Below are 143,202 nucleotides of genomic sequence, written 5' to 3' on the forward strand. Positions count from 1 at the left end.
ATTTAGGGCATTTTCTGTGATACCAACGCCGGCGCCATCAACATAAACAAACCCTCAGCCCGGTACATCTTTCCCCTGCTGGTAGTGTCGTGCAGGGGTGCCCAGTAAAGCTCAGCAAAGAGTAAAAGAACCCAGGCAGGATGGACACATTTACAGGGAAGTAACTAAGAGGGATAGGCCACAACTGCAATGAAATTCGGTACAGTACACAAGGAGAATGTGCTAATCGCTAATCCTCTCCATTATGGTTAAGCAGGAAATGATCTGAGTGGCCAGTCATCAAAATAAACTGCACCATACCAATACGTGTATGACGCGTGTATGCGGTAATATTTTGAAGTTCCTCCATAGTCAATCTTTACATTTTTTTTCATTGATATTTTTTTTTGGCTGACTTTCATACTAACAGTTTCCGCTAACAAACAGCCACTCAGATTGTAACTCGTTTCTATGTAGAGGAGTGTCTATACAAACAAAACACAGTTTAACAAATCTTCTCATCTGAGATGTTCCTACCGGGACACCAAAATTCAATCTGTATTACAGTAATTACATAGCAATTACATTTTCCTGATGATTTCCTGCGACAACACAAACAGCGTTCTCGAGTCTTACGAAAAGGAGGCCCGTGATCACGCCTGCCGTCTGGCCACTTAAATGTAAACTGGCGCAATAATCCAGACGGCGTCCCGCGGAGCCCGGTGTCAACTCGTCTGAGCGCCGGAACACGACCGAGCTAATCCTCCTATCAGTCTCGCAGCACGACGGCAATGGCAAGGTACTTTGAAGCAATTACCCAACTTAAATGGGTAAAGTTGAGACGCCCTGATAAAAGACTGCAGCTAGCGCTGGGACAAATGTCTCCGCGGGGAAGGGCTGGTGAGGGTAACCGATGCGAAATGACATCGACGCCTTTGCGTTTGAGCGCCTCGATTGTTTGGAGACGGCCTTCCGTCAAAGCATGACTAATTTGAAGAACAGAGGCGCGGGAAAGGCTTCCGATGAGCCAAAAAACGTGATGCATCTGGCCCCGCCGGCTCGGATGATATCATGCGAGAACGGTGCCAGTCTCTCGCGCCAGCTCGTGTTCTGCTGCTCAGAAAGCGGATGAGAGCTCTCGTGGTCCTCCTTTCACATTGTACAAACGGCTAATGGAGGGTTTGTTTGGCTAATTCAATTAAAAGAGACTGCGTGGCTGTGAAAAAAACTAATTACGCAGCCCCCATTTGTCGACGCAGTAACAGCATCTCGGCCCGCTTTCACATTAGCGCCATTTAGTCCCTTTTAATTGAACTCCTGCTCCTTTTCACCCTTCGATTGGTCAAGTCTGAGCACGGTTGTCGAAATTGGATGTGGGCAAAATGTGAACGTGTGGGGGAAAAAAAGTTAAATGCCTGGAGGGAACCCAAGCGGGCTCGGGGAGAAAATGCAAACTCAGACGGGAAGGCCGGAGCGAGGTGGATTTTGAACTCAGGTCCCTGAAATGTGAGGCGGATGTGCTAACCACTGCTCCATCGAGCTGCTGTTAAATCGCAGAAAGGGGCAAATATTTAGCCTCGTTAGCCTAGCTGGCTAAGCTTGCTAGAGCCATGGGTTGGAACCAGGCCAAAGTTGGTAGAGCTTCCATCCATCCACCCATTTTCTTTAGCCGCTTATCCTCACAGAGGTCGCGCTTGCTGGCGCCTATTTCAGCGGGCTTCGGGCAGTAGGCGGGGGACACCCTAAACTGGTTGCCAGCCAAACGCAGGGCACACAAAGACAAACGACTAATCACGCGCCCAATCACACCTAATTTAGAATGTCCTATTCACCTGCCATGCATGTTTTTGGGGAGTGGGAGCAAGCCGGAGTGCCCGGATAGAACCGACGCGGGCTCGGGGAGAGCATGCAAACCGCACAGGAAGGCCGAGGCCAGGTGGATTTGAACCGGGACCTTTGAACTGTGACGCGGACGTGCTATCCACTGCGCCACAGAGCCGCCGTTGGTAGAGGTTTTTATCCAAAATTTATTCCAAAATTGTTTTTAACTTCCATATTCAGAAGTAACAAATCTGTAAAAATGCTACAAAGAGCAAATAGTTAGCCTCGTTAGCCTAGCTGGCTAAGCTTGCCACCGCCATGGGTCTTAACCACTGACCAGGCCCCAAGTTGGTAGAGCTTTTTCTACAGTATCTTATTCAAAGTCTCATCTGAATCATTTTCAAGAAGCAGCCGACCTGTAAAACCGAAAGAGGGCGCAAATAATGAGCTTTTTTTTTTAATTGCCTACTTTATTATTGTGTGGAATGTAAGCCTGCTCGAGGAATTGAACTGAATAAGAATTTCATTGTGTAGTGTTACTATGCATTTGACAGTAAACCTCTTGAATCTAAGCTTGCCAGCGCCATGCGTTGTAACCAGGCCACAAATTAGAAGAGCTTTTTCAACAAAATCCTGCTAAAGTCTCATCCAAATCACTTTTTTTCACCTCATCATTCAGAAGCAACTGGCAGGTAAAAACGCAGAAAGGAGCAAACAGTTAGCCTTGTTAGCCCAACTGGCTAAGCTGGCCAAGACCTCCTATTGTCCATTGATTTTTGGAATGTGTGCAAATAATAGGTACGGTGATTATTTACCCATCAATGTCTTCCCAGAGATATTTAGGTTGTTTTGAATAAATGTGATTAACCATAAAAGAGTTTGGCCACTCATGCACAAAATTTGTCTGTTCATCTTAACACCCGCAGATTGATTTGAAAGCTTAAAGTTAAAAGTCAATCCACGGACAGCGCGTTATTATTGCCCCTGTCAGTTAAAGTCCGATTGGCTTTGAAAGATTCATGAGTAAAGTTTGCATGATTAATAATTCAGAGCTGAACCTTTGAGAAAGCTGCACCTCGGGCTTAGTGCACTCACAAAATACTGCTTTTCTTGCTTGCATTTTAGATATACTTATATAATAATAACACAACGCAGGTGTTTTTACGTAGCGTTTTGGCCTTTGGCGCATAAGCGAACTCTAATGGGAATTTCATTATTCTCTTACTTATGTCAGCTTTATTCATTATTTTATTCATAGCATTGATTCGCCCTTTGTTATATTTTATAAGTAATAGAGTACACTTTGTTCACTATTTAAAAAAAAATAAAAAAATACACTATGGAAACCATCAACGCTCCCCCTCTAGAAACTGGGATGGGCCGAGTGATGGCAATCGTCTGGCGGATTGCAGCGGTGCAAATGTCAGAGGTCGTCGCGGTGCGGCGCAGAACATTTGGGAGCTTCTGGAGCGAAAATGGAAAACCGAGTATGTCTAGGCAGCCGTCCAAGGGCCTCCGCGGACCCCGGGGCGAAGGCAACGGATTGCTCCAATTACAGCCAGCCTCACGCACCGCAGTCCCCCAACTGACACATGCAACGCTCCATTGGAGAGGACTTGGTGTCGCGGCGTGTTACTTCGGAGGGCCGAGGGCTGCGGATTGGGAGGGGGGCCGGTGGGCGTTCCTTTTAAACCGACAGGCTTCCTTTCTGGCGGAATAAATTCAGAACGGGTGTTCCCAAGTGCCACAGCGAAGGTGACAGGCACCTGAATTGACCTAAGGAACGCCTGAAATGCAGGGTTTTCAAGGGAAATGTTTTTTCTAGTTCAGTTGACAAAACCTGAAATGAACCCAAAACCACGGGATTAGCTATGATGCTGACTGGCTACGATCCCAGTTGAGCTGAAGGGGATTGCTACAATGTAGGACAGGTCAGTGTCCCATTAGGTTAGCATATCTGCCTCGAGCTTCTAAGGTTCAAGGTTTGACTCTCATTTTCAGTGTGGAGTTTTTATGTTATCTCTGTGCTTGATGGGTTTTGTCCAAGCCTTCCTTCTCTAACCCAAAATCAGATGTGATAGGCTTCAGTTCACACCATCAAAAATGGAAGGATGGAAGTACTTAAGGTACAAGCCAAAATGGCTGCTTCAAAGTAAAATGACGGATTTCCTGTCCAATTTACAACACGGGTCCTAGAGACTTTCTTGTGTTCATTTGTTTTTTTTCTTATTCAGTTTACAAAACGCAAAATCTCTTGTTAAAGGTATATGGTTGTCCACATAGTCACAGATGCTAACTAGCTACCGTCCAAAATAAGATAAAGGGGCTCGCAAGCCAGAAACCTCCAGCTGAATGACTTGCCTATTTTATGTCCAATTTTCAGTATGAGTCCTTGAGACTTTTTCGAGTGTCCAGTCATGATAGGCGCAATCACCCGTTTCCGTGTTGCTGTGATACCTATTTCTGACTGGAACTCATTTGTGGTGATTCCAAAGTAGAAGTACAAGGAATTCACCAGGAATTCGGCCAACGTTCTGTTCATCTCCAAGCTTGGGTCTTGGGACATACAGATAGAAGGTGAAAAACCTTCCACCTAAAAGAGCTCTAAATCGAGAGCCGGTCATCTTTTTAATCGGGTTCTCCTCCGTCTCCGGCATGAGGAAACGCGCTTGCTTTAGCTTGTCCGGCAATAGTCTCTTGATTTTGGACATTTCTCCAAAACCTGGATGATATTTCTCCAGCGGGAGAAGCCGGTGATCGACTCGTCTTGATGGACAGAGTGACACTAACTAAAGGGGCTCAGGAGAAGGTCATCTGCAAACAAAATCAATCTCAACCAATTGCTTCTAACCCTCTGTTTTCAGCGATTGCCGGTGAATCTCCAGGCAGCCGAGAGCTATGCTTGGACCGGGGCCTAAATTGGCAGAGACAAGTACGGCGTACCGAGTCAGGAGCGCCGGGAATCACCTTGTTAATTGAGAGGCGCACTTGAGAGATTGACTAATTGATCAAGGCTTTAGCCGAGGTGGATTATTCATGGCTACAACATCGCGGCGGGTGGAGTCTTGTCAGCGATGATTCATGTGTCTCCTCAAGAGTTGGTCTCTGCGGTGTCTTTTGTTCAAAGGTGGGGAGGTTGCGTATCATCAGCGCCCCCCTTCGCTTTTCCCTCTGAATCGGAATTTAAAAAAAGGTGAGGGCGCTGTTGATAGCTTGCCACAAATGATGCAGTGTCGGGTGCGAGCGGCCGCCCGGGTCCTCGTCATCAACGGGGCCCGGGTGCCGACGAGATCTATGGCGGTGCCGTAATGGAGGCGGGCGGGGACCCTGAGTCGGAGCGGGAAATGTCTCCATCACACAGATCACGCCCCAGTGTGTCATCGTCTGGGAGGGATGAAATGTGTCGGTGTTGCGCTGAGGATTATAAATGACGGGGAGGGCTGAAATACGTCCGACAGGGAGTCAGGATGACGCGTCTGGGATGACTGAAGCGCCGGGTACAGATTGGGGGAGATGATGGAGGAGCGGAAAGTAGTTAGCAAACTAGCTGAGGCGGAATCAATCGCGCCGAGTAGTCATGCTTATCCTTAATTTAGGAGAAGGCGTTTTTATGATGCTAGCAAGGTGGACAATTGATTACAGGTCATTTAAGCTTAAGCCTCACAGTCTAGGACACGGGTGTCAAACTCAAGGCCCGGGGGCCAGATCCGGCCTTCCGCATCATTTTATGTGGCCCGCGAAATGCTGATTTGACTTCAAGTTTTTGGCTGAAATAGCAAATTTGCAAAGTTGTCTTCAACTTTTAAAAATCTGGGGAAAAAATACAAGCATTTTTTTAATTCACAATCAGTTTTTGCTGGCCTCAGATTTCAAAACTTGGTGCGTGTTTTACAAAAGCATTTAAGATTTGACTTCACAGTCATACCGGCCCTCTGACAGAAACTAGAACTAAAATGAGGCCCACAATAAAAATGAGTTTGACACCCCTGGCAATGTCTGCTAAATTTTAGAGACCTACTCCATATATTTTGCACCATCATCAAATGTATGGCATGTTTTTTTCATAAAAATTACTCATTTCAAAGTAGTACAGAAGTACAGGGATACTTCTACTTACGAAATTATTTCGTCCCAGAAGTAATTTTGTAACGGGAATCTTTCATGAGTAGAGCCGTGTTTTACATATAAGTAGATTAATCCATTCCAAGCCCTATACCCTTTAAATAAATATTATGAAATTATAAATCTGCATAAAGAATGGTAACAATTCCATGTTAGAATTACATTAGTGCATAATAATCCAAATGTATCATGTAAAGAATGAAAAAAAAGCGCTCCTAACCCTAAAGTAATCATATTAATTGTAGCTGTTGACAATTATGAATGCAATTTATTTGTTTGCCTTGAGATGGTGCTAGTGTGTTGGTGATGAGAGCAGAGACACCTTTTCAGGACGTTTGATTTGTATGTTTTTATTTTACATTTCCAGTGATCCAGGAATCATTTATAAAAGCATTTTGCAATAATATTTATTTTGGGGATTATTTTGAGCACATAAATTTAGTTAAGTTTAGTTTGGAATCGTGCGAAGTGCTTCCTGTGTGATTTCATTGCTAAAGTGCTAATGACGTTCTAATAATGCTAACATCTGACACGACAGTCCAAGGTGGTATGTTACACGTGTTTTTATTTGAATATGTACAATGTTAGCCGTAGCTAATGTCGGTGTTAGTTGTGATAATGTATTACATTTCAGTCATGTGCTTGTGTCTCGCGTCTCATATGCCCACGATGTCTCCTTTTGTATCTTGAATTTTCGCACGTTACTAGAGATGATATTTTTCGCCGAGGCGTTTCATAAGCTGAATTTTTTGTAACACGAGGCGTTTGTAAGTAGAGGTACCGCTGTACTGTATTTTCAGCGAAATGCCAACTTTCTTCACTAACTCCACATGGGTTAACCCTTACATTACTTTGACCAATTTCCAGTAATTTTCTTCCACATAATTCTCTCAGTATTTTAGCCAAGGGATGGCACACACCTGGAAGGGTGATAACTAAGTGGTTTGTGTCATGTCACCATTATGGTAAAATTTCGGCTCCCTTGTGTCTTCTTTCAATGCTTTTCCTTTGATGTGAAAAGCCTTTGCTGTATATATATCAGAGGATAGGACAAAATTAATCAAGTGTTAACAGTTAAGCAAAAGGTTTGTGTAAAATCCCTCTAAATTATTGTAAGAGCCCTTTTCGCATCTTGGCTTCAATACTAACAAGTTCAAAAAGGTTCTTCAAAGCCAAAATTAAACGCATAATGCATTAAATTAGTAGAAACAAGATTGCAGTTTCCAAGGTTACCATGGCATGGATGTTTTTTTTTTCTTTTTTATGATTAAAATAATCAATCTTAGAAAGATGTGAATTACAGTCCATTACTGACTCAGTTCTGTGAAATCCTAAGAATGTTTCATGGGAATTAGATGAACACATTTCCCTCTCATCTTTATTCGGAGCCTAGCTGGTTCAAAATTCTTCAAAACAACATGATAGTAGACACACACACATACACACACAACTTGGATGATACGCCCTTTTTTGCAAGCAAAAAAAAAACCAAAAATTGCTGTTTCTTTGGAAAAAAAAAATGCTGCTACATCATAAGAATGCCAAGCCACTCGGCAGCAGTAGTTTCACCAAATTCTGTCCAATCAGAGAGAATATCTGTTTCTAACCAGCATTGATGTCGGCGCCTTTGCCGGGAAATCGAAGAGAGTGAAGGACATAATTCTCCAGTTTAAGACTGCTACACGCAAACGCCGATCCGGAGAATTTGGTAAATCTTCACTTTGGTCAGAGACCTTCGGTTTCAATGAAAAAAAAGGGTATGTATGATGAATATCGAGAAAACATGGGCTTTAATTGAAAATTAAAAACTGAAAATTGAATGAATAAAATACACCGTTTTATTGTGAATGGTTGTTTTTTGAAGCACAGGCAATTACGCTATCCTTAAATGGAGGACTGCACAATTAATCGAGTTTTAATCACGATCAGGATATTGGCTGCCACGATTAATTAAGCTGATCATTGACACTTAATAGTGAATGGGGGCAATGTTTCCCACATGTTTGCATGACAAAAGCTTGTTATTTTCTCACTTTATTATATTATTTACCAGAGTAAAATGGCATTGAGTTTCTCACAGGTGAGGCCCATTTAGAAAAATCCAATTTGCAAAAAAAATTGATGACTTTGTTTTGAAATGACCGAAAATGAAAATGTGACTGCTAATTGATTAAAACTTGCTTAAAAGAAAATAATGTGCTTGGTTGTAAATAGGCGTCATTTTTTTCATTAGTTTGCACTCAGTAAGTATGATGCAGTGTTGCCCTGTGTGCCAAGTTTTTGCCATGTTAAATGAATTTGTTTCAATTATCATTTACTTTATTTATTTTAGTTTAATATTATTTGTAAGGATCAAGCCTCGACGCCTTGGTTGTATACTGCTTGTTTAGAAGAAGGGCAATAAATAGACATGTTTGCCCAAACACAAAGAATAATAGTGATTTCAATATTGACCATAATTATCGTGATTATTATTTTGGACATAATCGTGCAGCCCTACTTCAAGGTATTAACATTATCACTCTACTCCTGACTGATTATTTCTTCAAGTTGGGCAAGATGGATTACAAAGCTTAATGGGCCACATATGGTACGTTTGCCATTCATTGTGTGGACTATGCCTAAAAGATAAATGTGCCAAAACTCCTAAAAATTCAAGATTTCAACTTTTGGCAACATTCAACTGGCTATAGTGTCAGTTATTGCACTAACTCCAATTATGATACTGTATATCAATTTAAAGGGAAATAAATAGAATTAGAATATGTAAGCCTTAGCCATAAGCCTGATTTTGTGAAAATGCAATACATTCCATGTATGCAAACAGCAGAAAATCTTACTAAGACAAAATATTACTAAATCCTCATCAGAAAGCAATAAATCATCTTAAAATTACGATACTACTGCGCATTTTCAAGCAAGTCAGTAGTTTCCAAGGATACCTTGTTTCGAGCTTTGTTTTGTTTTCTGTAGTGCTAGCAAAGCAGAAGATTAAAAGTGTCGCTCGTGAGTGGGGGCAAACAAAGAAATGTCTTTGTAAAGTCCGCACCTTCCTATCCTGATTGGGGATGCGTTAAAGACTTAATTCCGGGTGACTAAGCACGTGTGTTGCTCGAGCTTTGAAGAATGATGGCGTACGCTGACGGAAATGACAGAGACTTTCTCCTGTGCGGAGCATCAATGTGACATGTGCAGGATGGAGTGAGGGAGCCAATGAGAAGGCAACTCATTACTGCACGTCGGCCGGGAAGGCGACATCATCAATCAGCTCCTCAGCTTTCCAGATCGATACCACGTCATTACCTGTTGGCGCGCCTCTGCATGGGGCTCTCTCTCTCTCTCTCTCTCTCTCTCTCTCTCTCTCTCCCTATTTACGGAGCCATTTGTTTGTGTCGGGTCACAGGTGCTGCCAAAATGAAGCGCCTTCCAACCTCAATCGAGTGTGCACGGCGCGTCCCGAAGGACGCATTTGACCCCCAAAAGCGAGCGTTTGGAATTCAAAGGAAGCCAACGCCGACCCGCTTTGAAGTGGGGGCCGTGTGCCAAGGTCAGACTCGCAAACTCAACTGCAGCGTTCTTGGCGCAGTCACTTAGCAACTTCTTCTTGGCCAGTTTACAGATAAACATTACTTAGCAACACAATGAGAGACTACAAAGCATTTATCTTTTTGAAATATGATTGGTAGTTATCTTTCAGTTGGGTTTGGTTAGGGATTAGTGAAATTAGCAAAGTGGTTATATGTTGGGTTTGGTTATGTTAGTTATGTTTGGTTAGTATGAGGGGGTGGATCTAAGGGAAGGAGCATCATTATTGATTAGGGGCTGTTGCTAGGATTTATTATAATTTTTTGGTCTTGTGATGTGTTTTTTAAGGGCCTTGGGTTAGGTTTCAGATTTGACAGTTTAGTAGTAGTAGATAGTGGCTCATAAAATTTCTAGCTACATCCCTGCATGTTTATTTTCAAGTTAAGAGCAAATTAATCGGCACATAAAGCAATTTATTAAATAGTGTTGTAGTGACTGTTTCACAAAACATTGCTAACCTTTTTTTTTTTCCACGTTTTGGATGGATGCTCATTGTGAAGCAATTTTACAGCGAATGAGCCAGAAATAAAGCAGATGGAGTTGCTGATGAAAATACACCTTGAGAAACCGCTACAAATGTAGTTCCAAAGTTGAATAAATCAGACACGGATGGCACAGCACTCAATTTTAAGTACCGTACTTCCCCAAATATCAGAAGCACTTCTTTCCCAAAAACGAAGGTCAAAAGTATGGGTGCATCCTATAAATGGTCATTTAAAAATTCTATGATTTTTTTTACACCATTCAAGGAAGTGTAATCTACATAAGCCGAGTTTTGACGCCTAGATGCGCATTTTTCTATCGGCGGTATTCTTACTTACAATTACTATCGCAACAGGACAAGTTAGAGAGAGGATGTCAGGTGGCCATTAGCAAATTGCCTGTTGCAGCTAAACAGCAGCTTGTGTTAGCTGAGGTTGTTATGGCATTATTTTCAATAAAAGAAGCGAGCAGTCTCACCCAACGTCCGAGTCCATCCTTATTCACACACAGGAATATTACTAAAATGGAGAGGTTACAATGTCTCATTCAATTAAGTGCACCAGATTGAGAACATGGAAAGATATTCCCTTTGACTTGTTTATTAATTGCGGTCTTTTGGCATATGCAATCATAAACTTTGTGAAACTGCACATCTTTGGGTATTTGTGGGAAAATGAACATGAGCTGCACGCAAGGAAAAGAAAAACAACTGCTTTGAGCGTGTTCACCGTGGCATTGGCGCTGCGTTCACTGTCCACTCACAATATGCGAAAGACGCTTAACTTAACGCACAACAAATGTATAATTCTTGAACATGAACACAAGAAAATATGAAGAGTTTACAAAAGATGAGATTAATTTAGTTTTGCAATTGTTTGTTGGCAAAGTGCTGGTGCGTCTTACACACGGTATACAAATTATGGGTGCCTCTTATATTTGGGGATTTACTTTTTTTTTCTTAAAGCTTCATCCTGATTTGAGCTGGTTATGGGTACTTGGCTGAAAAAAAAAATCACGAAAGCTGAGAAACACTGCTGTGGAAAGCTGCACCCTCTCCAATAAACATCTTCCTCCCATAGCCCCCCCACATACCTCACTACATATATTTGTATGTACATGTCAACAACAAGCACCATAATAAATATATTGCGGATTTGATAGCTCCCTGACAGTGTCAATCAAGCCTGTGTAGAGGCTGATTGTTTGATACAGCTCCTGTATTGGATCTCATTAGCCTGACAGGCTATCTAGTCTACCATAGAGGAGCCCTTGGCTGCCACAACACTGCACTCTGCTGGTAAACAAACTTTTCCTCTATGCACACACATTCACACACTGACCTGGCATCATTGTGAAGCCAAGTGACTCCGCTGTAGAATATTAAACATTTGCGTAAGGATCAGAAGTGTCCATCATCTCCGTTCCTGTGTGTACCTTCGGAGGAAGTGAAAAGAAGGGATAAGAATTAGAAAAATGTTCGCGACGTGAAACCCGCGCATAATCCTCCAGTTTTGTGCATTGACAAAGCAAAGATAGCTTGGATAGATTCTTTTGCAGACTATCGTGCTTTTGGAAGATATTCTCTCGAGATTTGCAGAAAAGGGATTTACTTCAAAGCTAAAGGACTCATACTGCATTTGACTTCGGAATTAGTATAGATTTTCATGTGAATAACTATGCTACTTAACTTGAAATAAATGATGGAGATTTTTTGCAAATCCTACTAAATTTTCATCAGAATTGCATGGATGTGATTCTTGGAGTAAAAGGAAATCATAATGCATTTAAATTGAGACTACTCATTAGATGTGTTGCTTTCATATTTACAAACTATTAGAGCAGGGGTCACCAACTCCGGTCCTCGAGGGCACCTATCCAGCATTTTTTCAGTGTAACCCTCCTCCACTGCACCTGATGCAAATTATCATGATCATTTTGGTGCTCCTGCAGAGCTTCTTGATGAGCACATCCTATGAATCAGGTGCAGTGGAGGAGGGTTACACTGAAAAAATGCTGGATAGGTGCCCTCGAGGACCGGAGTTGGTGACCCCTGTATTAGAGGTTGGCAGTTTATGAATTTTTCTGATGTTATTTATCAAGTGGTCATAGTCATCGTCAGTCTGCCATTTTTTTTCTTCTTCAAGCTGAACCAAACTGTAAATACAAATTGGATTCACTTAAAAGCAAAATGACCTCATAACGCAATTAAATTGAGATGGTGAAATTACCTTTGATTGGCTATAGGACAGGTAACATGTTTTGCAAACCTAAATGCTAGTAAAAAAAAAACTGTGCCAAATTGCCATGATGATTAAAGCTAACTTATCTCAAAATGCATTTCACATAAGTACAGTGAAAAGTAGGACCCGACCATTATGGATTGTTGTAGGCTGACTATTTTTTGGCAGGGAAAATTATCGATTTCTAATTTGTCGGCTAATTAATTGAAAGGATATAATAAATATTATTTCTTTCTTCCCAAAGCAAAGTGACAATAATATGCAAATTTCAAAATCCATGCGCACAACTTCATTACATTAGTCACATAATTATTGCTTGTATGAATTAAGACTTGATTGATTTGAATGTCAAGTACGAAGAATGACCTCATCAACAAATTTTAGAATACGTATATACATCATTAAGGCATGCAGTAGAGGTGAGAATCTTTGACTGTCTCACAATTCGACTACATTCTGATTTTTGATTCAAAATGATTCGATTTCATTCAAATAATGATTTCTGCTTCAAACCATAGATGTGAATTGTAAGCGATGTGCCTTTTTCACAAAAACAACATGGCCTACAACTGCTATTATTTGGAGCTAGCAATACATTTCTTAGTATAAACGAAACAATATATTTTTTAAACTAATATTGATTTTTGGGACATTTTAAACCTATTGTTACTCGTGGTAAATGAGAATCCCGATTATCTCATGTGAATCGATTTTTTTATGTGTGTTTATGTGTGATAAATAATGACTGATGTTTAAGCAGATCAAGTAAAAACAATCTGAAAATAGTCTGAAAATTGGCCGTCTTTTGGCCCATGTTTGAAGGGCCATAATCTGCCAATGTATTCAATCGGTCAGGCCTGAGTGAAAACATCTTTTATGGACTATTAGACAAAAAGTATACAGGACATCAATAATCCACTTAACTTGCTTTATCTACAAACAACAAATCAACATGACATAAAGTGTCACCACTATAGCACATTAAATTTTATTTGCAAGCAGATCAAGCAAGCTTTTCCTTTAGATGTGAAGAGCGTGGGGGTAAGATTTAAAAAAAAATGTCGCGTCTCGTCCCGGAAGCCAGTTCACAGCATGAAACTTCCATCCTCCACCTTTTGGCAGTCATGACTCACCGCGTTTGAGGAGTTAGCGAACCAATGAGCTTTTACCTCTTTAGGGAACAAAGTTTCCCTGTGGAGCTGCTTAAGATATACCCCAAATAGTGTTTTGAGATGGGTATACACTTGATTTTTTTTTTTCCCCCCAGGATCAAAGTTATCCTCAGTTTTCCGGCTCGCACGTTATATACCATAATTCCCGAAGTATAAGATATACTTTTTCCCCAAAAATGAAAGCTAAAGGTATAAATGCATCCTATAAATGGTAACTTAAAGATGAGATGTTTTGATTCGACACCATCTGAGAAAGATGGATCACTCAGCCACATAAGCCGAGTTTTGACGAACAGATTCTTTATATCGGTTGTATTCTTGCCAACAATAATTACCGGAATGAGACGAGCAAGAGGGCGGACATCAGTGGGCTGTGAGCAGTGAGTGCCCGTTGTAGCTAACAGCACCTCGTGTTAGCTCAGGCTGTTATGGCATTATTTTCCAAAAAAGAACCAAGCAGACTGAACAAACGTCCGAGTCCATCCTTGTTCACACACAGGAATATTACTAAAAGTGGGGTACGCAGACCTCCGGGGATCTGTGGCCTGACTGCAGGGGTTCGTGAAATAATTTAATTTCATTTTATATTGTGAAATAATTTGTGAAATAATATCGGTTAATTTTATATACATATACTTTTATTCAGTCACTAAATATTTGGCAGCAACCTGTTTGGTGGAAATTGACCCGGTTTGTTTATGTGGAGGCGTGCCATTGACAATTTTAATTTGGTAAACTTAAGTAAGGTTGAAAAGTAACAAATACACTTGTTGTCAAATTGAATCTGTTGGTGAATAAAAAGGGCACTTGCCTGGGTTAAAACATTTGAGAACCTGATGTAAAGGTTTTGATGTCTCCAGCTTTTCAATTAAAAGAGAAAAAGTAGCAGCCGAGTGCTCCGGTTAGAGAACACAAATTGTATTCCGTTTGACTTTTTATTAATTGCGGTCTTTTGGCACATGAACACAATGATAAACTTGGTGTAATACGGATGCTCCGTTATTTTTGGTAAATTCAACTTGAGCTGCGTCGCAAGGAAAGGGAAAATCAAATGCTTTGAGCGCATTCAACTTTACGCTGGTGCTGTGTTCAGTGACCGCTCACAATGTGGGAAATCTCAAACACACTCAAAACGGAATTAATATAAAACTTACAGATATGAAGACAAGAAAATATAAAGAATTTATGAGGGTGAGATTCATTCTGTTTTGCTATAGCTTTAACATTGTCGGTATTTTTCTCTTCACCTTTTCTCGCTTCACATCGTTTGGCTTGGTGCCTCTTTTTGCAGATGGGAAGTCAAAATGGTGGCGGACCTTGCGGGGGTCCGGTTACTCGCCAATATTTTTTTCAAGCTGGCCAAATATTGATGCATCTATTACCGCCAAGTCCTGCACCCCTAATCAAATGTGACTGGTATCAAGCAAAAAGCGAGGCTCGCCGACTCGCCGGCGCGGCCTCCTGGTGAAACAGCTGTTTGAGCTCCAATTAAAGAGGAAGTAGCAGGTGTCGCTTCGGCTCACTCCGTGGGGGGCGCACCTGCTTGCGTTCATTTGATCCAAAGTGCTTTGGACGGATTACCGCCACGGAGGTGAGCCAAGCTGGTGAGCGGAGGGGAGGGAGGGGCACCCAGGGGGCGCCATCACCGCCGCCATCTCGACCACTGACTTAGGGAAACGTCTGTAAGTGAGTGGACATATAGTCCCTCACAAAGTGTGTGTCCGTGAGCGTGTATGCGTTCCGGGAAGATAATTGTCTGCGGAGAAAGCTCCCGAGGCCGTAAAGGCAGCTTGTTTCGAGATGGGATGATTTCACAGGACGTTTAACTTTACACCTCTCATTTGTTACCTCTTGGAGGTATTACCGGAATGTCCATTAAGGGGGATTCCGAGGAAATGTGGCAACCCCGTCACCTCGGTTGAGCTTTTATGGGCATGTCGATTGGCCCCGGGGTGCAAATGGCGAGCGGCTTGTAAGGGCGGGGGGTATTAGCGTGGACATTCCACGGTGCTGGTGAACTTGCGAGTTGTTCTGATGGAAAAACAATTTTCTCCATTGGAGCTAATGGAACGTGAATTCATCCGTTCCAGGTGCAAACTGTCGGCATCGTCGGACCTTGAAAGGGGACGTTTGCAATTTTCTAGGAAGCGCTTATTGCCGTTTTTGTTAAAAGGGAAGTCAACCCAAAAGTTTCCTCTTCAACAATATGTTCTATGAGCCTCCACGAGTCTGGTCCTTCTCAAATCGTGGCCGACCCCGGGCAAGAGGCTTTGCTTTTACCGTGCGAAGTGAAATGTAATTGCACATCCACAGCATCAGGTGGTGCCGTGGCGCTCTAACTCTGACTCTCCATGGTATAAGAAAGAATGAGGCGCGTCAAATCAAATTGACATAATGCATTTCCTAACCATTTCTTAACCATTACAACCGATTGCTTAACACTCACCCTTAACTAACCCCCCTCGGGGGGCGCGAGGCGCTGCCAGGTGGGGGTGTATTTGCAATAAAATAAGAATTATCGTCTTTTTTAGGGTATTTTTAGCTTCAGGCACTTTGATGCACTTGTTTATTTTTCAGTTTTGGACTAAGCTGTAACCCGTATAAACTCTGTAAAAGATCATTAACAGTTGTCGAAAGCTGTTTTTCTTTTGTTAATGTGAAAAAGGAAACAGGTTTATGCAATCTTAATACATAATAATCCTATTTATAGCCAGCACGTCGCGTGGGGGAGTGCGAAAGGTTTTCACTTTCTTGGGGGGGGCTGGCAAAAAAAAAAAAAAAAAAAGTTGAGAAGCACTGTCCTAACTTCAACATTTAATTCAATTCCAATTAAAAAAAAAAAACAGTCTAAACTTGTGGGGTCCACCAAAATGGTCCCCACATGTCCAAGAGGTTCCCACAAAGACAGTGAAACCCGGGATATGATCCCCAACCAAAACCAAGGGCACGTGTACACACAGACATACACACACATCTGTAAACTAAAAACAATATAAAATAATCCAATTATGAGTCAGTAAGGGATAGACCCAATATTTGAGTCAATTAGAGTCAACCCCAAAATTGAAAATACTGTATGTACTGTATTTCTCCGCTAGCTTAAACAGAGCATTCTGATTAATATTATGTTTGTTGAAATTGAAATGAATTGTGGCCATTTTGCCACTTTCTGTCAACTGAAAATAACATCAGTTACTCAGAGCTCAGGTAACGGTTCACCTGTATTGATTCGTCATGTGACATTTGCAAGCTGAGCCATGATTGGCTGTTACCTGAGCCCCGGGAAACTGTGATGTCATCTTCAGGGGACAGAAAGTGCCAAAATGGCCGGCCCCCCAAGATGCCTAAAAATTAGTTTATTTTGCTGCCTGATACATCTTCATCATGATGTGACAGCAGTAATGTATTATTATTTTATTTTTATTTATGTAATTTATTGGGAAAAAAAAAACGCTGGGGCACATTTATTGGTGCAACCCCAAACCCAACAAGTTCATGTCAATTCAATTCAGGTCAGCCTATTGGTGCCTATTGTTTACCAACATATAGAGAAGGTCACAACAAACATTAAAATATATATGTTCTTCATAATAAATCCCGGAAGCGCATTAAAAGATAAAAACGATTTTCACATTGTGGCCCAAATCCCGCAGCTGCACCCCCCGTTGTAACGTTTGCTTTGTGTGGCGACAATGCATTAATTTCATGAGTCAACAGGCAAAAGGGCTGGCAGTTTGCACCGAGCTAAACAGTGTTTAATTGGATTCTAATCCATAGCAACACCGCCGCAGGCTTGTTTCCATCTTTTATTTCAGCAGCACCTGGAGCGTAATGGTGCTGATTACATCCCACCCATGGTGTGGGCCCCAGTGTCCCCCCCGCCCCCCCAAATGGGAGCTGCACTGTCACGGTCCACGCTGCCCCGAGAGACTTTTTCTTTTCTTTTTTTTTTTTCCAATGACGGGTCAAAGAGAAATATGTTCATCTAAACTTAATTAATTGTTTACCGCACAAGCAGTCCAAACAGGCTCCAGGAAAGATTCTCATTCGTGGAGGCATAACATTAACGATTCAAAGCAAATTAAAACGGGTAAGAAGAAAAAAAAGCAAGGATGAACTTTGCCGAAAGGAAGTAAAAACCATGGCAGTTCATTTAAGATAATTTGATTATTTGTTTTTTTGGGGAGGGGATGCTGGGGCTCTTTGGCTACTATTTGTGAGGTCATTGCGTTTTTGTAACTAACAAGCAATAAATAAAAACTTTAAATAAATTATTATTAATGACAACAACATGAGTTAGCGGAACGATTTTTCTGGAGGTTCGGTATCCTTTTTTTTTCCCCCATATCGATACTCGTACAAGTGCTTGTCTTAAAGGAGCACTGTATAAAATTTAGATGAGTAAATGAATAAATTAAATGATTAGAAATATCAAAAACTTATCAAAAAAATGTGTTCTTAACAACCAACAGTACGTTTTAAATATAACAGTAGGTCTAGTTATCATTAAACGATATTACGCGGGGGGTGGCACTTCTCCGGAGGATGCCATGTTTGTTATAGCTCAGGTCAATGGGAAATGCAGCACCTTCTGCTGTCCGGAATGAAAAACTGTCTAAATCTTACCCTTTGAGTAGTCACTTATACAGATACCAAGTACCGATACAACTGGATTACCTGATGCATTGGTGATTGTTGCAACTTCCTTGGCATGGCACTAAGAATCAAATAGCCATAAATATATGAATATATAATCAAATAAAATCCTTTGCTGTGTTTTCTCGGACCTGCATTCCTCAAAGGTTCCTTTTATCCCTAAACATACAGTGTACGTGCAGTTTACATGACCTAAGTGGTTTACTTTCCTCTTCTGCTTGACATGAATCAATTCATTACTGGTGCTTATTTAAAAGACGTGGGGATAAGAGCTTTATACAATTCTGATTAAATCTTAATATGTGAAGCAAAAGCAACTAGATTGCTTTTAATCTTCCAGCCTTCTTAATTTTATTTTATTTTTTTTAAGTATGCAGTTCATATTTTGTCCCTTTAAGGTAGATATTAAAGTTAAAGAAAACGCCAAAGTGTTGCCATTTGACGGGGACATCTTGAAGCGAGCCTCGGGAGAGCGCGGGCCTCCTCCCGTGTAAACATTGCCAAAAGGTCGTGGACAAACAGCGGCGGCCCTCCGACCCTCACGGCGTCTTACAAGTGTGAACAGAACCTCCCCGAGCCCCCCCCACCCCCGCCCGCGCATCCCCCGCCAGCACACACACGAGCGGGGCTACACAAACACAGCATCCGCCTGGCTTCGAGTCAGGTTTATTTTCCCAGCATCACGTCGAGAAACAAATGGAGCGCGTTGGAGCAGCTGAGACCTCGCTCGCTGCAGTCTTATCGCCAAACACTGACTTTGCTTATCAAGTGGTTGCAAGTTGTTGGGAGGACCTGAGCTGCTCTTTTGATTTTTATTCTTATGACAAATTCAAATTTGGGGCTCTCAGCATGCATAAAAAAACTATACATTTTGCAAGGGTGCGTAAGCTGGTGAAAATGTTTAGCGATGGATGCCTTGACTTACAATTTTTTTTTGATTATATTTTTGCTTTGTGTTGCGAGTAAAGTGTTGAGGTTCACAGTTACTGCACGATGAATTATTTTTTCTGATTTGAGGATGTAGTATGTCAAATTTCAAAACCACAAAATAAAATTCAGGGTAACTATTTTTTTTTGCACCTTACAAACCCTGCACAGTGCAGGAAAGCTGTGAAATATGTAATATTTATCTTCCTCACATCTATATGGTTTCTTCTCATATCTATTTGATTTACTCCGTAATATTCTCAGAATGTAAGTCTATTAATTTATTAGCAATTCATTATTACTTCCCTTATTGCCCTATTACTGTTTTTGGTTGTTGTTTTATTGCCTACCTTATTATTTGCTCGATTATGGAATGTAATCTTAAAAGTACTTTTGTGTTAGTCAAGAAATAGCTTTTTTTAACACTTCGAGCACTGTTGAAATGAAAAGAACCTTGCCGAGGAGCCCCATTGATGTCATTTGACGTCAACATCCATTTTCTATAGCCGCTTATCCCCACAGGGGTCGCAGGCTTGCTGGCGCCTATCTCAGCTGGCTTCGGGCAGTAGGCGGAGGACACTCTGAACTGGTTGCCAAGTCGCAGGACACACATAGACAAACAACCATTCACGCGCCCAATCACACCTAAGGACAATTTAGTATGTCCAATTCACTCGCCATGCATGTTTTAGGGGTGTGAGAGGAAGCCGGAGTGCCCGGAGAGAAGCCACGCGGGCTCGGGGAGAACATACAAACTCCACACAGTTAGGCCGGAGCCAGGTGGATTTGAACCGGGACCTTTGAGCTGTGAGGCGGGCGCGCTATTCACTGGCAAATTGGCTGGCAGGGTTTTTTTTTTTTTTTCAATTTAATGGCTGGCATTAAAAGAGTTAAAAAGGAAGTCAACTCAAAACTGTTCTTTACTTTAACATGTTCAATGCACCCCCGCTAATCTAAACACAGCATTCTAATCGGTATTGTTTTGTGGATTATTAACTAAGCAGCAAAAGCTACCTGTTTTTAGCCATATCAGCTCACGTTTTCTGAGTTTGGTCATGTGATATTGACAAACTGATTCATGATGTGAGTGGTCGTTACTAAGCCAAGAGCTACTGTGATGTCCTTTTCAGTGCAAAGCAAGGGGCAAAATGCCTGCAAAATGACAATGAAGGAATTTTCCCATGAAATCAATATTATTCCGAGTGATGTGTTAAATACACAGAACATATTATCGTGAAGATAACATTTTTTTTTTTAAAGACAGGGTTTTTTTGTTGTTTTTTTGGGGGGAGGGGGAGCTAAGACTGTGCCCAGTGATGCACTTGTGAATCTGGCATCAGTGCCCCTACAGTGGATAGGAAATAGGCCGTCAAGAGAAAATAATGATTAAACAGTATAACTGACGTTTATTATAATTCTAATTCTTTTGTTTTCAACTCCCCAAAAAATTGAAGATCCTTGTTATATTTGTAAGCCACAGTGTATCCCACTTTTTGCCCAAAGTCAGCTCGGATAGTTTCCAAAATACCCACAAAAGTGAGGAAGATAAGAGCTGTAGAAAATAGACAACTGGAGGGTTTTATTCATTTGTTCTAAAAAAAATAAATAAATGAATAAAATAAAAAATCTAGTCGCTGAAAGGATTTGTGCAGAAAGATGAAGGTTTTTGGTGGATATGTGTGTATGGTTTCAGAATCCTGTGTGAATCTGGGAAGCCCTCCACGCGTCGTGCAGGGAGGAATACTCCGCAGCCGGAATATTTGAATTTCATTGCGTTTGACATTTGATAATGGCGTCGTGCGGCTTTCGATTCCGAAGGGTCCCTATCATGTTTGCTCAGACTTTTCACACTGCTGGAAAATACAAAAAAAAAATCAATGGAATACCAAAAAAAAAGAAAAGAGCTCAACTATCACAGCAGTATCGCAAAGACAAATCCAATTATTGTTTTAGCTTTGCATGAGGAGACACTATACATATCAATCCGTCCTCTGGGAATAACTGCTATTTACATAAAAGCTTGTGCCAACACAAGGAAAGAAGAAAAACTAAATGTCGGTGGAACAACCTTGAGTCTATTTATTACATATTTGAGTGCATGAAGAAACGGCGCGATAAAAGGAATGTCTTTTCCCCTTTCTTTCCTTCCTTTTTATTTTTTTTTAACATGTGATCCATTAGACTTTGCAGGCTTAGAAATTAAGAGGACTATAAATGAAGATGTACCTTATTATTGGCTATGTTTATAATTTTACTATTATTAGAAACGTGTCAGTGTGGCTAATTATTTAAATAAAAGTGACATTTATTTATCTTTAACTAAATTGTTGTAACATTGCACACACAAAATAATTCTCAAATGTATTTCATTTAATTATTTATTTTAATTTAAGTAGTGAATGTTTTAATTTCATTCAAATAAACTACTATGTCTGATTGCTAAACTTCTTTTACTGTATATGACATAATACAATTAAAAACCACCACCTGGCCAATTCTTTTAAGAAAACTGAATGCATCTATTTGAAACCAGCATGAAGTGTAACATTAAATATGTAATTAACCAAAATATTCATCTTTGAATTTGAATATTTTAAAATATTTTTACAGAACTTACCTTGTAATTAAATTATTTGGTGAATACTTTTAATTTAGTTGAAAAATATATCAGTAAAAAAAAACACACCTACTTAATTTCATGAGGTTTTGCATTGTATTATTTGTTAAGCTTTTCTAAAATTATTTATATTATTGTATTTATGCACTTAATAACGTTGTATCGCCCTAGCGGAACAAATGTTGTCCCGTTTCCTCGTTTCCTTCCAGTCAGTTTAAATCGACGCACCCACGTCATCCTAGGCTGAACACTGAAGCTCCGTATGTGTTTTTCATTTTCTAAAAAGTTATTTTTCTACCGTCATCACACGAATAATTGTAAATAATTACAATGCGAATAATTGTCACTTGCGTATTTTTTTCTTTTCATGCATAATTTTGGAACTTGCAGACTTGAGCGGACGTCATCGTGGAGCTTTTTAAAAGGTAAACATACATTTATTTTTACAAGAGAGAAGAGCGAGCGAACATTATTTGTAAAACTGGACATGATCCCCGTGAGGTTTAAGGGCGATATGACGGCTCGGCCGGAAGTTATGGGTAAAACAAATGTTCAATGATGTGTTGGCACTAACATTCAGTTTCATGTCATTTCTGGCTTGCATTATACTGTATACCAAATTCATGTTTGTACTCTTACCATCTGTGGTAACATTTTTAAATGCGGTACATTTATTTTAATATAGTGGGGGATAGATTATTAAAATGTATTGAAATGTCCTTTACCTGTTGTCAGCAACTCCAAAAAACAAAACAAAACACGTTTTAAGGTGGAATTAATCTCCTGTATGTTGGAACAAGTCGAAAACTACTGTTTGTCCCATTCAATAAAAAGCCACTTCAATTTGACATACACGCATACGCAAACACACACACACACACAAAAAGCCTAGCTTCATGAGTGAACGTGTGGGCATTCTTTGAATGTTACTTTTGCTTACCTTGCCATTCTGCTCCCCAGACCTCCCTTTCAATGACGTCATTGCTATGGCCCAAGATCTCTGCTGTTCTTCCAGCAGACGAGGCCCACTTCCCTCTGCACTTCAGTGACAAAGTGGAGGCCAGCGTGGTGGAAATGCTGAGAAGATCCAGAGGGCAACTATACAGTGGCGCACCCGCCGCCGGGCGCCTGCTCGCCGCTCAGATCGTCCTGGACTTGTCGTGGGAGAAGCTCAACACGGGAACGTGGCGTCACGTGGACAAGGAGTGGCGGCGCGTCTACTCGTACGGCTGCCTCTTCAAGGTGTGCGCCCTGTGCGGGAAGGAACCTTCGAAGGACGAGCTCCTGCAGGCCGTGCGAACGTGCGACATGGGCTTGCTGATGGGCGCCGCCATCATGGACGATCGACTGCAAGTTCTGGTCCGTCTTCTGCAGAAAGAAATCAGGAAAGATGCGAGGGATGACGACGAGGTTGAGCATACGGAGGCCAAGGTCACTTTGCTGTTGATAAATATGAAATGAAAATACAGGGTGGTGGTGTGAACAAGTGTCTGTGATGTAATTTCAACAGAAGCTGAAATACATGCCAGATGTTCCTCTGATCAGAGAAGATCAGACTATTGCCCGAGTCAAATGCCCGTCCCTGGAGAACTTCAAGAAGAACTACCTGATCCCTACTAAAGCGGTTATCTTGGAGGGGACCATTGACCACTGGCCCGCCCTCAACCAGCACCCCTGGAGGTTTGAATGCACATTTATACTCATTTTTAGACAGTATGCTACTCGCTTACACCAACAATCTGAATCAAATCCAGATTCAAACTAGTTTGACATTACAGATTCTGACATTATATTTATGCATACATGTAACTTTTGTTATATCAAAGCAATGTGTTGTTTGTCACAAATTCATGATCGGTCATTTTGGACATGAAAAAATATAAAAACGTCATTATAAAAACCATTGCTGTTTTAATATTAAGACTTATTTTGCTAAGACCTTTTTACAATTTATTGTTTTGTAATACAGTATGTCTTATACGTTTTTTCTAATTGTGATTTAATTAAAACAATATGTTGATTTTAAAATTTTACTCACGCCATTATATAATTTGGTGGTTATATATTGCACCCCTTTATTATTTACTTTGCATCCTAATGATGATATTGTTTTTATTATTTTATTGTTTTTTCCATTTTCTGTATTTACTGTGTAATTTTTTTAAATTAAATTTTAATTTCTTTTAATCGTCTACTTTTAGAGTCGTATATAAAAAACTGTGCATTTTTACTAGTTACTTTCACATTTTTAAAACTTTGTGGGAGGGGGTGTCATATGATCAAGAACTACAAATTAGAATTTAAAAGAATCTCAAATTGGCATGAATTCATTGCTGTGTTAATGAAAATGGATATATTCAGAGTTATAGGTCTGTCCAAAATTATTTAGTTTTTGTTCTGTTTTGTTTCCATCCTTGGAATATTTCATTGTGTAAGATTGTGACCGTTTTTCATTAAAAATGAATAAATTAAATGATTATAAATTTCAAAAACGTTCAAATAAATGTGTTCTTAACGACCAACAGTATGTTTTAAATATAACGGTTATCATTGAATGAAAGTTATCATTGAATTATATTACTTTGGGAGGTAGCACTCCCCTGGAGGCTGCCATGTCTGTCATAGCTACGGACAGTGGTAAATGCAGCACCTCCTACTGTCCGTAATGAAAAACGGTCTCATTCTTACACATTGTCCCTTTAAGTACTAGTGGTATCAGCATTTGGTAATAGTATCCGCGACTACTCAAGAATTGAGTACTTGTACAACCTAGAAAAAAACAAGCAGTATCCAACATCTTTTACTTTTATTTTAAAAAGCAATTTTACTGTCATTTATTTTTTATTTTGTTTCTGTTTTATGGCTTTAGCCCCTTTTTTTTAGTTTTTGCTAAAGATTGTCTTTTTTTTATGTGCGTTTCAATCTTATTATACTGTAGTTCTACGCTTTACCTCCAAATCCAATGTGCTTAAAGCTTGACATAAACGTAACATCAACCTAAAAAAAAAAAGAGTTAACATAAATCTAAAAAAAATAAAATAAAAAAATGACCCCAAAGATAAAAAAGGACTCTCCTTGTTTGAAGTAACATCATCAAGAGTAGCAGTGTGCCTCCGTGTGGAACAGATATGAGTCCTCCAGAGCAGTTAAACAGTGGTGCAATCAGACTGATTTGCACTTGTCAGCTAGCTAAGTGCACTTCTCCCAGTGACTGGAGAGCAAAGCTGCAGGAGTTCGGATGAGAAGGACGTCTAACGGACAATTTACATCCCGAGACAGTTTTCCTTTTCGCTGCACTCAACTATAAATTGATCTGAACCACTGGAGAAATTTAATCCCCCCTTTCCCTCCCATCCCGAAGCTTAGACTACTTAAGGTCGGTGGCGGGGTGCCGCACCGTCCCTGTGGAGTTGGGCTCAAGGTACACAGACGAGGCGTGGTCCCAGACGCTGATGACGCTCGATGAATTCATCGACCGCTATATTCTAAAACGAGTGAGTGGTTAGCACAAACTTTCTCACGCATGGGAATTGCAAATATTTTTTTTCTCTTTCTTTGATAGAGTGATGCCAGGCTGGATGGGGGCACGTCTGTTTGTGGCTATCTGGCTCAGCATCAGCTCTTCGATCAGGTAGAGCGGAAAAATTATATATATATACATACATACATAAACACACAGACATATATATATATATATATATATATATATATATATATATATATATATATATATATATATATATATTTATATATAATCACAATTATTCATGATGTTTATTGCCATTTTTTTTAAAAAGCAGTATATAAACAAGGCTTCAAATCTTGATACTCACAAATAATAAACTAAAATAAAGTCAATAATAACTAAGATAAATTCACTCAGGACATGGCAAAAACTTGGCACACAGGGCAACACAGCAAACTTACTTGAGTGCGAACCAATGAAAAGTATGAAGCCTACTTAGAACTAAGCACATTATTTACTTTTAAGCAAATTTTAATCAATTATCAGTCAAAATGTCATTTTCGGTCATTTCAAACTGAATGTATTCACATTTTGGGTCTCAATTGTATCTTTTAGAAATCAGGTGAGAAACTCAACGCCATTTCTCACTGGTAATTGTATATATATATATATATATATATATATATATGAACTTTCAGTCAATTATTCCTCCCATTTCCCCACCACGCTGAATGACTGATTTTATTTTAGCTTTAGTCAGATGCGGAATAATTAATTTGTTGCCATAGATACCGGAGTTGAAGGATGACATCCGCCTGCCTGATTACTGCTGCCTGGGTGAATGCGACGAGGAAGACGTGACGGTCAATGCGTGGTTTGGTCCCGCCGGCACTGTCTCGCCCCTCCACCAGGACCCCCAGCACAACTTCCTGGCTCAGGTAACCATGGTGATGACGCTTTAAATCGGCGTAACATATTTATAATGTGGGTCCTTCACCCACTCCCAAAATTGGTAACCCTGACGTAATCCACTTTATTATATTACACATTATTTTATTTGACCCTTTCAGGTGGTGGGAAGCAAATACATCCGCTTGTACTCACCCGAAGAGTCTGATAAGCTCTACCCGCACCCGTCTCAGCTCCTACACAATACCAGCCAGGTTCAATTGACATCACGCAACAAAGATGTGAATCTGTAGTAATACAGAAAAAGAAAAAAAGTGCTTTGAGCAATTGACTACATAAAGTACATCTCCGACTTAGGTGGAAGTGGAGAACCCCGACACGGAGCGCTTCCCGGAGTTCTCCAAAGCTCCCTACCGGGAGTGTGTGCTGCGACCCGGAGACGTGCTCTTCATCCCGGTGCAACACTGGCACTACGTGCGCTCCCTGGAGCAAAGCTTCTCCGTCAGCTTCTGGTGGTCTTGATTTGGGAGAAATCATGTGAATAGAAATCATCTCAGGTGATTGTTATGTAATAGCTACGACTGATTTCATCCATTTTAGACAGGATCGTCTCATTTAATTGCGCTTTCAACCTTTTAATCCGACAAATATCCTCAGGTGTTTGCATTTGCATAATGCACGCAAATGAGGGAACGGCAGCTAAACATTCTGACGGTTAAAGCGGGTCACATCTGAGGATGAATAAATGAAGCCCCCCCTCCCGCCTACGTTACTTCTTTTGCTATTAGCAAACCTGATTATACCAACTATTAGCGTGTTGGCATTTGATCAGTGTGCATTAGAAATAGCAACCCGGCTTCTGTACTCCATTACTATTGTGGCATACAATGTGTTATACCAACTGTTAGCATGTTAGCACTCGCTCAGTTCTCAGACTAAATGTTTACCTTACCTGACAAAGATATAAAACACTTATTTGCCATGTTATCATCTCACTATTCAGGTTTGTATGATGATAAAATGGCTTGTACTAAAGTACTAGTCATAAATTACTTAAATACTTGAGTAATACATTACTTTATACGTTCATCAATTACTTTAGGTACATCAGTATAAGCAATAAAATACTTTATATACTAAGAGTACAAAAGTAAATGTATGTACTAAAGGACTTAAGTAATCAATTACTTATTCAGCACTAAAGTAATCAATTGTTTTGGGTTCTGAAATACAAAACTAATTCATTATTTTCAGTACTAAAGTAACTGGTACTGAATGTAGTAGGTCAAAGGTGGCACTAATAGTGGGGAAAAATTCTTGACACTGACAAAAATAAGTGACACTAAGTATCGATTTGTGCGATATGCAGCCGATATGAGTATCAGACACTCTCTTGTAGCAACTTTACAATTAAGAATTGCAATTATTTACATGAAATTTGAAAGAAAGTGTCGCTGTTTTTTGGTAAAGGTATTAGTGGCATAAGTGTGTCTTGTCGTTTTGAAAAGAAATGTATCGATCGTCCCTAAGTCATAAAAAAACAGTGAGGTCTCAAATCGTTTGTGCTCTCGACTGACCTGAATACATGGCAAAATGTAAAATCGCTCTTCGTGAGTATAGCTCCTTTGCTATCAATTCCCACTTAAAATAGTACCCGACTACAGGCCAAGATAAATAAAGCCCAGTTATCAGTCGACCTTTGAAACTTGAGTGGAGAAAGTGCTCTCTTATTTGTCCTTCAGTTTGCATTTGATTTTTTTTTTAATTAGCTTGAAGCCCCATGTCATTATCTCTATGTGTTCATAACGTAAGCTGTAAATTAATTAGACTTAACAATCCCTGAAGCAAACCGAAAGCTGATTCTTTCTTCCTATTGCTTTATCTATTAAACATTGCATCCAATTTTGACTCAACTGTCAAAATAAAGCAACCAGGATATTTACAATACATATAAAACATTATCAGGACAGTGAGTACTTATCAATGTGTTTTCATCTATTGCCATAAAGATACTGTGCGGTCTTTTTTTTTTTTTTTCTCTCCATGCAGTAGTTATCCTGGCTGTTTTATTTCGAAGGATGACTTTTAAACACTGCAAACTGGACCGCTTTGTCGTCGCACAGCGAAGTGGCAAAATTGACTTCGGATCCCGCAAATCTGCTTACTCTCATTATGAAGTGATCAATACTCAATTACCAGTGGGGTAATGTAAGCCCCCACCCCACAGTCTTTCCTCCATTCTGCGCCTATTTCTTGTCCACCCTTTTTTGATTAATGGCCTACACGCTTTTGGGCCACTCACGGCCAAATCCATTAGATTTCTCCTGTTTGGTGATAATTGAGTATTTCTTAATGACGAATAAAGTTAACAACATTCAAACGGCAGTGATTGAAAAGCAGCAGCAACTCACCTTTTAAAAGACTCCCTGCGGTCATTTTTATCAGGTTACATCCGCAAAGTGTAATGAGATTTGTTTTTACAAAGATAAAAATAAAAACAAAGAACATAAGAAAATGCGAGTTTTATTTGTCTCAAATGAACGTACAGTAAGAAACAGCTTTAATTTCAAATGCCGGCTTGTTAGCGTGCTCGCTTTAAAGTTATGGCTCTGCGGCGTTAGAAATTAATTGCAACCACAGAAAAGAAATCCTAAAAGTCACGTTAAAAAAAAAAAGGGGGGGGGGGGGGCGACCAGAAAAGCCATAAAGTGGCAGTTTTCCAAAACGTCTTCCACCTGAGCTGGAGGCCATGCAGCACACAAAAGTTATTGCGCCTGTTAAAGAGCGTCGTACGAGTATTAATGAACGTTGATCATGGCGGTGCGGTGTCAGGCCATTAGCGCAATATGCAAATGAGCCTGCGGGCTCCTGTTTCGACGATGACGATAATGATGATAGAAAGTATCATTTAAAAACCAATAGAACCTTGAGTGCCTTATAGCTCTCAGCAGTATCGTTTTTCTCTCTCTCGCTCTCTCTTTCTCTCTCTAGTTATTCCAACGCCTCTGTGGAGACGGCGTCCACGTCTTGCGTGCGCTCGGCCACGAAGAAGCAGAGCGTGCCACTGAAGCCCAGCACCACCATGAGGAGGAGCTGCCACGTTAGCAGCGTGTCCCCGCAGTAGAAGAACGCCACGGCTGCGAAAACCGACTGAACACAGGAGCCAAGACAAACAGTTGGGAAAAGGAAATAAATCAGAATGAATAAATAAATACAAAATCATAAAATAAAAAGGTGAAAATTAAACTTTGTCCATTTTGATTAATGGGATTCAATTTATCGTCCGGGTGTGCCCAACATGGCCACTAGTGGGCAGTGTAATGAAGTGATAAAAATGCAAATGAGGAGGAATATTATTTTCACTATTCTAATTCTTTGTAGAGGATAAAGGATATATACCACCAAGTGTTAAATTTGTTGACATATCGCTCCGCTTTTTGTTTAAATACAGTATTTGATAGTCCATTTATCTAGCCATAGTTAATTTTTCATGTTAAACTATTATTTAAAAAACACATTTTGACACCGGCTGTTGACTGAATATGACTTCACATGTGCTTAGGGATAACATAAAGACCAATCACAGCTTAGATTGTGAATGTTGCAACCAACAGATGAGTCATGATTGGTTGTTACCAAAACTTTGAGTACTGGTAATGTCAATTTCACTAAACAGCAAGTGGAAATCTTTTTTTTTTTTTTTTTTAACCCTTGTGCACGCACCTTGAAAACTATACATATTCCTTTTTTTACCCCCCTCCCCCAATTTTGTAAATGCTTTTAAAGGCGTAATAAGTTATTTGTTTTTTTTTCCTTCAGCTTCTCAAATTGTTCAGTGGCATCAGTTCTATCCATACATATGTAGTTTAAATGTATTAATACCCCCCAAAATTGAAAAATGGTATGGTTGGTATTTGTAGTCTGTGACTACTGCCATTATCTGGTCTCTACCGCCCCCTACTGTCTTGAGGTGAAACAAAGTCAACAAAAAATTTTCTGTTTGCTGTTACAGTTTGACCGCCACGCCACAGAATGTTGCAAAAAATTGCAGGAAAATCTATGTAATAAATCCTTCTAAAATCCATCTAAAACTTGTAATTATCATGATTTTAGGTGGTCCAAAATTTGGACAATAATAATTGTACGCGAAAATCATTTAGTTACTACTTTAAAAACTAAATATGAACTTTTTACAGTTGAAAATGGCTAAATAAGTGGACCATCACTTTATTATAATTCACATTTGTTTTTTTATTGTATTGTAAAAAAAAAAATCCAAACATTTCTTAGTTTATCATTTAATTCATTTTAAAATATCTCTGGTTACTTTTCACTTTAAGTAGTTTTGCAATTAGTTCTAATGAATCCTCGTAGATTTATTTATTTTTCCCAATTAATTTGATCGTCGTCAAATTTATTTTTATAACCCTTAATCTGAACCTGAACTTAAAACAGTCAACATAAACTAGACAAAAATATTAATTTATTCAAAATATCTTGCTAAATACTGAATTACACAAAATTATAACTTTTTACTGCTGAAAATGGCTAAATAAATGAACTGTCCTTTTAAAGGGCTCTAAAACTGTGAGCATTGAAGCTAGCGGTTAGCATGTCAAATGTATTTTCCATTTTTAACATAAAGCTAGTGCGCCATCAACATTGTTTTAAACCAGGAATCACCAGCCTTTTTGAAACTGAGAGCTATTACTTTGGTACTGATTAATAGCAGTTCATGTGAAGACGCTGATCATGTTAATAATTTCTCACATTAATTCAAGAACATCTGCAGTAAATATGTAAATCAAGTGTAATATGCAAAAACCACAATAGATATTTGCAGAACAGGCGTGCAGGCTATTCATGTGATCCTTAAGGGCTACCTGCCAGCGGGCACCACATTAGGTGACCCGTCTTAAAACACGGCATACAAGATCATTCTTTTTATTTCAGTAGTTTGGCAGTAAGGTTCACTTGTGGCGTTAAACAGCTCAAACTCTGTTCTATATTAAGATTCAGATCATTTGATTGCTTTTGTCTAGAAAAAGCTTCAAGCATTTCTCAGTCTGTAAATAAAATGCTGGATTTCAAATGAAGGAATAAAAACACAGACGTGAAGCAGGTCTCCCAATCTGGATGTTTATAAAAAAAAAGTGTATAGTGTGATTTTATGAACACAAAATCCTCACATATTTTTCGGGTAATGCAGTAAAAGGTTTTGAGTTTGACCGGTTCGAAAAATAAATAAGCAACACAGATGTGACAGAGTTTTCCCTTTAGTCATTCACAGCAAAAAATGTTCCCCATTAGTCTTTGAAGCAGTCGAACGAGCACGCTTCTTGTTGCTTTTAAAAATCACTTGCATGTGGTGTGTACTTAGTCACCTGTATGAATTTGAAGATGGCAAAAGCGGGCGTGCTTTGTTCAGCGAAGATGCAGCCCAGGATGCTGTAGAGCTGCGTGTTGAAGCAGCTGTCTCCCAGGCCTAGCAGGAAGCTGCACAGCAGGGCGATGGCCATGCTGCAAGGGTCACGCTATTAGCAGGACTCGCAGAGTACAAGTCAAGTTTTTGTTCCCCCATTCTCAACCCCCATATTGGGGGGGGGGGGAGGGGGGGGGGGGGGGGGGATTTATAACCGCATAAGTCAAAAAAGAGAAATGTTTTCCACAGATAGAGATGATGACTTATCAGGCTTTCTGACAAATTCATATTCAGCTGTTTCAAAAACTACGCGCACATTGCCTCGCACTTGTCTTGTTTCTGCCCCCCCCCCCCCAACTGCAACACTGTTATTTGTAATACGATAAAGAAATGCATCTAAAAGTACATTGAGAAAGATGTGCTTCATTTGATTTGCAATTGACATAACTCTAATGCAGTATTTTGACCATTTTGGGTCATTTTCTTCCACATCATTTTTGCTGTGTTTTAGCCAAAAGATGGCACACGCCTGGTCGTACGTTAACGGAGTGGTTGTGCCATTTTGATTCTTTGACATGTTGTCACCCTCCAGGAGAAATTTCAGCTCCGTGGTGGCTTCTTACAATGCTTTTCCTTTAATGTGAAAAGTTTTTGATGCAAAGATCAAGAGATTGGACAAAACATTGCACAAGGGTTAAATTGAGCATTTCAGACATGTTTATGCACTTAGATAAACTTTCTAGGCAAGAGGATTTTTTTTTTTTTTGCTTAAAACAAGAACATTTGCCTATGTTTTTTATTTATTTAGTTCTTGTTTTCAGTCAGGCACTTTTTGCAATGTCAGTGCATTTTTGTGAGTTAGTTTAGTGGTATTTAACTTAGAAATTGGTTTATCATGCATGTGTCTTGTGAGCAATTCATAATCGAGATACCTTGGAGTGAGAAAGGGGCTCTTGGTGGTTGCTGTGCTGAAGACAACGGGGGCGTCGTCAGGGATGTTGAGGAAAATGAGATAGAAGGCCACAAAGTGCACCACCATTCCCAGGAAGACCACCGAGGTGCGCCGGAAGCGATTGTTCTTGCACACCAAACCAAACAAGCCGCCTCCTGGCAAGCGCCAAGAAAAATGCATAAGTGACAATAAAGAAAAACAGGAAGGCGGCTGACCTAACCCACCGATGATTTCACCCACGCCCAGTACCATCCCCGAAATGCCGATGAGGCCTTTTGCCGCCTGGCCAAACTGCGCCGTGGCCCCCAGGCACGTCCCGTAGATGCCGCTGTAGAAAGACAGCTCCAGGCCTACCGGGAAACCAAAGATCAGGAAGACCCTTGAAGGAGAGGCGGCTTTGCACACTGATGGGATCACTCACCGCTGTAGGCCATGGAGGGACTGAGAAGGAGCATGCTTCTGGTCTTCAAAAGCTGCAGCATGATCTCTATGGAGGAACACAATACTCACTTTTGATCGACAGCACATTTATATTTTCATATGTGCAGGGTTTTTTTTTCTCTCATATTTCCAAAACATGTCGAGGTCATGAAAGAGTCTAATTAGTAAGTGTAAATGAAACGGTTGTTGGCTGGAAACCAATCCAGGGTGTAGGGACCGATCGATTAATTGGTAGATATGCCAAACATTGGCCTAAATTGCCCAAATGGCTGAAATTTACCAGTTATTATTTTAAGTTTTTACCTTGATATACTTAAACAATTTCCATCAGATGTATACAAGTAAGAACCTTGCATTCTGAAATACATGTCATGAAATGTATTGATAAAATCATTTTGCAGACCTGTCATTCAACAAAGCAAATTTAATTTTTACCAACAATAATTAGATGAGGGATGCAAAGAATTGACCTGGATGTCACTTGTTAACACGCAACCTTAAGTCAGAGATGGCTTAGAAAAAAAAAATAATAAAAACATAAAATATTGCCATTAATTTCATGAAATTGAAATACTGTACTTCAAAGTTATCTAATGTTTTTTTTTTTTTGGGGGGGGGGGGGTGTTATCAAAAGTACTAGTGGTGTTTGTGTCATCATTACTTAAAAGTTGAGGAATGCACTGTGATCAATCTGGAAAAAAGTGGTATTGAACATCTCTATGTGTTACCCTGAAAATGATGTAAGCCATAAAGTAAAGAAAGTATTTTTCAAACGATGTAGTCAGTAACATAATTCGTTACTTTTAAAGGCTAATTGTGGCAATACAAGATGAGACTTACTTAAGTCGGCCTTCACCTCCTGCAGGCCTGTGCTTGCTCTTTCCTTGTACCTAAAAACAACACAATGATGCATTTATATTTTATATAACAACATCATCTTTGTTACAAATTTTCAAAAATGAAAAACAGCACTACATTTTACATCATTAATATATGGCAGTTCATTGGGGAGTTTAGTCAGAAAGGGCTTTTGATATAAAAACCTGAGTTTACCTTGAGGCGGAAATCACAATACTAATCATGCATTTAAAAAACAACATTAAAAATGACGATGTAAAATAATCAACTAGTCCTGCATATGCGGATGTGATTTTTTTTTTGTTAGAGTGTTCTCAATGCTTCCTGCCAATGCAAACAACTTGAAGTGCATTGCTGACCGTCACACTATTTTTAAGAACATTTTCTATTACTTTACTGAAGCAACATTTTATTTGCGGGTCACTCATAATACCAAGTTTGGCTTGAGTTTGAATTGTTTGGGAATTTTACATTATAGTTATATATCTATTATATATCTATTTCCATTTGACTTTTTAATTTCAGTTGCTTTTAATCAGTATTCAGAGCAAGTTTGTCAGTTTTATTGTTTCAAAAATGCTTCAAGTATTAGCTTTATCTTTTTTTAAAGACAAAAGGCATTGAGTGCAATAATCTAAAATCCTCAAAGAACTGTTTGACCTACAGTGACCCCAAAATACTTTTAAAATGGAGCGCAACAAAGAACACCTTCTCTCGAACTATAGTTTTACGAAGGTAAGATGTAGCTTACGTTCATCTTTCAAGCATGTTTTGTTTTTATTTTATTTCACTAGTAATGTTATTTCACTTTTAGTTTTAATACTTTGTTATTTCTAATACCCTTGCTTGCAACTGAAAAAAGAAGGTCAACTTACACGAGGCGTGGCGACAGCAACGATTGCCCTTCATCCTCGGAGAGCATCTCCTCCTCGTACGAGGGAGTCCTCCTCAGCACCAGGAAACACAGCGTCCCCACAATGGAGGCCACCAGCAGCGAGAGGAAGATGTTCTTCCTGCTGCTGTCTGACCACATCAAAGAGCAAGGCCAGAGACACTTCGCAATCAGTCTTCATTCGCACGCGTCTGTATTACAAGAATTACGGTACTACCTGGGATTTCTGATCTTCCATTCCAGTCCAGATAAATGTACAGATTGCCGAACAACATGCTGCAAATAAAGAGGAAAATGCCCATATCCTATTTGGCCTATGAATGGCTGACAATGCTAAACTCTCAGATTCAAACTCAATTTTCCAGACAATGAGGCAGATGTTTCAACCACTGCTTCAACCGGAAAATTTAAAAAAACATAAAAGATGCCAGAAACTTATTATCATTCAGGAAAAATACAAATACATATTTTGTGACAAAAAAATATAAAACATTTATTTAAGCTGTGACATATATTTTCTAATTGTAAGATATGGTCAAAGTCAAATACTGGGAAACACCCCTCTAATAAAGTGTTTTGTTTTTTTCAACAGTGTCCTGAATTGTAGATTCATTTTTCCACCTTAGTGGATTTTTACTTTTTTTTTCTCTCCAGAAACAGGCATGGATTTAAAAAAAAAAACCTCGATAGTGACAGCCCTATTTTGGACACATATCATTTATTTAAGACTTGTATGACTTTTTTTGTCGATGCTAAAGTGCGACTTACCTCACTCCCTGCCAGACACCTATAAATGTCAAAGATCCATTTTTTTCTGGGCTGCCAGTTAAAAGCTATTTTTAATGCACTTTAACACCATACTATATTCATGAGCTTCTCTTATGATTATGATTACATGTGCCGCTCTGCCGATACCTGCACTGCAGCAGAGCCCAGAACATGCCCGTGTTCCTGTTGATGGTGGAAGCCTCCGAGTTCTCCACCAGGAACTGGCTTTGAGCTGTCCAGAGCACTGCAACATGAGGGGGGAAAAAAAAAAAAAGAATAAATAACGACTGTGTGTGTGTGGGTCATGTGAGTAGAGAAATGGCGGGGGGTGGGGGTAGCAGTTAATTGGCTGCATCAAGTGCGACATTATTTTTTATGTCCTGTTAAGTAACACATGTAATCCCAGCATATAGCCGGAAGGGATCATCATGACCCACTAAACCCTTTTTTCCTCTCCAAAGATTCTTATCTGTTGTGGGTTTGTTGCTCCGCAACCGTTTTGCTGTCTATTTTTATAATTGGACACGTTTTAATCCTTCTGCTTCAAATTCTGACAGGTGCAGAGGAGGTCTCTAATAAATCCGCAGCTTCCCACGCAACTGTAATCTATGACTGGCGATGTCAAAACTTGGAATATCACCTTATATTTCTCTTTGGGGGTTTTTTAAACCTCATACCTTTTTTTTCCTGGTGTTTATACGCAACCCTCTAGTTACCAGATTTGATGCACTGAACCAGATTTTTTTTTTTTTTTAAATAGACAAAGTAAATAAATAAAGTGACACAGATCTCAAATTATTTCCCAATTGGGGTGCGCCATGGCATATATGGAAAATACATTTTGACATTGTGCGCAATGATCTTCAAAAAAAAAAAAAAGCAACAAAGATGTATTTTGTTACAAGTATGAAAAAAATCCTAATTTGTCTTGATGTAGCAGTTTTTTAGCATTATTAAGACAACATGGAGTAGCTTGATTTTTTTTTTTTTTTTTACAAGATTTAATCATTTAAAGTAGAAATAAATAAAGTGGCCTTCACATCTTTTTATTTTTCTGTATGGCCAGGGGAAAAACACCCCGATTTACAAACAAAAGATAACATTTAATCATGAGGTCACCCGTATACAGCATATAGAAGTAAATTATACATAAAAAAGTAGATGAATATATTGTCCTAGATTTTTATTCAACAAAATAACTGTGAAAAAGGATAAACTCACCAGGATTTATGAAAGTAAATGCCAAAAGTATTTAATGAGAAAAAAACAGACCTGATATTTTAAATTAATTCGTTTATGAAATAATATGTTAGATGTATGGATATTTTTACAATGCGATAAAATCACTTGTTGACTTATTATTATGATTATTATTATTACCAGTATATTCTAAACTAAATTAAAAAAATAGTATATAAATAGACAGGATGTTTAATACAAAAAAAATGAAAGCAATTTAGACGTGATCAATACTGTACTGCAAATAACGAAATACACAATGTTTGTATATTAAAATGAAAAAACAAACTCACAATTTACCCCCGAAAATATATCACAAAATATATATAACTGTTAGATATAGACATTTTTAAATTTGGTCTGTAGTATGAAATGAAAACACTGAAAAACTAATAACAATGACACACTTTTTAAATCACAATCATTGATCATGAGAATGAGGTGGCCAGAACTTACTGGCAGCACCGACGCCGATCAGGATGGACGTCAAGTAGAAGGACCACGTGGCCGGCTCGATGAAGACGGCGACGTAGCCACTGGACGTGCAGGACAACAATGATCGGTGACAGATTAATCGGGTCTCTCACCGCGTGACTTTCCACCGGCGTGAGGTGTTACCTGTAAAGCAGCCCGCTCACAAACATGGTCATCTTGGGTCCCAGCACAGACACCACGGCGGGCGCCACCAAATTGGACAACGAGAAGACTCCATAGATGATTCCCAGACTGGAAAAAGTTGTCTGGGCTGTGATTAATGCGGAAACTTCTGATGCGAAACATGCGTTTTAATATTTTTGCCACCTGTGGTATCCACTTCCTGCGAAGGTGTCATTCTGTAGACTTTTCACCACCGTTTGCTAAAATGAAGGAGATGGAAGGGTCTTCATTTTATTACGTTGTGAAATTCTTCATGGCAGAGCAGAACTCACTTGACTTGTGAGCTAAATTGGAAACACGAGCTGCACATGACACTGATTGCTGGCTTTGCTTTCTGCTTGATGACATTATTTCTGCATTCATACGTTTTGGAACTAGTCACCAAAAATGGTTTGGTTTTAAAAGTGTTTAGAAACAAAAATAATGTCATACATTGAGCGGGATAAAATTCATTATATACTAATAGAGTGGATCTTAAATGGGGCACAGGTTTTCTGCCGGTATTGGCAAAGCTAATGTAATGCTTTTGAAGAGTGGCAGCAACAGTATTTTTATTTTCAAATTAAGAGCAAATTAATTGGAATATGAAGCAGCCATGTGCTAAGTTGTGTTAGTTACCTCTTTGCAAAATGTTGCATGCCTTTTTGTTTAAGTTTTATACGTATAAGCACTGATTTGTGATGCAATTTTCAAAGTTTTTAGCTACTGTATAACTTTTTTCTGTTGGTTATTGAAACTTTGTTTTTGAATTATGTGGTGTTTAGGTTTTTTTTGTCGTTGCAAGTGAAATTACCCTCATTAACTCCATATTTTTAATTTCATTCTTTACATGTTTGAAATAAGAAACTCTTAAAAAAAGGAAACATGGATATTATTATTAACAACAACATTAATAATACACTAAACTAAAAGTAAATTATATTTTCATGGAAAATAGCAATCAGATTTCAATTTGACACACAATAATAATGCCGTGGCGATTCCCTAAATAGAATAAGGACAAATGAATAATTAAAATCCACAAAAAAGGAAGTTTAAAAACAACATTGTGTTGATGGAGAACATCAAAGCACTAAAGTACAATACGGCAAAATTCATATTCAGAGTGAATTCTCAAACTAACTCAAAAACATGTCATTCCATTCTTTGTGTTTTTTATGTTATTTATTGTCCAGTAATTTAAGGAATTAGAAGGGCACTGTTGTTATTGTGTAACTAACACATAAAACATCATTTATTTATCTTTTTTATGGGGGAATAAAAGTGCAATGCCATCCATGTAAGATTTATTAAACTTAACATCATTTTTAGGGCAGGGCAATTGAATCACTAGTGACAGTTCACATGAAACTTAAAGTCAATGCATTCGGTGTTTTAAATAGTAACCTCTACTAAATGACGATTTAGCAAAATGTATTTCATGTTCCAATTAATTTGCTCTTAGTTTGAAAAGAAACCGTATTGTTCCTGTCACGGTAATAAAACGCATTTCCTTAGTTTTGCAAATAACTGCAGAAGTCTAAGTTTTTGAGTTGGAAAATTCCCTCCTAAATACAATTTTTAAACGACGTCGTGAGGTGGTCGAAAAAGACAACTAAATTAAAAAAAAAAAAAAAAGCACCGTGGAAAACTTACTTCTACGTTGCCACAGGTGGTAAAGGCGGTGAAGATGAACAAGAACCCCACGCCCAAAACCACCACATTAAAAGTCCTCCAGTCTGCCATGGTGCTTGTTTCTCCTCCTCGTCGTCCTCGCTGCTACATTTCATGAACTTCGCCTCTCCAAATTCCACGCGACAAACTTTGGAAAAGCGCCCGAATGTCAGGTAGAGTTAATAAAAAGCGAATGAAGTAGGCGGTGATAGCGGCGCCATTGTGAGCTTCTCGTCAGTCTGTCACACAACGAGTGCATGACAACTTGTGACTTCAATTACGGAAGTTTTTTTTTCAGCTTCTCTTTACTTTTGGATGACTTTTCCCTCGGCGGCTGCACTTCTTCTTTTCCCTTTACTTCTGGAAAAGTAGAATAATCTATGCGTGGCCACTGTGGCACTGCCATCTGGCGGCGAGAAAAAACATTTTACAAAACCGATTTTAAAAAATCCTGACTGGCCCCAGGTTTTGGACCAACAAGTTGCTATTTTGGGAGGATACCAAAAAACTAAACAAAACAAAAAAAAACTGAGGTGAATTGTTGTCGACGCCAGCATGTTTTAAAATGCACACGAAGAAGAAAGATCGAACCAATAGCAATCCAGGAATGTGCCACCTCCTGGAGTTTGGCTTCCTCGCCACAACAACCAAGAAGCTCTATAAAGCGAGAGAGTTCCCCATCATTTTTTTTTCGTCTTGACGACATTCGCGGAAGGTAAATTCCGAGCGTTTGTTTACATTCCGAAAAAAACCCATTTGCATTTACAAACTAATAACGTTTCATTGATACATCGACCTAAAACAACTTCGTGGTAAGCATTTTCCGTGTACCCATGCAAATAAAATGTCTACATTTACACTGAAAACTTAGCAAGCAAACGCCGAACACCCAGGCCAGTGTAGTAACCTAATAAAAAATATTTATTACTTACATCGGAATCTTAATAAAATTAGCTATTACGTAAATGTCGTCCACGTTGGCCTTCTAAGTTAGGGAACGCTCTTGCTCTCGATACACTCTTGGACTCCGTGAACGTTTCCACTGATTGTACACAATCATCATGGCGACCCAGGATGGTGGGTATTGAGCAGAATATAGCAACATTTACTTCGTAACGCTGCACTCATTTTCGTGGCGGGTGATGAATTAGAGCATGCCGCTAATAGACTCGCTAAGGCCGGGCGCTGTTATGGTTATGTCTTGCACTATTCGCGTCTCCTCGTTCGGGTTTATCTTGACATGTTTCACCTGGTTAGTAGCTAGCTAACGTCAATGACTGCTAACCAGTGCAAAAGCAGACGTACACGCTGTAGTTTCACTTCTGATAGCAAAGGGCCCAACAACATTGGACTCAAATGACAATCTCCTCGTGGTAATAATCAATAAGTTTTTCGCGTGATAAAGAAAAAGCCTCATGGAAAAAGATAGATGCTGTGTCATTAGCGCCTTGACTCCAAAAGCGTGTTTTTGGTTTTTAGCTGCTCGTAAAAATCAAAAGATTAACGACCATTAAAAATACACATATATCCATAAGCATTTTTTTCTTAAAGTTGTATTATGGATATTTTGTTTTTGTTTAAGTTATGTACTGTCTAAAGAAGCCAAACCTTTAGCGTCATTGATTTGGACCAAGTTCTGAAACTCAAGTGCTGGTAAACTGCAAAAATTTTGAACTGTTACTAAAAATATCCTCCTGAAACACAGCCTATTCATTTGTGTCAATTTTGTCGAAAAGACACAGCAAAGTTGGTTTGCTCCAGCGAGTCAAAGGACAGAGACTGAAACCAAATGTCCACTACAGCGGACACAAATGAATAGGATGGCTCTCGGGAGGAGCTTCAGAAGATGGATTAACAAAGTCAGCTCATCAGAGATGATCCTTCAGATCAAAGAATAAAATACCAATATCAAAATGACTTTTTCTTCACAAACGGCAGGAAGTTTAGTTACAATGCAAACGGACGTAAAGCCAAAGGAACAAGAGGAAGACACAACTCTGCAGGAAACTACAGAGAAGGGCGACTCGGAATCAGCGTCCGACGCGGGAATCGCTGCTACTCAGGACTCTTCGGGCATCAGCAACGGGGATGACAACGGCAAGGAAGAGGGCGAGACGGTGGACTTGAAAATCATCTGGAATAAGATCAAATACGACTTGAGGATCCCTCTTGATAGTACCGGCACTACGCTAAAAGAGAAGATACATTCGCTCACTGGTGAGAGCTGTACTTTTTTTTTTTTTTTTTTTTAATCGGGGGAGAAAAATAGCATAACCCAACAAGTGGAGGAGGACTAACTGTCCTTTTTTTCTATGTCTTTAGTATCAGTGGTTGATAGACATGTTTGATACGTATCGATTGCTTATAAAGTCTGTATCAGACCGATATTGATTCCTGGTTTCGGTACTCACGAACTCAACTTGTTTGTCGAGTACTTCTGGATTTTACAGTAGAGATAGAACTATGTTTTGTTTTTTTAAGGCTAATACTGATTATTAATCAAGGAGTCCAATAACTAACATTTAGAGATAAGAAATTGGCATCCAAACAAAGAAAACTAATATAGTTCAACTGTTGAGTGTCTTTAAACAAGTTTATTTTACATATTTTATTTTTCCATAATGTTTAATATTTAATGACGTTCTTAAAATAAATTTCTAACAACTTACATCTTTGTAATAAAATTCTGACAAAAAGTATAGCTAGGGCATCAGTATGTTTTAAAGGTTAAATGTAAACAAACAAATAGCTCGCTATCGTTTTCTACAGTTAAACATGTTCTCAGCTCAAGATGTTTTAATTTCAAAACGAAAACAAAATATGAAAAGTGTTCCAAGGGTCAGCAGAATCAATTAGTTTTTTTTTGTTTGTTTTTTTTGTTTTTTTTTTATTTTAAGGACCTTCTATACCAATTTTTTCAGGCCGATACCAGCATGAGTACTCAACTATTGAGCACTCACCGATACCAAGTACCAATACCACGGGTACTTTTGATACACCAAATGTCACATTAAAAAAAATGAGTTTTGAAGACATATTTTGTAAATTAGATTTTTTTCTAAAAAATTCACAAATGTATTCTCAAGTATTGTCCTAGTTTGTCATTTCTAATTTTTGATCGTAAAACAGCTCAAAGAGAGTGGCCGATATTAGTATCAGTTGCCGTGGCAAACAGATACCTTGAAGTAAGGCCATTTAAGCGTATTTTATTAACATAGTATGTCAAATTTTAGTAGCCCCAGTAGTTGTTAAGACCATATTATAGAAATGGAGCTCGGGGGCAATTGTGGAAAACTAGAGAATCACATGTAAAGCCCAATCTCTCGATGCATCAGGTCTTCCGCCGGCCATGCAGAAGGTGATGTACAAAGGCCTGGTGCCGGAGGACAAGACGCTACGGGAGATGAAGGTGACGAGCGGCGCCAAGATCATGGTGGTGGGCTCCACCATAAACGACGTGCTGGCCGTCAGCACGCCCAAAGAGGTCATGCAGCAGGAGGTCAAAGCCGAGGAGAACAAGAAGGAGCCGCTATGCAGACAAAAGGTCCCACACAGCAATCTTAACCTTAACTCATGGCTCATTTCACTTTTTACTTCACTGCCACTCATGTGTAAAATCTTCCTGGAACTTTTAGTTCTTGGTACTTGCGAGTGTGTAGTCTTATTTGCACCTGAAGCTCAGTCAGGTGACCATGAATTTGTAAGAGTAATCGAGGTGTCTAATTGCAATTCCACCTTGAGTTCTGAAAACTTTGGGAATTTGGTCCTTATTGTCCTGGAACTATGCACCAAAAATACTCATTTTGTCATTTTCCCCAAACTTTTAGTTTGTAATACTTAAAGTTCTCAAGACTAAAAGATAATACTTCAAGGTCTAGAAACTAAAAGATGTAAGTGTCTGCAACAGAAGTTCTACCTGAAGTGTCAGGAATTTATTGGTCCCAGGTGAACATATTGTGTCTTTCACCGGATTACTCCTGGTTCCCCAAACTAATACCTGTTGCATTTTCACCTCAAAGGTCTGGGGAATTTTTTAATTGCAATGCGTGGCAAGTATTTTTTTTTAAAAGCCTCTCAGAAAAAATAGAATGACTAATAATAAGATTATCTATAAAAATAATGTTGAAATTGATCTGCAACACTAACAGAGGAGCAGCAATATCTTAAACATTTTAACCTGAAGAAAAGGGTAGAAAATATTATGCTGATTGTTTTTCAAACCACAATTATTCTTTGTGATTTAGAAAAAGAAAAAAAACAACTGTTGACAGCAATTGCAAAAGTTTTAACTCCGCTGCATCACCTAGTGTCACGGATGTGCAATTACACTTTACACTGCAAAATCAAACCCTGTCCCTAGCCTCTATTGGAGGAGGACTGCAATGTTGGTACTTTTTCTGAACTTTAAAAAATACTAGGAAAGTACACATTCGGTAATTACTTTCAAGACACAAACCTAGCTGGGTTGAAATTTATGTTAAAAAAGTTGTATTTACATGAATATATGCTCTTATTTCAGCAACACAGGAAAGTCCTGGACAAAGGTAAACCCGAGGATGTAATGCCGGCTATCAAAGGAACAAAAGTAAGTGTGAAAGTTGTAGTTGGTGTTCATGGTGCCGTTTTTGAAAATCTCCACATTTCCCTTCGCCAGGAGCGACTACCAACTGTGCCTTTATCCGGAATGTACAACAAGTCCGGAGGAAAAGTAAGACTCACGTTCAAACTGGAGCAGGATCAGCTCTGGATCGGGACAAAAGGTAAAGCGCAAAGGCACAAACTGCCATTGCCTTTTATTTGTTTATTTAAATTGGTCTTTGTTTGATAGAGAGGACGGAGAAAGTCCCGATGGGCTCCATCAAAAATGTTGTGTCTGAGCCCATTGAAGAGCACGAGGACTATCACATGATGGTAAGTGCTGTTTCATATTTAGCTTTTTACGAGCTGCAGATGAGACGTATTTAAAGTGGATGAATGGAGGGGAGGTTCACTCAGCCGCTCATATGATGCGGACTAATGCAAGCGCCTTTGGTCTCTGGTACTTCAACTACATGTTAAAAACGTACACGAAAGCCAGGTTGAGGTGTGTGTGTGTGTGTATATATTTATATATATATATATATATATATATATATATATATATATATATATATATATATATATATATATATATGGAAGCGGTGAAGTCGCTCATATCCTTCATGTGTGTGCAGGCATTCCAGCTGGGTCCGACAGAAGCGTCTCAGTATTGGGTCTACTGGGTGCCCACGCAGTTTGTGGATGCAATTAAAGACACAGTCCTGGGAAAATGGCAGTATTTCTAATGTGCCTCTTTATCAGTTTTGGTTACGACAACTATGAACTGCGACAGAAGAAGAGGATGATTTGAGCGAAGAAGTGGGAGGCTTGAGGAAACATGACGGCATCTTATCTGAAGGAACTTGACTGATGCCTGCGGACTAAAATCGTCGTTTTTAGTTGAAACGTGCGCTACGACTGGCGGCGTTAACATTTCTCAGCTCTCCTCCTTTGTTGATCATGATGGGCCTCAACAAATCCAAGGGAAAAAAAAAACCGATGAAACAATTGTACAGAAATTGCTAACACTTTTCTTCTGTTATTCTTAAAGAAATAAAAGTTATTTAATGAAATGAAACTGCAGTGGTTTGATCTCTTTTCTTTAGCGAAGTGTTTCTCTACTTTTTTTATTTCATTTTTTTCAGTTATGTACCACCTATGATTTTTTTTTCCAAGTACTCTAATGTTCACACCATTATTACAGTTGGTAATAAGCTTCATGTTAATAAATTGACCTTTATATGAAAAACAAATATACTGTTCCTGTCACAACATGAAAACGAATTTAAATATGCTGACGCCTGCGGAAATCATGTTCAAATCACATATCACTTCAGAAGAACTTGTGCTCCTATTTGAGAATCACTGCATTAGCAGGCTGTTATTTGTTTTTTTAAACCCAAAAGTAATTAAAATGTTAGTCTGACATTAATTTTGAACGGAACACATTTTGTACATCTTAATTTCACGAGACAAGGTTGCCACCATACTTTCAAAATACTTGGATTTAGCGTAAGTATGTGCGTTGGCGTAGGTTACCAGTTGTATGTATTTTGATGCCTTTTTGTGACTAAAGGTCACAAAAAAAGCCTCGGCTGACGATAAAAAAATGGCCACACGTCACTTCCTGTACCGGCTACGTTTACTTTTTCACATTAAAATATTACATATTTTAAAAAAAAAGTTTTTCTTCCCACATTAACTTTTTGCATTACGACTTTTTTTCAAAAAGCCAATTTGTACCAACTTAAAGCCCCGAAGGAAGACAAACCACTTCCGGTTCTATTTGAGACGCTTGATGAGCTTTTGTTTTGAATTACATCCTTAGGTAATGACGTACTCAAATACGGAAAGCGATCCCCCACGCGGGAACTGAAAACCTTCGATTCTTGTTTACAAACGTCAGGAACATGTAATACGCCCCAATGGACAAACCAGTCAATGCAGCAGGTGAGAAGAAGCGCGCTCCTCCAGTGAAAGTCCTTTCCGGACAGCTGAGAACTGCGACGGAGGTGAGGGGAAGCTCCGGCGAGCCAGGGGCCGGCTGGGTCGTCAGGCTGGACAGGGAGCGCTCCCTGCAGGTCTCGCTGGTGTGGATGCAGGGCACCGTGCTGGAAGTGCAGTTAGCTCTGGATAGCGTGCTGCTCATGGACGAGTCGGGCACGTTCGCCGTCCGGGGCGTCAGCTGCATCCCCAAAGGGAAACCGTGTTTGTCTTCGGGTAATCAAGGCAGACCTTTTTTAACGTGATTCATTGGGAATGAAAGAACAACAATGTTTTTGTGTGTTATTCTTTTTTTTTTTTTTTTTTTTTTTTTACAAGCATCTCAAAATGAGACTCAACAACTTGTAACTGCCCTTCTCTATCCCCAGGTAAATATGTGATGGTGATGGGCGTAGTCCAAGATGTCTCCCCTGAGCCGTTGATCCGCGCCGTGAAGCTAGCTAACCTCTCCGATCAAGCCGAACTGCACAGAAAGATGTGGAAGCTGGAGGTGGAGGACCTGCAGCGGGTGCTGGTCCCTAGATGTCCCACCTCTGTCAGCCCATGAGAGCAGGAAATTAAGCAGAACCTGCCAGAAACTTTGATTTATCAAATGAATAAATGCATGAAGTTGTTGTAGTTAAGCGGGCAACGATCTGATAACAAAGCACAATGTTTTTAGAAAAAACAAAACAAAGGCGTTCTTTATTTAGTGTGGTGGCTCTTTAGAGTGGTAATAATAAGAACTCTGATTTAACTGAGTAATGAAATAAAAATCCATCGAACGTTTGCGTGCGTTGTTAACTCAAACAGAAAGGCTTTTTCAACATGCTCCTTCTACCATCCTCCTCAGATGAGCAGTGCATAGCAAAGCTTCTTCTTTCACACTTCCATTTGTTCAACCGGCAACGACGTGGTCGCCGACGGTCTTCGGGCATATTAGGCGCCGCTGTGTAATTACGCCACTCTCAATCCCGGCTGCTTACTTGTGGGACACTTCGAGATCACCTCGAGTTGGGAGTACTGCTTCTCTTTATGTGATGTTCAAACCATTACTTGATGTCCTTAAGAAGAAAACTGTATTTTCCAAAGTCATTGTCATTGGGTGCTATAAGGTGGTCTTTTCTGGCTTTGGCCAATTTCATCAAAAGCACTTCCCGCCGCTCCATCCACTCCTGAAGTTCCTGCTCGCCGTGGGCCAGCTTGCACAAGTCGTCCTCTGTGCACGTCCCTATTCGGAACCTGTTCCAGCAGACCACAAAGCGTCAGTCAGTGTTTACATAAAAAGTTCCATAGAAAATGTCCAGACCTTATTTTGTTTGTACCGAAAATTAAATTAAATTGCAGAGAAGTTTAAAACAGCTACATGCTGCTTCACCATGTTTGCTTTGAACTCAGGGCTTACTTAATTGACCTGAGTCTGCAGAGTTCTAATGGGTTTGTTTTCATGTAGTTAGGGCCCAAACTGTTCCGTTAAAAAAGATCAAAATGCAAATTGAAAAATCATTATAGGTCCTATAATGATTCCTGCATTAACTGATCTTTTTCTTCCCAGAAATATAGTGATCAGAATGAATTAGGTTCTGATTTGTTTTTCATTCATTTATAGTAAGTACTTGGTTGTCCTGCTTGCCTACAAAGATTAGGTTTGTAAACCACCGACTAACAAATCCCTGTAGATGGCAGCATTGTAATGCTTTGGTCTTAAGATTAGCGATTATATGGAGTCTACTCTTGTCGTGTCAGATATGAGGGAGAGATGCCAACACATTGGAAGTGTCCTAATCACGACAAGTATAACAGAAAACAATTTTGTTCTTTTTTTAAATGTAAGTACAGCAACTTGCTCCGAACACACCACGCCCACCTCTACTTTTTGATGTGAGAGACCACGACAGCAACACACACCTTTATCAGATGTAATAGTAATAGCTGCCACCTGAAAATAATTACCGTAGGGCATTGACGAGAGCGGAGGTCTCTTACAAAAGTAGTGGTCCTTTAAGTTAGCAGCTAATGTAGCGTTGCAAGTTCAAGATATCATTTTACACAAACGTTTCCCTTTGCTGCTATAATTCTTTCAATCAATTGGCACTGGCCTCTGAGGTCTGAAGCTAAAAGCCTATCTTCAAAGAAGTCTAGCCATCCCAAAGGCTTTAGCAGTATTGTGTGCTCTGTGGTCCCACAAAGCTCACCTCTCACAGACTTTGAAAGTTCCGGTGGGAAATCGATACTGCCAGCAGTTGTGATCGTCCTCGGAGTTGAAGACTCTGTCTTTGTGTTTTTCAGAGGTGATGTGCTGCTGCCACTGTTTCTCGCTGTTGCAGTTCTTACCGCACAGCCAGCAGTGGTTTCCGGCCTGCACCAAGAAAAACAATATCTTATTTCATTTGAATTAATGCTTTGGTTTTTAAATGGGGGTACGTGTAACCCTGAGGGAGCCTGAAGGCACTTTATTTTGGTGCGTGAGATAACAGGGTTTGTAATTTAATGCCGTGACAGGAACTATATATATATATATATATATATATATATATATATATATATATATATATATATATATATATATATATATATATATATGTATATATACACACATACGTGTGGTTCCTTTCAAATTAAGAGAAAATTATTTGGGAAACGATTTATTGCTAAATTGTGTTGTAATGACTCCTTTGCGAAAAATTGTATCTATTTTTTGTAAAGTGTTGTAAAGATGCCCATCATCATCAATGATGTAATTGTAACAGATGACATTAAATGATCGAGCTCCAGGAGATAAAAATAAAGATACCACTACAAATGTAGTTCCAGTGTTTAATAATCAGACACAGATGGCATAACGTTCTATTTTAAGTCTTTTTTTTTTTTTTTTTTTCCAAAAAAAATGTGCTGCACTGGTTAGGGAGCATGTTTTTAATGTCTACCGGTGGTCTTTTGACAACTCACCACTTCTTCCATATAGTCTGTTGGCATGTGGATGGGCTTGCCGTTCTCCCTCACAGAGATATTTGGACTTTCCTCACCCCAATTGGACTTTTGAGACTCCAGCCACTTGTCATATAGCTGCTCTGCATCTGCAACTAAATAAGCACAGATGGTGATTGCCAAGGTCGTGTCAGGTCAAACATTTGAATTCCACAGACAAAGGAAGGGGACTCACTATTGTTTTCCTTCATGAAGGTCCAAAGGTCTCGCTCTTCTGCGCTGTGGGCAAACGTGCAATTGCCGACATACTGACACTTTTTGCCAGCTGTCACATGCATGCAAATCTAACGGGTGAAAAAAAATAAGGACATAATATGGTGTGCTTTCTTTTTACATTTCAATCTCATAATTTATATGTACTGTACCTCAAATTGAGCTGGGATTGGCTTTTTGGTAGGGAGGGCTCGAATCATTGTCCACTTTTTTCTTTCAATAGAGCTTACAAGCACCACACGCTTGTCTTTGGCCCATCTGTTTAAAAAAAATAAAAACTACCTGAGCACAAGGCTACGGTCCAGCAACTTGCTGCACAAGGATCAACTTACGTGTGCCGCGCCTTGGCTGAGCAATACTTCTTGTTCTTGTCTGCTTCACTTAACTGTCCATTTCTCCAACATTGGCTACAAACAAATATCATCTTCAAATTTGGAGGCCCGAATCTTCTTTGGCCTGAACACTGGTGGATCAGCACATGGGAAGGACAGGTTTAAAGTCTTATTTCAGCTTCTGAAAGCTGGAAATCTATCGTGTGTAAAATCAGAGTGTTAAATCTTACCTGACCGCCTTGCTGTGCAATATTGGCATTCCAAAACGTAGTAGCCTCTTGAACAATACTTTCATGACAGATACCTGTGTGATGCGAACAAAAATCAATCTAGGTCGTACATCTCTCTCCCTCTCCCACTCCGACAGAAGAAGCGTCTTACGGCGTTCGTGCTGCAGCATCCAGACCTTCAACTCAATGAGGCTGTGCGCATAAAAGCACTCGTCTTCTCTCATGCAGCCGTAACGCACTTCGTGTCGACACAGGTCGAGCTGGCAGAGGGGATTCAACATTCGGATTTTGGTATATCGGACCATGCTGTCCTTTAATATGTGGACCAGGCACCTGGCAGACAAAGTGAGCGATTAGATGACAGAAACCCGTTGGCTAAAAAACCCTTCCTGGATGAAGAATGGCCGCCGAGTGCTTACTTATGTTTCTCAAAGTCGTGCTTTGTTACCGGGTGAGAGCAAAGCGAGGGATTATCTTTGTTGGTTTTGCTGATTATTCGAGGTTTGTGGTCAAAACACACCTGAGGACAAAAACGTGGTCTCTTAATCCTTTGTCACAATGGTAAATGAGCACCAATGACTGCTGCCTCGCTCAGAAACACAAAGAGGGTCTTGGGAAGAACTTTGTCATCAAGCTGTAGTTTCTACACAAACACTGCATACTCACTCCGCACAGAAAGACAAATATCTCAGGATGTTCCTGTAAAATCTTAGCCACAGTTAGCCTCAAGGTGGCGCTGGGCCCGAAAGGGTCAAAGAGAAGATCCCGAGATATAAGGCCTATCCGCTCCAATGTCCAAACGTCAATTTCCTCTTGACAATAGGCAAATGTGCAGTGGCCGGGATAGAGACAGTCTACTCCCGCAGCCACCTCTGAATAAAAAAATGTAGTTCATATAAATTAATATTGTGTTCTCAGGAGTCCATATAACTATTGTTTATAGCGCAGCTTCAAAATAAGAAACCGTACCTTTGCAAATGTAATAAGGGCCAACATATTGGGTTTTTGTTGGTCTGGGTCGAATGAGCTTCCATCTTTTATCAATTGAATGTTTGAATCTGCCCAGTAAAACGTCCTTTTTACATTTGTGCTCATCATTATGGAGTGTGTATTCCAATACACTAGTTCCTGTAAACACATTCCAGATGAGATGGCCAATGCCCATTTTTTTTTTCCTTTCAATGCAATAAAAGATTACATACGCTCCTCACCTGTTCTCATGTAGCAGAGTGAACACGCCTGTCTGAATTCATGAGTTTCGCCTAAGGGGTTCTTGTTTAGGCCGACAGAAGCACACTTGACCTCAGGCATGCCCACAGCCATTCCCATTGGAGTGTCATTGTTGCTCATCTGTGTCCGACACAACATCAAAAGTAAAAAGTCAAAATGCCTGAACTCACAGAGTCATTTCAACCAGTGGCAGATAATTACCTGTGGCATGAAAGTATTTGAAGAATAATCTGAAAACATGCAAACATGGCATTTGTGAGTGACATCTGATTTTCGGTGTTAAGTCTGTCATATATATTCTAAATGTACAATTTCCAAAATATCCTATGTTAATGTTAATAAAATAACATAAGGTTTCAGACATATTTAAGACTCAAATGTTAATTAATGCTGTGACATTAAATAGTCAAAGATCAACAGACATCATGTATGTGTCACCATATTGAGGGGGTTGGAACAGTTAGTAATCGTACCTGTTTGGGGATCTGATAAGGAGAGGCTATCCAGTGTGTCAAGAGGCTGAGGAAGAGTACCAAAAGTGTCCATCCCAAAATAACCACTGGATCCTAATTGGTGGTGATACAGCGGCGGAAGATTGACGGTACACTGCTGGGGGCTGGGTAGGAAACTGTTGATGTGTGATGGCATAAGGAACGGACTCGGCATGGAGGCGGTTGAGGGCATGGTGGGCGGCAAAGGAAGACGGCCCTTCATCATGGGTATTACCTGGGGAAAGACACAGCCAAAACGCCACAATTGAGTCAACTTTGAGACGCTGTGAACGGAAGCGAGTCATTCCTGGACACTAACCATAGTGGGTTCTGGGCCTGCCTGGTCCAGCAAGGCATCCAGGTCATTACCGATAATATCCCCCTCTGAGTCTTGGCTGGTCTCGAGTAGCGAGTGCTGCTGATTAGTTCTGCAGCCGTTCATAAAGGTGGGTACGGATATGGGGGAGGGAGAGGGTGAAGACACTGGGAGGGTTAACGGCTCAAAGCCCGACGGCTCCGACTGAGGCAGTGACGGGATGCTGCTGGAGACCCGACGCTCATCTACTACTGTGTCACTTAGCAGCGGAGCATGGACCGGCAAGGGAACCGAAACACTGCTGACCGGTACCGACTCAGGCACTTCTGGAACACATAAAAGCAAATGCAAACCGTGTTAAGATGATAGATGAACAGCATTTATATTCTTTATGTGTGTCTTACCAACTTCTATTTCTTCAACTGAAGATGAGTTTTGGGATGCCTGAAAAAGTGAAGACAAATGTCAGTGAATAAATATAATATCCACATATGGACAGAAAGTTTTCTTTTTTTAAACACTTGAAATTTTACCTTTAAAATGTATTGTGCACTGTTGGTTTCTTACCTGGTCACAAGCGGCATCCTGTTGGCTCGATCCCCGTAAAACATTTAAGGCTGGCTGCGAAATGGATAGAAAATTGATTGGAACAGTTGCATGTTCACCGGTCGGCCTTCGCATATTGGCCTTATTTCTTTTTTTAGTCACAGAAAGCTTTGTATAAACCTAGCTTTCTATAGCGTGTCAAAACAAAAAGTACAAGAAGAGCCTTTTTAATGTAAAACCTACCTTAATCAACTTTTACAGGGCAGTGTCTCTTTAACCGATACAATAAATAGTGTCTGCCATCGAAAAATAATCTTTCTTGTTGCTCGATCAAGCAAACTTACCTTTGTCCTTACGTAAGCTTTACGGATTTTCAGTCCTAACATTTTGGCAAGCTCCTGTGTCAGCCTTACAACACTGGGATCCTGACAGAGAAAGCACATTCTGACACATCAGATTTAATATATGCATATATTTTTAATCCAAGTACTCACTAAACGGAGCAAGGCAATCTTGGATGAAAAATGTATATAGCAGTAATTAAGACAGATATCAGTGCTGTTCAACTTTGGAACGGCTGCATTTGTCGGTGTATCTCTAAGCAGAATTTATTCAGCAACTCCTAGTGCATAGGTGTCGAAATGTAGTCCTCGAGGGCCGGTGTCCTACAGTTTGGCACCTATGATCTAGTACATCAACTGTTTTATTTCTCACTACTTATAGTCAAATTGTCACTAATGACAAGTCACATCCACGTAAAAATGAACAAAATAAAGGCAAAAAAACATTTTGCAAAGGATTCACAAAAAAAAAAATCACAGTAAAATTCAAGCTCCAATTTATTTGCTCTTAATTTGAAAAGAAAAATGTACTGTTCCTGTCACAATCTTAAAAAGCAATAAATTTGAGTTTCTGATAACTGCAAAAATCCTGTTAAAATCTCACATACTCCCTGAAGTGCCTTCCTCTACCCTTATTTGAGACTTTTGAAACAAATGCAACATTATGCTTTAGTCTTTCATTTTGTATGCTTGTTTTCATTGTTTACAATGTAATTCTATAATCAATGTTACTATATAACCATGCGCAACCATGAAAATTAGCTTACACCACAACTTTCAGTTACGGTAAAGTATTTTGTCCCCCTTTGGACAAAGCTATAGAAAGGTTTTGCAAAAGAGGAGTGCCCCCAAGCTGGGTTTTACTCACCTGAGGCACAGCTAGCGAGCACTTGGCCACAGCGTCGTAGGCCTCTTGATGCCTCCCCATCTCCTTTAAAGACTTTGCTTTTCTGTAAAGCGCTTTGTAGTTGCCATCGTTCAACTGCAAGGCCTTTTCACAGTCTTCGAGTGCTAGATCGTACAGTCCCTGCAAAATAAACATGTGTGTAAATGTCGACCCAAGACACGCAGATAAGTGTGGTTTTATTGCCAATTCAAAATACAAAAGGAAGACAAACAGGTTGTTCATTGAAAAACTTATGTCTGCTGATAGCACCATTCACCAGGATTTAACAAGCTGTATTCAAAAAGAAGGGATCACTTCCCGAAAATGGGGTGTGGCCATTACACTTTCTTGACAAGAAAGTGTGAAATCTTGTCATAAAGAAAGGCTGTTGAGTACGAACTGCCAAACAGCCCACACCACCATCACCTTGCTAGCTGACATCCAGTTGGCAAACATGCAAAGGGTAAAAAAAAAAATAAAAAAAAAAAAGTGCTTTCTTGTTTTCAATTGTATTCATTTACTCAACCACAGGGCATGCTAAGAACGATTAGGGAAATTTTACAGATAAACCAAAACCAACTTACCGGAATAATATTTAGGCATGCGGCGGCTCGATTTGCGTAAAGCTTCTCGAGTAAACTCGTTGCCACAGAGATGTCTTCCGAGTTGGCATAATCGGTGATATTCAAGGCTTCTGTATACATCTCAATGGATTTTGTCCAGTCGCCTTCTTTGAACATGTCGTTGCCTTCTCCGAAAAGATTCCAAACAAGATCCTTAATGAATTCCTAAAAAACGGAAAAAAAAAAAAATGAATCTAACTACTGAAGGTGTATACTCAAGTTTAATTAATAAGAGATATGCTTATATCTTACTTCATAATGATCTTGAGTTCCAGGGTATGGGAGTGTTGATCTACAAGATTTCAAAATATATATTGGTTGACTAAAGTCGGTATTATTCACGACAAAACAGACGTGTTTTGTAGAATTTTATGAAGTTGAATGCTTTAACACTTACTGAATAAATTGAAGCCCTTTCTGAATCTGTTGCCAGCGACTCTTTCTGTCCAGTGGACCCAATCCAGACATGACTGTCTGCACTTGTAACCACTGTTGGGTGTCAGTGCCTGAGAAATAACACAACACAACAGGCTTTTATTCACTTGCGATAAGACGCTGACACTTGTAGATAAAGTCCCGCATACACCCTCCATTATGATTCAGCACTAAAGCTCGGTGGCTTGCAAATGTTCTTTTCACTTTCGTCCCGAGTTTCCAGTACTTTAGAATTTAAAATGACGTCACCCACGTCATACCGGAAGCGTGAAATGTTAATGACATTTTTGGATTGTTCTGCGACAAATGTAGGGGGGAAATGCGTTTAAAGTCCACCAACGGACACGGCACCGGTTGAATGGATGCGATAGTAACTTTTTGCGATATTTAATTATTTGATTAAAGGCGCCTACCAAGTGTTTGCACCATTTTACGCCTCGTGTCAAGAGTAAAATGTATTGAGGATGTGAAACAGCGTCATCACGTCTGTCTCGTTAAAAGATGCCACATTATACTTTGTTCTGTGAAGACGTTTCGGAGTAACAAACATTCGGCAGGGGTGTTCTCCTTCACGACGAAAGGCTGACGTTTCGTCCAAGCCAATCTTTGTTTCCTTAAGTGTGTTGAGGAAGAAGCACACATCGGCTCGTAGGCGGACGTGTCCGATGATGGACTCATGACAATAGCGCACGTGTGGTACCTCCTCAGCCAGTATGTGTATATTTATGGTTAGCATTTGTGTTCTCGTGGTACATCTAGCACTACTACAGTCAATCTCGTTTGGGAAACGTAAGCGTTACTTCGGCGGTGGGAAAACGGACGTAACTAAAATGATGCTACCAGGCGTGATTTCCAGGAAGTACACCAGACCCCAACAAAGCATAGGCATATCCCAAGTTTAGCGAGTTCTCCAACGCAGACAAAAGGGAATTGTTCCATCTTTTTTTTTTTTTGCCTATCAGCGGTGTACACTTACTTGGATGTGTCGGCTAAGCAAAACAAGCTCAGAGTTCAGAAGTATCCGAAGGCGACAGAGATTTTTTTTCTTGGTATTGCTTGATGGTTTTTATTTTATTTTGTATTAAGCAAAATGTGCGGTACTCTATCGCCAAAGGCCGCCTTTCGCTTTGTCTTCTTCTTTGCTGGATACACATCAAACGCCTTCAACCTGGGCAATGTGCTGCCCTCTACAGCGAGGAAAGGAAATATCATGTTTCCAACTGGTACTGTATACCCTAGACTAGAAGGCAACGATTTACCTTTTTTTGGTGTTTTTGTTCTAACAATAAATATCCGAGAGATAGACTGACATGTTACAAACTAAGATACATTTAGGTTCAAATTAAACAGGTAAGGTTACCCAAAACATAGGCCCAATGTATTTTTCAAAGCGCATTTTTGTTTACTGTTTTTATTTCATGGTAATGTACTTCTCTCATTTTTAAATGATGCAAAATTGCTCACTTTTTATATGAAATTTTAAATAATTATATTTTTGGCTACTTTTTTATAGACACACAAATGAATCAGATAGTGTCCAAGTCACAGAGAGCACTGTCCTGTCATTTACAATGTACATAGAACTAAATACACAAAAAGTATCATTTTGTTCTGTTATGTTACATTCCCAGAACAAAACGCACTTTTGCAGCAAAAGATATTTTATAACACTAATAATCAGATACAACAATGACTGGGAAAGGAAGAAAAAGACAGCAGCTTATCTGGCAATGAGGAACTGCTACGCTTATCAAAAAATAAAGCAATGACGATGGGCTCTTGGGTAATAGGACTGAAAACCTACTTCTTAAAAAAAGTAAAAAGATAAAATGATAGTCTGGCAATTGTCAATACGACAGGCTTCAGTGTTGAAGTGCAGTCACTTTAAATAAACCATTCTGACAAGTTGTTTTTTTGGAAGAAAGGCATGTTTTTGTAAGGTTTATTTAGGATGGGTATTGAGATTTCATACTACCAGTTTAGTTAGGTAGGTCTAACATTCATACTCAACAATACATGTACTTGAATTCAATTTGTGACATCAAAGGTATGCAGTCAAAAAAAAAAAAAAAACTGCAGGCAACCAGTTTTACAAAGACAGGATTGGCTTCGTTGGCCAATGGGGATGCTCAGGAGATTATTCAGACAACATCTAAAAAAAGATCCACACTCCGTGTTACACATACACACACACGCTCACAGCGCGGATGTGAGCAGTGTGCTGCTCAGCAATCTGTCGCATGCCATGACTGCCTTTCACCACGCACTTTTGCTCATTGCAGGTAAGTTGGCTGTTTAACTTGTGAGACGTGAGTTGTTGTTTTTTTTTTTTTAAGCCAGTGAAAAAAACACAGCCTAAATAGGGGACTTGTTTTCATTCAGGTAGAAAAAAAGTGAAGTTCTTCCCCGTGCATTTTTTTTAAAGTTGTCAGATTATGAAAGTGGATAAGGATAACTAATGTTTTTTGTTGTTGTTTTGTTGTCTACTTAATTATTTTGCTCGATTATGGAATGTAGTCTGCTCGGGGAAGTGAACTGAATAACAATTTCATTGTGTAGTATGACTATGCATTTGACAATAAAACTCTTGAATCTTGAATTGAAACGAATCCATAAAACATTTCCTTTCTTAAGAAATCACCTACTTCACACCACGTGGATCACCATAGTTTTTTTTTTTTTAAACTCAGAGTAAAAGGAGTGAACTTCTAGACACGTGTAGCGTGGCTTTTGGTTTGGAATTGGCTTTCCAAAATGACCAAAATGTGCATGTGCATCCTGGCTGAAGAATAATGACCCAGCTGTGACTATATTGCTTTTTTTGGGAATATTGTGTCTTTAAAAAGACTCTTCAAAACAAATTAAATTTTGAATTCAGACAGATGCACTTTTAGCTTTATTCGGTGTTTGAATATCTGCACGGCCTCTAATGAAAATGTCACAGTACATTTCTGTCCACACTTTTGACGTATTTCATGGCATATATGAGCAGTTTCCAATGAGTAAGTGCAAAGTCAACTCTTGAGTTGGCAAGAATGTCTGTCTGTGCAACCTCTTGTCACAGAGTACTAATATGAAATATAGGAAACACTATGAATCAAGGTACCATTTCAAACCAAGAGCAAATTAATTGGAACATGAAACCTCTTATTGCTAAATTGTATTGCTAAATTGTACCACTTATTTATGGATACACACCTCAACACAAATAGCATAAATTTGGATATAATTGATGCCTATTGAAGCATATTGGGAATAATAAAAATGAAGAAAAATTCTCCTAAAAATCTTGATAAACATTCAATACCGGAAAAAAATACTGGAAATATTAATAAAGAAAAATCCAATTATATATGCTGACGAACCTTGAACTATGAACTAATTAAATCCCAAAGATGTGTTTATACAATTTTACACAGTCGAGATCAGTCATGGGCAGAATATGGCTCAGGGGCCATATGAATCCTGTTAAACTCTTTTTATCCAGCCTGCCAAACTTGGAGAAATTATCAATCAGAAGGCAAGTGATAATGTTAATATCCTGAAGTACAGCAGAATTATCAGTGCTTTGAAATAGTTACTAGTGTTTGCATATTAAAAAATATATTTCAATAGTATATTTATATTTCAATATTTTTCAATAAATAGTTAAATAAACGGGAACATAGTTGTAACGCTTATATTTTTATTGAAATAAAAGCATCTGTTTTCTAGATATCCTACAATTTTTTTTCTATTTTGATGTGATTATCAACACTCTCCATCCATCTACTGGTCCGGCCCAGTAAAAGGTTCGCCCACCCTGGTCTAGATATCGAATGAGGAATGAGTTCATGAGTTCACTTTATTTCACTAGGAGGAAATTGATTTGAAGAGTAAATGAGCTCATTCCATGCCAAACCAGTTAACTTGACGTCTTTTGCCGTCAACGGTCGTGAATGAGTTAATGGCAGAACAGAAAGTCCACGGGGAGACATTAAAATGTTGGCATTACAATTGATAAAATGCTAAACATCTAGCATAAAAAGTCTAAAGTCGAGCCGAAAGTGTCAAACTGAACTGGTCTTGTGTTGTTGCAGTGGCCGCGGCCTTTGTGGTCCCTGCGGCCTCCGCGTCCGCCCTCTCATCCCACCGCTCTAAAAGAGGCCTGCTGGAGCTGGCGGGAATCATCAGATGCAGCACTGGGAGATCGGCTTTGGCTTACGTTTCGTACGGGTGCTACTGCGGACTGGGGGGCCGCGGCTGGCCGCGAGACAGGGCCGACTGGTGAGTGCCGCGAACTCGCGAACCCCCCCGAATTTCAACCGCACAATTTCAAGGCTGCTTTTGTTGTTTGCTGTAAATATCACCTCGGGTGTGACTGATTATAGAGCTCAAAAATCCTCGTTGACACCCTATATATGGCCCACCTATACATTATGCGGCGCCCAGGGTAGGAATTAGTGTATATGAATCTCCAGGTTCCCAATTTCCTTTTAGGAAGCCTCAAATGCCATATCGGGCCGGCTTCCCAATTCCACACCCAAATCTTAAGTCTCCATCTTTTCATGCTTTCTACCTCAAAGCTGCTAACTAACCACACTTGTGGCCATGCAGCCCTCGCCCGCCTTTAAAATAACGTGTGGCTCCGCCCACTGTTTTTCCACCGGCCTAAATTCGGTATACACACGCACGCGCTGTCACACAACGTAAGCCCTCATTTTGTCCACAGGTGCTGCCACAAGCACGACTGCTGCTACGACAGCGCCGAGCGCCAGGGCTGCCATACCAAAACGGACCGCTACGATTGGACATGTGATGACAAAATGGCTGATTGTGGTATTGTGTTTACTCTCTCAAGTTAAAAATATGCCTATAATAAGGATCATACAGTCCCAAATGCTATCTCTGCGTACCTATAGTTAGCTTAAACTGCAACGTCTGTGCATATAGAAAGGCTACAAAATTTTGTTCAAATGACAGGTTTTTGTGATATTAAAAGATAACCCTTAAATCAATAATTTCAAAATCTCCACCGTTTATGTCAGTGGATTTCAACGTTTTTTTTTTAGTGATGAGCCTGTAAATATTTTTTCTTTTTCAGCCAAGTACGAGCGCAAAGCATTTGTGGATTGAAAAAATAAAAACTAGAGCTCTGTGCCATCTCTTTTTTATTAAGCTTTGAAACTGCATTTGCAGAAGTATACCTAGGCGGATTTTGTTTGGCAAAAATTGTGTCAATAATGACAATGAGAATCCATATAAAATTGAACAAAATTAAGGCATACGATGCTTCACACAAACACAATGTAGCAACTAATTGATTGTGGTTCCAATTACTTTGTTTTTAATTTGAAAATATTTTAAATTAGAAAAGCAAAATGTAATGTTCCTGTCACAGCATTGAAAAGTATAATAATTTGCTGATGGTGAATGGTGTACGTAAAGACACTTCAGAGTGTGTGAGATTTAAAATGATTTCTGTAGGTATCCGCAAATGTAATTATTTTTAAAAGCATTATTTTTCTAAGAGATAATTGGAACACGAAGCTACTTACACACCCTCTTAACCCAAGAATGCTTTGTGCTAGTTGGCCCGACTAATCAAGCTGGTACTTGACTGTATTTTTTTTTTTTTTTTTACCAGAGGTACATTACTAAAAAAGGTTGAGTACCACCGAATTAAACAGCATTTGCATTAAATAAAATGTTACCACCTGCATATCCTCCAGAAACCCAACCTATTCATATTTGTACTTTGTTTTGTCCATTTTTGTCACGGCAAAGTTAAATGCCTCACATGAGACATTGAAGAGGCCTGTCCTCCACTGAGGACACCAGGACTTTGTTGGGTTGATCCAAAGAGTCAAACAATAGAAACAACAAAAATATGTCCACTACAGTAGACACAACTGAATAGGTTGGGTTTCAGGAAAATAACGACTTGAAATGAAGGCTACATGTTTTTAGTTTTATGTTTACAGTGTTTCATTAAAATCTCTTGGAATAGATTCGTTTGAAAAAATAATACATTGTAATCTAAACAAATTCTAAATAAATTAGATCTTGGTCTCATACACCTGCAAAACAAGCCTCAAGGGAACAAAAAGTACAACACAGATGGCTCGTTGTTTTATCAACTTTTCTCAAACACGCCTTTGGGTAATTAAAGGTGTGTCTGGAAAAAAAGCACCTGTTTGAATTCTATATTTTTGTAAGATTTTTCTTATTTTCAGTCACCTGTACCATGCTGTTGAATTGTCCTTTCCTCTATTGACTAATGCGTGTCATCCCTTGCAGATGATTTGACCGACAAGTGTGAGAAAATTCTGTGTAAGTGTGACCGAGACGCGGCCAAGTGCCTGAGGAATTCACCCTACAAAAGGAAATACGCCCTGTGGCCCAATTGGTTGTGTGGCTACCGCAATCCAATGTGTACTATTTACTGACTCAAGCAAACTTTATAATGACTGTAAAAAAGTGACATTTATAATCAATGGTCATTAATTAAAATTGGTATAACTTTTATTCACTTAATTACTGAGTGAGACATTGAATGACCTGTAATAGGAAAACTTGCCTTTGGGCTATTTGGAAACAGTGAGCTATTGGGGAAAACGGGGCGTTTCTACTCACATTTTCTTTCTTTGATGAATTACGTCACAGGGTGGTGGTTTCCATTCAGTCACTGAATAACCGCAGCCTTAACTATTTGGAGAGGGCGTGAATGCTGAATGGAAATTTAACGTCTTCAAGGTTTGTCATTGGCTCTTTTTTGTAGTTGAATTTAAAGCAATTGAGACGAAAATAAAGTTCTAGTACCACAAAGAGAATTACGCAGAAAAAAAATGAGTTATTAACAGTAAACAGTGCAGGTACCATAAAAAGAATTTACACAGAAATCAAAGTTATTAACAGTAAATTGTACAGAAATATATAAGTATGAGTTGACTTTTATTGCGTCACTGCGCAAATGAGTTCTTTACGTGCCAATAACCTCAAAATGTCATAGTAGCCAGAATTTGTAGACTTATTTTAAAAAAGTTTTAGCCGTAAAAAATCTTGTGCCAAGTGACGACAGTACACTCGTAACCAACTAAAGTGACGTCAGTTGAGGATCACTTGTGTTACATGATTAAAGAACTATCAAAATCTGCCAACAGATGGCGCCAGATTCTGACTGGTATTAACTGCAGTATTGACGCCGACCAGTTAACTTAACTACACGAAATTGAGTGGGTTCGTTTCTTTGAACGCGCCCAGTTTTTTGTAATTTTTTTTAAATTATGTAAAATGAAGGTTGTACATCGCCCGTGGTGTTCTTTTCTGGTCCACTCTTTACTCAATGTTTGACGTCTTAAATGCTCAAACACAGAAATCCGGATGACTCAAACAAGCAAATTGCTTACGATTACGAGTTGTATTGTTACAATCACTCCCCAGAAGAGTTTTCAAGAAAAAGGCACGGACGGGGTTCGAACCCGCGATCTTCGGTTTACGAGACCGACGCCTTACCACTTGGCCACCGCGCCTGCGCCATGATGACCACATATAAAATATATAATCATAAACGTATCTAGAACGTTTTGTTTCGTGTTGTTCATTGTCAATTCATATGTTCCAAATACAAAGAGTTGCAGTGGTTTATAAAATTAAATATGATTTTCGTTTAATAAAAACTCATTTACAAACACGCCAACTATTATTCTCTATTTTAATGATAGTCATTTTTCAAAGGTGGTACTTGATGTGAAGATCAGGATTTTTCTGATTCAAAAGGGGGTAACCACGTTGGTATGAACTGAATTTGCTGTGGATCGTTGTGTAACCCTTGTCTGCTATTTGCATGTTTCCTAATTTCAACAACTGTCTAGCAAACAACAGCAGCCTTTTCATTTTGTATCACAAAAGCTGCACACAATTGAGGTAGCAGGAAAAGGTCAACAGAATGAAAAGTAATGCTAATCCGCAACACCAAGTGTCAACATTGAGCTTGCAATGCTAATAACGTGGAAAAGCACATGGCAGGATGTGATTCTTTTTTTCCCCCCTTTCCTGAGTCTTGCAATATGCATGAATCCTGACTGCGTTGTCTCATTGTGTTTTCTTCGCAAAAACATCAAAGATATATCCTTGCCTGAGGGGCTTTTTTTTTTGGAGGGGCGAGAGGGGGCGAGAATGATCAGATAAATGCTGTTTTAAAAAATATGGCTTTTTTTCTTTAGCTGGGAAACATCAGACGTTGAAAATTCACCTTGACCTGTATTAAACTTGAAGCCATTGTCCGGGAAAATAGTCGTCTTGAGATAAAAGTTAACTTGTGTGAACTTGCGTTCACTGACCATAAAGGAGCAATATTAAGCATTCTTCTCTTCTTCAATCTCGTGAGAAAGAAATCACAATTGTGCCAAAGATGAGCTAGAATCCCAGTTGAATTTTCAATATGTCCTGGATCTTGTGAAGAATTTTAAGCTTGATGGAAGAAACTGAACTGTTCAACAGAAATGCATGAGATCATCAATAACCATGTGCCTTTTCACAAGTGCCATTCATTTGCAGTTTGGATAAGGAAAGGTGAAGAATAAAGTCAAGCCAATTTCAAGTGGCAAAAAACAAAGCGGTCATTGTGAGAAGGCCTGGCTTGACGTGACCCTGTCCATAACCAGAGGAGCTGGTGTGAAATCCAATTGAAGGATAAGCAGCTGATAAAAAAAAAAGCAACAAAAGGCCATATCATCACCCCCAGTTCTCTTTCAAACGCCCCCTCCAATCTGCCTCATTTTCAATTAACTTATGATGAACTCAGGGACAATGGCGCAGAATCGTTGAGACTACGTACTCATGGAAACCGAATGTTTGAGGACAACTCTTGCGCTCAGTCAGTACTCGTGTAGCATGGGACAGGACAAGCGCCAATGCAGCATGTTCAAGATGCCCCCCTGCTGGGCGGCCCGCCAGCCTGTCAATACGCCGTTTTGATGTCGGATGGAAAATGAGAGCACCCCCCCCACCCCGCCACCAGCAACACAGAGAGGGGCTGGAACAGAGAAAGAGAGGACTGGAAAGGGAAGAACCCTCGACAGATGGACCCGCTGGTGATTAAAGATGGCGGCGGACTTTGCTGCGGACCACGAAGGAGGCTGCTGGAGCCTTAGTCCGGCGGCGGAGAACCGGGAAGCCCACAGGAAGCCAGAGCGGCAGGTAGGACGTCTGGTTTCTTGGCGCGGCTCGTCTTGTCGTCGGTCCATTGTCTGTCTTCAGTGTTGGAGCCACGCTGGTGCTGCTGTGTCTGGATTGTCATCAAAAGCCGAGCACATCATTTGATGTGACCGATGAATGTGCATCCCATCGAGAAAACGGCTGGAGACCAAGAACGCATGATTGCGTTGTAGTCTTCCATCTAACCAAACGTCTGATGATGCACTTTCCTCATCCCGGACATCTTGCTAATATGTCGCGGACCTTACTTAATCAATTTATCTGTGCGGATTTTCGCCTCTATCCGGAGGAATATCCACTTAAATAAGTCTGGAATTTGATAGATGTTCCAGTTTAATCCACTCTAAGGTTTTTTCATCATATTCACTCAGCCAGGACAAAGAACATAAGCGGGACTCCGGCATATATTTTCTGAGAGGCTTTCCAGACAGCAAAATAAATATGACATGCTTTTTTTTTTTTTTTATGTAAAAGACATTTTAATTTTTTTTTTCCATTTAAAAACTGGCCTCCAGTGTGTTGATTTTCTTTTTTCTTTTTTTTGTTGGAGTTGTGGGCTTTAAGAACAATGCAATACTGTATTGTTCCTCTTTCGAGGAGAGACATCTTGTGTGCTTCCACAACAGAAGCGCTCCTCCAAACATTTTAATGGGCTTTTGTTCGTCCACAGCGGAGATAAGCCTATTTTCATCCGAGGCCTAAAAACAGGCATCCAAATCCACAATGACACATGGAACAAAGGCCTATGAGAAGCCCCGAAGGGAAGAAAACACGGACGTTGTCTAGATCGCAGAATGCGACACATTCTCTAAATATTTTTAAGAAGATACTGAGGTATAAGCTAAGCTTCGCTGGAAAAACATGAAAAAAAAACTTCAAACAGATTTCTGCGCGATCCGTGTCATTTAATAAACTTCGGAATGGTATCTTTGGGCACATTTTTATTCAGCAATTCCAGAAGATAGATTGCCAAACATTTGTTTTTGCATCCACAATACTAATGTGCATCCGTATATAAAACTTCACTAAGAAAAAACATTTCACAAAGGTGTCATGACAACACAATTAAGCAATAAATCATGTTCCAATGAATTTGCTCTTAATTTGTAAAGAAACATACAGTTCCTGTCGTTGCATTAAAAATTATTAAATTTGCTGATACCTGGAGAAACACTTAAAATCTCATGTACACCCTCAAGGTTCTTTACATACCTCCAGGGGTACCTCCATTTGAGAAGATCTGCATAAGGGCAATCAAACAGCTTACATTACGTTATGTTAACTCAGCTTCAATCAGTTTTGATTGTTTTAGAATCTTAGCTCAGGTGCCAGTACTGAAATATAAACTGCAAACTGTCCTTTGAAGAAAACAATTAATTAAAAAGAAATCGTGCTATCAAAATACAATAAAACTTTCATCACGTTTTAAAGTCTTAAAGGCATACTTGATTTATTTAGACATTTTAAGTAGTGAAATGTTCATTTCTATCAATAATTTGCATTTACTAGTTTTAAACGTTCATTTCGCCAATTGCCAATCACAGCTCAGCTTGCGAACGTCATATGACCAATTGGTAAACTGTGATTGACCGTTACCTGAGCCCTGAGCGCAGATGATGTCATTTTCAGTCGACAAGTGGAAAATTGTATTTTTAAAAAGTGACATATGAAAAACAATTCAGTTACCAGATTAATTATAGAGACTTTTTGACCTTTTACTGCTGAAAAGATTTTATATGTGTATCTGTTTATGATACTAGGACGTTAGTCAGACACTAATCTTTCACACCCATGCAATGTCACATAACAATACCGACAAAAGTTTATTGCTAGCTATAATGTCTTCTAGACAGAGGTTGAGCTGCACTGTATTTGTTTACTAACCAGTCTGAGATTAAAGTCACTTATCCAATATGTTCCATACAGCATGCCTCGATACTCTTAAAAAAATAATGATCAGAATCCAAACAATTTCAATAATTAATTATTTAGAAAACAAAATACTAGCTGTCCTCAACCTATCCTAAATTGATTTTCAAACAAGTGGCTGAAATCACAGCTTTTTGCAGGTCTGTACTGCTCTTCTCGCAAGAAAATTATAAACATGCTCAAAACATTTGTGTAAATAAAAAAAAAAAAAAGCCTCTACCTTTGCCTACATTTGCTGATGATCGCCCTTCGGTGGAATAGCGAGTCAGAGAGGAAAAAAAAAGCAATAAAAAAAAGAAGTTATTTTAGTGGTGAAACATATGGGAATTTTTGGCATTTTGAAAACTGCTACCAAGGTGAATTGAATGAGTTGAATGGTTGAAACCTCAAATAGGAGCAATTAAATAGAAGGCTTTCTTTTCTTTCAGATGCAAATGGATAGAAAAGACCAACTCTGGCGACATTTAAACTTGGCTGGACTTTTGCCTTTTTGGGAAGCGAGGTGGATTTTACGTCAACCGGAAGCATGTCATAACTTTGCGATGGAATCCTCAGAAATTGGACGTGAAGCTGGAGGATGCAGAGGGGAGACGTTCAACTACCAGGTATAACAATATTTATTTGACCAAATAATGAAAATTGGGACAAATGTGAGCATTTTCCACAGTGTTTAGTTGAGCGATGACAATCAAAGGTTTGCGAACAAATTACTTTCCAGAATCCAAGATTTAGAAAATTTTGATTTGAATGGCATTTTAAACCTTATTAAATGATTTCTTGCTTGTTAACTGCACAGTCTGGAATCATTGAATCAATAGGTACTTTTTTGCATTTTCCAATAGCGAAGCATAGTGTTCATTCATAATTGTGCAACCACGTATGTTAAATATTCATTTACGAAATAAAACTGCATTCCCGTCTTTTTTTTCTTTGAGGAAGTATCCTGAATGAGTGTGTGGAATTGTCCTGAATGAGTTAAAAGTGAAATATCCTTCCAGATATGAGTTATCACAAAATCTGACACAAAGTTTCCCAAGATTCCTCTCTTTCCTCTTCTACTAATCAGTATTTTTTGGCTGGATTACAGTATTAATTGTTCATAAATTATTATGTGTGATGTAATATGTTAGTCATCATGACAAGAATATTTTTAAGAATTGGATTTAGTGGCCTAGCCTTGGAGTAGAAATATCCCTTGGAGTATGTGAAGGCACTTATGGGGGTACGTGAGAGTTTAATAGGGTATTCACAGTTATCAGCAAATTCTTTTTTTTTTTTTTTTTTTTTTTTTTAACAGTCACAGGAGCAGTAAAATTTTGTTCTCAAATTAAGCGCAAATGAATTTGGACATGAAGTAGGGCTGCACAATTAATCAAATTTCAATCGCAATCATAATATTGGCTGCCACGATTAATTAAGATGATCCTCGACAATCTAACATTTAAAAAGTCAAGTCCTTTTTTTGATGACAAGTCAATTCAAGCACTTTTCAATCCCACCATCATGGGCCGTTTCCCAAATGTCAATTGAGACCCATTTTTTAAAAAATCTGATTGGCAAAAAATTGGAATCAATTCTGTTTGAAATGACCGAAAATGACATTTCAACGACTAATTGATCAAAAATGTGCTTGCTTCTAACCAGCCTTATTTTTTTCCATTGCTTTGCACTCGGCAAGTAAGTTAGCTGTGTTGCCCTTATGCGCCAAGTTTTTGCCATGTTTTGTGAATTAGTTTCAATTATAATTTATTTATTTTAGTTACTATTTGTAAGTATCAAGCCTTGTTTATATACTGCTTGTTAAAAAAAGGGCAATACATAAACATGTTGATGAATAATATGGTGAATAATGAATAAACGTGATTTCAATACAATACTGACCAAAATAATAGGGATTATTATTTTGGCTATAATCCTGCAGCCCTAACATGGAGCAATTTATTGCAAAATTTTGTCCAGGTGACTTCTTTGCAAACTGTTGTATGCCTTTATTTTGTTACATTTTATATGGATGCGCATTGCCATTAGGGCACAATTTTCCAGCAGGTGAGACAGAAATTAACACATGATGTTATACGATATAGCTTCTGGAGTTACCGAATAACATATGCTTTAAAAGGTGCCACCATAAATGAAGGTCCAAAGTTTAACAAACCAGCCACAAATGGCACAGCACCTTTTTGTTTTAATCCGATATTGCTTTGCACTGATTTGGGAGTCCAACCCATGAATGAATAATAATTGATCATTTCCAGAGAACGGACATCCTAAAGCAAGTATCTGTTCATCCATCTTTTTAAACTTTCATATCTCCGGCAATAAAACGTTTGAGCAGGCTTCTGTGGCGATACGATGAGACGCCGCGTGAAACGAATTCCTGCACTTTCTGTTGCTCTCGAATGTTTTGATCCACAAACGCCATCAATTTGGCCGCCCGTGTTATTCTCTTCCAGCATTTATCCCAGCCGGGTGCAGTAAAACTGTGCGAGCGCTCAGTAGCTGCCAGGTATGAGAGCGGATCTGAGACGGCCTCTTTGGCAATATTTGCTTCATTCCCTCTCCCCGTTTGTACTTTAAAGTCAAGTGATGACATAATTAAAAGTGCCTGGTGGGCTTTTCGCAGCACAACACAGGAAATTGCTGTTCCGTGTTAAAAGGAAGGCAAAGTGTGTCTTCCTTTGTTGTGAAGTTAACTATGAGCAAATGCTAATACATCAACAAACTCCTATGTAATCATCTTCAGACACTAGCGGTGGTTTACATTGTGAAATTTTACATGCTGTTAATTAACGTTGTTTGGACTCAGGCTGTGAGCTCGTGAGAGTATGGTAAATCACAGCTTTTGTATCGGCTTGGCTGATTATGCACTTCTGAAAAAAATAAATAAACATACTCACAGGCACACATTGAGTTGAGGCTTGTGTTGCAGTGTATTTAGAACACAAGGCTGCATTGATAGAGGCGTCCATTTAGGAGGTGATTTTAGAAGGGAACACCTGATCTGTTCATCCTGCTGTAGCTATTTGGCGATATGGCCAAAAAATGAAAACTCGATCTCCTTCAATCATTCTGGACAATGACAGTTTTAATTGATTTTAACAAAAGAAATAAACCCAACAAACATTTCAAGCTTTGAGTCATTCAGAAAATATTCTAAAAAAATAATGAATTTGATTCAAAATCACTTTTTTTAAACTTATTATGTGAAGATGTACTGTATATAAGTTGCTTAAAGAAATAGTCCATTTATTTTGCCATTTTAACAGGAAAAACTTAATATTTTGTCGATACATAATTTGATAAATAATTTTGTTCATGTGCAATGAATACCTTCTTCTACTTGCTGTGAACTGAAAATAACATCACCTGTGTATTGGAATATGGATAAAGGATTGGATAATGGCCAATCATGGCCTACCTGTTGGTCATGTGATGCTCATAAGTGTGTTATAAGGTTGTTATCTGAGCCTTCAGCATCTGTTTTGTCATTTTCCGGCAATAACAAGTGAAAAAATGTTTTTAAAAGTATTAATAATTCGTGAGAAACTATTTAGTGATCAAATTAACTCATTCAATCCCAAAGGTGTAATTTTGCATTTTAAGAATCCAGACATTCAAAAGGTGCTTATTTGTTTTGTTCCTTTTTTTTTCAAATATTTTCAAGTGTTAAGCTAAAAGAGAGTCTAAAAATGGCTGGGACTAAGGTTAAATATAGGCAAAATATTAACCTATTACTCGTTTAAGATGTTCACTTTTTACTGCTAAAAATGGCCACTTTCGCATAACATTTTTTTAACAATTTGCTTTAATTTAATCAGCAAATTAATCTAATTAGTCGAATTCATGGAGCCAGCGCTCATTCAAAGGCTATGATTTCAGACTGTCCCTAAAGATAAAATAGAAAGATAAATAAGACTGATAAGAAACACAGAACACTCTGTTTTCCGACTGTCTCTGAAGGTAACACCTGACTGACTGACAGACACAGCGATGTAGAACAGTTGTGGGTATCTGCAATGCGCGCATTGGTCGATAGGGGCGCCGCTCACCATCTTGCAGCAGACACGTTAGAAGAGAAGAGAGACAAGCCAGGCTGACAGCCGCCGACCGTCCTCTTTGTTACGCTTAAAAACTCTCACCATCCTTAAGTATGACACGGTCCGAAGCCGCTGTTGGTTCCGGTCCAGATGCCCGCCACGTCCCGCGGGGCCGAGAAGGTGAAGTATTTGTCACTTTTGTTTGGGGCTCGCGCTGACAGCGGAGGAGATTGCGGTAGTCAGTAGAGAGGGGCGAGGGAGGGAGATAAGAGATTAAATGCGTGCGCTGCCGTCGCTTTGCGGCTCGTTGTAAATCCGGTCGGGAAATGCGCGTGGAAATATCCCGAGTGTACAACCTCGACGCCTGCGGAAGTGTCCTCGGTGGTCTCGGCTCTCGCGCGGACTACTTTACGTGCGCACGGACCGCGGAGGCGGCGCGGACATGTCATCGGGTGAACAGTGGCACAAAGTTGTGCACTTGTCGGTGTGTCGCCCGGAGGCCTGCTGGCTCCCTCTGCGTGTGTATATGTGTGTACACTGAGTTAGTTTGAGGCGCCCCTCCCCCACTTTGGCCGCCGCTCTCGTGTTCATTTTTGACATGAATGTGGCGAGGCTCCCTCACTGCAAAGCTGACCATACGAACGGAATAAATACTAAACGTGCGACTCATAAATGTAGTTCCACGTACCTGACCACGCACCTAGACACACCCACGATGGCAGGTCAGCGAATCGGAATATCAATGCGCCAGCTGCAACTTGTAACCGAAGAACAGCTCATATAGCTATCAATACGCCAAAAATAACAATAAATTGGCAAATGAACATTTAATTACTTCCCACAGCCACCTTGAAATATTAAAACGACAGGATAAATATCACATAGAACGCTCCAAGTGACTGGAAATGAACATATAAACCGCATAAATGTACCATAGGCCAGTCAACTTTGTTTATACTACACCCTGCTAATAGTATCGTTTTTCGCGGTTAATTGGGACCGAGCCCCCCGCGAAAAGTGAAGACCGCGAGGTGCCCCCCAACGGAATTTAAACAAAAAAACAAAATTGATTTTTTTTTATGTGAAAAGTCTTCATTCTTTGCATATTATTTAAGACAAATATTTCTGCAATGTTGTACATATATTTACTCAAATCTTTAATTATTAAACCTTATACAGTAATGAACAGTCACCTCTTTCCATCCTTTGAAGTCTCGCAGCAGCCGCGGTTATATTAGCGGCGCCTGGAAGTTGAATCGAAGTCAAATGTGTAGATGATCAAACATGATAACAATGAGAGTTTACACTCGAAATACTATTTTATTAAAAAAGAAATCTTGGTAAGAGATTTCCCAACCGTCCGGTGAAGGTCTTGGAGGAGAAAGAACGGCCTGCGTGTTTTACGAATGAGACCGGCCGACCGGCACATCCACGTGTGAATAAGAAGCAGGAATTAGGGCCCTCATTGGTCGATGGTAGCGCCGGGAGCCAATTGCGTGTCTTATAGGAGACCTTACAGTGACCTGCAAGACACTCAAATTTGATTTCAAGAGTTAGATTGGCACTTCTATATTCACTTCATTTTGACAGTGAATGACTACATTAGTTGCAAACCCCACACAGGAAGGGCACATCCAAGATTCAAACAAGAAAAGAACAACATATGTATTACAGAATATTCATGCCCGAAATGAACAGCATTTCATAGCGCCAAAAGTCAGTAATGTTACTATTGCCTCATCCCCTTAAAGCACTCATTATTTTTTCATGCCTCAAAAAGCAACCTTAATACATCATAGAATAACCTTCCCAGATTTAAATTGCACAAATTCATCTGTCCAACTCTTCTAAAGTCGCAGCATGGCAGACTCACACGCCTCTGATTGTTTTAGTTGTTCACAATTCCCAACAAGGTGTTGCCTCTATTTACAGTTGCTGTTGTTTTTTTAATTCAATCCATAAAATCATGTTTGGTGTGCACGCGGGAGGGAAGACAGTGAGTGGGTGTGCCCTGAAGCAGCCCGCAATCGCTTTCAATATTTCTTGTGTAATATTTAATGCAGCTGGAGCGTGTCAAACACTAACATCATACACATGTCACACTTTGTCGGAGTCGCTTGTCAGTGCAAATCCGAACCTTATCCTAAAACAATTGAGATGCGCTCCTTGTCATCTTTGCATTACAATGTGACAAGGAACACACATTTGTCCTTGAGCGACCTTTAAAACCCTGACACACGCAACGCTGCAGCTGACCCTAAGATAAGGACACGCGAAAAGCAAATGGAGTGTGACGCAAGAAGGAATTAAGAGACACTTTCAGTACATGTGAGCTAATAGCAGACAGTTTAATGAATGCTCCAAAACCCAAAGAGTCTTTCATCATGATATACTGTATGATCGTGCCAAACTTTTGCAGCTTAAAAAAATGGCACATCAACTCATGTTCATCCTGTTGCCAGGCAGAAAAGTGTTTTGGGATCAAAAGCGAATATGGTCTACATACTTGGGCCTGACCGATATGGATTGGCCATTGCTAATTTCCCGTCGAAACAATACAGATTGCTGATTATTATTATTATTATTAATTAACCAAAGCCTCTATAATAAATTAAATATCATTTGTTTCCTCCCAATGCAATTCAATGGGTGTCCATTATACATGAATTTTCACCATCGGAGAACAAGCCTGGTATCGCTTTCCCCCCCCCGTTTTGGTTTTAAGAGTGCTTTGCGTGTTATAAATTATGAGGTCGTTAATCCTTGTCATGAGTTAAAGTTGATACCACTTACTTTCAGACTGACACAGGTATGAGGACTCAATTCTTGAGTAGTCACAAAGTAGTAATTACAAATGAAAAGATATGTTCAGTTCGACTTTTTTTTCAAAATGATACCAGTATGAGTATTCATTGATATTTTTAGAATGATACAAGTATGAGTACTCATCGATGCCGTTACCAAGTATCGACACCACTGGTACTTCTGATACACAAAACCTCCCCCTCAAAAATCAATGAGATCTTTCCCATAAAATACCTCCCTGTATTTATTCCATTAGAAAATGTTCCTGAAAATTTCTGGAAATTTATGTCTATTTTCTTCCATGAAAGCATCTGATGCTATTATCGGCCGACATCGCGAGTACTGATACCTTGAAGTAAGTTCAGGTATCGGCCCAATGCCGATACTTGGTATTAGTACTCGCGCATCCCACATTTTGAATTATATCATTGTTTTTTGTGGGGAAATTTTGTGTATCAAATTTGTTAGCAGTATCAGTACTTGGTATTGGGAACTAAACTAAACAATAGAGTACTCATACTGTTCATCTTGGAAATGGGCACTTCAGTCCTTCATGAAAAGGCTGAGTGTGCTAAATGATAATGCAAATGCATATGGAAGTGTTGTGAGTCTTATGGATGTATCACCCCCCCCCCCCCCCCCCCCTCTCCGTTCCGCGCAGGATTTACTTCGCTGTGGCGTAAGTAGGCGTCTGGATCGAGTAATCGTGTTGTTCGGGCTCGACGGGGACGTTCCACTTGGATGCCGGGACTATGAGCGTGAGCAACCACGGGGGCTTCCTGGTCGACCTGGGCGGCGGCTTCAACGAGGATGCCCCCAGACCTCCGGTCCCCGGTGAAGAGGGCGAGCTGGTGCTCACTGAGTGCCACAGCGCCGGCTTCCCGTCATCCAAAAACCTCAAATGCGAGGCGTCCGTGGCCACCCCCAGACGGCCGGACCAGGACTTGGGCTACGAGCCCGAGGGCAGCGCCTCTCCGACGCCGCCTTACCTGAGATGGGCGGAGTCGCTTCACTCCCTGCTGGACGACCAGGATGGCATCCATCTGTTCAGGACGTTCCTCAAGCAGGAAGCCTGCGCTGACCTGTTGGACTTCTGGTTCGCCTGCAGTGGCTTTCGCAAACTAGAAACCGGCGAAGGCAATGATGAGAAGCGGCTAAAACTGGCAAAAGCCATCTATAAGAAGTACATCCTGGACAACAACGGAATCGTTTCCAGGCAGATCAAACCAGCCACCAAGTCTTTCATCAAAGACTGCGTGATGAAGCTCCATATCGATCCGGCTATGTTTGACCAGGCCCAGACTGAGATCCAGACCACGATGGAGGAAAACACCTACCCTTTATTCCTTAAATCGGATATATATTTGGAACACGCTCAGGCAGGGGGAGAGAGTCCCAAGCCGTTTGCTGATCAAAGCCCACTTTCGGGCAACACAAAGAAACTGCCGGGATATTTGCCGACGTTAAACGAGCACGAGGAGTGGAGATGTGACCAGGAGACGCAAGACCCCCCGGAGTGTGACCTCACGCCCAGCAGCAGGCTCACTCAGAGGCTGCTCACAGAGACGCCATTGCACGGCACCGCGGGAAGATTCCAGGAAGAGTACAGGTAACTCCTCACAGCTTCATTATTTCCCCCCAAGCAAGCTTTCCACTGCCAACTGCTGAATTAGAAGTAACCCCCCCACCCCCACCCCACCCCACACACACACACACACACACACACACACACCCTCCCGCCACCTCCAGAGCTGCCCGAAATGTGAGATGAAATGTGTGTAGCGGGAGATAAGAGGCAGATGGTGCATGAAGAATTCCAAGTACTTATGTTGGGCTGATGAGGAGGCTGCAGGGGAGCTTTCACTTTTTTGTAAGTCAGAGAGGCAGCTTCTTGTGCTGCCACTATGGCTTAAGTCTGCTACTGCTGACATGCTCCAAACAGTGCACTGCCTATCTGTTTGTTTTTTCTTGGTCCGCTTTCTTCTTTATACTGTCAATTTTGGTTATCAAAGCTTTCCTCGGGGCACCGCGGTTTATGCTCAGACTATTCTCATTAAACGTAAAGATAACATTGAGGAACAGTTTGAAAAAAATATATATAATTTGAGTTTTATTTTTATGCTTGCTGCAACTGAAATCGGCAGGTCTCTTCCAAAATTACAGTCAGATTTTTTTTTTCATAGTGTATGCTGTGAAATTACACTAATTAAATGTAGTAGGATTTGCCTGCTGATTATGATTGGACTCATCTAATGTTAAGAGGCAAGATTAGTTTTATTCATTTTTGGATGGACCGATTATCGACTGAGTCGAATATGAGCGCCGATATTTGGCTTTTTGAGGTATATCAGCCTTTTTAATAAAATGCCGTAACTAATTATGGATCGCTTTGAAAGGGTCCTAAATGCAGCGACCAAATTATTTCAAAAAATCAGATGTATAAAAAATTCTGCTGGCCCTCTGCACCTTTCGTTATCACTACTCCCATTTTGCCTTCCTCTCAGGGACCCCTCTTTTATGATTGGCTGAGAAGTTTCAGGAAAAATATCTGCCAATTTTTCAGACAGGCCAACATTCTGAGAAGTCAACGTGTCAAAACTAGAGTCGTGTTTCAAATGCTGACACTTGCCCTAAAAACTCGGCTTAAGTAGCGTTTATAGAAGATAATTGCTACAAATAAACAGTGTGGGCAGCAGAATAGATGGTTTAAAGAGTATCTAGTTGTTTTTCTGTCAATTTATCATTTTAAACAGTTTATTTGTTTACTGCATGTTTGTTGAGCTCAGAAGTTGACATAATAGAGAATCACTGAGATCATTCAGTGATTCGCTATTATGTCAACTTTTGAGTAAAGTATATCCCCCCCATTTTTAAAGACAAAAATCTGCATTAAAGAAATCTAGAAAATGTGGGCAGATTTGTGGATAAATTTGTTTACCCAGTGTACTGTCAATGACGAGAATGTTTTATTCAACGGGAACGGCCGGGGCAACATTTGATGCAACTCCATTGTAAATTTTCATCTTGGGAGCAAATGTATTAATGCACAGTTACCAGTAGATGGCATCAACACCCCATTTTAGCTATGACATCAGCAGGTTTTGAGTCCACCCTCGATCATGCCAAAAGATGCTAACATGTCTGACAGTTCATTTTTGTACTTTGTGTTTTTACTGCAAATAATATATATGTACAGCAGAACCTTGTTTACATTGTTTTAGTGATGATGTTCAATTCGATATGATTTTCACATTCAGGTATGTTCACGACCTGTAAGCGTTAACCACTTACTAGGCACAGTGGCCACTTTTGGCCGATAGTCCAAACAAACAAAAACAGCCTTCATTGGACACATGTTTTTCCATTTTTAAATCCTAAACAGGCAAACATTTTCAGGATTTTAGAGAAATGTTCGCAATGACTGCTACGCACGCTTTCAACCGTTTTGCCTGTTTAGACTATCGGCCGAAAATGGCTGCTTTTCCCAGTAAAGGGTAAGGGGTACAAACCTTTGCGATGACAAGCCAGTGTGTCTGTAAAAAGACACTCCCAACAAAGTCTGAAATAAATGATTGATAGTGTTTGACGTAAGCAAATCACAAAGTAAAGTTAAAAGCAAGCAAAGTGAGTGCACTGAGACGCATTCCAGCCACTGACTTGCGTCAGGAACACAACCAAAGGCGAGTGCTGCTGATCAATATTGATGGTGTTTGAAATCTCAGGAAAGTGTGCGGGAGAAAGAGAGAAAAAAAAAAAAAAAACGTCTGCACATCTCACTGCCGCAGTGGTTTCAGCTGTGCATCCACACTTCTGTGATGTATAAATAATAATAGAGACGCAGGTATAAAGGTGCGATCACCAGTTCAACAATCAATCATCTCGGCTTTGTTCAAGGACTCCTCTTGTCTTTCTCTATTGACCTTTAGGCCTTTCTATAAACCTCATCATTTTTTCTTCCGTAATTCCCTTATGTCCCCTTATTCAGTGCTCTGTACTCTGCTTGTTGCATACATTACCATTATTAAGGACTGTGGAAGCTGCGGGAATTAGCCGGTTGCAAAGGTTTCTCATAGAGCTTCTTTTTTTTCTGGGATCATGTGCATTCTAAACAGGAAGAGAGCCCTGTCGAATGCTTTAGGGACTTCCTATGTGAATAAAAAAGACGATGCCGAACATCTATAATTCATGTGCGGGAAGCGTTGTCAGAAGTATTCTCGGCAACGTCAAGCGCAGAATGTGAGTGATGTCAAATGAATGTCTCGAGATGTTCGATGTGCAACACTTGGCTTGTTAAAATTCGGTGTATTGTGTAGTCATCTACGCAGTTGGGTGATGGCGAGCAACGCCTGGATCGAAATTCAAAATGCCTTTTAATATCCAGTCAGGATAGACCCATTATCGGATCGAACTATATTCGGTGCCAGTATTCGGCCTTTTGACAAATATCGGCTTCGTCCGATGATAAATCAATTTAAAACCGTCCGAACATCAGAACGTTTTATTAAAAATTTCAGTTGACTTCATAAGAGATTCTATTGACCCTGAAATATTTGGAACATTTTGTTTTTGTTTAAAATTTATTTAAAAGACATTAAATATTAACACTTGTTGTTAGGCTTGCCCATTAAATCTTATTAATTTGATGAATTTGTCAATTAAAAAAAAGGCACACTGCTGGACGGGTGGTGTAAAATCATAACTACTTAACTCATTCCGCACCATCCTTTTTCTGACCCTCCTTTACCATAACACTTGAAAATAATAAATACCTAGGTTTCAATACCCAGACTGATAAAAGATCGATTGCGTTAATTTTGATATTTAAGCAAGTTATGCACAAGTGATGATGTTGAGTTTTCATTAAAACCTATAAAATCAGTATACATGATAATTTTCCAAAAATGTTCTGCAACATTTGTTTTTTTAATAAATCACACCTTTGTATGTTGTGTTGTTTACTTCAATTAAATTCTATTAAAATAGTCATTGTCCAGATTGACTAGTAAAAATTGACCTTTTTTTTTTGGGGGGGGGGGGGGCCATATCGCCCAGCCATAATTTGAATCTTGACAAAATTTTATTCACGATACATAATTATAGGGCGCTATTTACTCTTGACAAAAAAATACACACACGCACATACACAAAGAAATCCACAATATAATACTGAAGATCTTTTTCTCCTACTTGGAAAGAACATCTATGCTAAACCATTATGACATCTAAAGATAGAAAAAACTTGTATAACAAAAATCACAATAAATTGATATCCCTGTTTTAAAGAACAAACAGGGAGGTAAATGACATTTCAGTTTCTCCACCCAAAGTGTGTGCAGTATATGCAAAAATGACAGGGCTGGATAATTTGTCTCTGCGTTTTTTTTTTTTTGTTTTGCTTTGTTTTTGCATTTTGCAATGAACGTGGTCCCTAAAACAGAACCTTGAGGTACACCCTTGTTGTTTTGTGCCTTTCCTCCAGACCCACACCCAGTCGGGAGCCAGCTGACCGTTACTACGCCAACGCCGGTCATACATTGGCTCCGGCCACCAGCGCCAATGACAGTGAGCAGCAGAGTTTGTCCAGCGATGCCGACACGCTTTCCCTCACTGATAGCAGCGTGTATGTTTCGTGTTTGTTTTTTTTTCTTTTGAACAACTTCAACCGTTGTTTATTTTCCGGAATATTTCTGCCAATGTTGTTTTTGTTTATTCCAGAGATGGCATCCCACCCTACAGATACCACAAACCTCATCGGCGGGAGATGCATGAGAGCGCTCGAGCAAACGGGCGTGTACCGCTGCCTCTCATCCCGGTGAGTTATTCATGGGTCACCCCCCCATTTCTCTCTCTGTTTCTTTCAACTGTCTGTCTCTGCCGTATTTGTCTGTCTTCACGTGCACCCCTGGAGATGGTGCATATTTAACGTGTGTGTGCTGTGAGGCCCGCGAGGGAGTGTAAGAATAGTGGGGAAGAGAAGGCTGTCTAAACGTAGCTCCTTGCTTTTCGGAAGCTGCGCCCAAGCAGGCGAGAAGGCTCCCCCGTGACAGCCGGATGCCTCCCCCGTGCAGCTGAGCCTGCCTCTCGCCAGCCCTAATTAGGCCGACCAATCGGGAGGCGACATGAATTGACTGCATTTTACAGCTGTAATCCTCGCTCGTGTGTCCTTCTAATGATGTCACCGTGAATTAACACATATGAGGAATGTAATGTCACTGTTAGATTGTCTTATGATATTGGCCTTAGAGACTTACTGCAGGGGTATATTCCACAGTCTCTGCTTGGCTGCAGCGTTCTTTTTAAAGGAGGTCTAATGCAAGAAACGGCTATGAAAATAGATGATATGAGCAAATCGAAGGACAGTAGGAAAAAAAAGCTTTTTAAGGGTAATTCGAGGGGTGTCTTTCATCGTGGGAAGTCACGGTTTTTAAAGAAAGCCTCGCCCAAGAGATGCCATTTGTTGAATTGTTTGATTACTGCACAATGCGAAATAGGGCTATCACAAGAAAATATCTTTATCTTTTTATTCTATCCATTATTGCATCAATTAATTGAATAACTGGTTCAAATTCAATTATTCTTGTTTATTGGGTGTTGTTTATTGATTGTAAAGCATATGACAAAAATTAAGCAGTATCACACAAGACAGCATGATGAAGTATCTTGATACAACTTTTTCACTTCTGATATGATGCTAATGTTGCAGCCTATAGTACTGTCTGATTTCAACCAACCCCTTTTTTCCAAAATAAACGCAGATGTTTGCAAATGTTCATATCAAAAGAAATAAAAAATGTTAAAGGAAAACTTGACCATTTTTATTAAGAACTAGCTAAGGCTGGACAACATGGGCAAAATAGATTTTTTTTAATTCTGGAGGATTACAATTTAATCTAAGTAATAAATTCAATAAACATACATTTAAAATTTCAAATGCAAAATATTCAAACAGCAATAATGTTACGGTTAATTTGCTCTCAATTTGAAAATAAAACTGTACTCTTCGGGTCACGGCATTAAAAAGCATGACATTATATTTGCTGATACTTGCAGGAACCTTGTTCAAATCTCTGTACGGCCGTTTGAGAACCACTGATCTAAACGATTGATTGTTGATTAATCAGTTTGATTTTGACTTAATGTAATGTAACCGGTAATGCAAAACAAATATCTTTAACTGAGGAGATGGTAGGTTAGTTGAAATTGAAACTTGTTTGTTGTTACTGTTCCCAACTGATCTTCCGCGCAAGTATTCCTTTCAAAGCGAGAACACTGTTGTTTTTAAAAGGCGGCCTGGTTCACTGCAAGATTAAAAATTCATAGGAAACCTATTGTGTTTTGCACAATGCTTCACAAAGTCGTCAAGTAAAACTGTACTAAGGTTGCGATATCCCTTCCAGCGCACCAACAGGATTCCAAAGGACATCCACGTAGCGCCGGAGCGTTTCGCCGCCGACCTGATTCTCCGCCTGGAGGGCGTCCTGAGAGAGAGAGAGACGGAGGAGCGTTTCAGGAGATTGCAACTGGTACGTCTGTTCCATTCCCGTCCACTGAATCAGCTGCAAAGCTTGCAAGTCCTCTGTTTAGTTTTGTGCACTGAGTGAAACGTTTCATTGTAGTTTGCCCGTGCTGCGCTAAAGGCACCAGTCAATGTGTGTTTAAAGTTTTCAAAGGAGACTTCAATGACATTAATGAGGCCAGCTATTAGGTGTAGGCTACAAAAAAATAATAAATAACAGCATGACATGAATGGCTTGGCGAGTTCTGCCTTCGGCCTGTCGGCTATCTGGCTTTGTGCACCAATCAGATGGAGCACCTGCGCTTGTAAGCCGGGAACAGCGTGGCAGACGTTTGATGTCACTTGAGTGCCAGTGAAATGTGCCTCAGTACACGGAGCCAAGCGTTTGGTTTGCTTTGGATCGGAATGAAAAGATGAAGTCAATGAACACGCGCACACTAACTGGTACCTTAGTGCCAGATTTGACAATATGACACTCTTTTTTTTTCTTTGCCATCACAATGCGCATTCTTGAATCGATGCAGCATTAATTTGATGTGCATTTAGTTTCAGTATATATACATTTTCATCTGTCGTTCTTGATTATTAATGTATCTTATGTCATAAAGAGCTTCCCATTCCTTTTCATATTAGCAGAGCATATTTCCATTTTTTGGGTGGCTTGTTAGCGCAGTGGTTAGCAGGCCCGAATCACAATTCAGGGGCCCAATTTTAAATCCACCTCGTTCCGGTATTCCTGTGTGGAGTATGCATGTTCTCCCCGAGCCCCCGTGGGTTCCCTCCGGGCACTCGGAATTCCTCCCACACTCCAAAACCATGCATGGCAAGTGTGTTGGACATACTAAATTGTCTTTAGGTGTGATTGGGTGTGTGAATGGTTGTTCGCCTCTGTGTGCCCATCAATCGGCTAGCAACCAGGTCAGGGTGTCCCCCGCCTACTGCCCGAAGTCAGCCGGGAATAGGCACCACCAAGCCTGTGACCCTCGTGAGGATAAGCGGATATAGAAAATGGTTGAATGTTTTGTTATTTTCTATTTTATGATGCTTTTCAAGCATTATAAAATACTATCATTACTGATTGGGTTTGTAGTAGTGCTGTGATGTATTTTTACTGGTAGCGAAATGCTGCCATCTTGTGGCATACAAGAGAGAGCCTTTATTGTTTTACAGCAATACATTACAACCAAGTGATATAAACGTTAAAACATATAAAAAGAAAAAACAAAGTATGTTATGTGAAGAATAGTAAGGCAGTGGTATTCTATACAAGTAGCAGAGAAGTGACAAATAGTCTTAACTCTGGTGTGTCCAAACATTTTCAAAAAGGGCCTGGTTTGGTGAAATGAATATGCGTGTCGTGAGGCTGACCATTCAACTTCCTCTCGCTTTTGAGTTCATTTTTCACGGTATTTGTTTCCAGTCACCTTTTTAATCATTGCATATTTTGACCGGTGGAATTGAATTTCTTGAAAACAGCCTCGGTCTCTGAGCAAAGAAGGTAAAAAGATAACAAATAGTAATCAGTTTTGGGTGTTTGTTGTTGGCAACCTCTCAATAGTAGCACTCAGCATTAAACCCCATACCTCGCTTGTTAGTAAATATTATTTGGGGAACAACTTTATTCCTCTTCCATCCAGGACCACTGCGCTTTGCAGCCCTGCACCAAAAATAACTAGCAATTGTGTGTTAAAAAAAAAGGCAGAGAGAGTTTTTAAACACACCTGAGAACATGAGTTTACATTTTCCACCAAAGGAAGAAGAAGATGACGAAGGCTTCCCCACTGGTGTTCACCCACCAAACTACATTGACTACTATGGCCCAATCCTGAGAGACGCTCATGAAGAGAATCCTGAGAGCATCCTGGATGAACATGTCAAACGCGTCATGAAAACTCCGGGCTGCCAGTCGCCTGGAACGGGCCGCCACTCTCCCAAGTTGCACTCGCCCGACGCTTTCAAAGGAATGGCGGGGGCGGCACCACCCTGGTGGGCTCAGGGTAAACACCCATCCAGGCACGCCATCAAGGGAGAGTCCAGTCACCACTGCAAGCATCACACGCACCAGGCGGAGTCACCTTGGCTTATGGGGTCCACAAGCATGGAGCATGCAGCCTATGGGTATGTTTATCAAGCTTATGTACTGTATGTAGTGTCTTCTTTACCTCTACTTTTCATGACGATCGTGCTGTCGTGCAGAAGCAAAGGTGGTATGCTGTGTAGACGAGGGTTCAAGCGTGGGGAGGAAGCAGCACCAGCCCCTGTTGAAGACACGGAAAAGAAGCAGAAGATCCTCCTATGGCTAATGGAAGGACAGAAGGAAATGACCCGACACAAGAGGAGCCCATACGGGTCAGTTTTGCTTTTGTCACGGATTATCCGCACCAGATATTTCAACAGAACGATGGTATTTGGAAGTTTTTTTTTTTTTTTTTTTTACTTAATTTTCTTTAATTGGCTGTTTGCAGCAACATCCTATCTTCAAGAAACTGAAGATGTCTGCATATTTAGCACCAAAATATTGATAGAAAATGGATGGACAAATATTTTCAACATAACTCTGACAGAATACTGCAGTTAAATAGCAGTTCAAACTTAAAATTGATTATTTTATGGAACATATAAAAATATTGCACACAATTTATATATACAATCATTCATACACTTATATATACTGTGTATATATTCTGTTTTTGAGCACAGCCATTAAATCATATCTTTGTAGTTCCAATTCATAGTTGTCCCAGAAATTAACACCCTGAATCAATCAATCAATAAAATGTTATTTATATAGCCCTAAATCACCAAAGTCTCAAAGGGCTTCACAGATGAAAAGAGGTCGTACAGAGACATCTTTTCAGTATAAGGTACACAACAGCATCCCCTGTCAAAGCTCCCAGAAGGGGAAGGAAAAACTCAAAAACCCCAATTTGGGGAAAATCAGAAACCTCCAGAAGGGACCCCAGGTGGGAGGAGCCCTTTCCAGGCCCACAGGTTGAAGTGGATGCTGCATGTACCAGACACAGAAACAATATAAATTACAGAAAACATATTGTGCTATATAGTGCAGTGATGAATAGATACAAAGATTTGCATTACCGGTGATTGCCTGCTGATGGCTCGCTAAAAAAAAAAAAAAAAAAAAAAAAACTGCAGATAAACCGCACAGGATTTAAAGCCACACCAGACTACAAACCGCAGGGCTCACATCATGAGAATAAAATTGCAGCTTAGAGTGTGAAAAATACTCTTCAAAAAATTAAATAATACTCATTATCTTTTAGTGACAGTTACTTGTCAAAAGTGTACCTGGAGGCAAAAAGCCCTGACTTGGAAAAGCGGCTCAACAGCATGGAACAGTAATGTTTCGCCACAACTGCTCGCCAACAGCAACTCACAGCTAATGTGGAGCAAGTTAGCTTAGCATTTCCCCGGGAGTTTTTAAGGAGCCTGAAAAGCTTGTTTGATGTAGAAGCATGTCAACTGACTACTCAACTGAGCCAAAACCAATGATGTCAACAGCAAGTGTCATGCTTGGTCAATAGTCGAACTCTCTACTAAAGATTTCAATTTGGATATCAAAAATAAGGCCAGGGGCAGTTTGGTTGGCAAGTCCGCCTCACAGTTCCGAGTTGAAATCCAGCTTCCTCTGGCTTTGCTGTGTGGAGTTTGCATGTTCTCCCCAAGCCTATGTGGGTTCTCTCCTGGCACATTGACGGCAGCCAGTCCAGGGTGTCCTCTGCCTACTGCCAGGACGACTGGGATAGGCACCAGCAGGCCCGCGACCCTTGTGAGAATAAGCGGCTATAGAAAATGAATATTTTGTTACTTTTCATTCTTAAGATACAAATCCAAAAGTTGCATCTCTAGCTCCTGTGTATCTGCACCAAATAAGTCATCACAACAAGTGCCAAAATATGCATTCATGGGCTTTAAAAAAAAAATGCTACTTTGTTTTTAGTAGCACCACCGGCTCCAAGAAGGCTCCGGGCCATCCCAGCTGCTCTTGGGAAAACGTGCAGCCGTCGCATCCTTTCATCCAGGATCCCACCATGCCCCCCAACCCTGCTCCAAGCCCCCTCATCCAGCTGGAGGAGGTCTGCCGGCGATTGGCGGAAGAGAAGATGATCAAATCTGGAACGGTGCAGCCCAAGCAACGGTGAGTGGATGCCCACGTATTTATTGTTTTACATTGTTCCCCTGATTATCCACGTTCATCTGTTATGCTCCCAATTTTGGGGAGGGTATATCGGAGACATCGGAGCCAGACATGAACAGGGGTTGACTATTTCCCACGACGACAGAATCCCTCGGAGTAACGCACCGATGAGGGTCGAGTGCGTGTCTAACAAAAATGGCGGTTGTTGGCTCCTTCAGGTATGTGATGGAGGTGATCCAGCGGGGCCGCACGGCACTCAGGCCTGCACTGTTCCCGCCGCTCAGCGTGGTGCCCGCCGTGTCGGACTGTGAGCTCTCCGAGCCCGAGTACGTCCGCTCGCGTCCCCAGTCCACCCCCCCCACCCCCATTCGCATCCCGACTCATGAAGGCATGCTTGCTACAGCCTGCGAATGTGAATAGGAAGATGGTTGCACTTCACTTGCCCATCAGTAGATGGCGCTCAGCTCACAAACATTCCTCGCCTTGTACTTCATATGTTTTGTTTTGTCGCCATACGCTTACAGCTATAATGCTGTTTTTTATGTTATTATCAAGCTTGCTCTTGTTTCCAGCTACAGTTAATCCCATGTGTTTTTTTATGTGCATCCACAGGCATAAAGCGGCTAAAAAACAGGTGTGTGACAGCATGACGGTGGCCTACTATTTTTGCGGGGAACCAATACCGTACATGACATCCGTCAAAGGCCGGTTGGTGACACTCGGCCAGTTTAAAGAGCTGCTGACCAAGAAAGGAAATTACAGGTCAGATTTTTTATTTTTTTTGACTTTTGCATTTGTCACATTTGCTGGTCTGAGTTTTCCGCATGTTTTTAAGGAATTATATCGTTAATCAAATAATGAATTATTTTTTTATCATTGATTAATTGTTTAAAGCTGTGATTGTCAATCGTTTTTCAATTATGTACCTCCTGTGAAATATGTTTTTCAGCAAAGTGCCCCCTAATCAAAGCAAGTATTTGCCTGTCTTTTTTATTCAATTCCGCAACGGTATTTGTAGTGATAGATTTTATTCAGCAAATCTAGAAGATAGATTGTGTAACAATCTGGTTTGTTTCTGGCTAGTCTGCCGGAAAACTGTGTCTGTAATGATAAACTTAAAGTTGTGAAAAGTCGCGACAATAATGCAACTTAGCAGTAAGTTCCTTCTTGTTCCAATTGAATTGTTCTCAATTTGAAAAGAAATGTACTGTTCTTATCACAGTATTTAGAAGCAATTAGATTTGCTGGTACCTGCTAAAACATCTGCAAAAAAATATAAAATACGTAACCCTGATTTACCTATTAACTCATTCTATCCCAAAGTCTTTACAGAATCTAGACATTCAATCCCAGGTACTATTTTACAGGGTTTTCTTTTCCAAGTATTTTGTAAGTGAAGGTCTCGAAATAGTTTTCTGTACAAATAAGTCAATCAATAAATAGTCAAAGTACTTGGGATAGAACATCTACGACTATTGACAGATACGTAAAACCACGTCTTTGGGATTGAATGAGTTAAGTAGGGGTACTCATACCTCCATTTGAGAACCACTTAAAGAGCTAAAATATTCCAAATCCTCTGAATTTCAGCCTCAAGCAATCATCTTGAATTTAAAAAAAAAACAATCAATTTGAAAAAAAAAGTCCCATTCAATAAAGTGATTTTAATCCAAATGTTTTTATAACATCCATTAAATCAACAAAATCATTAACAGTATTAACAATATTTTCATCCTACATTATCTGAAAAAACTAAACAAAGACAACCAACCCAAATTATTCATCTTTGCGGAAGGCTGTACCGGGAATTTTGATATCGAAAAGCCTCTTTCTCATTCCCAGGTATTATTTCAAGAAGGTGAGCGACGAGTTTGACTGCGGGGTGGTGTTCGAGGAGGTGCGCGAGGATGACGCCCCGCTGCCTGTCTACGAGGAGAAGATTATCGGAAAAGTGGAAAAGATCGACTGAGGTGCATGCCGGGAGGTGGGAAACGCACGGAAGCGACGGGAGAAGGTTAACAGGAAGTTGGTGTAAAGCAAAAGAGGAAGTGCTCAACAGAGGTACATGATGTAGCTTTGTAAAGTTTACATACAGGAAAAGCGCTGCAGATTTTGTTTTTCTTTTTATGATATTATAATCACATGTCCTTTCTAAAGTAACCACACTTATTGTGATTCTTTTTTATATGTATTGATACCAGGTGTGTACAGTTTGTGGTAACAAATAACATTTTATATCTATTTAACGATTTATTGTTTGCTATACCATCAAAGCCCCCCGATGGAGATGATCACAATCCTTTTTAAAAGGATTATATTTATGACTTGTTATTTTTCAATGCCACTTAGAGTAATATATTATTTTGTGATCAGGCAGCACTTTTTGGCGCCTGTTATAAAATGTGTTTTGGGGAGGCTTCTTGTAGCAGCTCCATCATCGTGATAACAGTGAAGTTATTATTTATTATTATTGTTATTGGGGAATTTATTCCATTCATTTCACTCAAGTGTTAGTAAAATGGCCTCCGACTAACACTGTGAGTGTGCTGTCAAAAAGATTTGTAAATGTAGATTTGAACATCTATGCAAGCTGCTCTCAAGGTATTGCTTAATATTGTTACTTTTACAAAGGCAAAAAAATTGGGATCTAGAATCAGCCGGTTTTGAGGTCCATCTTCACGTTACGTCTCATAACATTTTTGAATGAAGGCTTATTCCAGCAGCAAAGTCAGTGCCTCTCATTTTGGTGCCTGGAAGAATCCTCTCCTTTAAAAAATGTTTTAAATTAAAGCAGGCTAAGTAATGTGTGTTAGTATTTTCCACTCACTATAACATAACATAACATAAGCCTTATTTACTTTCATTGACAAGCATCCCCAATGTTTATGTAACAAAGATGCTAAGCTAAAGAATGTGCATTCTAAAAGCGTACGTAAATGTATGGCTTGAATTATTTTGTACAAGCGCAAAATGAGCTGTCCTGGCTGGTCTACCAGAATCGTTACACCTTTAACTCATTCAATCCCAAAGATGTATTTTTATGTTTATTTAAATATCCAAGCATTCAGTCACAGATTTACATTTTTTTTTCAAGTGTTTGGCTAAAAGAAGGTCTAAAAATGACTGGTACAGAGTTAGTTAAGCACTATAATAATTGATTACTTAAAGGAATAGTGTGTAAGAGATAAACCGTTTTTCATTACGGCCAGCAGGAGGTGCTGCATTTACCATTGTCCGTAGCTGTAACAAAGATGGACGCCTCCGGAGAAGTGCCACCTCCAATGTAATATAATTTAATGATAACTAAACCTATGATTATATTTAAAACATACTGTTGGTCATTAATAACACTTTCATTTGCAAGTTTTTGAAATCTACAATTATTTAATTGATTCCTTTCTAATGAAAAACGGTCTGAATCGTACACACTGTCCCTTTAAGGACTTAAGTATTTCCTTTAGGTACCTCGTTTAGATACTTAAGTAATCAATTATTTTCACTGATCAATTCCTAAAGTGATCAATTACTTGATTTAAGTGCTAATCAATTATTATTATTTATTTATTTAAGTACTAATCAATTATTTTAGCACTTGGATTGACTAATCAATTTCCCCAGGGTTAGTACTGTAGTTGATCAATTTTGGTACTAAAGTACTAAAACTAGTCATTTATTTAGGTTTTAAAGTGCTTGTCAAATAATTAGGTAATCAATTTCCCAGCGATATGATTTACTTCAGTACCTAAACTAATCAATTACTTTCGGGTTGGATTAATTTATGTACGAAAGTACTAAAGTAATGGATTACCTAAGTAATTAATTCATTTAACATCGGCCATTTTTAGACCCTTCTTTAGCCAAACAGTAAAAATATGAAACATTTGAATACATATTGAATGTCTGAACATAAACGTGAATATATTTTTGGGGATAGAATGAGTTAAGTAAGTGCTGAGGGGATGCCATAGCAAAACCTAAAATGTGGTGGCGCCCCCTTTAGATGTGGATGCTCATTGACATGACAGTGGTAAACATCCATAGCATTTTTGACATGACAACATATGTTAAGCTAATGAATGTACCGTACATGGTAAAAACATACTGAAATTTAGCATACTATGCTAGTGCTTGTTCTACTTAAGAAGTGTCCTGGAAGGCCTATCTCATTTAGAGCACTAAAGTAGGAGGTCCAATGTTGCCACGGCAACAACCATGTCCCTTTTTTCTTCGTCAAGGCAGTATAGCTTATAGCATCAATACAATATTTGTAGCGACTATTTTGACGGTCAGATCATTACATATCAAAACAAAAAAAGTTTCTATTCATTGTATTCATCATAACATGGGAGCGTTTATAATAAACGACCATTTCATTCAAGTTTCTATCATAGGAGTTGCAAATATGTCAGAAAGCTTGCAAATGATGTGAGCAAATGTCACAAACACTAAATAACATTCAGAAAATGTTGAAGGCCCCAATGGGGCATTCAGGGCTGCAGGATAAGCCACCATTGTTGTCGAACAAACAAGTGGACCTTGAGGTCTTATTACATGTGTTGCTGCTGGGTAGAAACAGTCAGCTGATGGAATGTTCTGAAATCTAAGCATTTAGATGCAGTATAAAGCTAATATATTTGTCATGTTTTAAGAAAATTATTTAATTTATGGATTTTTTTTTTTTTTTTATGTTTTAGTCTTTTGACATCAGCTGTTTTGTTTTCAAGTCCCCCCAAAAGTCATTCAAATGTATATAGTGACCATCAGAGTGCCTTTATATGATTATTATCATTATTATTACTATTGTTGTTGTTTTTGTATGTAAATATATGAAGTGTCATCAACCAGCAGCCCAGTCAGCACATTCATAACCTCACAAGAGAAAAGGAGGGGGGGAAACACTTGAAAAAAAAAAGGTACAATAAAAACATGCAATAAACCAACACTGGTCTATGCACTATAATTTTTCAAACATATTTTTTTTCGGCACACAAGAGTGGAGCACATCACAAATCGTAATTGAAACTTAAACAGATCTGATATTCTCTTTTTGTTTTGAATAACTTGTATTTCCAGGAAAATATCGCACAGTATCGGGTCACTCAGTATTTGCGCCATTCGCTGTTACGCAAGTACTGACAGACTCGTTACGTAAGCGAAAATATAGAAACACACATGCACACGCTACATAATAGCGTGTCCATAACAGGGTTATTAAGCAATCACTTTAATGGACTGCCCATTTTTGGGTACAAAATCGTAGCTGCAAATGACGCATTTAGCCATCCTTAAACACCCTCGAAGGAAAATGGCCGTGCAGTTGCCGGGGGCGACGACATGGCCCACTCCCACCCGAGCTTTGTTAGAATTGTCAGTTGTGTGGTTTATCGAGGAGAGCCGTGGATGGTGACAAAGCGAACGTTTTCAAGGGCAAAGGTTGATGCGACGGATAAGCGCTTCAGAAAACGGATGGACCGAAAGTTAGCTTGAGTGTCAACACTTTCTCACTGAATTCACCTTTTTCAAATCAAACGTTAACACTTTGACTTTTATTCTTCATATAAATAACTGACTGTTTGTAAGGATGTTTGATACCACTTTTTTTCAGAACGGTTTGCGCCTGACCTCAGTATGCGATACAATGTACCGATACCACTAGTACTTTTGATGCATAAAATGTCCAACTATTTTACTCAATACTGCAGAAAATGTATGTTGATTCTTCTAATTGGTCATTTCGAGTTCCTGATTATAAAATGGTCACATGAAAGCGATTGATACAAGTATCATCTAGCGTCATGAGTACCGATACCTTGAAGTGAGGCTAGTATCTGCACCGATATGATACCTTGTGTTGGTACTAGCACATCTCTACCATTGTTGATGTTTGATACCATTTTTTTTTAGACCGATACTGGTATGAGTACCCCCTTCTTGGGTAATCACCAATGTAGTTACCAAGTACTGATACCACCATTAAACTTTCTGGGGAAAAAAATCTGATCATGACAGATTATTTTAAAGGCAGCCCTTCATACCCCAATTTAGCAATAGCAACTTTCCATTTTCCTAATTGCTAATTTCTCGTTCCTTATAATGAAACGGCCACAAGCAGGTGGCCCATATTGGTGTCGGCTCCCGTCACGAATACCATGAAATGGGATTGGTATCGGAACTCGCTCATCCTTCCTATAAGGGATGTCCAATGCCAATTTTGTTTAGGAGTACTCATTTCTACTTGTAGTCACCGATACCGAGTACCAATACCACAAGTACTTTTGATACATTAGCACCCCCTCAATAAAAAAAAACATAACAGAATATTTTAAAAACAGACCTATTAGAGCAGTTTTTCTCTAAAATTGTAATACATTAATGTCAAATTTTCATTCTTCTAATTACTAATTTCTAGTTACTTATTGTGAAATGGCTACAAGGGGCTTTCGATACATGAATTGGCTGCTGTCGCGAGTACCAATACCTTATAAAAGGCTGGTATCGGCACTGATACCCGGTCGTCACCCATCCCCACTGACTATTTTTGAGATCTCATTCACTGCCTCTGACGTCAACATAGCTACATTTTAGCATGAAAGACGTGTGTAGAACTACCCCTTAATTTATTTTCCTTTAGTGAACACTGATGAAAAAATAACTCCAGAGACCGAACTGTTTGTGTCCAAGCCATTATAAAGTCAATTTTCCATTATTTGTTCCCTACTAAGTACAGGACATTAGAATAAACAGAAAAAAAAACATGCACACACTTGATGTAAATTGAAGAGACTCTGCTGTTCAGAACATTCATCTTTTGAGAGGAAAATTGGTTGCAAATACACAACAAAAACACACGGCTGAGGTAGACCAAAGCACATATAATTATACAGACATGTTGACGCATTCATAGCAATATATAGATTTTTTCTTCAAGTGCCAATGATTTTTTTTTTTTTGTTTGTTCCCGTAAGCAGAAAATATCAATCTTTTCCAAATCGACACAATGTGAACAAATACACTGAGGAACACATCCAGGTCAAATTGAAAAGAACACCAAGAGAAACATGCGCATAAAGGAAAGCAGTAAACTGTGCATATTTTTTAGAACAATAATACTGGTTTCACCTGATGATTAAAGTTTGTACATAGAACATTATAAAATTGGTGTCACATCAATCAAAAGATTAAAGTTTCCCAACGTGCATGCATAACACAAACCCAACAGTAAATGTTAAGGGAAATTTTACAAATATACATACACACACATATATATATATATATATATATATATATATATATATATATATATATATATATATATAGTATACAATTTATTAGCACTTTTAGCTAAATCCTGCTAAGTGTGTTGAGATGAGGCGACACAGATCGTATAAAGTGCGGGTAATGGTTAAGGCAAAAAAGGTGAAAGCACTCTTACGTTCCCAAACACAGTGGGATGGGAACACATAATATTTTACAAGATTTTGAAAGACATTCACTTGTAAAACAAAATTGTTGAAAGGTATCTCAGCTGAATCATCGTCTTGCTGAGGCAATTTTAGCTACATCGAAATAGGAAAAAATATATTTAAGTTTTGAGTAATAAATATATTGTACTTATTAATTTATGGAAATGACAAGTTTTTTTAAAAATTACAGGGTCAGCTACTCTATTAATAAATACAGATTTACAAGATAGAAATAAATGCAGTCTGAATTAAAATGAAATTTAAAAAAAATAGAGATAATATGATCAAATTACCAATTAAAGGGAAAAAAAGAATAAGCATGCTAATCTCAAATAAATAAATATCCAAAATAAAAATAAATATAGATACAATAGGTTAGTAATATAAATCAAATAGATTCAATATATTCGTGGGGCCAGACTGATATAGATTTTTTAGGTCAATGCCAATTCTGATATTTGCCAAAATAAAATTACAATAACAGATTATTTATAAAATATGTATAATGACTGAAATGTGTCATTGGAACCTGACTGCGTACACCAACATTTTTTTAATTCCAGGCAGAACATTTGACCCTTTTACAATACTTAGTACAGTATTTAACAAGACTACAACATTGAGAAAAGTTGTTTGTCTCAGTGTCATCATCTGTTTCATGAAATGTTAATGTGGATCAAATAGGCAATACTTCAGCCAATTTATATATATATCTGCCCTACTAATTACTATTATCAAAAAATAAATAAACACGCAGTCTCATTGTATTGACACACAGTCACAATGTCACTTCACATTTTCATGTTTGCGCCTTGTTGCATGAAGACATGCACACGCATACGCTCCTTTAATAAAAAAAGAAAATTGACTGTCATGTGTAACGGAGGATTTCAGTTTGCAGCATTTCCCATGCCGTACTGTGTTTGGAGATGCCATCGGATTCTCCAATGGCATTTGAGATATGTCATTCCAAGAACATTGACATTATAAATTGCACTGGCTTGAAATCTGCCTTGAGGGAGGTCACGCCGCAGATACAGATACATGCCTTTGCATGTATCTGACAAATTACCGTTTATTTAACATGCCGGCTTCGGAGCAGCGCGGCGGATTATCCTTTAGTATATTCCGATGTTCTGGTTTTGCATGTTCTAATCTTGCTTGCGCGGTTCTTCGAAATGTTTGTCGTTTTCCTTGAAAGCGAAATTGTTCAGAGGTCTCAATGTGAGTCTGAATGCGCTTTTGCTAATATGCTAGCCAGTAATTGACAGGCTAAGCAATCAATGTTGTACCCTGCTTCTCCCGCCAAGTCTTTTGGCTCGGAATGTCAACTACCACTTTTCAGACCAATACAGTACGGGTGGTTACGTTTGCGTCCAGATTAAGAGCAAATTCTGGAGAAGATGGAGGAAATGAATGCTAAATTCTATTGAAGTGGTTCCTTTGCTAAATATTATATACCTTTGTTTTTTGTTTTGCTTTTTTAGCTAATTTTGCTTCGGCCCAACTCCAACAATAGAAATGACGAACTGATGGTTGATGAACTGAATCGTTCTATATGTGTTCTATATGTGCCCTGCAGTTAGTGGTCCACTTCTCTCAGCCGGGATACGCTCCAGCTGACTTAATGAGCGCAATAGAAAATGAACGCTTAGAGTACCGCGCCGCGCGGCTCTCGCGGCTCCATTTTGGGTCCGACGGCTCAATCTTGCCGACATGCTCAGGAGGGGTGTTGAAACGGCAAATTGAGCGTGACGGTGGCCTCCCGGGGCTCGGCCGGCCGCCTGTTGGTCATCTCGCACTCGTTCCGCCTGGCGTTGTCCTCGTTCATCTGCGACACCTCGGTGGAGGCCGCCTCGAACCCCGGCGCGGTGTTGGCCACGTGCGCCGCGTGCACCTTGTTGCGTCTCTTGTTGCTGAGCAGGCAGCTGAAGACCTTCTTGAAGCCCTTGCGGAAATGTTTGGAGACCAGCGCGTAGACAATGGGGTTGACGCAGGAGTTGGCGTAGGCCATGCAGTGCGACAGCAGACGGAAGGCGTAGGTCACCTGGTTGAAGGGGAAATCGCCGTAAAGGTAGCACAGGATGACCACGTGGTAGGGAAGCCAGCAGATGCAGAAGAGCACCGTCACGATGATGATCATCTTGGTCACTTTGCGCTTGGCACGCTTGGACTCAGACATGCCGTCCAGAGGGTCCACGGCGGTCCACAGGTACTTGATGGTGCGCGTGTAGGACAGGCTGACGATCAGTACGGGTATAACGTAACCGAACAGAAAGGTGCACGTGTCCAGGAGCTTGCGGTGGCGCGCCTCCCAGCCGGGGATGCACACGCTGCTGTCGGCGTAGTCGATCAGGTGGTAGTAGCTCAGGTAGGGCCCGGCGAACACCAAGGACAGGCCCCAGATGATCACCATGGCGACCACCGCGTTGCACGGTGTCCTCAGCTCTCGGGAACGCAGCGGGTAGCGGATGGCCAAGTACCTGTGGGCAGACTTTTGACTCATTCGCTCCCAAAGACGTATTTTTACGTTTTCTTTTTGAGAGTCCACACAATGGCATGTACAGCGATACCTCTACATACGAACGTCTCTACCAACTGTAATAGACAAGAAATATCAGTATAACATTTTGTTCACTGACCACATGGTTTTGTTTAACCCCTGAGGGAGATTTTGACCCAACTCGGGCTTTTGATGTGTGATGTGAAAGGACGTGCATACAAAAACGAAAAACACTCGGAGGCTAAAATATTGCTTAGATTCTCAAAACATGAAGACTTTCAATATGACATGCCGCTGTTTCTTCTAAATGCTTGCAAACGGGAGGTGGAGAGGTACACCTTATAGGTCTCGAATTTAGCCCATGTCGGGCTCATTTACTGCCATTCGAAATTGGAAATATTGACAATTTTGGACATATTGAAAACCAGATGTTTTATCATGCATTTCACCAATTCTTGCATGAATCCTTTCAACAGCAACTCGCGAACGGGCGCAATAGAAACTTTTGTGTCCCATAACCATGTGGCGACACTGGCGGGCGGCCAACTTATGAAATTTGCAAGCCATTTAATGACTTCGATGATTGACTTAGCCTGGACTTCTATAATGCAAAAGTCTTCAAAAGCCATCCATGTTTCTTTAATTATGACATGATAAACTTTCCTATTTCAATTCCATAAATATAGGAAAGGGCTTGAAAGAGGGGTTGAATATATGTATTTATATTTATATTTGATGAAGTTATGGCTCTTTCAAAGTCAGCCCAAGTTGGGTGATAATAATGCAAGGCTAGTGGAAAATCCCCGGACACCCAGGGGTTAAAAAGAACCTTTCACTTTCACATGAATGAGAACTATTTGTGTAGCTAAAATGAGATGACCCTGACAAATGTCACTTCAAGACACATTTTCATTTTATGGTCTCTGCCTCCCTTCGTGCTGTAAATTTAGTCACTCTTGTAGAAGTTCACTCCCTTGAGTGAATAAGAATCTTCATCCTTACGTGTTCCTTCACACTCTCTAACAAAACGCCAAGAGACTGTTCTGTTTAGACTTGTCCCTTTGAAGCTTCAAAAAAAAGAAACCTTCATGAAAAGACAAATTTGTTTTCCAGACATTTTATGGATCTCAACTAAATGCTAAAAATTCCACAGCATAACAAAAAAAAAAAATCACGTTAAGAAATGCCTTTTCAGGAAAATATTGTCTCTTGTTGTTAAAGAAAATTCTGGATACGAAAGGCGAAAATTGTTGGTGTATAATATTGAGACACCAGGCATCAGCACTCGCTCGAACAAGACTGTACTGTGGTACATCACAAAACCCACGATGGTTTGAAAAAGTCACTATAACACAATTTAGAAATAAGTGACTTCCTCTTCCAGTTAATTTGCTCTTAATTCGAAAAGAAAAAGTACAGTCCCCTTCACGGATTTTAAAAGCATTAAATTAGATAATGCCATTTTGAAAATCTCTGATCTAAAGTGTTCACCTCTGGTTCAAACATCCCATTTTTTTGTGCATCTAAATGGGCGTGTCTAATTTGCCTCACACATCTATTAAGTGCATGCCGAGAATTGAATTGAGCAGTGTTGAGCGAGGTCCTTTCCAATGCTGTGGGAAGATTTTCAATTACGCATCAAACGTCTCAAAGATCTCCACCTAATCACCCTCTGTCAAAAGAACATCCCACTTCCTCCTTCAATCGAAAGCCACGGCTGTTTGCGTAATCCTCACACCCCATTTCCTATCCTCAGATTTCTTGTTTGTACAACCATGTATAGCCTTACAATACATGGTCGCTTTTTCCCCCCAAAAAAGCCTTACTAGACCTGCTCTTTTTTTGTTTAAGGTAAAATACCTTACGCTACACGGTTGTTTTTTACCCCTCCGAAAAACCCTTACTGTATTGAAAAAAAATGCCTTAGTACTGTAATCACGTTGGGATTTTTTTCCAGGAAAAAAAGCCTTGCTACATATAATATTTTTCACACAAAAATCTTTATTATAAATTATATATTGTGTGGGTGTGTGTGTGTGTGTGTGTGTGTGTGTGTGTGTGGTTTTTTTTATTATTAAAAAAAAAACTTAGATCATAGATGTATGGTCTTTTTTTGCGGTAAAAAAAGCCTTCTCGTTACCCTCTGTTCATGGTCCTGTTTTTGCATGAAAAAATAGCCTTACTATATATTTTCGGCGAGTTTTTTGCGTGGAAAAAATCCTTACTGTACATCGTTGTTTTTATGTGATGCATACACATGCATACACAAATAAACAAAGAAAGCTTTACTATACATGGTCGATTTTTTTCATCCAAAAAAGCCTTATGATATGTGGTTGTTTTTGTGAAAAATTCCCTACTATCCACTGTCATTTTGGGGGGGGCAAACAATAAGCCTCATTAGGTATTTTTTTAATGAAAAAAAAGCCTTACAGTTCAAGTTCATGGTCTTTTTTTTGCTACAAAAAAAAGAAAATACTATACATGGTATTTTGTTGTGTGGGAAAAAGCCATGGTTGGTTTTTTTTGTTTTTTCTTTTGTATGAAAAAAGCCTTACTATTTTTGCAAAAAAAAAGAAGCATTACGATACAAGATATTTTTTTTTTGTGGAAAAAATTCCATACTATACATGGTATTTTTTTGTGAAAAGAAAGCCTTGGTCATGTTTTGCAAAAAAAGCCTTATAGTTCACTGTCATTTTTTTTTGTGAAGAAAAAAAAAAGCCTGACTATAACATGGTCGTTATTTGCAAACAATAACCCTTACTTGGTCTTTTTGGTCTCAATCTCCACCCAATCGCCCTCTGTCCACAAAACATCCCAGTTTCTCCTTCAAATGAAAGTGACAGCTGCTTGCATCATCCTCAGATTTCTGGTGTTTGTTGTTGTTCATGTATTTTACCTGTCGACGGAGACGGCAGCGAGAGTGAAGCTACTGGCGTACATGGTGAGGTTGATGAAGAAGTGGACGGCCTTGCACATGAAGGAGCCGAAGACCCAGCCGTCCAGCGAGTAGATGGTGGCTTGGAAGGGCACGCAGAAGATGATGAAGAAGAAGTCGGCCACGCTCAGGTTGAGGATGAACAGGTTGGTGGTGTTGTAGGCCACCTGGCCGCTTCGCAGCAGCACGGCCAGCACCAGGCTGTTGCCCACCGTGCCCAACAGGAAGATGAGCGAGAAGACCACCGACACGATCACGCCGGTGGGGTTCAGCGGGTAGCTCCCGGACGCGTTGGTCTGCAGGCTGGCCACGCCCGCATCCTCCACCTCGGGCATTTTGGATTCTGCGGTGGGAAATGGTGCCAAAGGCCTTCATTTAAACTTTCGTTCACTTGTGGGATGTTGCGCAGCGATTCTGACCAGTGAGAATGACAATTGTCTATGTATGATTTGGAACGAGGGGCGCGGTTAAAGAGTTCAAATACACCTCGCGCCGGCCGTCCTGTGTGGGGTTTGCATGTTCTCCCTGGGCCCGCCTGAGTTCTCTCCGGACATGCCGGCTTCCTCCCACGCACCAAAAACATGCACAGCAGCTGTATTGGGCATACTAAATTGTCCTTAGGTGTGATTGGGTGCGTGAATGGTCGTTTGTCTTCGTATGCCCTGCGATTGGCTGGCAACCAGCTCAGGGTGTCCGCCGCCTACTGCCCGAAGCCAGCTGGGATAGGCACCAGCAAGCCTGAGACCCGTGTGAGGATAAGCGCCTATAGAATGTTTGTGTTTTAAGAAATAAAAAGCCTTAAAAAGCCATGGTCGATATTTGAGGAAAAAAAGGCCTGCATTTTTTTTTTAGCTAATATTTATTTTTGAGAAAAAAAAGAAGCCTTACTATACAAGTTTTTTTTTTGTTTTGCAAACAAAAAGCCCTACTATACATGGTGTCTTTTTTGTTTTTTTTAAAGCCTTACTATACCTGGTCGTTTATTCCAAAGGCTTACAATGGACTCTAATCATTTTTTGCAAACAAAAACAGCTTTACTGTGAATGGTAGTTTTTTTTGTTTGTTTTTTTTCAATCAAAACTTTGGTACACATGGTCGTTTTTTGTAAAAAAAAAAAAAAAAAGTCATAGTATACATGGTTATTTTTATGCCGAAAAAATCCTTTATTGTGACAAAAAAATATACTGTATTTGTTTTTTGGGGGGAAAAACAGAAATGAAAAAAATAGCCTTACTATATGTAGTCGTTTTTTTGGACATGAAAGCCTTACAATAATAATAATAATAATTTTAAAAAAAAAAAGCTAATGTTATTCTTTGAGGAAAAAAAGAACCTGTGGTCTTTTTTCTCTGCAACCCCCTCCCCCAAAAACAACAACAATGTTTTGTAAACAAAAAGTGTTTTGCAAAAAATATAAGCCTTTTTATACTTGGCTGTTTTTTGGAAAAAAAGAAGCCTTACTATACATGGTTTTATTTGTGAAAAACGTCTTATTCTGGGACCGCATGGCTCAGTGGTAGAGTGGCCGTCTCCCAGCCGAGAGGCTGTGGGTTCAATCCCCCGACCATCAAGACCATGTCGAAGTGTCCTTGAGCAAGACACTGATCCTCCTGATGCTGCGTCATCAGTAGGTGAATGACTAGTTAGTGTAAAGCGCGTTGAGTACCCAAGGTAGAAATGCGCTATATAAGTCCAAGTCCATTCTTACTACATATGGTTTTCTTAAAAACAAAAAAAAAGCTTTACTAAACATAGTTGTTTATGAAAAAAAAGCCTTGCCCGGTTATTTTTTGTAAAAAAGAAAAAAATTATTAAAGTAAAGAAAATTAATAGTAAGACTAGATTCGAAAAAAAGAAACAATGAATGACAGGTTTACCTTGTTACAGTTTTCATTTTATTTTATTAAAAAAAAGCTTTACTATACATGATGTTTTTTTTTATTATTTTAGAAAAAAGCTTTATTATACATGCCGCCCATAACTCTCATTATTTGCTGTCTTTTTTATTTTCCAAGTCCACAGAGAAATAGCATGACGAGGCGCTCATCAGATGCTCTGATCACATTCCAGTCGTGCTTTGATGAAACTGCATTCACGCACACACAAAGGAAATCAGCCACGCAGAAGCATTAAACTTTAATTCAACTCCACGGCGAATTAAATCAAGATTAAAAAAAAAAAACATTGTGCATTTGGTGATTTTTTTTTAACTGCATAGTGAGTCAGGCTTATCTTTGGATGCTGGAGAGATTTTTTTTTTTACCAGTTTGGCCTTTGCAGAGTGGATAAAGGCGGGAAAGAAACAACTGTGGATTTATATCTTAATTTCCCGCATGTGCACAGCAGTTTGGGGGTCCCCGGGGTCATGGGGGGGGGGGGGGGGGGGGGGGGCGTGGGAACGTGTGAATTGTCAGTTTGAGAGAGAACGCTTGGAAATAGAACGATAGCAATCAAGCGAAGGCATGCGTGGAGGAAATGAGGGTGAAAAAAAAAGATGCAAATGTACGTCTGCGCCTCATTCGGGAGGAACGACCAAGGCGGCGGCGGCGTCCATCGGCAAACTTGAAAACATGCAGACCCACCTGGATCGATGAAGACGTGACAGTCCCAAATTCCACAACCGACTCCTTCCGTTCCCGCTCGCTATCTGATTCTTGTTGCTATCCGCTACCCCCACCCCCCTCCCTCCCCCCTTTGCCTCACACCCACCCACTCACTTCTTACTCGGCTCCCTTTGCGGGAGGGAGAGGAAGACGAGGACGAGTGAAGCTGCGGCGTCTCATCTTCGATGAGGCGGGGGGGTCAAGTGTTGCGGAGTGCATCTTTCGCTAGGCGATCGCTCTCGGTAATGACGATGCGCGGTCGGGGGGGGGGGGGGGGGGGGGGGGCGCTTCTGTCACACAGAAAACAAATAGCCTTGTGATTTTAATTACAGTCGGAATGAATTCTGCCTCAGGTTTGTCACTGAAGCTTGTGTCTACATGCAAATAATAAAAGCTCTTTGATTAAAACAAAAGAATATTGCGTAGTCAAATGTAGCTAAAGATATGCATGAAAAATTTCACAATAATATTGTTTTTTGCATGAGATAACAAATAAAAGCCTGCGAGCGTTTGTTATATTGGCTGTCTACATGTGTTGCTCCACGGTTTGTATTCAATCATACATCGCTAGGCAAAAGATAAAGAACATACACCCGTGAGTATTGTATTACCCGTCTACGTACGTTGCGCTACCTACCATTTGTGTCCAAGTATCTTTTACTCAAAGCAGTCGTTATCAAATAGAGAGACATGTACTCTGTTAAAAACTACCAGCATTTCACAATAATTACCTGTATTAATTTACAGTGATTTGTTGTATTTGTTACCCTGTAATATTACAAAGAATACCTTTGTAAATTACAGCAGCCTTGGATTTTACAGTATTTACCTGTTATTCTAAAGTAAAATCATTATGTTGTTGTATGTTTTACTGTGAAAGTAATGCAAAACGTATCCAATTATTTACTGTGTAGTAACAGTGTACCTCTGAGGTACAAGTAGGCACTTAAGAGGGTGCTCAGAGTTTTAAAGCAAATCTAAATTATTGCCTGTTAATTAATGCACATCAAAGCACTGTTTGTAATGTATATTTTTATTCAACCAAATATACTTTGTACTGGTTTGGGGGTACTCATTGAAAAAATGTTGTGAAAACGGGTGGATATAGATGTTAATTACTCTACCACATACAGGTAGATGCTATCCCTTAGCCTGTATATGGTGTTTCCAATTATGTGCTAGCATTAAGCTAGCAACATTAAAGGTGACATTTTGTGGTTGTTTTAATTACATAACAAATAATTTTGTGTTTTATGTTGAGTTAGACCAGGGGTGTCAAACTTGTTTTAGCTCTTGGTTCAGACCAATTAAATCACGGTATATATTTACACAGCTTTAAAACAGCAACTTCACATTTATCTTTTTTTTTTTTAATACTTCCTAAAATCGTACAAGCACAACATCACTATGAATCATCAAACATTAACATTACTGTTAATCATAATCATAGTCATAATCACATTTCAAGTTTATTGACTAAAAATTCAGCTCATTTGTATACTTTACATTACAAAATCATTTCGTGAGCTGGATTACACCCATTTGCGGGCCAGAACCGGCCCATGGAACATAGGATGGACACCCCTGAGTTACACAGTCAACTTGATTACAAACGATTAATATTTGGAAAAACGAAAAACCAAAACACGTGCCCACCTTTGCCGGGGAGTCTCAAGCTCATTTCCTTCCAACTATGGACACCGCAAATGAGTCATCCAGGCCCCTCCCTTCCAGCGGACATGAAGACATACGGCCGCAGTCCATGGCAACCGACCCGATCGTGACCCACTAATTGGTCCTGGAGCAGTTTTTTATTTTTGTGTCAATCGGCGTAAACTAGTGGCTGGCTGAGTGAGTTCAAAGAGGGTGATGCTGTGGTCTGTTAAGAGGCGGAGCGTTCATCGCTGTCAGGATTCATCTGCCAGCGACCTCCTCGGCGTTCGGCTTCAGACCGATGCTGAAGCGGTGCATTCAAAAATGAAAATATATTTGAATATTGACTGACAACATGCAGACACATTTTATAAATTGTAGAAAAAAGACACTCAAATTCAGAACGTTTTATTCAGGATTTACAATTTTCCAGAACTACAGATTGATACTGATGTCATCCACATCGTAATACGTTTTGTTTTTGTAAATAAAAACTGGTGAAAACATATTTCAATGTTTAGATTCCTAAAAGTAGGCACATTTTACCAAAAAAACACCTTCACACATCTTGGCATTTTGTCAGTGAAATTTGTGATGTGGGTGATGCTTTATGAAATGGAATAACTTTAGTAAATTGTTGTGCATTTAAGATATTAGATTCTTCAAAGTAGACTCATTGTCAAAACAACACCTTCGCTCATCTTTGCATTTTGTCAGTGAAAATTATGATGCAGATGGTGCTTTATGAAATGGAATGACTTTTATTAAACTGTTGTGCCTTTAAGATATTAGATGCTCTAAAGTAGGTACATTTTGCACACCTTTTTTCCAGTAGACATTAAGATGTGGATGATGATTTATGAACTAGAATGAATTTAGTAAATTGTTGTGCATTTAAGATACTGTATTCGATTTTTCAAAGTATGCACATTTTGCCAAAACAACACCTTTGCACATCTTGGTATTTTGTTAGTGAAAATTATGATGTGGCTGATGCTTTATGAAATGGAATGACTTTTAATAAACTGTTGTACATTTAAGATATTAGATTCTTCAAAGTAGGCACATTTTGCCAAGATATCATTGCACACCTTTTTTTAGTAGACCTTAAGATGTGGATGATGCTTTATGAACTGGAAGGACTTTCAGTTAACAGCTGTCATTTTCAAGATTTTACATTGTTCAAAATTGGAACTTTTGCCAAGATAACATCATTTTTTTCAGTCAGCTTTTATAAAGTGGATGATGCTTTACAAACTGCATTGCATTTCAGTAAATAGCCTCTGCATTTCCAAGATTTTAGATTCTTCAAAGTAGGCATCTTTTGCCAAGTTAGCAGCTTTATGATGTGGATAATAATTTGGAACTTGTAAATCAGAAATCTAGAAATCAGCTATGGATTTTCAAGATTTTGATTCTTCAAAGTAGAAGGACACTTTTGCTGAGATACCAGTTTTGCACATCTTAGTATTGTGTCAGCCTAATGATATGGAAAATGCTTTGGAATGACAGGAATGACTTTCAGGTCACAGTTGCACGTTTCTAAAACATTAGCTTGAATTTGTTACTCTTAATGTATTTGAGGGTATTTGAATTTGGAGGAGTTTCCAAACTTTTGATTGTTACTGTAATTTTCTGTCTCACAATAAGAAACAATCCCTATTTGTCCTAAATATGACACGTTTGATTTGAAATCCTGTTGCGAACTATCCAAAAAAACACCTTGGTTTTTCTTTGCTTTTTCCACTGTACCCATTACTCTTCCTTCAAATGTTTTTTTTCTCATTATTTGTGACATGAAAAATCTTTGCATATCTCGTTGCTGTAATCGAACAATGTTACACGTACAAAAAAACAAATAATGGATTTGTCCGTCGGGCGCTCCTTAGATCAGGATGAAAGCGTGAGGGACAAAAAAAAAAAAAACATGCCAAATTAAATTCAGAAATACCTTCTAGGGTTGTGAGGGTCTCCGTGGCAACCGGTCATGGGCTGCTGGGAAAAAGATACGGTGTCACCGAAATCAAAAAACAAATGGAACTGATTGGAAACTGTGGTCTGACGAGAGCCCTGCGAATGATTCAAATGGATCAATCATTGTTCCCGCTTTGCTGTGGTGGATGTTGAACTAGCGTCGCTAGTTCCGTTCCTCCCTCTGCGCTGGAAGTCATACATAAAGAAAATCCATGAGGAGCAATGGGAGGATTTCACAGCCATGATTTGTACTTTCAATTTCACTTTTGCTGACATGAAGAGTCGCTTGTGTGTGTCTCAACAAGCGGCCTAATAGCGCTATGACCAAACAACCGATGGCATCATTATCCTTCCGTGCGCACGTAATCATTTCCAGTGAATTTATTGCTAAAAGAAGTTTTCCCTATTTGGCCAAGAGCACGGTTAATATTGACTCATTTGCTGTACTGTACAAATCAATCGCAGGTGTGAGCGGCGGGTTCGTCTTTCGCTCCAGATTGTTATTATTCCCCGTGGACGCCACTGCTGCATAATATTCAAGAGCCTCTGAGGAAATTAGGGATGCACTTTAGGTTCTAGGTGCTAAGCTACACTGTTTTGCAACCTTTTGGGTCAAATTTATATTGGGTCATTTGACATTTGTAAAATCCCATGCAACGATTTACAATATGCCTTTTAGTGAGGCGTTTTTTTTTTCATAAAAAAATGACTATGTATAGCAAGACATTTGGGGGGAAAAACAAACAAAAAAACAAAAAACAACCATGTATAAGGTTTACATTTTTTTTTTTAAAAACAAACATCACCGTTTATAGTAGGCAAATATAATAGGCTTTTTTTTTTTTCCCGCAAAATGACTACGTATCATAAGGCATTCTTGGAGACAAAAAACGAACATGTAATGTAAGGCACCCTCCTCCCCCCCAAAAAACAAAAAAAAACAACCATGTATAGTAATGCATTTTTCCACCAAAAAAACATGTAAAATAAGGCTTAAAAAAAAATCTTTAAAAAAACGACAATGTATTTGTATTTTTTTTCAGAAAAATATCAAAGGCATGTTTTCTTGGAAAAAAAAGATCAAGTACAGACATTTTTTGCACAAAAAAAAATATTAAAGTAAGGTATTCATAAAAAATGACTATGTATAGTGAGGGATTTTTTTGCGCAATAAATGACCATGTACAGAGCCCAAAAAAAACCCAAAACTATGCATAGTAAGGTGTTTTTTCCCATCAAAAACAACCATATAATAAAGCATTTTCTCCCCACAAAAATGACCATATATAGTAAGACAGTTTTTATTTTTTACGCAAAAAATGACCACATATAGCAAGGCATTTTTTCCGAATAAAAAAAACGTATAATAATGTTTTTTTTCTTCTTACAAGAAATTACCATGTATATAGCAAGGCAGTGCCCCCCCCCCCCCCCCCCCCCCCCCCTTAAATCACCATGTATAGTTAGGCTTTAAAATAAACATTAAGGTATTTTTTCATTAAAAGACACTAGTACAATAAGTATACTGTATATTATTATGAAGGTATTTTTTCCAATAATGGGCATGTACAGTAAGGTGTCTTTTAACATGCCGTATGTTAAGTGGCAAGCATGGAAATGATCAACATTCGACTACAGACGTGCAATTAACTAAGCAAGGGGTGGCTGTCACTCGCTGGGCCTCGGGGAAAAGCAGTATCGACTCGCAATTAGTCTGCCACCATGTCCAGCATCCGTCTGAGGAACTTAATTCTTTAGACCTTAGGAATGGCAAAAAACTAGAAAGCAGGCAGTAATAAAGAACCGCAAACCTTTGTTTTGTTGATTCTTTTTATGTTTCATCTCGATTCTGGCTTGCCTAAAATTTTGAATGGGCATCCTTATAAAACTTAATAAAAAGGAAAACAAACATTTTGCGAGTGTCATAAAATTTAGCGCTTGTTCCAATTCATTTGCTCTTATTTTGAAAGGAAGACCTGTTACAATATCATCAGAAAAACATACATGCATTACGCTTACTGTTCTGATATCTGCAGGAAGCATTTTAAAATCAGAGGTATGCATACCCCATTTGACAAAATCTGTACTCGAGGAAAGCTCGAAAGAAAAGGTCATCCTCATAAATTCATTCAGACTACTTATACATCGAGACTCATGTCCTTGGTCTAGTAGTCTTTGGAAAGAAGTAAATTTAGAGATGAGGAAGTCAAAGTAAGGTATGACATTCACCAACATAGTTTTATCAATCCTAACTTCAACTTAAACTAACTTTACATTACTTAACCTTCGCTAACTTTATCTGACTTTACCTCTGTTTAGCTCTCACTTTAACTCTAACTTAGCTAACTTTCCAAGTTATTCTTAGTGAGCCTTACCTAACCTAATATTAGATCGCATTAAGGAAAACTTGAGTTTCGAAAGTAAATGTAAAGTTAAAATTAAATTAAAGATAGGACAGACTTGATTTGAGCTAATCTTACCTAAGCTAACTGCTGATTTTAAACAAAGCAAAGCTAACCCTACCTAACTCAACCTTAGATAACTTTACAGAGCTTCACCTTATATTGTATAAAATACAATTTGCGATTAGAAAGAAGATTAGAAAAAGTTATGATTGAGTTGACTTGAGCTAACCTTACCTAACTTTACCTAGCTTAATAGCTAACCTTAACCAGATGCACTACCTACCTTACCTAGATGGATGAACAAAAAGACAGACAGATCCACTGATCGAAAGACACAGAAAGGTAAGACGGAAGGATGGACGGACAGAAACATTGCTCGATAGACAGACATAGATTGGTAAAACGGACAAAAAGAAGGACAACAATTTAGATGCTATCGCTAGCAACATGAAGTGTTTGGCAAGCAATTCAGGGATTTTCTGGGTGGACAGACAGACAGACCAATAGACATACATAGTATGTAAGACACCGCTGTGCCACGTGAATGGACAGACAGATACATTGATAGACAGTCAGATCTCCTGACAGATGTAGACAATCATAGATAGGTAAGACAGACGGGCAATACTATAGATGTTATAGCTAGCAACTTAGGGAGATTGGCTAGCACTTGGATGGATGGATGGATGGATGGATGGATGGATGGATGGATGGATAGATAGATAGATAGATAGATAGATAGATAGATAGATAGATAGATAGATAGATAGATAGATAGATAGATAGATAGATAGATAGATAGATAGATAGATAGATAGATAGATAGATAGATAGATAGATAGATAGATAGATAGATAGATAGATAGATAGATAGATAGATAGATAGACAGACAGACAGACAGACAGACAGACAGACAGACAGACAGACAGACAGACAGACAGACAGACAGACAGACAGACAGACAGATATAGCAGGAGACAGATGGACAGACAGACCAACTACAGTACATCGTGCCAGGTGAGTATTTCTCCCCCTCCACCATGTAGTCAAGCATGCAACGGTAGACTACGGCAAAGGAGAAAAGAATTCCACGGCGCAATCTCAACTGGAGAGCAGCTATCATTTGCAAAATGACTGCTGTGAGTCACTCCTGAATTTCTGGCATCTTCAATCAGAGGAGTTCAGTCAGATGAGTCCCCGAGGGATGGAAGCGGACCAGAAGCGAGAGCAGGTGCGGCTTCTGCCTCAAGTGGATTTTCCCAATGCATGGCGCGTAGCATCAGATTGGTCAAGACTCCCGATTTGGTTCTAGATGTACTGTATACTCAGGTGGTAAGAGTAGCACTGCGACTTTGAAAAACAATCAATCAAATAGAGGGATGGGAAACATAGGGCACTTTCAAATACATCTCACTCTGCAGTGAAATGGGGGAGGGGGCTCCTGAAAACCAGTCCATTTTTATGTCTTTTTATGTTATATTATGGCTACCTACAAATCCTTATGTCCTCATCAGCGGAAATCTTAGTCTTTCCAATGATTTATGTTTCGGTGGGATGCAATTAACTTTGCTGAGCCAAAATGGACACAAATGATTAGGCCGGGTCTCATGAAGATATACTTAATAAATTATGACATACCATTTCGAATAAAAAGTACACACAGCCAAAAAGAATTATATTTGAACGTTAACATTGACTTGAATATTAACATTGACTCATACATTCCCGTGCACATTTTTTAAATCTAGTAGACACCCAAGCCAAAATGTGTTTGGCAAAAAAGTGTCTGAAAATTACTTAAGATAATTACTTTATTTAGTCAAGTCACTGATGACTTTAGTATACGACTACCTAAAGTAAATGCTTACTTAATCCTATGGCAAAATTAAAAGCAAAAAATATAAATAATACCTGGGATTGGCTGACTAGATTCTTGAAAAACATGTCTTTGGGTTAAGGTAAGAATATAGAATGATTTGTTTGCTCAATAAGGATCTAAAAATGTCTGAAATTTAATCTTTTTTGGGGTAATCTATTACCTTAAAGTAATTGATTACTTGGTTGTTAAGTACTAAAGTAACCTAAGGAAATCAATGACTTTACTTACTAAAATTAGAATTATTGTTATTATTATTATTACATAATTAACTAAAGTAATCTATTTGTTTACTAAATTTATTTTGTGCCAGATATTTAGATATTTCTAATGCTTGAAAAATAATAAGGAAAAAAAAACTCAGTACCTGTGATTTAATTTTAAGATTTAAAAAAAAAAAGTATTTGTATTGAATGCCTAAAACTTTTTCAGAATTTGCCATCGGTCAAGTTTTGAAGATGCCTAATCTGATTAAATTTGCACACGAATATAATTTTAGCTAACTTTTTTGTTGAGTCAACTACAGTAGTGTGGGACTGCAAAAACACTGCTCATCTTTTACGTTATACTGCCATCTGCTGTATATGCTTGGAAATACGTGCAGTGACACTGGGAGGGGAAATTTAAAAAAAAAAACATAGATATACATAGATACGTTTGAAATAATTTATTATAGAACAGTTTTATGATCAGCATATCTATAAAATATGTACATTGCAACTGATTGTTAAAAACGACAGAAGCTGCTGGGTGTCTGTGTGCTTAGTTTTTGAGCGTAGAAGGCGCCACGTGAGCAAGGTTTGATCCTCCCATTGGGAAAAAAAAAAAAAAAAAGACAATCATCAACACCGGATATTGACAATCCAGCCTGTGAGGTTTCTTGAGGAATATAACCGCAGCATGGATGGAAAAAATATATATGCTGTATACCAGCGTTCCAAGATTAAGAAAGGCTGCAGTTAGACTGTCTGCCCTGAAAGGAAAGAAAAAAAAAAAGATGTTTAGAATTGATTTTATTTGATCACGTGTTTCCAAATCAAGTCTGAATTCCCACGTGAGGTCGTTTAAAGAAGACGAGGCGCCGCGTGCATACCTACGTGCTAGAACGCTAGTGTCGGCTAACAGTTGTGGCCGGTACCTGTTGCCGCTGCTGCTGCTGTTGCTGGCGCCGGTATTCTTCTTCGCTGGCGGCGAGCGCCTGAGCCAGCGCCAGATCGTCTTGTTCCTGCGGGCTGAGGCGCAAACAAAAATGACAATAAAAAAATCATTTTATCCCAAAAGACAATCAAGAATACCTAAACCAACCGGAAAAAAACAACATATAAATAAGTACTTAGACACAATCAAGCGTGCCTAAAGCAACCAATTACTTTCGTTCGCACTTATGTACTGTAAATTAATTAATTATTTTGGTAACTCAAGTAAATGCTAATTTTGGTACCAAAGGTAATTAATTACTTTGGTACTTCATTATCCAAAGCCAAATACTTTAGTACCTAAAGTAAATGTTACTTCGGTACATAATACCCTTAAGAAATTGATTACTTTAGTACTTAATTACCGAAGGTTAATTACGTAAGTACCAAAAGTAAACGATTACTTTGATACTCAATACCCTTAAATAATTGATTATTTTAATACTTAATAACCTAAAGTATTCAATTGCTTTTTTAACTACCTGAAGTCATTGTTAGTTACCATAAGTAATAGATTACTGTAGTACAGGCATGTCCAAATTGGGTCCCTCGAGGGCCGGTATCCTGCATGTTTTGCAGGTTTCTTTCACTGACACACCTGATTCAAATGGTCAGGATTGTTATCAGGCTTCTGTTGAACTTGCTGACGGGCTGATCATTTGAATCAGGTGCGCCGGCGAAAGAAACTTGGAAAACATGCAGGATACCGGCCCTCGAGGATCAGGTTTGGACACCCCTGCTTTAGTGCTAATTCATTTGGTACCAGCCATTTAGACCATTCCTTTGGCCAAAAGTCTTGAAAAAAAAAAAAAAAAAAAAAAGTGCCTGAGAATGGATGTCTAAATTCATTAATAATGATAAAAAATTAAAAAATGTTAGCGGAAGGATAACAAAAAATGTCAAAAACGTAATGGGAGTAAGCGTGCTAACCTGAGCGCCGGCTGCGGGGACGGTCTGGACTCGGCCAATGAAATCTCCAGGGCTCTTTGCAAGGCCTGCTCGTCGGTCTGAAAGAGGAAGAGACTTGAAGGTTGAATGAATAAAAGGTGATATGGTGCGCTATTCTTCACGTACCATGCCCGCCTGAAACGACGTCGACGGCTGCACCATATTCTGCGCCGAGACAGAGGTGGCCATCGCTCTGCTTGTGCTGGAAGAGGAAGAGGCAGAAAGCTGCGGTAAAATAGCTGGGTGTTTCTAATAAGTCTGGCTCCCTCTAGTGGCATAAGAAGCATCGCTCAATTAAATGCGTTACGTTACAGTAAATGATTTCTTTTTAATTGAAGTATTTACAGCTGTTACAACATGTAGCTCTGAACCAAGTACAAACCAGTTGACCGCAAAAGCTTCATTGCTTCATTTGGCCATCACAAAATGGGATTTAAGGTCTGGATTCAAATGTATAAACGTGTCTTTGCGATGAAACGAGTTACATATACTTTAGGAATAAATCCACGGCCAAGTTTTGATGACTTACTTGTAGTCCCAAGCAATAATATCAATATTTTTTTTTAAATCAATAAATAAAGAGTGGCTTTTGTATCATGATTTTTGTTATATTATGAATCATGATTTAAATGTAACATGTTACATGATTCCAAGCGTAAATGTTCCAAAGCAAAAGTAGCGGCATATGAGGAGGCCAAATAGTAGAAAAAGAAAATTTTATGATGCAAAGACTGCATTTCTGCCGTTGCAGTCCTATCTTGAGCACGCGCAAAAATGGCCGAGCATCCATATCAACGAGCAGTAGAATCTCATGTTGCGTTTAATTCAAATGGGAATTTTGAGATGAAGTTCTTTGTTTTATTTCGTTTTGTTTCTTTTATATTTTTCGTAATATGAAGATAAAAAAAAAAAAACTTTACAGAAGACGTCACTCCATTTCCAGAAGAGTACCAAGTGCTGCGCAGTGGCAAAGTACTGCCTCTGTATTCCTGCCACATCTGTGTCATCTAAAAGAGTATTCTCAATGCAGTCAACGGCATGATTGAAATAAAAAATGTGACACTTTTTTTTTTTTTTTAAATGTTTAACGTGCGCTCATAGATGTCAATGATGTGTGGCTTCTGAAAAAGAATGAATAGAAATGTTCTATTGTTTGTAAGAATGTCCTTGTTTTTTTTCAGTTAATGTCGAGAGAGAGAGGGCGAGAGAGAGATTTTTTAGAAACACTGCCCAATATATACGTATCGCAATACATGGTAGTAATTAAAACAATCAAAGACGTCCCATTGGACAGCCTCCAAATGTCTTCTTTTTTTTTTTTTTATTTACCTGCTACTGTGGGCTCTGCTGGCCGCACTGCTACCATTGGAAACGGATCTGAAGTGTCCCGAAGACGATGAGGCGCTGGCGGTGGAGGAAGAACCCTGAGACCTCATTAAAGCAGCAAGTCTAAGAGAAGATACAAGACGTTGGACACAGAGGAGCAGCCTTTTTAGGGTGGGAGGGGCATAAGCGTACCTACCCGGACTGGGACATAGGTTTGCCGTCAGTCTTACAATCGTGGTCGAGCGGGTGCCGGTGTTTAAGACAGAAATTTAAATGACACTGGTCACATGTCACGCGCATCATTTCCTTCATCTTACAGCCGCCTTTAGAGCATTTGTTGGTGTAGATCTGCAAACGACAAGTTTCACCGTCATTATAATGCAAAAGCGTTAAGTTCTATTTGTACTCGTGTAGGAAATTACAGGGCTGATGGATGACATAATTTTGGACAGTAATCTTGTGATATAAGTCCCCTAAATAGTGCAACAGCAATTTAATAATATTTTTTTTCAGGGTCCTCATTAAGCTGAAAGATCAATATTCATTTATTTTGATCCAAAAAGATTACATTCGTTAAAGCAATTGCTTTTTGGACTAACCTTTCTTTTCCGTTGTGCAGGGTCCGATTTACAATCCCGATCGATGTGCTCCCCGACTTTAATATCGGGCATTTCTCCTCTTTTGATGGGAATGGGGATGTTGCACAGTGGGCACACAGGGACCTGGATATCCTATATGGAAAAAACAAAAACAAAAAAACCCGGTGAATTATTACAAGAAATAACCAATTTAAGGATATCCTGATTGGAGGGCTGCACAAATATATCCAAAATAATCATCACAATTATTTTAATCAATATCAAACTCCCGATTATTCATCATGTTTGGCCAAACATGTCTATATATAACCCTTTTTTTAAACAAGCAGTATATAAGCAAGGCTTCAATGCTTGATACTTATAGATGATAATAAAAACTTAGATAAAATAGGACAGAGAGGGGAACACAGCTAACTTACTTGCTGAGTGCAAACCAATGAAAAAAATGAATCCTACTTAGAACCAAGCACATTATTTACTTTCAAGCAAATTATAACTAATTAGCAAAATGCTCAAAATGCCAATTTTGGCCATTTCAAACCGAATTCATTCAATTATTTTTGCCGATCAAATTTTTCATAATGGGTCTTAATTGACAGCTAGGACTGTATATATTAGGAATCAGGTGAGAAACTCAATGCCATTTTGCACTTGTAAATAATAGCAGAGGCTTTTGTCATGCAAACATGTGAAACTGTGCCCCCAAGTGGTTGGATGACAAAGTGCTTGATTTGACATACATAGCGTAGCCGGCTTTTTAAATGTTAATAACGCAGAGGATCCGCTTAATTAATCGTGGCAGCCAATATCGCGATCGCGATTAGAATTAGATTAATTGTGCGGCCCTACCTGAGAGAAGAAATCTTGACACGTGAGGTCGGATTCACACTAGGCATGGGCTGATAAACAGTTTGATGGTCTACCAAGGTGTTAAAAAGTCAAGCTTTCGATAACCACTAACACAGCCAAAAGCCGTTATTTTTATTTTTACATTTTTATTTTTATTTATACAGACAATAAATATCAATAAATCTTTTTCATTTCAACAAAAGAAAAATTCAATCTACTTTCAACAACTATAAAGTTTTTCTTTTTTTTCTTCTTTTTTTTTTACATCGTTTATACGTTTTACAGCTTAGTCTAAAACAATGGGGACTCCAGTGGGGCCCGTCCCACTATTTGAGAAGCACTGCCTTAATGGAACTTACAGATGGCTCTCAAAAAAAAAAAAAAAAAAGGAAAAAAAAAGTGGACAGTCTACAAATGGACAGTGGACAGTCATGGAGGTGCGGTGCAGTTTAGTGACACGGTATCATTTGTGCTTGCAGAGTTCACTCAACAGGCTGCCTTTTTAAATGTAGATTTCAATTTCTGTGTTCTTTCTTGTGTTTTTTTGTTTGTTTGTTTTAATTTAACCTTAGGGGATGCATGGAAGATCAGAGGGTGGTCTATGTCTTAAATACAGCTTACCCGTGATGGAGCACAGTGACTTGCAAAGATGAATTAAATAAGTGTTAATGTATTTATTAATTTATTTGTACTAAATATGGTGCACATTTCTTAATGTACAAAAGATTCATAATTTTATTTTAAATAGATTGTGCAATGAAAAACACATAGAGCTATAATTTTAATTGTGGTAATATTGGCCTATGCCTAATTCACACTGCATGGAGTCATTTAGGTGACATTTAGGTTGTTTCAAGCGGCCCTCCAGAGTAACTAAATGTACATGGAAAGACATAAAATCAAAATTGGGAGCAGTGTAAATCTGATCGCGACATCCCCAATCAAGGCAAGCATACCTTTTTGTAAGACGAGGTGCATTTGTGGTGTGCATAGGTGACATGGTCCTTGCAGAAGATCTCTTGACAGGCATCACATTTCATGGGAAGGAAATCTAGTGGCAAAAGCATTTTTTTCAATTTCGTGTGCATGAGGAATGTTTAAACCCCATTTGTGAGCGGCTATGCTACCTAAACGCTTGCAGGTCTTCTCTGAACAATGTTCCCCCAAATCTGGAAACTCCATGGCATTCGACTGGAAATCTCAACTAAAAGAGGGAGAAGAGAGTGAGGTTTAATTGATAGAACTAGGATTGTTATGATGTAAACACAGGAACTCATCCGCATGCTAGCTAGACAGCTAGTAGCATTAGCTTCCGTTGTGTCAAGTCATCGTTACTTTGCAAACAAAATACACACTAGCAAGTTTATGATCACGTCGGGACTCAGTAGTCGTCGAATTGCACACCAATGTCGATATAATACATGCTCGTTTTGTCGCAAAGAAACAAGAGCAAACTAGTAAAATTAATCAAAACACAGGGTACAGAATGCTAGACGGGCCATGCTAACTTGTAGGCTTAGCGACTAGATGGGTGAAGTTACATAACTAATATCGACTAAAGCCAATATGCACTGACTTGCGACTAATTCGGGATAATAAGGTACGGTTAAATCGCCCCTAGTGTCGCTAACTCTTCTGCTAGCAGTTAGCAAGCGGCTAACATCATTAATAAAATACAATTACGCGGCGGCGATGATGATCACAAAATTGTCCAGACTTCCTCGCGTCACGTAGGACAAAAAAAAAAAAAAATCACAGTTTTCATTTTAATCGTGTTTGTCATGCCAAAGTGAAATGCAGAAGGAGCGCAACTATTCGCTTTAGCCCGAAAGCAGTGGGAGTAACGTTTTCACTCACCAGTTCAAATCTCGTCCTCGTCAGTTGTAGGTCAAGAGCAAAATTGTACAAAAATAAAGTCCCTGCTCCAACTTTATCAGTGTTAAATTAGCACAATGCACGCTATAGGATGGCTAAGGGAAGAACAAACAACTCTGTCTCGGTTCGCAAAAATTTGTAGTGGTCAAAGTAAGCCCCGCCCACACATAGCGTCACCGTGACTCAGGAGTTATACGTCGCCGTGACTCAGGAATTAAACGTCACGTGCTCGGACTTCACCCAATAGCCCAGAAAAGTCTGGAAAGTTCGTCATTTTTAAGATAACATAATGTATAAATATATATAAAAAAAAGCCAACGAGTAGACCAAAAAAATCTTCAAAAAAAAAAAAAATCAAAACAAAACAACAAGAAATACAAATACGTTGCTCAAAAGTACAATTTGTTTTTTTTTCTTCAGAATTTATAAATTCCTGAATTCTTGTTTGGCGGGCTTTCATTATCTTAGTTATCAGAATACAAAACGACAAAAACAATAGCAACAATAATAAGATTACATTATTCACAGTTATATGAACTTTGAAGTTATATATTCACAGTTCATTTCTATCATAAATTTGCTCCACTGTATAAAAATATTTTTAAAGTCAATAGATATTATTCACATATTTAATAACGTTTGTTTTATCCATATTTATATCTCTCACTTGGTACTTAAAAAGACTGCGAATTTCAAATATCACGATGTATGAGAGAATTTAAATTGGATCTATAAAAATCACTAAACTTTACCGAATAAAGTGCCCAATGAGTAAAATTATCTAAAATTAATCTCTGATTAAGCAGTTTGGGCAAACCGTTTCAAATGTCGCCAGGTTTTAGCAGTACTATCACAAAATTGCCGCTAGATGGCAGTGCAGATCTGTTTATACACACACCGGATCGCTCCCTTGAGAAAAGGATGAGATATTGTAGGTGATCAGGGTCAAGTGGGTTTAGAAGCATGATCTGAAATCACTTTTTACAGCAGCCAAATGATATTAAGAAACATAACGTGGATAGTAACAAAGTGGAGTCAGTAATCTTGAATTGAGTAGAAGATAGGAAGTGTGAGAGGAAAAAGTCCACTCTGTGCGCTTGTGTCTTACTTGGTGCAGATTTTCGCAGTCATTACCCTCTTGGGTTTAGGATATTTTTGTGCAGCGGCAGATGGCCGAGCTACACAATATAATGAACAACTTTCTCTCCGGTAACGCGAGAATCAACAAGGGACAGACGACGAAGCCAAGTTTCCGCAGTGCTAACTACTGTACATCTCTCAGGTCTTGTTTGGAGTTAAGCTTCCCTTTTTTGCCAACTCTTACAGTTTCATCCTGCTTCAATACAGGAGCTCCCGTTTGCAGGCGGAAGAAATAATGTCTGCAAGGATAAAGACTTTTGTTAGAGAAAGCTTTCCCCTGTGCTGTGGTCACTTTTATATGACTACCAATCAATTTACTTGTACTGGACTGTGCCATCAGACACTTTTTCTACTGTGTGAAAGAATAGAACTGAGCTATTTTTTTGTTGGAGAAAGATGAAGACAAAACTAAGGTTTAAGGTTTTGCATACACTCACAGATGCTTTACAATGGGTACATTATTCATGCCCTCAATTTTCATCCATTAATGGTGGTAATATATACAGACATATACATGTATATGTTGGCCACTTTTATATGACTACCAATCAATTTACTTGTACTGGACTGTGCCATCAGACACTTTTTCTACTGTGTGAAAGAATAGAACTGAGCTATTTTTTTTGTTGGAGAAAGATGAATGCATCACTAAGGTTTAAGGTTTTGTCGACTCTCACAGATGCATAAAACATATATATACACATATATTCACATAGACACACATACATATCCTACATATACACACACACACACACACACACACACACACACACACATATACTGTATATATATATATATATATACACATACGTATGTACAAGCACACACATACGTAAACATGTATATATATATATATATATATATATATATATATATATATATATATATATATATATATATATATATATATATATATATATATATATATATATATATATATATATATATATACTGTATATACACTTATACACTCATATACATATACACACATGTACACACATATGAATATGTATACACATTATACATATACACGCGCGCATACACACACACACATACGCACACCAGCGTCAATGTTGACGTCATACACAAATAGCCACTTGCAAACTTCCAAGGCTCACTGAAGTCGGTCTATAGGATCGTAGAGCCAAAATGAAAAACTCAAAAATGTTTGACTCGAGAGGCAGACTTTTCACTGCAAAAATAAAACAAATGATGGTAGTAAATACTTTAGGACCTTTCTAAATATTAAACGATGATCATGTTGTGATGAATGAAAAAGTGGTTTCAAATTAGCTTCCGTTTTATTTTTGACGTCTCTCGACGGAGCGACTGTCTTAAAGTTGAATCATAATACTAATAATAATAATAATAAGCAGAGTGCACCCTTCATCCAGTGCTGTAATTAACAAGGGGTGCGAAATGCAGGCGAAAGCAGCAGGAGGAAGAAGAGGGGAGGGAGGAAAAAAATGCAAATTACTCCGCACAAAGGCTCCTCGCAAATTGGCGTCACCATTTCTCAAATTATATCATTACTATATTTTGAAAATGTTAATCTGTTGAGCGGATTTCCCGGGGGAGTTGAGTAAATTAGTTCTATTTCCGAGGCTGCCTGCCTCTCCGCAGGAAAAGAAGCTGAAGGAAAAAAAAAAGGCACGTCGGCGACAAGCACCTCTGATTTGCTGATTACAATTAGACTCCCCACTTTGGGCTCCTTCAAGCATTCATAATTTTCGGCATATTAAGCACGTTTTAGCAAAAGGTGATAAGTCACTTTTAATTGAAATGAAATGATTATTCTAATGGAAGTTTGGTTATTATTATTATTATTATTATGAGGGACTAGTCAGTTCGGGCTTCATTTTTAACACGAAGCAAAGAGAGAGAAAGATGAGTGCGGGGGGGGGGGGGGGGGGGGGATTTGAAGGGCATTAGGGTGTCAGGATTGAATGAGGTAATTTGAAGGGAATTACTTTCTCTTCTATCAGAAATGAACTGAATTAAAAAGTCCAAATCAATCGCTTTCACTTCTCCATTCTACTTTGACAGCGGCACAATTACAGATAATTAGATGGGAGGAAACTTTTAATTGTGGGATTAGAGGGAGAGGCAGAGCATTTGCAAGGATCAGAGAAGGGGTGGGGGGGGGCATTTGCAGGCACTTCTTTTATTTATTATTTTTTTCTGTTGCTTTGCTTCGAAATCGAATCAAAGGATTTGGAAGCTTAAAATGGCAACCAACCTCTCTCTGTCTGTCTTTTTATACTGTTTAATTGGAACTGCATCTAGTTCATCCAAATCATCCCAGAAAAAAAAACAATTAATTTAGATTTAATTCTATAATTATCACCAAATCAAATAATGTGCAACCTAATTTAGATGGTTAAAAATTAACGTGCGTGAAGTTAATTGAGTAATTAAACCCCCTAAACTGCCGCCTATTAATTTGCCTGCCTAATTAAAAATGAATTTGATGCCGTGCTTGCTATAAGAAGGCATCATTGTTGGGCATCGTGATAAGGACAATATTCTATCAATATTTACTTTTACACAGATAAGATGTTACGTTCCATTAAAACAAACGCGGTGAGAAAAGTGGTTAAATTAGAGGCAAAAATAGATTGGATTGATGCAAAATGCACTAAAATGAGCAAAATGTTTGTTTGTGAGCAAAATTTGATTACAATAATATATATATATATATATATATATATATATATATATATATATATATATATATATATATATATATATATATATATATATATATATATATATACAGATTATACGTTTTCCAGAAAAGTTCCCTTTGAGCCAGCACAAAAAAAAAAAAAAACTAGACGTAAATGTGATGAGATGAATCAAATTTTATTTGGAACTACATTTGTAGTCGTATGCATTTTTTAAAATCAGCATCTCCTGAATATAGCTCAAGTAACATGCATCTGTTTTATTCCTGGTTCGTCTGCTGGGAAATTGCATTTGTATTGATATGGCGCATCCATATTAAGACACTGCACAATTCAGCAAAAAGTTGCTTCCTGTTCCAATTAATTTGCTCTTTATTCGAAAAGAAACACGTACTGTTCCTATTGATGGCAATAAAAACGCATTATATTAGATTTGATGAGAAATAATGTTAAACTCTCATTTACTCCCTGGAGGGTTATCACGTTTATACTGACTTTATAGCATATTAAATGACCCAAAATTAACTCTTATAATAAACCAGTGTTCTTCTTTTTGTGTGTGTCTGTTTTGTTTTTGTTATATGGTTCTTCAGTGCTTCATAATGCACTTTTTAAGCCATTTTTTAGCAGTGGGAGTTTTTTTCCTTCCAAATTTAATGGCAAAATTATCTTTTGAGCAGAATTATTACATTTGACAACAAATTTTGCCACTTGCCGTCGCCTGAAAATGACATCACAGCTCATGGCTCTGGTAAGAACATTTGAGCGTCACATAAAACATAATTTAGTTCACAAACTATATGGACAAAATGTCTACTTTTTACTGTTGGAAATGGTTCAATAAATGATCCATTGAATAGGGAGGCAAACTCCAATATACAATTTTGGGAGACATCTGATAATCCACTGGCAATGCAATGTTAAACGGAATAAGGGTGTTTTATGTTGAAACATAATATGCAATAAAGTGACAACAAACATTTTTGGTAATTGCCCAAAAAGCTGCAGTATAACGCAAAGTGTATTAAGGCTGGGCAGTGTCTCGTCTCAATGGCGTCCATGTTCAACTTATTATCTTGTTAATTAAAGCAAAGAATTTGACAATGTCAGCCATATGTGCAAAAGAAAAAGAAGCACTGTCTCTGGAGACCAGCTTTTGCCCACACAATACAAACATACACATCGACCGAAAGCAATTAAAGTTAAAAAAAGAGACTTTAAAGGTAGGGTCTCACTCATTCAAATGTATGTGCAGAAGGAGGATTGTTTTGTGAGCAGGAGAGGGTCAAGTACAGGAGCGGAATATATCCTTCCCTCATAATAATATTAATTAAACAATTTGCATGCTAATAAGGTAACAATTATCTTGGCTTCTGTTGAGAGATTCGGGTTATTACAACATGCCAATCCCGGTGTCAAGGGTCACCGAGGAAGGGAAGTGGTGGGTTGAAGGGGGGGAGATTGCATCTCTGATTAAACACCTTGTGACACGTCCACACTTTGCAAGCTGAATGCGTCACTTGAGGGACTATAATAATGTGATTTGGATTTTTTTTTAACTTGTTTCATAAAACATATGACACTTCTATACCCCGTTCAAACGCAGCCATTTTTCACCATATTATTTGTTTTATAAATCTTGATGTATGTCTCCTTGTAACTTGAAATTATAATTCATAAAGTATGTTATAACATTTGGTTTGTAGGGAAAAAAAGGTTAGGTGAATTAAAAAAGAAAAACAATAATATTTTTTTTTAAATAAGTTTTGTTTTCAAAGCGTATATTTCCTCCAACAAAATGTGTAAAACAAAGTAAAGGTGTCTGGCACGAGGGGGGCGACTCCAGCTCAAAGCTAGCCGCATTCGAGCTTCCTTCCCCGGGATGCAGGAAGCCCTTCCTCCCGGTGGGTCCCCGGTGATGTAGTTCTTATCAAAGCCCTCTTGTCTTGTTGTGACAGCTCTGATATTGTTTATTGAGGTGGATGTCAGCCTTAATTAGCAATCGATACGCGAGGGTGTGTGTGTGGGGGTGGGTGGTTGTGACGTCACGTGCCATTATCGCCTCTCATTGGATCTCGGATTCCCCACAAGCCCGGGCTAATTATCGGGGAGGTTCATGTGGATAAAGTGGAGCTCATCTTCAGCTTGAACACATCATGCCCCCGCCTGGTCGGCCGCACTCGCTTTTGCGTGCTTTTTAAACTACCAAAAAAAAAAAAAAAAAAAAAAGCATAACAATCCCACCCCTTGCACACATCAACGGCCCTCCAAGCAGACGTCGTTTCCTCCTCTCTCGCCCGCGGGATGATGGACAGCCGGATACTGGAGGCGCCTCACGCCCAGTTCGGAGGCTCCCTCGGCGGCGGCGGCGGCGGGGGAGGCATGGTGGGCTTCCCGTACCATCTGAGCCACCATCATGTCTACGAGCTGGCCGCCGGGCATCAGCTTCAAACCGCAGCCGCCGCCGTCCCCTTCTCCATAGACGGATTACTCAACGGGTCGTGCGCGGCGTCTGTGGGCGGCTCCGGCGGGCTGCTGGCTTCTAGCTGCGGGATGAACGGAGACAATCAGCCGTACAAGCTGACAGGTAAGATTGTGCATGCAATCATCACGCATGGCGAGCACAATGAGACTCATTCCCCGCGGCTGGAATTAAAGAAAAAATGATGCAAAAATGACACTCGAAATGCAACGAAATGATTGCTCCTTTTGTAAACAAATCAAGGAGGCAGACTTGTGGCTTCAAAATGCAGCCTTAAAAAAAATCTGGTGCTTCTGCCGGCAGACTCGGGGGACCTGGACAAGGAGAGTCCCGGCTGCAAGAGGCGAAGGACGCGCACAAATTTCACCGGCTGGCAGCTGGAGGAGCTGGAGAAGGCGTTTAACGAGAGTCATTACCCCGACGTGTTCATGAGGGAGGCTCTGGCCCTCAGACTGGACCTCATTGAGTCCAGGGTGCAGGTAGGACTCTTTGGTCCTCTTTTCAGTACTTTTGCAAAACGGTTTAATGCTTGGGGATCAAGCAAATTTGTAATGTTTAAAATACAAATTGTGCTATAAGGATCTACAATTGAGAGTTTTGTAAAGCCTACAAAATGTGTGCATTTTTCTTGTATAGGATTATAATTATACAGTTACATTTGTTATTCGTTAAAAATAATGTGCTACAGGCCACCGCAGATTTGTTTAAAAAAATATTGTGACAAAAGTAAACTGCAAGAAGTGGAGTATATATCAACATTTTATCTACATGATCATATATATATATATATATATATATATATATATATATATATATATATATAATGTGTGTGTGTGTGTGTGTATAAAAGATGGTGGCTTGATATTTCTATGGAAAAAAGAGTAATTTACACCTTCCAACCTGACATGAGTTATACAATAACAGATACTCTGTTATTGTCTGCATGAACAGATTGGCCAATTAAAAGTCCAATTAAGGGCCCTAGCATGTGACAAGACAGCAGGAGCAGTTAGTTAATTAAAACATTGTTGCGTTTAATTGATTTGTTTTTGGGTGTAGAAATATGAAAAAAAAAAAAAACACATGCTCTATTTCGCTCTATATGCTTGCAGGTGTGGTTCCAGAACCGCCGAGCCAAGTGGCGGAAGAAAGAGAACACCAAGAAGGGGCCTGGCCGACCCGCGCACAACGCCCACCCGACCACGTGCAGCGGCGAGCCTATGGACCCGGAAGAGATCGCCCGGCGAGAACTGGACCGCCTGGAGAAGAAGAAACGCAAACAGGAGCGCCGACTGCTCAAGGCCCAGAACAAGCACCTACACGGGGATCTATTTCACACCCCGGGATCTGACAGCGACAGCGGCTTGTCTCACGTCACCGACAGCGAGCATGGCTCCGGCCCGCGTTTGGACCTCACCAAAGCGGTCTGTGAGCCGGCGCCTCACTCGCTGCACACGCCGAGCCAGAACCAAAGACACTTGGAGCAGGATGCTGGCGGCTCCGAGCTGGACTCGAGCGACCGCTCCAGCCTGTGCTCCGGCACCAACCGAACCTCCGGCTTGCAGAAACTCAACCCGTTCAGCGTGGAAAGCCTCCTGTCGGACTCCAGACCCAGACGCAACTCCGCGGCCTTACCCGCCTCTCGGCCCCTCATTGGGAAGGGACACTTCCTGCTCTACCCCATCACGCAGCCGCTCGGATTCATTGTCCCCCAGACCGCCTTAAAAACGCATTCGAACCCTGACAGCGGTTCCGAGGACCACCAGGCACTCGGCGGCCATGAGTGCGCCGCCTCCCCGGGGGCCACGGACAGGGATCGAGCGGGGTCGGGGTCCAGCAGTCCATCGGGGACTTTGGGCCTCGAACACGGCACACAATGCAGAAAGGAACATTTAGAAGAGAGTCCAGTAGAACCGCCGCCGAACTGTCACGAGAAAACGGAATAAACCTTAAAATCAAGAGGGTGAATAACCTTAAGGCCAAAGCTGTACTTTGCCACGTTAGGTTCTCCTCTCCCTTTGAGTGTGAGTGTCTAGATATTCTTTTAAACGTGTCAGAAAAAACACAACAAATCCCTCAAGAGCTGTTAAAAAAAGAAACGACTATACTATTTATTTACATATGTGAGGCTTTTTTCTTAAATAAATCTATTGTATACAATCACCTCGAAAGCGTGTACGACATTAAATTGAGATACGATTTTTGGTAGGATCAGCCAATCACAAGAGAGATTTTCTTCTTTGGGGAAAAAAAAAATCGGGGTTGATTTTGCGTTGGTTGATTTGAAACAATACTTCCGGCAATACTTCTACCAGATGATAGCTATCTTCTTGGGGTGATAAACTATGTTTTTTTTATTTTTAATTGGCGACAACAGTACTTCCGGGTTGACTCAGCCAATCACATACGTGCTTCTCTTCCCGGGGGGTCGAGTTGCATTTTGCGTTGATATATTGTTTTTTAAATGACAAAAACAAAACTTCCGGGTCTGGCCAGCCAATCATTTGTGAGTTAGGGTGGATTAACAGTATACTCATACGTCTAATATTAAATAGAAACAACGACTCTTTTGGAAGGACGGCCTGGCGGGAGAAATCCCTACTTTAGGAGACAGTAATGTTGTATTTTGTGTTGTTTTTTTTAAAAATATATTTATAAAACGACAAGAACAATACTTCCGGGTAGGACAAACCAACCACGTGATAGCTTTTGTCATATCTTTAGTTTTATTCTTTTTTTTGGTGTAGTCAAGAATGGCTCTCGTGTTACTTTTTTTTTGTAAATTAGGTAACAACCAGACTTCTTGGTATGGGGCCAGTCAATCACGTGAGATTTTCTTCATGCTCACGGGGAGAAACGCAAGTTGTATTTTGTGCATTGCCTTAACAAATATATTCATCTACACACGCAGACACGTACACATATATCCACACATACACACACTCCAAAAGATGAAATGAGGTTAGGAGCCTGAGGCAAAAGGGAGCCGCTGCACTCCTGCAGAGTTTTGATATGAAAGTAATTATTTTCCCGGTGGCTACTTTGCGGGGGGAATACGGTTTATTTTTGCTCTTAAAAAAAGGGGGGGGGGGTGTTTTGGAGGTGAGGTGGCGGGGTAATACATTACCGATTTGTGGCGATATGAAATCACATAAACTTCCAGGAATAATAGAATTAGCATGAAAAGGCCTGGGTGTCAAATTGAAATAGGAAAATAATAGCCTCGGCAGCTGCGTGCATGTGTGCATTATTGGATCGTGGGGAGGCATTTTCATGAGCTCACTCTATACGTGTGTGTGTGTGTCAGGAAGGGGCCCCTTGTGGACCATGAGGGGGAGTTTTGGCGGGGGGGTGCACATGAAGATAGATGTTCGATGATATCCGCTCATTGTTGTGTCGCCTTCACGTCCATGTCGGGCTCTTATCAGCCTATTGATCACGGCCCGTCTGTAATGGGCCGGGCCGGGCCGAACGTGACTATTTACAATGGCACAACACATTTGTTCTAATAGGGAAGGCGCTCCCCGGGGAAGCCGAGCGGGATCTGGGACATCTGCTACCCCCCCTCAAAATCACCGCCGCCCCCTGCACGCCTTCTTTGCCAATATTGGACCACAATATCATGTCCAAGAAGCCATGTTTTCATTTCCAATAATGCGCAAAACAGCCATATGCGCGTGAACCTTTGCTGCTTTATTTGCAAATATAACACGTGAAATAATCCAAAAGTGCTGAGGCTTTATAGAATATTTACATAAATTGACACCCTTGCAGCTGTTTGCACAAGGAAGCAATGTCTTATGAGGGTGGAAGGCGGGAGAAAGTGGGGGATTATATGGAGCTTGTTTAGAGGTGATAGGTTATTATAATTTCATTATCACACACGCAAAAAGTTGGGCGAAACTTAAAAATATCAAGACTTTGATAAAAAAAATTAAATCGGTAAAGTGTTAAGTTTGCTGTTGTGAAAATTACATCTGCACGTCAGAACAACTAAAATCCAGAAGTAAAATAGCCTTAAATGAGCCTATGCCTTATTTTCTCTAAATAATTGGTGAGGGGTTTTCTTTATAAACATATATATATATATATATATATATATATATATATATATATATATATATATATATAAAATATTTTTTTTATTATTGTGGTTTCTCTTTGAGAGTAACACTTAGCATAAACTTCAGTCAATTTGCTATACCATAAATGGGCAAGTGTTCTCAATTTCAAACACAAAGCACATTGTTCCTATTTGTGTTAATGAAAATCGGTTCTTTAAAGGGAATTTTATATATATATATATATATATATATATATATATATATATATATATATATATATATATATATATATATATATATATATATATATATATATATATATATATATATATATATATATTTATATTTATATATTTATATATATATATATTTATATATTTATAAATAATTTTATATTAAGCAGGTTTCTTTTACAGTAAGACTTGCAATGACAAGGATAAAAAAGTGCAATTTCTTTATATTTTTTTCCTTCGGGCTCCAATTTGCTCTCGAATTGAATGTGTATCCGTATTTTATTTATTTTTCCCTGCACGCAAGTCTCTGAGGCTATGTGGGACGTGCGCCCAGTTCATCTATAATTCATTAGCAGGCTGAATAGGAGTATCGCTGGCTGCACATTGGTGGCCTTAAGGTGAAATTAGCGATTTGCTTAAGTAGTTAAGCTTTTTCTTGCCTGAGAGCTGCACGCCTGCAATGCTTGTAGAGAACCATCAATCGATGGGGCTTGTGCAAAAGAAAAAAAAAAGAGGAGCGTCGTGTCGCCCATGAATCACACTTTATGAATTCAATTTGGGCCCGTATAGCCGCAGAAATTTTCAATTTGAACGGCGGGATCATTATGGGGGGAAGGGTGTAAATTGTTTTTGCTCTATTATGCATCCCGAACGCCGTCGTTTTTCTGGATAATTACGAGGAGGTGTCAGGTCGGCCTGTCAGGAGCGCGGGCGCTGATTTTCAATTGAACTGATCATCGTGCATCCATTCGGGCGCACTTGATAAATAGGCGATGTCTCCGAGCAAGCGGGAATGCCAAGAGGGCAGGTGTGAGGAGGAAGGGGGGAGACACATAGTAATATTGGGGGGGATGTGGCAATAAGTGCAGATCAGGCAGCTAATTTAGCACCTTCTGCTTTTTTTTTTTGGTGCCATTTCCATTTCTCATTTCGAACTCTCAGAGGAGGAAGAGAGGTATAGCCCAAGGGCGGGAAGCAAGCTGCATGGCTGTGCACGATCATGTAAGGGGGGTTAGGGGGGCGGGGGGTTCTTCTGCAACCCCCTCACATTGCCTGCATATAGGATATCAGGCTTAATTAAGCCTAATAGACTTTTCTCTGTGTGTGTTGGTTTTATTTAATAGGGACAAATTAATTAAGGCCATTAGGATGTGTCATTTGTGGCATTCCTGCAGGATAGCAGAAGAAAATAAGGGCACATCTTAATATTATCATATGGAAGCTCATTTGACTCCAAGCAAAAAAAGTCCTCCATAAAAATCAAACGGCACTTGACATTTGGCTTCTTCTACTGCAGCAACTTCAGTCATACCCCCCATCCTTTTTTCTTTTTTTTTCTTTATTTTAGGATTATTTCACACCCCTCCTTCTCATTAATGCGCTGGTGGATTTAATCATGCTTATCTTTCACGCACACACCTAGGATAAGCCTCAAATTAACCATCTGTACTGATGATTTAAAAAAAAGTGTTTTGGAAAAACGTGGAAAGACAAAATTACGAGCAGCATCTGCAAGAATTACTCATTAATAGTCAGTTATTAAAAAAAATCGATTTTAATAGTTTAACTTTGGAGATGCCAGCGCTTCACGTTTTTTTAAATTTGACTATGGAAAAAAAGCAAGTTTAAGTTTCAGCAAATGGAGGTAGAAGTGCATGACCCACAGTGTAATAATGTAAATTTCGCAAACACCGACTGAAGAAAAATATTTCTTCTATCCAGAGCTCATTTTCGTTGTATTGCACACACGTTGGCAAAAGCGCAAATAATATTCTCGTCTGAATTATCCAGACTGATTGAAAATAAATACCGTGGCTTTACATATAAATAGCATTTTTTTGTTTAACACGCAGCAGCTGTTCTTCAATATGGTTGATATGATAGGGTGAGAGTAGGGGAGGGTGGTGGGGAGGGAGGGGTTGGAGGGTCTATAATATATATACAATAAATTAGTCTTAACTCTGAAGTCATTTCAAAACGGTTACAATGAAACAAATTTGTGACTTGAACACAAAAGCAAACTACTTCGAAATGCACTTGTTTGCAATTGGCCAATTCGCTTGTAAGTTGAGTGGATGAGCGCTGAAATGCCAGTGTAGAGTGTGTGCGTAAAAAAAAAGGGTGGGGGCTTAAGAGTTGACATTTTTGCAGACGAAACGGTGAGTTACAATCCTGTTGTGATTGCTATGCGTGTTATCCCCTTGCTCGTCTTCCAGCTGGCGGCCTGACAGAGCTCTAGAGGCGAAGAGACACAAACACAAACAACAAAAAAGTGGCGTGTACACGCGTCTTTGCATGCCGCATCAGAGAACGACAGCGAGCAAACACAATGCACCCTTTATATCACTTAAATCATGCAGTCATGCATGGATGTCTTGGGCAAAAGTGCTTCGACCACAACATACATATAAAACACATATAAAAAGACATCAGTAGCAGCATGGTACAATCAGAGCAGAGATTTATATATATATATATATATATATATATATATATATATATATATATATATATATATGTATGTGTGTGTGCGCATGCAATGACTATAATGTTGTAGACATTCTGACTCAGGAAGTGTAAAAAACACGTGTAATACTACACACTTTGTAAAGAATGGTAAAATAGTTCTAACAAGCTCTTACAATCTGTGCATGTTGTCACCAGTGAGCGTATACAAATCTACATATAGATCAACTTACATATGGAGCAATTAGCACCTTGTCTGGAGTTCCTATTGGGAAATGTGTGCTTTGTAATTGGGTTCAAGTTGGTTAAATACAGGTTTGTTGGCAAAGTGCTTCCGATATAGCAGGTTGACCGTAAATCTGGTTATTTAAAACCTGCTTTTTTTGGAAATAAAAAGTCTGAAAGTTCATCATCAAATTTATATAAGTTGTACATAGCGTATTTTTCAGACTATAAGGCATTCTTCAAATAATCACAATTGGGTCAAATTTTGACAGAGCTAAATTTTAAAGTTATTGATTTAACTCAAAACGTTCGATCAGTACTTTTTGTGTGTAATTTGGATTATTTTCGACCAAGCTGTTTCAGATCGCACATCTTTTTTTAAACATTTTATATACCCTAAAAACATTTGAGTCAAGAACTACCCAAAACAGGTCAAAAAGAGACCAAGCCAACATTAAAGTTTTAAATGTTAACCCAAATAGTCAGGCCAGCCCACTTTATGACACAATTTATTAACATAAACATAAACATACTGCGACATAAACTGAGTTAAATGGCCCAACCTAACTTTTAAATATCCATTTTACCCAATGAGACAGTGGATTTCGGATCAAATTTGAGTTATTTTTTACCGAACTGTTTTTTAGTTATTTGTAGTTCTATACTGGCACATGATCATGAGCGTCCTCTATTTTCACAGATAAACCTTTGCGGCATCTCTGAGGCCTGTTTGAAAGTGGTTTGCTGACAAAAATTACACAGTCGATCAATTTTTACTTCGTAACACTAATCTGTAATGTTTGATCCATCAGGCATGGAAAATTAACTTGAAAAAAGGGAACAATGATTGGAAATGTCAGGTGATAAACATTTATGAATAATAATGCACATTCTAAAAACAGTTGAATAAAAAATAACCCAAATTGGGTCCAACAAAAACAAACTCTGCTTTTTGGGTTACATATTTAACCCAAAAAGATGGGTCATGTTAACCAAGCAAAAAATCTTGGGTCTTTTTGATTTTCTTTGTACAAAATAAACCAATTCCCCATTTTGCACTAAACATTTGGTCAAAATGAAAAAAAAAAAAAAGGTTGGGCTGTTTTATTGCTTATTCATTCAAAGCTGGGTCAAAAAAATTACAGTGTTACTTTCCCCAAAATACCCATGGTAAGCGAAATCCGCACATTGAACTTTTTCTTTTTTTTGCTTTTTCTCCCTTTTTTTATTTAGCTTCTTTTGTTAAAAAACATAGTTACACAAAAAAAGATATAATTTGTTGTCTGGTTTGACTTATAAGGAGGAAAAATATGTTTTCTCACTGGTCTGACTTGAAAGAAAAAGAAAACAACAAAAAGAGCCACATAAACCTGCAATCGAAAAAGTTAAGGGCATAAATAAAAATCTGCACCAAAGCGAAACTGCAATAACAACCACGATGCAGGGACGGAAGACTGTAACCCAAAGTTGGGTTGTTTTATTCATTTTGAGCCAGCTTTATGGGTGAAACTAAGAACCCAATAAGATGTGTCAGTCTCTTTTTGACTCATTCTGGCTTATTGTAGACTCAACGGTTTATAGAGTATATGTTATGGGTTACTTGATTTGACCCAACGTTTTGGGCGAAATGAGGAATTGGGCTAAACTCTAATTTAGCTGCTTTGTATAAATCACTAATCCGACCCATAAAGCAACACAATTTGGGGTTATTCATTTCCACCCATCTTTTCGGGATAAACAAAAAGCCGATACGATTCGTCAGTCTCTCAATGTTTGTTTTTTGACAACAGATTTTGAGTATTTTGGGTGAAAAAGTAAAAGGTCACGACCCTTGGACAAGAACATGCTGTACATTCTGTGACCTCATCCACTAATGGCAAAGCCCAAGCACCGGAAACAGCCGCGGTGCTTTTGCAAATATTTTTAGCATTATTAAGAAGAAATGTGTCCGTTTCAAAAGTCCCCAACACCAAATCAAACAGGTAAAGCGATCCAGAATCAGGAGAACCATCTGCTCAACAAGATGGTGGAGTATCTCACAAAACCGCGAGAAAGTAAGGAAGATACGACTACTTTCCCTCTTTCCTCCATTGACTGTAAAACGAGAACAAATTAGTGCAGGCGAGCTCCGAGACCCAGTTTGGGCGCTCCATTGATGTGCACAACCCGTTTCTTTTTTGCGCGATCAATGCGAATCACCAGAGTCGCAAACAAAGAACCCGGGAGAACATCCCGGACCGCTGCTGCCTTGAAAGCTTTGCGAGAATCAAACTGTCATTTGGTCAATAGCGAAAAAGGCTGGAGGAGAAGAAAAAGGGGAAGCGTCAAGCGAGGCCAGACGTTTGCTCGGGACGTCCGTGTGGGCTTGTCTCAAATATCAATAAGACGATACAGCGCCATCGCAGCGGGCTTAAATCGGTGCGGGAAGAACAATCCAAGTGCCAAGTTTGACTTAACAGCTAAACCTAACAACTTTGTATCACAAATGCTGAAAGTAGCTTGTTGAATTGGCCTTTTGGATGTTTTTGGGTTGGACCTCTTAAAATTAATGTCATTGGGAAAAACATTGAAGTAGTCCAGTTAAATAAGATCATTATTGTTAGTATACCTAAAATTGTATCACTTGTAACATTAACAGAAGTGAAAAGCAAAATAAATCAACTTTCACCAAATGTTTACTTTTTTACAGGGGTTGTACACGTTACAGATTAGTGTGAAACTGAAAAAAATTCAAGTGCTCTGTGCACTTGAAGTTTTTTTTAAAAGATTTATTTATTTATTTATTTATTTATTTATTCATTTATTTTTCAGGCACTTTGATAGTACTTGAAATATAAAAATGTCAATCCTATTTAAACTAAAACATTTTTAACCAACATAAATTTGATGAAAAAAATAAATCAATCAACATTAATGAAGCTATTATTGCTAATTTTCACTAGATTTTTTTTAACATGTTGACAGAAGCCAGAGATATAATATTTATACATCCACCCGAAAATTGGAATAGAGAAAAATAAAAATCCATTTCTGTCTGTTGTAAAGTTGAATAATCTAAGAGTTGTAAAGTCACTAAGCATCAAAAGAAGAAAAAATAAGTTATTTAATTCATTAGATATGTTTTAATTACCGAGTAAATTGATCAATCATCCGAATTTCTATTCAAATACTGCAATATTTTTTGCATCAGAAAAAAAAAAAAAAAAAAAAAAAAAAAAAATATATATATATATATATATATATATATATATATATATATATATATATATATATATATATTATATTATATATATATATATATATATATATATATATATATATTATATTATATTATATTATTATTATATTATTTTATATATTATATTATATTATATTATATTATATTATATTATTATTTTCTTTAAAGCCCCACTAGTACATTCTTATGAATATTGAGTTAGGGAAAACAATTCAATCAACATTTATTTTTTATCTGTCTAACTCTAAGAGGACAACCGTCTTGGTCATGTGACATGCACAAGCTGAGCTGCGATTGGTCATTATTACCCTAACGACTGTGATATCATTTTCAGTAGACAACTGCCACAGATGGATAAAAAATTGGTGGACTTTGCAGTTTAATTCCACAATAATCAGAACGCCATATTTAGACTATGACGTTGCATATAAGACATTAATAAACATAACGGGGAAACTTTGATGCTAAAGTGACATTCTACAGATGCGTTATTAATCGGGATGCCATGTTTACACTAGTGGGGCCTCATAAAACATATCGTAAGAATTGAAGTCGAATAATGTTACTTTGAATTTCCTGTACAAATGGTATCGGTGATTGAGTGGGAGCATATAAGCCATTTAGCAAAACACACCCTCACGCACAATCCTGGCAGCGTGTAAATGTTGCCATGGAGGGCTTAGCGCTTGCTGGTGATTTGTATGAAAGAGACAAGTCTTTTCCTTTCGCAGACTTCCCGGGGAATCTTTGCCCCGGGGGTTAATAAAGCGTGAAGTGTGAAAAACTTCCCGAGATGGGATGAGTTAAACACTGTCTTCAGACCTTCATGTGCCACAGTCGACATTTATTTGTGTACGTCTTGCTCCTTTAGAAGACTTCTAGCTGTGGACCTGTCCGCATAGTTTATAATCTCTACATAGTTGATTTACATTTTTTAAATTACACTCCCAAAATATCAAGATAGGAACTTCACATTACAAATGTAAGCTCATCCACTCACATCTGATGACACAGATTCCAAGAAAAGGCGAACAATGGAGTTAAATTAGCCATCGTTTGCTTTGAGTAACTCGTACTTTTGATGCAGAAGGGCAAACCTCTTTAAAAAAAAAGTCAAATAAGACAAAAAAAAGTCATTACATTTTCTGTTTAAAGATTTTAAAGCACTGTGAAATCAATGCTAGTTTTATGTGCCTGTCTATGGCCTTTTGTATTGTGTGTTAGCATCAAGCTAGCAGGGCTTGGAAAGACAAATGTTTAACTAAATATACAAAGTGTAATTTTTTTTTGTTTTATGTCTTGAGAGAATAGTTCCACTGGAAGCAGCAACATACAGATTGACAAAAGCAACTAGCTTTTTAAAAAAAAAAAAAATAGCTGCTAATAAATGCCAGCAGTCCTATATTTTTTTGCTTGTATATTTTTCTTTTATTAATTTCTTAAATGGCATAAAAAATGCATGTTCATTAGCATGTGGAACCAAATCAAACTTATTAAAATAATTTCAAGCAACTTTTTGTGCAAAGTAATCACCCAAACTAAGTTGCTTCATGTTCCAATTAATTTGTCCTCAATTTGTAAAGAAAGGAATTGCTGCTCCTTTTACAGCATTACAAAGAATTAAATTAGAATTGCCTTTACCTGCAGAAACCCTTTAAAATTTTGGGGTAACACCTGAAGAACCTTCTCGTACCCCCAGGGGTACTCATACCCCAATTTGAGAACCGCGGGGTGAAAAACACAATTTGACTTATCTTAATTTAAGAATAAAACAAATAAAATGATTTATTTAATAACTTTTTTTGGTATGGAATTCTACAACAGAGCGATCCAAAACAAACTTTTTAATGGATTGACAGGCAGTCAGCGCAATCCACACTTTGACCTCCATAATGGATACAGTTGCAGGCCCAAGGGAGACTTGACTAATAGACATTTTTGGCTGCAATTAAAAACGCTCTGACAAAAGCGGCAAGGCGAGCGGGAGTCTAAGACGTTCACAATTAAAGCGCTATTGCAAACCTTCCGAACACCATCAAGGCCAAGACCTCACATCTCACCATTACATGCACATTATTTAATCCCCTAGCGCTCTCTGCTAACTACTGACATGTACGCGTTCTGTCATGAAGCTCAGGGACAGGAGCAGACACTCCACTCTGGCTCCACTTTTTCATTTAATGGCCCAAGGGTGGGGTGGGGGGTGTTCAACTGGGCCTGAAATGCTGGAAATAAATAAAAAGTGCTCGATAGAAGAAGCGTGTTACAGCGCTGTGGCACTAACCCGATCGATTACGCTAGGAGCTGGTGAGAAGTGACAGCCTAGCAACATTTCAGTATAATGACGTTAAGCTTTTAAAGTCGTGGTCTGACGAGCCAAGTTGTGGTGGTCGTATTAGAACCGGCACAGGCCAAATACACCTTTTTATAATATATGATGAGTTGCGATCAATATTTCATATCAAGAGACTTTGCATTTATTCCTTCCTGCTGGTGTAATTTTTGAGACCAAATTTAGAAATATGAGGCTTGAAAACAAAATTCTGGTTCATATCTGACATTCATTTTTGGAGGCTGGAAATATTGAGTGGCTTAAAAATATCTACTACTCCATCTGGGCAGCGTCCGATTGTGGGCAGTGGCCCTATGAAGCAAATCTTGAAACAAAACCCGCAAACCTATTGTGCAGAGGCAGCAAGCAAATGAAAGGTGATAACGGGAAACAATCAATGGCGCTTACCTCTCAGAGGTGTGAGCACATCCATCAGCGATGGCCAGGACGACCCGGGAGCCTGAAGCCTTATTGACGGCGTGAGGGGAACTTGCGAAGGGAACATTTTAACACATGGAAAATTTATTTAGCTGCTAAATTAAATACCTGGCACAAATGAAAATGCTAACAAGCTAAACACAAAAAGGCAGCGCTATATAACATGCTGGAGATAGGAACTAACATTAGCTAGCATGTTATACAGAGTCACAAATTGGTGGATCAACAAACCAACTAATTTTGGGCATATTATCATAAATGACAACATTCTTACAAAAAAAGTAGGACTTACAGACACTCGTGGGGCAGATTGGACAGACAGATCAACATGTGTGTCATAGACAGGCACTGCTCTCAATAGAAGCTACGCCGTCCCTCCTCACTACAAAATGTAATTTCAACAGTGGCCAGAAATGGCACAAAAAAAAACAAAGATCAACAAACAAAGCACAAATGAATGAACTGTTAAAGGGTAAATCAAATCAGTTCCAAACATCATTATTTCAGGTGCGGCTCTTGATCCACGGACTGGTTCTGGGCTGCAGACCGGCGATTGGGGACCTCTGCTCTAAGTGACGCATATTTGACATCAACAACAGACCCATCGAATATAAACTCAAAATCATTGACAAATTATACAATATTAAGTCTTTTATTCAGCATTTTTTGTTTTAATTTTCCGAGATGCTGGTCTAGCAAAAAAGATAGCAAGTTATCTTGCTAAATAGACGGCAAGTTGCATAGCCAGAAAAACAGCTAGCCAGCTAGTATACATAATTGACAGTTATAGCAACAATGATAGTTACCATGACAAAGCAAGCTAGCTGTTTGTTGAAAAACAAATTGTCGATGTTTTTGTCTTATGCACAAAGCACATTTAGGCATAAAGCTTAGAATTTACCATGCTAGCTTAATGATGCTGTTAACATCATTTTAAGTACATGCATAACTGTCTAAGAGACTCGTATTTTAAAAATAACCCATGGCACAACACATTTAGACATTCTCGATAGCAGTCATATATTCTTTATCCTCACATGCATTTCAGTGGGGGTAACGAATTTGGATTACGTGTGTATGACGCCAGTGGTCCTGAAAGCCTCTTCAAGGAAAACGTGAGATTGTAAACAGAATGTCAAATTTAACTTCATCCTTTTTCATGCTAAAGAGAAACAGTTCAGCTTTCCTTTCAAATTAAGAGCAAATTAATTGGAACAGGAACCAACTTATTGCTTAGTGTTATCATGACACTTTTACGAAACGTTGCATGACTTGAAATGTTGACTTTTATTCAAATGGGCATCTTTATTCAAACACAGTCTTACAGCAAACCAACCAGAAATAAAACAACATAATTGAAAAAAGGTTGAGAACCAGTGACCTAAGATATGATTAGATTGTTATGATACACGAACTTTGCAAAGTGATTAAGTCTTTGTATGTGTTTGAGGTAAGTAGACGTCAATCAATCTAATAATTGACTTGTATGTTATTCTGGAAACACTTCCATTAACATGTTAATTAGCATAGCAGGTTCAGACACCAATTAAGGGTGAGGACTTTATTTATGAATTAGCATAAATTAGCACGATGTCTGGCGCGAAGTAAGTGGCATTCCCATTGATATTTTCTTATCGTATTTTAGAGACGACTATTTTCAATAAATAAGTGTTTGTGCGGCGCATGCCTCGACCGGCGTGAATTCCGTTTTCAATAAGTGACCAAAAGCCCGCTCGCTCACACATCTTAAAAGCGCCGCTGCAAATTAATGAACGGAACACGAGAGGAGGAAATGATTCCTCCTGAGTTCTCTTGGGCAGATAATGATTCTCATCTTTATCAGCGGTTCATCTTCTAAGGTCAAGTGAAAGTGAAAGGGATGCAAACCCCCCAGTGTTTCCAATTAAGATGAGAAAGAGAAGAGAGAGAGAGGAGGGGGTGCGCAATAGCGCCGGGCTGCGTTTTACACAGCCTCTTCTTGGCCCCTGAAGTATCCGCGGGCAATAGAAAACAAGACGATTAAATTATGACACCTATGAGTCATAATGGACTAGGTTGAGATAAATTCTGCCGCGCACATTAGCACCTTCTTAATTGTACATTTTGCTGGACTGATCATGTGTAATTTTATATAGAATATACATATAACATATATAATACTATAACTCTCCATCTCATTAAAAGTTATTTCATAAAATGAGACATATTGATATAGTCCATCCTGTCATTTCTGGTTAACGGGCTCTTTATGACCAACATTTGTCAGTGGATGCTGAAAATGAACAGTTTTAAAATTGACACTTCTTTGTCTTTTTTTTTTTTTTTTTTAATTATCATTTATGTTCACATGTATTCAATGTTAAGCTCTTCGCCATGTCATAATGATACATCATTGTGACTTATCAATTGGTACAAAAATGTTTCAGCAATTCAAAAGGCAGTACTTAAGAAGTACACAATTACAGTAGGTAAGTTCAGTGAATCACAATATCAGTAACAAGACCCAAAATTATCCACCCTATTACTTTCTCTCTCTCTCTCTCTCTCTCTCTCTCTCGCTCTCTCTCTCTCTCTCTCTCTCTCTCTCTCTCTCTCTCTATATATATATATATATATATATATATATATATATATATATATATATATATATATATATAGATATATATGTGTGTGTGTGTAGAGTCCATTTAGAAACTCAGTGACATTATAACCAACATCTGTCTTTAATCAATACTGAAACAGAGCAGAATTTTAGAAAAAATATTTCTTGGATATTTACAATCTTAACATGCACACATTGTCATAATGATAGATTAATTGATGCAAAAATATTTCAGCAGTTCCAAATGTATTTTTTAAGCAGTACACATTTTCCTTACGAAGTAAATCATGATATCAACAACGTAACCCAAAATATCCACCCTATCATTTTTAGCTATGTCTCCCTTTCAGAAACTCTCAAATGTTTTCAGTGACATAATGACCAACATTTGTCTTTTTTCAACGGTGGCTCAAAGTAATGTTTCAGAATGAATATTTAAATTTCTGTTTCTTCTTTTGTAATCAAATATTTATAATTGGATGTTTTCAGTCTTAACATGTCCACCCTGTCATACAAATTATTTAAACCGATACAAATATACTTACGGAACGTCTTGAATCATGTGTTGGTATCTCGGGGTTAGCACTTTCTTACATCTCAGAAAGGATGCATAGTGTCTCGCATGGCAATGCGACCTCTGGATTCTTTCTCCGTTTCATGTGGTGTCCCACAGGGGTCAGTACTTGGTCATTTACTATTTAACATCTACGTGATCCCTGTTGGTGATATTATACGTAAACATGCTATTGGTTTTCATTGCTATGCCGCATATTTTGCTGTTTGCCTGTTGTTGAAAAAGGAAACGATTGTCCAATTGAAATTGCAGACTTATTATAATGATGTTGAATGAAAACCCTCAACTCCTTTTTTTTTTTTTGCTGACGTTTCAAAAACACCTGGGGATTTTGACATCTTTCATTTTGTGTGCAAGCCCATGATGACTAAACAAAGAGTCTACTCACTGCAAAATGGTCCAAAAAATTTGCACCGTTTCTCTCAAGCGTAATTTTTTTTCTAAAATAAGTGTTAATCCAAGGGTCTATAGGTGAAATATGTTGCTTAGCTTCCCATGGCGGGCATGGTAGAGGATATATAAGATGAACCCCTTCCTTCAAACATGCTGCGTCCGGTAATGAATTGGGTGGCAGGCAAAGAGGCTTACAAGGTTTTACAAGCAGGGGTGTAACTTTGAATTTCTGCCTTCTGACAACATGTCACACGAGAACCCCCCCCCCCCCCCCCCCCCCCCCCCCCCAAACACCCTGTTGTTATATAAGAGTACAGAAGCGCCTCACCCGGCCTCTACCTTAGGCTCCCTGCTAAGAAGACTCACAAGAGTGGCAAATAAAATGACTTTTTGCAACCCCCCCAACCCCCTTGCTGCAAAGTGTTCGAAAGAGCTCTCAATCAGTCGTTTGAGGAGGGGGCAGTTGTGAGCATGTGCTTAAGCATATTATACTGTTAGCTTGCATGCTGGGTTCTCATTCTGTGCACATTGTAGCTGAGCCCCAAAATACGTGGGCATAGATTGCAAATGAATATCTCTTTAAGGCGCGTTGATGGAATGGGGAAAGGATCCAATTGGATAATATGTACTCACTAAATTCATTGGACACTTACTAGGTACACCTATAAGTCTATAAAATCAGTCTTAATTAATACATGCATTAGAGTTATGTGGTTTGCTGTTGTGTGAAACAAGATACAGTGGTACCTCCACTTACGAATGCCCCATTATGAAAAATTCCGGTGAAATAAAAGACTTCTTCTGAAAAATGTTGTCTCTTGTTACGGAAGGTTATTCAGGATCTGAAAGTCAAAATTGTTGGTGTATAATAATGAGACACTAGATGAGCAAGACTGTCATCATATATATATATATATATATATATATATATATATATATATATATATATATATATATATATATATATATATATATATATATCTATATATATATATCTATATCTATCTATCTATCTATATATATATATATATATATATATATATATATATATATATATATATATATATATATATATATATATATATATATATATATATATCTATATATATATCTATATATATATATATATATATATATATATATATATATATATATATATATATATATATATATATATATATATATATATATATATATATATATATATATATATATATATATATATATATATATATATATATATCCGAGTCAGATTTGCTATCCAGGTACTGATTTTGAGTTTGAACTCCTATTTAAATTCTGTAGTAATCTGTTGGTGTTATGGTCCATCCATTTTCGATAAATATGTTGGTGCTAAACATGCAGGCACGTTCACTCTGTTGAAGATAGGATGTTGCTGTAAGGAGGCAATTAAAAAAAAATAAAACTAAAAAAAGTCCACATACCATCTTTCTCTGTAAATATCCACAACTTGCGGCTTATAGTCTGGTGCAGTTTGTCCAAGACAACAATTGTTTTAACTACTTATTCACCGATTTGGCTTATAGTCTGAAAAATACGGTACAATTAATTTAACTGATTTCTAATCGTTTTTAGCTCTATCGAGAGTGCCTTTTATTCCAAACGGGCAACAAGCAAGGGCACAATAAGCAATCCCCCTGCTCCAGCGGTCCACAGATGGATGATTTCTTCCGAGTGGAGCTGAGCTGCATTGATTGGGCGACATCGGGCGGATGTCACACACGCACTCGACAATGCCGGATGACTTTGCCATCCCATTCCCATTTAAATTGCCTGTGTGTTTCCTGCTCTGACACCTGTTTAAATCGATGCCTTCCTCCGCGGGTCATGGACGCGACGTGGCCAGGACGCCTCTCAAATCCACTAAAATCAACACAATAATTGAAATATTTTCAAACTGATTACGCCCAAGCCCCGGCGGGCGGCCGGCGGGGAGAAGCACGCTCCCTCGTTGCCAGGGGGAGTAAATCATCTTGCATTATTTGATTTCGCTTACTGATATGAAAGCGCCGGTCCCTCCATTAAATGGCTGGCGGTGCAGCACCTCGGGGAGGGACGGCGGAGCAAAAACACAAAATAGTCAGTGGCAACCTTTTCAAATAGCATCTCCAACATCCCCTCTGCACAAATCTGTTTGTTCCTGACCAAATAAACAAAGCTCAGCTTCCACTCTCATTAGAGCAAAACAGAAAAGACAGCCAAATATCCCGGCGTCGTCGCCTTTCAAAAGGGGCCAAGCTGAATCCTTGGCTCGATTTGGCCGGGGGAGCATCACATGAGATAATAGTCAGTCAAATACAATAACTTTGACGGAATAATACGCTGTCAGAAAAGGTGCATCAACTCCAGTTCAACGGCAGCGTTGCAATTTACGAAGCATCTTCAGACATCTGTGCCTGGAAAAGAGCGGTGCCAAGAAATATAACAATGTCATCACAGCAGAGCGCTGCAAACTACCGCTGCAAGAATTCACTTTTTGTTGAATCAATAATTTCTCACAGTTATCAATCAAAAGCCAACATTAATTGTTATAGTTAGGAGTGGTTCTGTTTTATTGTCAAATACATATTAACCACATATTGAAAAATGGGCCTATGTGAGCATTTTTCACTATTTCCTGTAATAGTCAACAATTGCCCGATTATGGAATCCTGAGAGTTTCTCAAATCTCTTTCAATGGTGTGCGCCCTGCGAAATACTTTTTCAACAAAGTATACCTCTACAAGAGCAAAGCAAAATGGTGAAAAAAAGATTGACACCAAATTTCTGTGCCCTCAATTTCTGATATAACAAACTCTGTAACTGAATTTTAGTGGTGTTTCTCGGCATTTAATATGAAAAAGACAAAAGGTCATAAAATAATATCACTGGTTTATAAATTGATTCACTAATAATAATGCACATCAGTTAAAACTTTGACAGATGAGACATTGCAAACACAGGTCATGAAGCTAGGTATATAGCTAGCAAGCTAAAGCGATAGTTAACAATTTAGCTATCTAGCGAGATACTTGGTCAGCGAGGTAGTTGGCAAGCTATCTAGCTAGCTATACAGTAAGATGCACAGTCAGCAAGATAGCTAACTGTATAATGAGTGACATAGCAGGAGAAATAACTTGATAGCTGGGTAGGTAGCAAGATAGCTAGGAACATAGGTCGAAAGCTATATACAAAGCTAGATAAATAGCTTGTCAGCTACCCAGATGAATAGCAAGATACATAACCAGCAAGCTAGCTGGATAGTGAGACATATAGCCAGCAGGATTGCTAGATAGCTGATAGCAAGACAAATGCTTCAAAACCGCTTCATATATAGCTAGATAGCAAGCAGGATAGCTAGATACATACCTAGACAGATAGATAGCTTGTTAGCTAGGTGGATAGCTAGATATATAGACAGTGAGATAGCTGACAAGTTATATAGCTAAATAGATAGCGAAAGTAAGTAAGAGTGATAGATTGCTTGTTAGTTAATAGCTGGCCGTAATTCACGGGTGTGTTCTAACAGTAGCTCACAGATGATGGGACACTGTGACTTACAAAGAAGAAAGAAAACAAAAGAAGAGTGTTGTCGTATACTTGAACCCTGCAAGTTACAGAGTGTATTTGAGGCAACAGCCAGGAAACACACATGCACAAAAAGTTGATTGGACTATAAAGATCAACTCCCAGACTTAAAATGTGCAGAATGCTTTTCAAGTTTTCCTGCGCCTTTGGTCGGCTTGCTGATTACAAGCGAAGCGCCACTACTACGCCTATTTCATATTAATACTGCATTGAGGAGGATTTTCTCCAAAGACGTGTCAGACATTGAGGGGCTGCTCCTGCCGGCCTTGTCAAATGAGATCAGTGCTCGTCATAATGGGGAGGTCAAGTGGAGGGGCACACGCCTCTCCTCCTCCGTAACAGGCCGACAAGGCCGCCACTGTATTATGCGGGCTCGCATAAAAGTACGCAGCCCCGTGCGCTAGACGTGTCCAAGGTGTGCTGTATCATTCAAACAATAATACAAAAATGACAAAAGGAATAATCCTGCAAATGGGCTGCCAGTTTAAATAATCTACTTATGCAACATTAGATTCAATCTTCCAGCGGAAGCCATTTAACAAACTGCCATGACCTCAGTCATCAGAGGATTCTGTCACCACCAACATGCTAGCTAGCACTAGATGAAACGGGGCTCTAAAGAAACTAAAAGGAAAATGGGATGTGAAAGACTTTTAGCCTTTAGGAGATGTGTTATAAAAAATGAATGGATTCTACCAAAGTCCCTTGGGGGATAAAGCAAGTACAACAAACAACAATTTTATGGCTTTTAGCCTTGAGGGCACATCATGTAAACATTCACATTTTAGGTTGCGGAAAGAAAGACTCGCTGAAATTTGGAAATGATCAGCAAATGTTTACCTGTTCATAAAATGGCGTGGAAACTACTTGAATTCCCCTTGAGGAATCAAATTTAGCACAATAACAATTGACTTTCAGCCTTGATGCTTTATTTACAGTACAGAAGCCAAAGCCAAATCTGTTCTCACTTTGCAAAGGATGTTTTCACTCAGGTTGTGTTTTTTGTCTCCGATCTCGCTTATTGATAACTCGGACAGTTACACCTTTGAAAAATGTTGTTTTCTTAAGTTTTACATCGATGTGCATTGTGATTAGGATTTACACAGGAGGTACATTTTAGTTTGATTTGGTTTATTGAACCAAAAGGAAGTTAATATAACTTAAAATGAAAATTAAAGGAAGAAACGCAACATCAATAGATAACAATTCACGTGTTAAAAAAAGTGTTAAGAAGTACAAAATCTTATCAAGTCCGACCCCTAGTTTGAGCTATATTACTCACGTCATATTCAGACACCTGGTATTATCATTATTATCATATAAAATGACCAATGTAATCTATCAGAAATAAAACAAAAAAGCTATAAAGACACCTGTTCACAGTTCCAAAATTTATGCAGGATTTCAAGTCCATGCATGATTAATAGATTTAGGAAACAAGGTCTTTTTAAACATCTTTTTAAATCTTTCAGTGCCATCAACAAGAATTTTAAATCTTTTAACATAGTAATAAAAATAATAAATAATAAAATTCCAATCAAATTCATTTTTTTAATAGAGGGTAGCTGACAACCTTTGAGTGTGCATCTAATATTAAGCCAATCGAGCACTGTAGTGAAAACTGTGACCTTTGGATGGCAGCATTTCCACTCTACAACACAGATATTACCTACATGCAATTCTAAGGAATGGAAATCAATCTTTCATATGATACCACTCATGTTTACATGGACATAGCACACAATATTCTGTAGGCCTTGAAAGATGAGTGAAAATGATAAATATATTGGGCCTCCCTCAAGGTTTCCTTTTCCCATAACACTCGGCACTCAAAGAGTAAAACAAGTAAATGAGACACATTTTTTTTTTTAGATCGATTCCATAATTATTCCATAAAAAACACCTATTATAGATGCACATTTTCTAACCCTTCTTACCTTTCTTTTTTTTTTTTAAACACTTGTGTCCCCCAAATGCTAACAACACACTCTTGTTAAAAGTTGAAAAACACACGACGACAATTTCAAGATGAAAAGAAGTTTAATGAACTGAATAAAAGAAACACCTGGACGAAAACATTCCAACATACGCCGGGGGTGCTGGTCCACATGTTTTGGCCTGAAATGAGTAGTCGATTTACAGCGCCACCTGTTGTTTTGGCATGCAATTGTCAGCCTTCGCCATTGTTGTGGTGGTCCCGTGTCCAAATGGTTTGTTTACACGTGGACATAATATACAGTAAACGGGATAAGTACAGTTTAAAGTCGCCTGATTAGCCGGCCGTCAGGCTCCGCTCGGCCGGGGTCGATAGACAGTGGGACCCCCCACTCGTGTTTAATTACCGGGCGGCACGTTTTCTTGCCGGTCTTCGGACTGTTTAAGTGCTTTATTGTGCCGGCGCGTGGGGGCCATCTGGCCCTGCGAGTCTTCTGGAAAAAGCCGCGGCCTGACAAGCGAGAGATATGTCAATTCAGTCATGGACACAAAGCAACATCTGCCGCGCCTGCAGCCGGCTATTGTGCGGCCATTTAATCTGTCCCCCTCCTCCCCTTGACGGCGCACAACAGTTCCCCGGTATTATGTTTTGCCACTCAATTAGCATTATCATCCGGCTGAAATCGAAGCCAATCTACCTTTAATGACGCGATTGTTACATGAGTGACAGCAGTCGGCGCAGCCACTATCGCTAGATAAACGCCAGGGTCGCCCGTGTTTTTCCGGGGAGGGCGGCGGGGTGGCGGGAGTCGTGGCCAGCCAATGGCGCCGGGCCCTGCGTTCACCCCTTCGCCACCGACATTGTTTCCTGCGCTTTGCCAGAGTCAGTGTGCTGGAAAAT

General features: G+C 39.1%; 10 protein-coding genes and 1 non-coding gene across 22 annotated transcripts; 6 read left to right on the forward strand and 5 right to left on the reverse strand.

The window, feature by feature from the left end:
- Positions 1–21,822: 21,822 nt before the first annotated feature.
- On the forward strand, positions 21,823–29,223 carry kdm8 (lysine (K)-specific demethylase 8). 2 transcript variants are annotated; one of them, XM_088437076.1, is made up of 10 exons: positions 21,823–21,862; positions 21,993–22,027; positions 22,563–23,033; positions 23,113–23,282; positions 24,964–25,096; positions 25,165–25,233; positions 25,857–26,006; positions 26,139–26,231; positions 26,335–26,534; positions 28,969–29,223. In XM_088437076.1, exons 3-9 carry the CDS (start codon positions 22,575–22,577, stop codon positions 26,497–26,499), a joined length of 1,239 nt encoding a protein of 412 aa, XP_088293202.1. In that variant the 5' UTR covers positions 21,823–21,862; positions 21,993–22,027; positions 22,563–22,574; the 3' UTR covers positions 26,500–26,534; positions 28,969–29,223. The 2 variants fall into 2 exon arrangements, with proteins under 2 accessions (XP_088293202.1, XP_088293203.1); XM_088437077.1 differs by having other exon boundaries at positions 21,833–22,027.
- Positions 28,485–39,370, reverse strand: LOC148410301 (UNC93-like protein MFSD11). 2 transcript variants are annotated; one of them, XM_088437074.1, is made up of 13 exons: positions 38,842–39,363; positions 37,351–37,406; positions 37,168–37,275; positions 37,006–37,085; positions 35,458–35,554; positions 34,760–34,818; positions 34,526–34,673; positions 33,633–33,682; positions 32,773–32,838; positions 32,576–32,701; positions 32,332–32,506; positions 31,362–31,497; positions 28,485–29,127 (listed from the first exon to the last, which is right to left on the reverse strand). In XM_088437074.1, the coding sequence occupies exons 1-13, from the start codon at positions 38,929–38,931 to the stop codon at positions 28,969–28,971; spliced, it is 1,350 nt and encodes a 449-aa protein (XP_088293200.1). In that variant the 5' UTR covers positions 38,932–39,363; the 3' UTR covers positions 28,485–28,968. The 2 variants fall into 2 exon arrangements, with proteins under 2 accessions (XP_088293200.1, XP_088293199.1); XM_088437073.1 differs by having other exon boundaries at positions 32,332–32,701; positions 38,842–39,370.
- Positions 39,371–39,398: 28 nt separating this feature from the next.
- ubfd1 (ubiquitin family domain containing 1) lies at positions 39,399–44,515 on the forward strand. The gene is given in 8 exon segments (XM_088437078.1): positions 39,399–39,544; positions 39,547–39,574; positions 40,798–41,076; positions 42,195–42,403; positions 43,379–43,444; positions 43,514–43,619; positions 43,688–43,770; positions 44,073–44,515. Coding segments are annotated over 8 exon segments (1,002 nt in total). The 5' UTR covers positions 39,399–39,424; the 3' UTR covers positions 44,184–44,515.
- Positions 44,516–45,290: 775 nt separating this feature from the next.
- On the forward strand, positions 45,291–46,209 carry rmi2 (RecQ mediated genome instability 2). The gene is made up of 2 exons (XM_088436434.1): positions 45,291–45,657; positions 45,810–46,209. The coding sequence occupies exons 1-2, from the start codon at positions 45,363–45,365 to the stop codon at positions 45,986–45,988; spliced, it is 474 nt and encodes a 157-aa protein (XP_088292560.1). The 5' UTR covers positions 45,291–45,362; the 3' UTR covers positions 45,989–46,209.
- Positions 45,806–55,179, reverse strand: zc3h7a (zinc finger CCCH-type containing 7A). The gene is made up of 23 exons (XM_088436427.1): positions 55,028–55,179; positions 54,014–54,122; positions 53,869–53,908; positions 53,578–53,781; positions 52,976–53,134; positions 52,111–52,191; positions 51,788–51,841; positions 51,625–51,664; positions 51,224–51,546; positions 50,887–51,139; positions 50,615–50,643; positions 50,395–50,533; positions 50,153–50,311; positions 49,850–50,055; positions 49,603–49,703; positions 49,335–49,516; positions 49,184–49,257; positions 48,954–49,084; positions 48,774–48,879; positions 48,584–48,692; positions 48,370–48,503; positions 47,616–47,779; positions 45,806–46,662 (listed from the first exon to the last, which is right to left on the reverse strand). The coding sequence occupies exons 2-23, from the start codon at positions 54,082–54,084 to the stop codon at positions 46,473–46,475; spliced, it is 2,949 nt and encodes a 982-aa protein (XP_088292553.1). The 5' UTR covers positions 54,085–54,122; positions 55,028–55,179; the 3' UTR covers positions 45,806–46,472.
- pla2g10 (phospholipase A2 group X) lies at positions 54,769–62,103 on the forward strand. Of its 2 annotated transcripts, none has more exons than XM_088436433.1 (4): positions 54,769–55,274; positions 58,131–58,317; positions 58,763–58,869; positions 60,331–62,103. In XM_088436433.1, the coding sequence occupies exons 1-4, from the start codon at positions 55,142–55,144 to the stop codon at positions 60,477–60,479; spliced, it is 576 nt and encodes a 191-aa protein (XP_088292559.1). In that variant the 5' UTR covers positions 54,769–55,141; the 3' UTR covers positions 60,480–62,103. The 2 variants fall into 2 exon arrangements, with proteins under 2 accessions (XP_088292559.1, XP_088292558.1); XM_088436432.1 differs by lacking the exon at positions 54,769–55,274 and adding an exon at positions 55,925–56,333 and having other exon boundaries at positions 60,331–62,101.
- trnat-cgu (transfer RNA threonine (anticodon CGU)) lies at positions 61,491–61,562 on the reverse strand. The gene has a single exon. It is a non-coding gene; the product is annotated as a tRNA-Thr (tRNA).
- An 835-nt stretch (positions 62,104–62,938) lies between the features above and the next one.
- Positions 62,939–88,632, forward strand: axin1 (axin 1). 4 transcript variants are annotated; one of them, XM_088436429.1, is made up of 12 exons: positions 62,939–63,231; positions 65,607–65,783; positions 72,682–73,629; positions 77,500–77,640; positions 77,736–77,832; positions 79,418–79,543; positions 81,290–81,654; positions 81,733–81,885; positions 83,495–83,692; positions 83,911–84,018; positions 84,305–84,454; positions 85,535–88,632. In XM_088436429.1, the coding sequence occupies exons 3-12, from the start codon at positions 72,773–72,775 to the stop codon at positions 85,659–85,661; spliced, it is 2,322 nt and encodes a 773-aa protein (XP_088292555.1). In that variant the 5' UTR covers positions 62,939–63,231; positions 65,607–65,783; positions 72,682–72,772; the 3' UTR covers positions 85,662–88,632. The 4 variants fall into 4 exon arrangements, with proteins under 4 accessions (XP_088292555.1, XP_088292554.1, XP_088292556.1 ...); XM_088436428.1 differs by lacking the exons at positions 62,939–63,231; positions 65,607–65,783 and adding an exon at positions 69,260–69,395; XM_088436430.1 differs by lacking the exons at positions 62,939–63,231; positions 65,607–65,783 and adding an exon at positions 69,260–69,395 and having other exon boundaries at positions 83,498–83,692.
- Positions 88,633–90,315: 1,683 nt separating this feature from the next.
- galr2b (galanin receptor 2b) lies at positions 90,316–99,267 on the reverse strand. 3 transcript variants are annotated; one of them, XM_088435986.1, is made up of 4 exons: positions 99,182–99,267; positions 96,561–96,942; positions 93,203–93,638; positions 90,316–93,094 (listed from the first exon to the last, which is right to left on the reverse strand). In XM_088435986.1, exons 2-4 carry the CDS (start codon positions 96,932–96,934, stop codon positions 92,876–92,878), a joined length of 1,029 nt encoding a protein of 342 aa, XP_088292112.1. In that variant the 5' UTR covers positions 96,935–96,942; positions 99,182–99,267; the 3' UTR covers positions 90,316–92,875. The 3 variants fall into 3 exon arrangements, with proteins under 3 accessions (XP_088292112.1, XP_088292111.1, XP_088292110.1); XM_088435985.1 differs by having other exon boundaries at positions 90,316–93,103; XM_088435984.1 differs by having other exon boundaries at positions 90,316–93,638.
- Positions 99,268–107,763: 8,496 nt separating this feature from the next.
- zfand2a (zinc finger, AN1-type domain 2A) lies at positions 107,764–114,066 on the reverse strand. Of its 4 annotated transcripts, none has more exons than XM_088437117.1 (10): positions 113,887–114,066; positions 113,157–113,233; positions 112,986–113,080; positions 111,181–111,312; positions 110,778–110,929; positions 110,585–110,704; positions 109,382–109,457; positions 109,238–109,314; positions 108,250–108,343; positions 107,764–108,084 (listed from the first exon to the last, which is right to left on the reverse strand). In XM_088437117.1, exons 2-10 carry the CDS (start codon positions 113,209–113,211, stop codon positions 108,055–108,057), a joined length of 831 nt encoding a protein of 276 aa, XP_088293243.1. In that variant the 5' UTR covers positions 113,212–113,233; positions 113,887–114,066; the 3' UTR covers positions 107,764–108,054. The 4 variants fall into 4 exon arrangements, with proteins under 4 accessions (XP_088293243.1, XP_088293242.1, XP_088293244.1 ...); XM_088437116.1 differs by having other exon boundaries at positions 108,209–108,343; XM_088437118.1 differs by having other exon boundaries at positions 108,205–108,343.
- Positions 114,067–119,892: 5,826 nt separating this feature from the next.
- On the forward strand, positions 119,893–122,376 carry uncx (UNC homeobox). The gene is made up of 3 exons (XM_088437451.1): positions 119,893–120,318; positions 120,517–120,692; positions 121,326–122,376. Exons 1-3 carry the CDS (start codon positions 120,036–120,038, stop codon positions 122,157–122,159), a joined length of 1,293 nt encoding a protein of 430 aa, XP_088293577.1. The 5' UTR covers positions 119,893–120,035; the 3' UTR covers positions 122,160–122,376.
- The last annotated feature ends 20,826 nt before the right edge of the window (positions 122,377–143,202 follow it).

Source organism: Hippichthys cyanospilos, chromosome 16 (genome assembly GCF_059441005.1).
Source record: "Hippichthys cyanospilos isolate Australia breed blue-spotted pipefish chromosome 16, RoL_Hcya_1.0, whole genome shotgun sequence".
Lineage (NCBI taxonomy): Eukaryota > Metazoa > Chordata > Actinopteri > Syngnathiformes > Syngnathidae > Hippichthys > Hippichthys cyanospilos.

Coding starts and splice junctions, on each gene's coding strand:
- kdm8 (XM_088437076.1), top strand. CDS start 22,575: ATGACGTCATTGCTATGGCCCAAGATCTCTGCTGTTCTTCCAGCAGAC. Junction 23,283..24,963: donor CTCAACCAGCACCCCTGGAG/GTTTGAATGCAC, acceptor CCCATCCCGAAG/CTTAGACTACTTAAGGTCGG. Junction 25,097..25,164: donor ACCGCTATATTCTAAAACGA/GTGAGTGGTTAG, acceptor TTTCTTTGATAG/AGTGATGCCAGGCTGGATGG.
- LOC148410301 (XM_088437073.1), bottom strand. CDS start 38,931: ATGGCAGACTGGAGGACTTTTAATGTGGTGGTTTTGGGCGTGGGGTTC. Junction 37,407..38,841: donor CCACCTGTGGCAACGTAGAA/GTAAGTTTTCCA, acceptor CCTTCATTTTAG/CAAACGGTGGTGAAAAGTCT. Junction 32,839..33,632: donor GGAGGTGAAGGCCGACTTAA/GTAAGTCTCATC, acceptor GTTCCTCCATAG/AGATCATGCTGCAGCTTTTG.
- rmi2 (XM_088436434.1), top strand. CDS start 45,363: ATGGACAAACCAGTCAATGCAGCAGGTGAGAAGAAGCGCGCTCCTCCA. Junction 45,658..45,809: donor GAAACCGTGTTTGTCTTCGG/GTAATCAAGGCA, acceptor CTCTATCCCCAG/GTAAATATGTGATGGTGATG.
- zc3h7a (XM_088436427.1), bottom strand. CDS start 54,084: ATGTCTGGATTGGGTCCACTGGACAGAAAGAGTCGCTGGCAACAGATT. Junction 51,547..51,624: donor AGTTGAAGAAATAGAAGTTG/GTAAGACACACA, acceptor TATGTGTTCCAG/AAGTGCCTGAGTCGGTACCG. Junction 48,880..48,953: donor TCAGCCAAGGCGCGGCACAC/GTAAGTTGATCC, acceptor TTTTTTAAACAG/ATGGGCCAAAGACAAGCGTG.
- pla2g10 (XM_088436432.1), top strand. CDS start 56,171: ATGGGGATGCTCAGGAGATTATTCAGACAACATCTAAAAAAAGATCCA. Junction 56,334..58,130: donor CGCACTTTTGCTCATTGCAG/GTAAGTTGGCTG, acceptor GTGTTGTTGCAG/TGGCCGCGGCCTTTGTGGTC. Junction 58,870..60,330: donor TGACAAAATGGCTGATTGTG/GTATTGTGTTTA, acceptor CATCCCTTGCAG/ATGATTTGACCGACAAGTGT.
- axin1 (XM_088436429.1), top strand. CDS start 72,773: ATGAGCGTGAGCAACCACGGGGGCTTCCTGGTCGACCTGGGCGGCGGC. Junction 77,641..77,735: donor TCCCTCACTGATAGCAGCGT/GTATGTTTCGTG, acceptor TGTTTATTCCAG/AGATGGCATCCCACCCTACA. Junction 81,886..83,494: donor CACAAGAGGAGCCCATACGG/GTCAGTTTTGCT, acceptor CTTTGTTTTTAG/TAGCACCACCGGCTCCAAGA.
- galr2b (XM_088435984.1), bottom strand. CDS start 96,934: ATGCCCGAGGTGGAGGATGCGGGCGTGGCCAGCCTGCAGACCAACGCG. Junction 93,639..96,560: donor GCTGCCGTCTCCGTCGACAG/GTAAAATACATG, acceptor GTCTGCCCACAG/GTACTTGGCCATCCGCTACC.
- zfand2a (XM_088437117.1), bottom strand. CDS start 113,211: ATGGAGTTTCCAGATTTGGGGGAACATTGTTCAGAGAAGACCTGCAAG. Junction 113,081..113,156: donor GAAGACCTGCAAGCGTTTAG/GTAGCATAGCCG, acceptor TTTTGCCACTAG/ATTTCCTTCCCATGAAATGT. Junction 111,313..112,985: donor GCACCTCGTCTTACAAAAAG/GTATGCTTGCCT, acceptor TTTTCCATATAG/GATATCCAGGTCCCTGTGTG.
- uncx (XM_088437451.1), top strand. CDS start 120,036: ATGATGGACAGCCGGATACTGGAGGCGCCTCACGCCCAGTTCGGAGGC. Junction 120,319..120,516: donor TCAGCCGTACAAGCTGACAG/GTAAGATTGTGC, acceptor TTCTGCCGGCAG/ACTCGGGGGACCTGGACAAG. Junction 120,693..121,325: donor TCATTGAGTCCAGGGTGCAG/GTAGGACTCTTT, acceptor ATATGCTTGCAG/GTGTGGTTCCAGAACCGCCG.